Source organism: Hesperophylax consimilis, chromosome 2 (assembly GCF_061612785.1).
Source record: "Hesperophylax consimilis isolate HC1 chromosome 2, BYU_Hcon_1.0, whole genome shotgun sequence".
Lineage (NCBI taxonomy): Eukaryota > Metazoa > Arthropoda > Insecta > Trichoptera > Limnephilidae > Hesperophylax > Hesperophylax consimilis.
The window spans coordinates 36,009,807-36,153,985 of record NC_142837.1 but is presented as its reverse complement, the minus strand read 5'-3'; the positions used below and the strand labels follow the sequence as shown (position 1 = coordinate 36,153,985).

Sequence of the window (144,179 nt, the reverse complement as noted above, 5' to 3'; positions counted from 1 at the left end):
TTAAGGAAAGGAAGTAGAAGAAGTCCTGGGAAGGAAAAAGGTATGAGGTGTGGGTAGGAATCAGGAGTCAGTGTGTGAGTTCCCGCTAAGGTGAAAGACGATTGGTCGAGAAGGAGCAGCTGGAGAGGTCAAGGAGTCTCCCCAAACCAGCCTTTTCCGAATCGGGCTGGTGGGCAGATACTTCCGCTTCCAAAATCTGAACAAACCTCACCTGATCGATCCGGGCACCCATGCTAAGTAACCAAACGTACAATAAATGGTTCCCGGTGCGAAAATACCCACACCCGCTTCCCAAATTTAATTCATCTTTCAGTTTTTTTCATTATTTTGTAGTCAGAAAAGTAAAATTTGTAAATTTGTAACTGTACTTGCAAATAATTATAGTGATGCCTTAAATTTCAAATCTTGTAGTAAACGTTTTATAAAATTCTTACCCAACACTTTCGAGTGTATAATTTTGATACAGAGAATGAATGCGACAATGCAATTGAAAATCGTAAATGAAATACATAGAATACATGAAACATATATAATAGCTTGGTAATAATCGCAATCCTTCTGGGATTGATTAAAAATTGTCTCTCTGTAAAATGTATATTAAGTGTCGGTTCGTTTGCATTGACCAATACTCTTCTGAAGCCCTTGAATATTATTAAATATTCTAGGGCGGTTGATATAATATACGGTTGGTTAAAGATCTTCCAAATTTTATTGCCATCACCTCTAAAAAAATAACCGACGTTATTGGCCTACTTGGGTGTAATTATTGCAAGGATGCCTCTGACCATAATAGAATAAGAGATTGCAAAATGCATTCCTAAGATACTATAAATATATTTCTTTTGTTCGCGTCCCGTCCTCTTGAAATTATTATTAGTCTAAGCAACCAAGGCGTGGGAGAAAAATGCCTTGGTAAGGTCAACTATCTTAACGTGCTTTTGAATTTAATTTAAAAGGCCCCCGAGTATGGGAAGTCAGTCATCGAGATTCAGTGTTGAACGGTCAGTCCCGGAAAGTAAACTGTGACAGTAGTCTGTCAGAAGTGGTAGATAGTGGAATTCCACTACTGATTAGGGGAAACTAGACTCTTAATCTTCAGCTGCGACTGATAGTGAGTATCGGAGTTAGGCTCGGAGAGTGAGTGTGTGAGAGTCAGGCTCTGAGAGTAGTCTGTGACAGTAGTCTGTCAGAAGTGGTAGATAGTGGAATACCACTACTGATTAGGGGAAAATAGACGCTGCGACTGATAGTGAGTATCGGAGTTAGACTCGGAGAGTGAGTGTGTGAGAGTCGGGCTCTAAGAGTAGTCTGTGACAGTAGTCTGTCAGAAGTGGTAGATAGTGGAATTCCACTACTGATTAGGGGAAATTAGACTCTTAATCTTCAGCTGCGACTGATAGTGAGTATCGGAGTTAGGCTCGGAGAGTGAGTGTGTGAGAGTCAGGCTCTGAGAGTAGTCTGTGACAGTAGTCTGTCAGAAGTGGTAGATAGTGGAATTCCACTACCGATTAGGGGAAATTAGACTCTTAATCTTCAGCTGCGACTGATAGTGAGTTTCGGAGTTAGGCTCGGAGAGTGAGTGTGAGAGAGTCGGGCTCTGAGAGTAGTCTGTGACAGTAGTCTGTCTGAAGTGGTAGATAGTGGAATTCCACTACTGATTAGGGGATATTAGACTCTTAATTTTCACCTGCGACTGATAGTGAGTATCGGAGTTAGGCTCGGAGAGTGAGTGTGTGAGAGTCAGGCTCTGAGAGTAGTCTGTGACAGTAGTCTGTCAGAAGTGGTAGATAGTGGAATTCCACTACCGATTAGGGGAAATTAGACGCTGCGACTGATAGTGAGTATCGGAGTTATGCTCGGAGAGTGAGTGTGTGAGAGTCAGGCTCTGAGAGTAGTCTGTGACAGTAGTCTGTCTGAAGTGGTAGATAGTGGAATTCCACTACTGATTAGGGGTATTAGACTCTTAATCTTCAGCTGCGACTGATAGTGAGTATCGGAATTAGGCTCGGAGAGTGAGTGTGTGAGAGTCAGGCTCTGAGAGTAGTCTGTGACAGTAGTCTGTCTGAAGTGGTAGATAGTGGAATTCCACTACTGATTAGGGGTATTAGACTCTTAATCTTCAGCTGCGACTGATAGTGAGTATCGGAATTAGGCTCGGAGAGTGAGTGTGTGAGAGTCAGGCTCTGAGAGTAGTCTGTGACAGTAGTCTGTCAGAAGTGGTAGATAGTGGAATTCCACTACTGATTAGGGGAAATTAGACTCTTAATCTTCAGCTGCGACTGGTAGTGAGTATCGGAGTTAGGCTCGGAGAGTGAGTGTGTGAGAGTCAGGCTCTGAGAGTAGTCTGTGACAGTAGTCTGTTAGAAGTTGTAGATAGTGGAATTCCATTACTGGGAAATTATACCCTCAATCTGGTACCTGCCAGTAAACTCAGCTGCGGCTCTTAGTCAGTAATATTTGTTTTTGTATTATATAAAAATAAAACTGATATTAAGAAAAAAATGAAGATAGTGTTTTCCTGCCCACCATTGGGTGATCTCGTACAAATAAAGTAAAAACAATTGATTTACAGATATATTTTTTTATGATTTCATTTTTGCTTAAATATTTCAAAGGGATTGTAAACAAAACATTAAAAAAATAAAGGAACTTTGCGCTATCAAAAACCAAATAATTAAATATCCTAAAATGCACATTTCATTTCGGTGAGCTTTTGATAACATCTAATTTTTCATGTTACTTATTGTAATTGTACTTTCAACCAACCGGCTACGAATATTAGTTTTTAACGAGTTAATTAAAATAATTTCAACCCCTTAAACTCAGTGCACTAACGGTGAAGGGTCCTTGTATTTTATAAAATCAGTAAAATATGAATAAGTAGTCTACTTTTGGATTAAATATCAGAGCACTCTTCATATCTTGTTGAGTAAAGCTTGGAGGAGGAAGGGTGCTTAGATATTTTTCAAGAGTATCAAGTTTTAACGGCGCTTGATTAAAATGGATGGATCATTTTTTGTTGATAATGTTTTAAAAGCGTTTAATATTTTCACATATCTTAATTACTTGGGTTAATTGTTTCTACCAAATCGTAACTATAAATCGATAATCTATCTTTTGAAGCTATAAAAACTACTAAACGGTGAGTTCTGGCGTCATAAAATATACACATCTTTTTGGTCTGAAATTTCAAGGAAAAAAATTTTTTTTTGGCTTTGAGCTGTCAAGCTTTGTCCATTTATCTAAAAAAAATAGATAACTCGTTGTTTGTTTTATCTTTTCTTTTATTGTTCAATTGGAAAAAAACCTTTTAAAAAAAATTTGTTATTGAAAACATTGCAACACTATCAAATAATGTCTTAAAATGTGAAAATTATTGTTTCTAACAGAAATAAAAATTAATTCAAATTAATTTAAAAATTTTAACATTTAAAAAAATAGTGTTATATTATATTCTGCTCTTGCAAAAGAGTAGTCCAATCTTCTGCTATCGAAATTTCCTTTTTAAAATTAAATTAAATTTTAAGAGACGAAAAGCATTCGAGACAAAGATGATTTTTGAAGAATTTATTTTTATTTAGAAAAGATATCAAATGTTGAAGTCAATGTGTGTTTTATGACAATTTCAGAAAAGGCTACAACGGAAGCGCCTGCTTGCTGCACACCATCTGTCACCTGGCGGCAGTACCGCTGCACCAAGACGATGACTTAATCCATGACATATTGCAGTTCATATTCACGTGAGTAATATTAATTTATCTTGTACGCAGTTTTTAACGTGAAATAATTATGATTAATGAGATTACTTCAGTCCTTTGTGGTACACCGTCCTTAATAAACGGTTTCACGACAAAACAAACATAAAGGACAAAACAAACATTACTTTTATTATATCATTATCTATTTATGTTCCAGTTGAACTTACCATTCAATTCTATCGGGGCGGAAAGGTACATATCACATGGTAGAAGAGTAATGAAATTTAATTTAAACTCCATCTTAATTTTTAACTACGAAAAAACTCGTAGAAATTTAATAATAATTAAATATGGATGTGATAGCTTCGCATTACAATTCATAGAAAGTGTTGCTATAGGACGAAAGCGTTCTTTAAAGAAATCTATTAATACGCTTTTACAGCGCCGTTGAGGCGATTTGACACTAAAACGGCGCTATATAAATCATCTAGGTACATACTATATTCATTTTGTTATTTTGTATATAATATGATTTTTTAAAGTCATATTTTAATGAGAGATTTTACGAACTGTATAAACTATGGCATACTCGTGTGAGGAGATTTCCCGGGAAGCGGGCGTGATCATTCGATAAACCTGCAAAACTTCCTCACATACAATTTGAGGGAAAATAACAAAGATATTATAATACAAGATATAATATTCGTAAAGCATTTCCTTTGTGGAAAAGACAATTATGAAAATAAAATGTTGTAGTCAAATTGTTCGTTTTTTTTCGGAAAATTACATTAATTTCACCAGCATCGCTGAAAAATTTATTTTGCATAAAATAGCTTTTCTTGATAATTATTTTTTTACAACAAACAATAAAAACTATAAATTATTTAATATGTTTATTATTTTGACGTGCTTAATGTTTCCAATAAAAATGTGCTCAGTTAAAATGTTCCCCACGAAAATGACCCCTATCACAACATTCCCGGCTCCTAATTAATAGTCGAACAATGAAAATAACTCAAACAGATAACATTAAAAAAATTATTTATTAAAAGGTTAGATTAGGAAAATTTATCTGATGACATTTTTGCTGGGAACATTTTGACCCGGAACATTTTGACCGGGAACATTTTAACCGGTAACATTTTAACCCGGGATAGTTTTACTGGGAACATTTTGACCGGGAACAATTTAACAGGGAACATTATGACCGGGAACATTTGAACAGGGAATATTTTACCCAGGACATTTTTACTGGGAACATTTTACCGGGAATATTTTGGCGGGGGACATTTTTACTTTAGGCATTATTGTTACAAAGAACATTATTATCTCCTGAAACTACGTTTTTTGAGTTAGTAATAATATTATTAAAAAAATATCTCTGCCTTTTTTATAAATTATATATATTCATTTTAAATAAGGCGTTACAGGGACCTTTACAAATTTTATATCAAAATAGTTTTTTTGATCAAAGAAAAAACCCGGACAAAGTACCTAACTATTTTTTCATAGCCAACCCTTGTCAAAATCATATAGGGTAAGATGAATTGGTGCGATTATTGTGAAAAATCTACATCATTGTTGGCAGAACCGAGAGTAATAATGTTGTAATATACATGATATTCACAATCGCTATGCCATAATATCTTACACTTTAAGTTGAGTGGTAATACATTATGTGATAGAGAGAAGATATTTTTTAACGGAACTTGTCATTATAATTTTCATCCCTTCATTCAACGAGGTGTTTCTAAGCGTTCCTTCCTTGCACTACTTCGGTGACCTCAATTTTCTCTCTCTCCAGTAGTCACAAATCACAAACTGGCTTAACCAAAGTTTAAACACTTTTTTTAAATACGTCTATTTGTGTTACGGAATTGTTTTCTTTAATTGAAGAATGAAATAATAAATCAAATAATTAATTAATTAATGAACTAGTAAATTAATTAATTAATTAATCAATAATCTAAGTAATTAATCAATGATTTAATTAATTAATCAAATGAATTTATGAATTAATAAATGAAATGTAAATTAACCCACTTCCCGACATATGATCAAGCTGAAATTCGGCAGATATACTCGTTGTGGATGACAACACATTTTTTGGTGGCACTCATGCACACACACGAATTTTTCTGAATTTGGATGACATTATAAAAATTAAAAGCGGTTAAAATACGAAATAAATTTCATACGCGTTCATAGATAGTGATTATTTAAATATTTTATTAAAATGGACCTTTTGCAAGTTATGCTTTAAAATATTTCATAAAATATCAAAAATTCCACTAGAAAATGACATTAGTTGACTTAATTTACGACTAGCAGCAGCAAAGAATTACCCTAATTCCACTCAGCATTAATTACTCGTGAAATTGAGATGTTGTATTGTATTTTCATTTCAGTCCGTCAGAGCACGCCCTACACTCAGACGCACCGAGCGGCGGCAGCCACGTCATAAGCACTCCATGCGGGAACGACTACATCACGAGGAATCCAACCCCCATAGAGGACTACTTGAGGGCGGAGAGAGTGGGCAGGACCATGGGGAGATGTGATGACTTCTACGGAGGGTGCCCAGACTCTCCACTGGATAGTCTAACGGAGGTGGCTTATGATGACGATCAGAGATACTCCGAAACTTATTGAAATTATATAAAATGTATAATATTGATTTATATAAATACACACATTGCGGCAAAACAGACAGTGCAAAAAAACAGTTAAGGCGATGCACTACGTCGTTTAATATTTTAAATTGAGCCGCTATCAATAACAATCCTTACGTAGATGGCGATAAGGTTTAAATTCCCGCTTAACACCATCCACCTGTTTTGATTTATGCAAGAAAAAAACATGGCCAAAGAGTGCCTTTTATTCTATTTTGTCGATGTTCAGGCATAAATATTTAATTTTTACTCGATCATTTTATAAATAACTTAATTTGCAACATTATACAATAAAATCATAACCGAAAATGGGTTCGTAAGTAGGAGATTTTGAACATTAAAGCAGTTTTCATAGGCCTTTACATTATTTTTTTCTGGGCTTATAAAAAGACTTATATAAAAAATACTCGATCATTTCAAAGGCCAAGATGTATTCTACTAGCAGTATTTAATTAAATCATCTGAAACATTTCTAGGCGACCAAATTTTCAAACCAAAAACACATGATTTTGCATTACTACGTATGGCATCGCCTAAAGGTTTGAAGGGCTATGAAAATCTCAACGGGTATAGCAGCGATTTCATCCGGAATTCAATCATTGAGTCCTTCCAAGGCATGAGGCCGTTGTTCAAAAACACTTTCCTTCAGGTAGCTCCACAGGAAGAAGTCGCATTAATATGCGAAAAAAGCATATTCAAGCCGGCAGTCCTGTTGGGAGGCTTCTAAAGAACTGACATTTTCAAGAAACTTGCGGATGGTGAAGCTCCGGTATCAAGTCATTGTAACGACTGAAAACGGCACGACCCTCTCGACATAATGAGACTCCTACCATGTTCCTACCCTTACCATATGGGATGTAACGGCCCTTCACATCTGCACTATTTTGCTAGACCCTGCAAAAATCATATTACATAACGCACGTTTGAATGTAGATGGCCTAGCGCACATGTGTTAAGTGCAATTTGAAAATTAATTTATAAGGTCACTCCTGGTTAATTATAAGATATAATGCAACCAAATTAATGTGAATATTCATTTTATCCATTCTAAATGAAATAATTAATTTAAAAATGCCACAAAACATTTACAAAGTGATTAGGTAACATTGATAAATTACTTACAAAACACACTATTGTTTTACTTAAAACTGCACCTAACACGTGTGTGCCCTTGATCATCGATGTATTGATGCACACCGATAGTGATTCAAATTGTTTCGAAATAGATTGGAACATCCGGCTGCAGTCCCCTCTAACCCCGCTGTAGTCCACAACACAAAAATAATCTCTTTAAAATTGTTCCACCGTACAGGTCCCATGCAAATAATTTTAAATAGGACACGTTTGAATATATTTGTGCATACAGTTTCGAAAAATTTTTAAATGTATTTTGAACTTTTTCTAACACTTGCCTGCAGTCCCTCTTGTCCCCACTAACGCTCAAGGACACAGGGTGTGTATAGCGAAATATATCAATTCCGTTTTAATTTAGATCCGCTATTCATTATAATTTGATTTCTCCAGTGCACCACTTACAAGCGAGGGTCTCATAAAATTGATTTACCTAAACAAGTTCATTTTCTGATTAAATATAGTATATTAAAGTATGAGTGGATAAACAGGTCTTTAAAACACGCGCGATTTTTCGAGCACGACGGCGTAGCCGAGTGCTCGAAATAATGCTTGTGTTTTAAAGACCAGTTATCCACGAATACTTTATGCTATTTTTTTTTTATTGGTACACTTTGAAAACATAAATATTGATATTATTATTAAAAATTTGGAAATAAGAACTATTAATGAATTCGTGATGTGACATCACAATATCTTGTTGTCATGGAAATGAAAAACACAAACATTATATTTGACGTTTAAAATATTCCTGTCAGATTTATAGTTGAAAGTTGACATTTTAGACTTCACATTTTGTTGATTTGTTGATGTTGCCATGGTAACTTTAAAAAACGCGCGTTCCATAAAGTGCGATTTAAACACGCTAGAGCGTAGTTTAAATGAGTAAAAAAGGGCACCAATAAAAAAATATATAATTTTACACATGCCTTTTTTTATCTTGGTCTAGTTCGTTTAAACTGAGACGCCTAATGCCATCTATAGTCGAAACAGATTTGATATTTTTTTCCTTTAACGTAAAAAACTAAAGAGACTGTGTAGGAGTAGCTTTACTTCAAATGATTAAATCAAAAATATTCTGATAAATTTAGACGCTCGAGTTTTAAAACAACCAAAATTGATATTTCAGGACAGCTATTTCATATTTGTATACATGTTGTGACATGCGCTTTTGGCTAATAGAATACGATAAAATATTCAATATTACCGAGTACAATAGTTTTTCATTTCTCATTTCTTAGCTTGCAACAAATATGGCAAGTGAGTTCGTATTTCGAGGTAATAAATAAGCGGTATCCGGGGATAAAATGCGCTAACCTTGGGAGGTGATTCTCCATGATGGTAGAATTAAAAAATATAAATAACTTTTTCGAAATACCAATGTTTATTTTACGATATAAAAATATTTTTTTAGGTTAAAAATATACTAAACTTGTTAACCTAAAAACTACCTTAAAACATGTCATCATAACGATATTAATTAACGATAGTTCAAGTACAAAATCATCTTTTGTACTTGAACCATCGTGTAGAATCACCCCCGAAGTTAGCGCACTTTACCCCCGGACACCCTGTATTAGAATTGCATCATAACATTGTAGTCACCACAGAATTATACTGTCAATATGTATATACAGGGTGTATCGGCAAGTACCCGACAAACTTTAACCAGCTATTCCTTAGCACATTTGGAGTAAAAAATGTTATGAGCGCTTTGCTGTCCGGTAACATTTTTTTTTCATTAAAAACAAAAAATAAATAAAAAGTCCACACTCCATCACTGTCATTTGCATTGTTTCTCGTGTTCAACAGCTGTTATTAGCAAGTGTGTCAAAAAGTGTCCTCGCTCTTTCGTACACACTAAATAATAATAGTTTAAATGAGACGAATGGTGCCGTGCCATTTCGTTGTGATTGTAAAAGCGCGCCAACGTAGGTACGTACGTACATTATTCAACGAAACTCGAACAAAATATTGCCAGACGGGTTTTCAAACATTGACAAAGGATGAAACATTGGTGACATGTGGTGAAAATAGGAATATAATTTTTTTATTAAAAAAAATGTTACCGGACAGCAAAGTGCCCATAACATTTTTTACTCCAAATATGCTAAGGAATAGCTGGTTAAATTTTGTCGGGTACTTGCCGATACACCCTGTATGCACACTGGTCCTAGCTTGGAGTAAGATCTTGCTGAGAATGCTGAGATAACAAAGAGTGAATATTGCCAGATAAATAAATTAATGCAATGTCACGCCGTGGGAATGGGGCGTCACCAATATTTTATTTATTTTTTTTGCAGTTTTTAAACATTCATATTTAACAGTGTTGGGAAATTTTACATCATTGATCAATAAAATAACGGCAAATAACGAAAAATACATAACAATATAAAATAACCAGTTCTGATTAAGTGCAAGTACTTTAAGGTACAAAAATATTTTCTAGGCTTACATTTAAACATCGAACAGGTATCAATAATATAATAATAAGGGAAAGTTATGTGATTCAATTCAAACTACAGTCATTCAATTATAATGTTATTCTGTTATTAAAACTTATTTAATTCAATTAATTGTGAAAGCAAAACAGGAATGAAAAGAAGTAAATGTTAAAAAAGCAAGTTCTGACCTCTTCGATAGAATGTTGTTTTTAAGAAGGTTATTAATTTAGTGAGGTTCGTGTTAAATACATTGATATCTGTTCAAAACGTGTTACAGCTTATTCTTATAAATACATTTTCAAGATAATTAGTATTACTCCTAGAAATATGAAATGTATACGGAGATCAAGTTACTCTTAATGGACATCTGAAATTAATACTTTGTAATAGGTACGGACTGTTGATAATATTGTGAATTATGTTATAAATCATTACTAGGACTTTCATATCTCGGCGTTGATCAAGAGTTTTAAGGTTCATAGAGACATTGATCATTTCGCGTGCGATAAAACGGATTTAAAAACTTTTTCTGAACTATTTCTATGTATGATTTATACGTAGAACAAAGAGGTTTCCACACTGTTGAAGCGTACTCTATGTGGCTTTTGACGTAGAATATGCAGAGAATCATATTTTTTGTGGCTTTTTAAAAACTAAACATACTCTAAATATAAATCCTACCATTTTCAAAGCGTTCTACGTGCGATTGAATTAAGTCGATGTGCGGTTTTAACTCCATCATCCATCGTCAATTCCACTTGTGGAGGTCTTAGCACTTACCACGGGGTTTGGTAAGGTAAAAACGTATGTATTTAATTCTGAACAATCAAAGTGCAAAAATTAAAATACGTGTTTAGAGCTCTATAGGTCCGTGTTTTAAGGGACGATGCTACCGTAGATATTATATTGCATACAAAAAGAATGTGGATTTAAAAAGAAGTTCTTTAGTTCGTCATTTGGTCAATCTGAATCATCCGAACATGGAGGCAATGCCCACTTCAGAGAACATCTCCAGCAGAGACTCCTCGCACTCCGGGAACAGGCGCTCGCAGTCGCTCCTCTCATCGCCGCCCAACTTCTCCGCCGCGTGGTACTCGTTGTCAGAGTGGCAGGATAGGCCGTCCTGGCTCGTCGAAGGCCTATGTCAAATACACAACATATTATTGCTATGCCAACTCACAGAATCTTATAGCAAAGATTACTTGTATTCGGAGAAAAAAGGCTGTTCCGATTGATATTTCTATCAAAGTGTTTGAAGAGCTCATCCTTTGTATTACATAATAATATAATCACATTATAAGTTTACGGAATAAAGGAGTGTTTGGAGGCCTACACTTCACACCGAATTCGATGTTTAAAGAAACAGGAGGGAGACAGATTCGCTTCCTAGGGATGACTACAAATGGCTTGCAATGCCAATGATTGAAGCACTTGTAAATGTACTTACGTTAATATGATGTGCATTAGTTCTCCGAGGAGTCCGTTCTGGTGTGTGAAAGGGGTGTCAGCGGCTTCACAGATCGCCCTCAATACGCAAGCTCTCCCACTCAACCCATTACTAGAAAAAAGTTCTATAAGTAACACAATTTTATAAAATGTGTTTTTATGGAACATTCATTAAAACGACCAACACAAAAACATTCATGAATATTGATGGTTCGTGATTTAATTTTGATAATAGTTTTTACCCAATAGAAATGAAATATCAAATCAGGGAAAGTTAAGAACTAAGTTATCCTTTCGTAAAACTTTAAATATTTTAAAATGTAAACATTGTCCGAAGTTTGAGTCTTGAAAGCTCCTTTGTTTTGAAATGCGCGCTTTCGCATTCGAAAGTATAGCCTTAAGTAAATGATTACCGAACTAATTTAACTTATTTTGAATAATAACGATAAGACATGTGTACTTACTGCTCAACCATGCTCTCTAAAATTTTGTAAATATTCCAACGTGTTGTTTTTGGGAGCTTTGTTAATTTTTCTTTCTTCTCCTTTTCCTTGCTTTCGACTTCCATTAAATATCGTTTATATTTCTCATCCTCCCCATCTGCGTTGATTATTCCTCCCTCTGAAGAAATAACGTTGTTTTTGAACCCATCTTCATGATTGTCCACTGAATTGTTTCCCTTGCCGTTTTCTTTAATTATTTTATTAATAAGAGTTTTTTCGTAATCCCTTTTCATCTTGTTTTCTATTACTCTATTATTTCCAAAATTTCTCTCATTTTCTTTTTCTTCGTTGTTTTTCCCTTCAACTTTATCTTTATTAATCATTTCCGACACAGAATTATTATTTCTTAGTTCCTTTCTTTTAAGCCTTTCGATGTCTGAATTTGATATGGAGTTAATTGCACTCTTACGATAATTTAATTTTCTTTCACCTTTTGTTTCGTCGGTTTCATTATTTGCAGTATGATTGAATCTTATTTGATTAGTTTTTGGACTTCTACGTTTTCTGACGGCGGTGGATGCAGTATCAAAGGCATTTGTAGAATAGTCTGAAGCAACTTGTGGGACGTGAAATAGCATCTTGATGACATAGCCCATTGTAACTGATTGATCGGCAAGATCGAGGGGTAGACCAAGACCAATAATTAACTGAAAAAGTACAAAAATATTTTTAAAAAAAAAACTGTTTCTCGTCAAAAATATTAAACATAAATCATTATGTTATTCACAGGGTAACATTTAATAGTTTTCTAGGAAAAGAATAATTCTCTTAGTAATAATATTTTGAATGAAAACGTTCTATAAAAACTCAAAGGATATTAAAAATAATGTTGTTAGTAATAGTTTATTGAAAATTAAAAATAACCAAAAATGTTTTATTTAAATTTGAATAATTCTTAATAATTCTTTGAAAAACATTTTCCAGACGCTTTAATAGTTTGAGATAGCCATAAAAATAACAAGAATTTTCTTGAAAAATTTATTCACTTTTTTAATAATATAATAATAAGGGAAAGTTATGTAATTCAATTCAAACTACAGTCATTCAATTATAATGTTATTCTGTTATTAAAACTTATTTAATTCAATTAATTGTGAAAGCAAAACAGGAATGAAAAGAAATAAATGTTAAAAAAGCAAGTTCTGACCTCTTCGATAGAATGTTTTTTTTAAGAAGGTTATTAATTTAGTGAGGTTTGGTTTAGTGAGATTTAGTGAGTGAGTGAGGCACTTTTTTAAGATTTGCGAAATGTTTGCAATTCAATTTATTATTTCGCACATACCTGAACCCTAGCTGGATCTCCACTAGGGTATAGCAGGTACCTCTTGTGCCTCTCCAGCGCCACGTGGTGGTTAATGACATATTCTGGCGCCGTGTGGTAGATGCTGGCACCAGGCATCGAGTGTGACATCACGCCGAAAGCGAGGGTTAGACACACCAGGTATAGTACCAATATGGTCATAGTTGGGTTAACTGGAAAGTACAAATTGATTTCTAAAAATTAGGTTTTGAAGTTGAATTTACTAATCTTTTTAAATTTTCCGCATTTTCCAAAGTTTTTAAATTATATAGATAGGCAGTTTCAGACACTGCCGCAAGTATAAGAGTTGTCAAAACGCGCCTACTTTGCCTATAAATATTTGCGGCATTTGAAAGATGTCAATAAAATTTTAGTAACCTGATAAGCCACAAACATGATAATTGTCCACTTCTGCTGATCACAATTTGATCAAAAGTTAAAACGGACTTAGAATCGGCATTTAACGGGGACCATCAAACTGTCAAAAAAATAAAATGGCGCTGAGTGACAATTTGATAACATTGTTAAATGTGAATTTCTGTGAAACAACTCGTCCAACTTATTCACATTTTGGAAGAGCACAGGGCCCTAGCCTAGCTGGCCCACCACTCCATATTTTTCATATTTATATCTGGTGGGCATTAAATAATCTACAAATAAGGTACGCCAGTTAAAAATATTATGGATTATTTACATAAATCAACCAACGCTGATTCTGAATACATAAGTTTCATTATGTTTTATTATAAAACAGCATCTCATTAAAACATACCGTCTGGTTGGTACGACTAAGTTGCTAATATATCACTTCCAGTCTACGTTAATTATATATCTATGGTCTAAAATATCTATATCAGAGTTGCCGATTCGTGGAGAATTCCCCAAAGTGCAGGGTATTTCAAAGATTTTTCAATAATTAATTTTTTTTAAAGTAGGAAAAGTCTAGAATTCTGGGTATTTCTTGATTATCCAACCAAATTGAAAAATAATATTTACAATAATTGTGAGAACATACATCATTATTTAAAGCAAATTTTCAAGAAAGTCTATTTTTAAGGCCTGAACGAATGATAAAATCCGAAAATGACTGGATAATAAAAATTCATTTTGGAAGTATTCATTATCTTTGGGGTATTTCAGAACATTTGTCTGAGCAACCCTGGTCCACCTTCCCATTTTAACGGATAAAAATATTGTAATGCAGGTTTTTAAACACCGGTAAATTATTTATCAGGTGCGGTTGTGGATGCATTTTTGCACTTCGGTTCAATATTATCAGTACGAGAAATGCTAACATTTTAGCTAGTGTTTTTCGATGTTAAAAGCGGGTAATCTTAAGAATAAAAGAACTTCTAGATTCCAACACAAAATACAAGGCCAGTTGAAAAAAAACGTAGGCTTTTTGAGACCGGTTACATCACGGATCCACGTCCATCGATTTTGATGCGATTTCGGAAGAACAGAAAAAAAAAAATTTACTTTTAAATTATTTTAATAATACAAAAATAAACTGTTATTCAAATTAAAATCATAAAATGGACTTGAATTCCTTATTTAACATCTGTGCTAAAGCAAAAGACTTCCGATGCCGTCAACTGGCAGAATGAACAATCATTTTTGGAGCATACTTTTCAACTCGGCAACTGAATACAGATTAGATATCTAAGTACTTGAAAACTTAAAGTGTTCAATGAAAGTATGTTTCATGTCGGTCGAAATTCGTAATGCAGTTCCTTAAAACAAAATTTTGGTCTGCATAAACCGTTGATTTTCTAAACGAAACATGTCAAAATATCTAATTGTAATTTATAAGTTCCTTCTGAAAAACAAATTAAATATGCAATCAAACAAACAATAGTAAAATTCTTACCTTATTGCGTTGATCCAAACAGAATATAAAAATATCATCGGAATAGCATCCAGATCAAACCCTGATAACTCCTTTTTATTGCATAGAAATAATATTTAATGAAAAACTCACTTTGTAAAACACCACTTTTTAATTTACTGTTTAGACAGCCGACAGGCTTTCCAAGTAGCTTAAGCTTTGGATGGGCTTATACTAATATTATATCAATTCTGGTTGACGCCAACCTAAATCAGTCAAAGCGAAACCCTGTCGGCTGTCTACATATTAATTCTAATATAGCGGTGTATTTATTACAAATTGTGTTAATCTGACATATGTCACACCCACAAATTTCGGCTTCCTTGGAAAAAAATTTACAATTTTAATAAAAATTCCCACTTGTACTGACGCGAAGTACAAGTAACTTAGTCGGTTCCGGGTGGAGCTCAAATGGTTGGTTTACAATAAGCACTTTGGAAACATAGTTGAAGTAGAACTAGAACTTTTTAACTGTTAACATTATTCCTAATATGCTAAAGGTTACTGTTGTGAGGGCAGGGCCAAATTAAGGGGACCATTAATATATATTATTCTTTCTGTCATACAAATCCGTGTATATACATAATATTTATGAGGTCACAATTGCCGAGAGAATAAAAGCGTTGTCACGATCAAATTTTTGTATGGGTTTGACTCTCAGTTGCAATCATTACTTTTTTTTTTATTTCCTGTGGCTTGTTCTGTTTCATGTTTCATTTAGATTTATTCGTATTACCTTCTTCAATGATTAAATAAATTTATTATTTGTTTAAACATACAAATTAGTACGCTAACATACAGTCACAAAATTTAACGAGGGTCATGAATGAAAGAAAACGATCAAGGGATCAAATTGCCGAATTGAGATATTTAAGAAAGGCGGGAATTACAAAGCGCTTTCAAATAAGAAGCTCGACGATTCAAGGTGGAATTAACGTGAGCCCCTGCATCTACTCTTTATAGTAAAATCGCAATTGAAAAAGTTTGGTAATGTATCAATGACAGAAGACTGAATTACACTGAAAATTCCTAGTGCTATTACGGGGTCGGATGCGCCAATGGTCCCCGACCCGAAGTGAACCAAAATCTCCTAGATTACACTATGAGGTTTTGAGTGGACCGGACAAGTAGAATTAGATGAAATGATATTTTTCCTTTTTGTGAAGAATTCGCATGTGCGTGTTTTTTTTTGCTGAATAAATTTATTAATATAGATTTTCTATTGCGCGCACCATGCAAATATTCGATAGTTAAGCATTACTTTTTTACACAATCGTTAGGAATCTATGTAAAATTGGTGTTCTTGCTTGAAAAGAATAATTAGAGAAGAGATTGGTTAGCGAATTGAAAAGAACTAACTGTGGGTAATGGACCGCAAAAAAAATATATAACTGGAGACATTTGAAGAGGAGACATATTATATCGAAGGTCGGATACGGGAAGGCATTTAATATTATGAAGACTGGATCTTCCGCTAACATTTATGTAATGGCGAACGATTCAGTGGCAAAATCATGTATTCATATAGCGATTTCAGCAAATAATTTGAATCAAATATCCAGAAATCTTATTTTACACTATTTAAAAAAATCTAATAATTATCTTCAGATTCTTTTATATGGGTTAAACATAATTGGTTTTCTCTATGTTTCTAATAGAAATTTTTGTTTGCATTAACCCCACACAGTAGGCCCCGAGGAAAATAATTCACCCTTACGGCCTATTTCATCTTTGGGGATGTTGCGTGAAGGGTATTTTTAAGGAAAGAAGGAAGGAAAGAAAATCCTGGGAAAAAAGGGTTATGAGGGGTAGGTATGAATCTAGGGATCTGGGTGTCCAGGATTAATGGTCGTTTGAATCTATCCCTCCCGCTGTTGTGCAAGGCGATGATTTAAGAGAAACTAAGGTCCCAAGTCAAAGGGTCTCCCCAAACCTCCCGATTTGGCACGCCACGTAGCTGGTGGGCAGGCGCATCCTGAACACACCTTTCGAGATGAACCCGGGCACCCCTACTAAATCACCAAACGTAGTGAACCACTTGTAAGGATCTATGGCAGAGGTTATGTTATCCAATAAATGGTTTCCGGGGCGGCAATACCCAAAACCGCCACTTACTTTTAAATTGGAATTTTTTCTTCACTTTGTATCTTATTTTAAAGTTACAATTTTTAAACTCTCTAGGACAAGTCTGTGTTTTAAATACACTAAATGATCTAGAATTTACAATAAATTCTTGGGTCCGTCTAAGATTAAAGGTATATTTACTATTGTGAGATAATTACAATGAATATCTATCAAGACGCACATATTTTCTATAGGAGACTCTTGAGGTATTTTGGCGCGGATAGGAGCTCGTACTGAGCTGCTGGCCTGGAGATCGGCTAGCATCGGCCGTACTCGTAACCGTTCGGGTATAACTGACTTGTTGTCTCTTTCATGTGGCATCACTACTGCCACCTATGGAAATATCTTGAAACCAAATAAACTCAATATCAATAACTTAGATTTACGCACTCTACAGACATCTGTTGAGTGATATTGAAACTACAACTATTTATCAACACTACACGTGGTAAGGTATACACAACTCATACCATTCAACCATAAATCTTGGTGGCTTTACAATTGGATGATGAATTCGTGTTAAAAAAACATTTAAATAATTTACTTTAAACTCGCAAGAAAACAAGAATTGTGCCGAAATTCGACTCTGTTTAATCTAACAAAATAATTCATTATAAAACGTATTGTATGTTCATAGTTCATGTTTGAAACATTAACGAGAACATGGTTTTAAACTTCATCACGACTTCTTTTTTTCCTAAAAATCCATTCATTGCTTCCTCACGATGCGTTATTAAAAACATTACAAAAGAACAGTGAAACTATTCATAACTTAAGGTCCATACGAGTTACTAATTAAAAGAAGCTCAAATTACGTGACGTTCTAGATTGAAAAAAATGTCTACTTTTGCGGGCACTTATCAAAAAGGACACAAGCTACGTTACGGGCAAATGCTAGTATTGAATTAAGGTAAAAATCATTCTGGACCTTTTTGTATTTTTTTTCCAAGGGTCGTATAATAGTTAGCACCTTTTTCAACAGTATTCCTGTGAACAGATAACAAGATAAACAAATAAATTTTAACATGTGGCGATTTTCATGCATTTTTTAATACGTGTTTGATCTTCTATTGTTTGTTGAAATGTTTTATAGACGCTGTTATTTTTTCAAGAATCCATGAATTTAAAGAGGTTTTCAAGTTTAGTGAAAAATACAATATAGGTTTGTAGTTCTTACATATTAGTATTACATATTATATATTATTTCTTTTATATTAATTACATATTAGATTTTCCTGAAATATTTTACCTTATATTGTAACAAATAAACTAAAATATACTTATATAATAAATGTAATAAATAATAAATAATAATAAAAAATAAAAAATAAAAAAATAGTATAGCTGCTTGCACACTTTTTTTAGTACTATTCCACATTGCCCATCAATGTTTTTTATTACTATTATTATGTGTCTGTTATTTTAAAACATGCAATGTATTGCATTGCACTACCCCTGCATGAATTCTGAAATATACTCTTATTATTATTAGAATAAATTCTTACTATACTTGGCTATTTGTGTCATATACACTAGAGCGATTTTAGTACTATGCCTAAAATGTATCAAATTTGCAAAAACGTTTTGAGCGATTGCTTGTTAAGATGTGTCAAATGTATAGAATCAAAAATATGGAATAAACGGCTATCAATCAATCAAATCAAAAATATGGAATAAGCGAAATCTAGATGGATTCATTGGATTTAAATCACAGTAAGCAGAACATATTTTTCAATATTAATATTTTGATGGTTGAATTATGATGATGTTTGATAAATACGACCTCCAATGCGAATATATTTGTTTGTGTTAATTCACATTTTAATGAAAACAATATGATTTTATGGTATATTAGATGTTTTATTCTAGAGAAAAACATTGCCTGAACAAACTTAACTAAACCCAACCTTCCTCTATCCTGTTTCTTTCCCCACCCCACTCCATCCAGGGGGGATGACATAGATTCCGAATAGTCGGGAGCAGTCGGGACTCTCGTGAGGTATTCACTTGAGAAAATGACCAAACCCATTTAAATTAAACAAAGTTTATGTTAATAATTATAATATTAACTCTATGCCTTTAATATTCTGTACTTTAATAATATGCACTGATAAGTTTGAAAAATTAGAATTTAATTCATTCTTTTTTTGCCTCTTCCTTCATTAAATATTGCTATTATGTAGCAGTTTGATATTTATTCTTTCAAGTAACTGGAACTACTCACAATGAATTTGTAATCCCAGAAAGAAATAAAATGCCTGAAATAAAATATTTTCCAACCGAACTTGTTCAACAATGAACCTAGCAAACTTTCTATGAGATCATTTCATAATATCACGGCTTGATTTTTTTAGAATTTAGACTGTAGAAATGGCGTGCCTTATAATATACTTCCATTTTTTTATTTAGCCAGGTGACTTCTTCTTGGTAATAGTATCTGTAATCGTCCAATAATCAAATAATTTTTTAATATTTTTTTTAATGTTTATAAGACAAGGTTTTTATGCATATCACAAAGGATAGCAAATTATTATAAGCATTAATTACTCGCCTGATATATCTATACAAACTGAAAATATCTCCCGAGTAAAAATAAATTCCGCCACCGGGAATTGAACCCGCACCTTCTGATGTCCGGTCAGGTACTCTGAACCACTGAGCTACGTCGCGACTGGGAACCCGCCAAATAATTCAATGTCTACAAGTACCTCAATCGACAATTACTGCTTATAATTTTTTTTTCATCAGTAAACAATCAAGTTTACGTTTGTATGAAAGGCTTTGTTAGTGCTGAATTTCCAAATAATTTCCCAATCAATATTTGACAAGTAAAAATATTTCACCAACAAATGTAGATAAAATACGAGTATATCTCGACGCCATCTAGTGGGAAATTCAGCACTAGCAAATGTTTAATAATGGTTTGATTTTTTAACTGAAGTTGCACACTTCAAAAACACGTATTCCCATAAAATATTAAGTGTTATACCTCATTTGCGCAATATCAATATATTTTTCTTGTGAAATAAACCTTAAGAGCCTACCAAAAAACATCACAGCAATTAAAGACGATAAATTTCTAGCTAAAACAATTAAAGATCAATAATATTCATATGTTAAAGCTCCGAAAACTGTTCGTTCAAAACCATTTTCTTTATTACCTAATGAATAAATTACCATCTAAATGTGTTTACAAAATTAAAATGTTATTTTTGCTTAAGCCTATTTAAGATGAAATTCCCGGCTTACAAATAACCTGACAATATTTCAAAATCTTGTGATGGAGGACTATCCGGCCAAGGAATCGAACTCACTACGCGTGGACGGTAAGCAAACGCGATGTCAACTCAGCCACTGATCGCTCAACCCTCTTCCCAACACAGGCGTCCACTTCTATAGAAGACAAAAATTATACTAAAAAACAAATTTCAGTAATAATAAGTACATGAAACAACTGTGTCGTGTAATGGAAATCATTATATTTTGTTTGTTTTTATTTTTAAAATTATAATTAGAGAGGGAGAAAAAAAATATCAATACAAATTTTCTTCATAAATTGTAATAAATACTGTTAATTTATTCAAAATCTGGTAAAATTTTTCTTTTGCAGGTTAAAAATGGACTGCAGGCCTATAACAAATGAATTGAAAGAGATCCAACAAAATATCAGTCAAAAAATCGATTGTTTTATGAGGCCGGCGACACAAATGTTCATACTAATACTGATATTGTAGCATTCCGTCATGATACTTGTACCTATATACTAGGAAAAGAACTTGTGTTCTCGATATATTCTGAATGACTAATATTTTATCAGGAAGTTGGAATGCTATCAATTTTTTAACGAGATCATTTTTCTCCGTGCACATGTGAAAAAAGTTGAGCGAGTATATTTTAATATTCTAATACTTACAAATCGTATCTATAGGTGTGTTATACAATTCTGATAAAAGATAGGTTGCATTTGATATCGATAACTACAGACAATTTATTTTTTTTTTAATAAGAAAATGTTGTTGCTTCACCGATTTTTCCATTTTTTTCTAAAATCATCCTATTTCTCACTCAGCGACCCCATAAATTTATTATTCGAAGACACCTTCAAGAGCTGACAAAACTCGCTAACGGTCCGATTAAACACCCACTCTTCGGGAAGAATTGTATATAGTGTGACGCGTTGGATGCATCCTCCGATCCATTGCGCTTTCGGTCCAATTCTCATCCTGATATTTTCACAATTTCAGTACGAGATGTTGAATTCAGCTTGACAAAGAGAGGAGCGGGACTCGTGCATTTGCATTATGCTATTTAATTACACCGTGTGTGCACTGTAAGTATAGTAACTATTACAATAATATTAACCAGTGTTTGATAATTTTGTGTGCCTAGAGTCAATAACGTTAGAAATTTTTGTGGATTAATGGGACCAGTGCTTGACATGGGGTAGTTCTTGCGGTGCAATGGATAATTAGTGCGTGTTCTTGCAACTTGTGTATCGTTTTAAATTTGGGAGGCAGGTATGGCCCTGGGAACCATTTATTGGATAACCAACACATTTGAATTAGGTCACCCTAAGTGGCTCGCTACGTTTGGTGACTTCTCCGGGGTACACGGATTCATGGGGTAACTCTTTTTTAGGTCTTGGCAGTAAATTTGTCTTCCTCGGGAGATACTGGTTGAAGGAAACCATTTGACTTCTCCAGCAGGACTCAGGGATGGATTCATTCGTCATGAAAATAATGCTTAAAGGCGATTTGGTTACAATATTCCAAGACATAATCCAATATACACAATTTTAGAAAAACAATAACAATAGTCAAAGTTTTTTTTAAATCCTAGTGAGTATTGATTAATCAAACGTAAATTAAGGGAATATATCCAATTCAATCAATTATCCAATTTCAGAGAGTTCATTTACTTATTGAATTGTACATATTTCAAAGTTTTGGTTACATTATTTTTGTTTTTGGAATTTTAGGACGAGTTGTTTCATAGAATTTGAACAATTCATCAAATTTCAAAGTTGATTTACAAGTTTTGTGGAGGTTCTATTCAAGTTATATTATTATTTTATTACTGGCCAGTGGCTTCAGAAAACTGAAATAATAACAGAACTTGAAAATAACTTTGAAATTTTATGAATTGTTCAAATTCTGTGAAATAACCCGTCCCTAATATTAAACCATTTGTTTTGAATCTATTTCTTATGATATCTAAGGGGTGATTTTTATTTATGAAATATAATTTATAAATCTAATATAAGGCGTTTCTTTTTTACAATTCTATGATAGATTGTACATAAAATTTCCGAAATATCTCTAAAGAAGGTGGTTTCCAGAGGATAATTTAATAATATTATTATATGTCACTAATTACCATATGTATTCCTCTTTGCCCAGAATACTAATGGAGGGAAACAATTATTCCAAGTCAGTTGACATATTCAATATAATTAATTATAATTATTTACAATAAATAACGTATATTTCTTAATATTCATGTGTAAAAGCCTCGAAAAAGGACGTTAATTATTAAATAAATAAATATTAATTGTTTCAGAATGCTAATAGCAATGGCCAGAGGTAGCAGTCGTGGATCAGAGAGCAGGTCGAGGAGAAAAAGGCATCTCATAGAACCTGTAAATACGCAAATGGGGGTGAGTTTTATTAGACTTTCCACTTTGCAAATATGTGTTTGTCGTATTGGACTGAATTGGTCCCAATTTCATGATATTTGACATTGCTTTCTATTATAAGTAGTATTATAAATATGTTATTTTTAGTTGTTTACAACTCTATCAGTGCCACTGGAGTATATTAAACGCGCATCGGTGGCGAACTTCATGATATCTTACATTGCCTAAGTAATATTATAAATGTGTTATTTTTAGTTGTTTACAACTCTATCAGTGCCCCTGGAGTATAATAAACACGCAGCGGTGGCGTACTTCATGGAGGGAAATTATTACACACTGCAAAATGCTTCTTGGGTGCGACCAGCCTTCGAATCCACTGTAAGTACTAGTAATGTACCAAACATAACATAATATTAAAGATAGCAGCCAATAAAAGTGTGCGATGAGAAAGTGAAGGTAGTTTTTATTCGAAGTATGATGAAGTTACATATAACCGAAGGAGATAGGGTCCCATCTCAGTTCCATCCATCAAGACGAGGGCCCTGGGTTAAAGTCCTAGATGTGACCATATTGTTTTTCTGTGTCTAATTTTCGGTTAAGAAACGCTAATATTGTCTTCACTTAATAAAATTCAGTTCCCATTAGCTCACTTGGTAGAGGGGCGTCCCGTCGATGCAAGGGTTCTAGGTTCCAAGGGTTCACGTGCTAAATATACGTGACCGTATATTTTTCTGATTTTATGTGTCAAATATTCGTTTAAAAATCGATAAGTTTGTCTTCAATCATTAGATTTTTTTTATTTTTTTATTTTTTATTGTTGATACATTTTTTTTTTACAATATTTCATATTTCAATTCAGTAATGTTGGCCTCACTGGGTTGTTTACCCGTGCTGAGTCCCCCATTTTATAATTTAAGAATTTATACATTTAAAAAAAAGAAAAACATCATTAAAATAAAGATAAATTTAAAATAAAAATAAAGATTAAAAATTAAAATATAATTATAACACTAAAAGAAAAATATCAAAAGAGAATGTAAATCGGCATTTATAATGATATATGTGTTTGTGCGTGTTGCGTGTTTTATATATTTTTTTGTGTTGCGTGTATATGTTTTATTCTTTTATGTTATAGAATTTTGGTAATTTTGTCTTTTTGTTCTTTAATCCATTTTTTTATTTTATTTTATTATTTTAAGATATATAATAAACATTTATTACGATAGCTGGAAATTTTAAAATCAAATGAGTTTCTTCGATTCCTTTAATCATGTTTTTTCTTTAGAAGATTCATTTTAATTGAATGTTTGACTCTCACAAAAAATTTTATCAATTTTATAAGTGGTGTACAGTTCAAAAATGTGAAAAGGCTGTATCTTAAAAACAAAAAACATTAAAACAAAAGAAAAAAGCGTGAATTTTATGATCAAAATGTTTTGGTTCGTGAATTTGGTATGGAACATTTACGAGGTTTTACTCATAAAGTTATTTCAAAAAATAAATAATATTATTATTTCACCTTGCCATGTAACCACAAAACACTCACATATAGATGAAGGCGAAGAATTCGAGAGATGGGAATGCAATAAATAAATAAAATCGATACCTACAACAATTCTCGGCTATAAACTGCATCCCTAAAAAGAATTGATATGTAGAGTGTATCAAACCCACCTAAATCGCAAGGCCAGGACACTGAATAAAAGCGGCCTCTTAATTTGTATTTTTATCAACACGTTTTTAAAAGTCATAAGTAAGTAACATAAGTTAAAAGGCTGATTTTATTCAGTGTCCCGGCCTTGTGAGCTAAATAATTTTGGGTGTATGCAGTAATACAATTATTTTCATATACCTGTTTCAGTATGTAGAGGCAAGGAGAAAGAGAAATCTAGACGAAGTGGAACCTTTTGGCATGCTAACGAGAAGATTCGTTTATATAGTAATGGAAAATAACATCGAAAGGTCAGTCATTCATAATGATCTGTAAATATTATTATTAAATAAAGTTATTTTCTAGTTAATACTTGTATGATACCCAAAAAAAAATTGTTTAAATGTTTTTGATTATTGAATATTGTTCGGTCATTTTTCACAGATAACAAAAAAGAAAAACCATAACTCTGGGTAATTTCCAAAATCTTCTTGTTTTTATCCGTTCACGGAGAAAAATAAGTATTGCTAACTTATTAAGAATCTCTTAAAATTATTGGTAATCCGGTTAAAACGCGATTGCAGGTCATTTTATGATAAACTATTATTAAATTCCTAATATATCGGAACACGTGTTCATGCACCTGCGTTTACCTCGATAATATATAATGAAGAAACGCGAAAAATAAGGATTTTTACTACCACGTGTTCTGACATCGTGATAACGCCTTCGTATTTTACTAAAAATTTATTAAAAATCTCTTCAAATTATTCAAAAACCGGTTAAAAACGTGATTGCAGGCCCTTAACGAATGAATTGATAGGTTCCTAACAAAGTATCCGTAAAATTCTAATGTGTTTTGAGGACGGCAGAACATGTGTTCATAAAAATAATAATATCGTCGCATTTCGTCATTATGTTTATCAGGAAATGTACACCTGCATGAACACGTGTTCCGATATCTTCTGAATGGACTCATATTTTATCAGGAAATGGAGTACCATCACATTTTAACAGGATTTCAATACATCAGCCATGTTTATTTTGCTCCGAGTATTGGTTATAAAACAATGTATATTATTAAAATTTCAACTCAGAGGTAGCATAAATATATAGTTTTTTTAAAGTAAACTTAGGGATTTACAGTAAAAAATAATATATAAATACATTTTTTTAAATTTAAAACACAGATTTACTCTTCAAATCTAAGGATTGGAATAATGTATATAACATAGCGAATTTGGGAATCTCGCAAGTGAAAACATGGCTAGACTCAAACATACTTACACTTAACATATCAAAGACAAAATTCGCAACATACAGTATAAATAGCACGGGACAGCCAAAAAACAACACAAACACAATAAAAATACACGAATGTTTAAACACCAACATCTGCGATTGCCCTCCTCTAGAAAAAACAGAACAAATAAAGTATCTAGGAATCGTAATTGACCATAACCTTAGATGGATACCTCACATCAAACAAATCACAAATAAACTTCTCAAAACAATACACATTTTCCTAAACATAAGAAACATATATAAAATAAAACAGTTGAAAACAATATATTTTGCACTCTGCCAATCAATAATAGAATATGGAATTATTGCTTGGGGAGGAGCAACAAACTCGGCTATCAATTACATAGAAACCGCACAGAAAACGATCTTAAAGGTAATACTAAAAAAACAATGACTGACCGATACAGACCAAATATTCAACAGCTTTGACGTACTACAAAACAACATTTATGACACAAAAAAAAAATTTCATCATACACAAAATAACACTAACAGACCAGTTAGACAAGCGTACAAAGAAAACATAAAAACTCCGACAGTAAATTCAAGCTTTGGACAAAGACACTACCCATACGGCTTTCAACAGTGTAAAACTTGAAATTAAAATTGAGGAAAATAAAAATAAATTCACACACAAAATTACAAAATGGATTAAAGAACAAAAAAGGCAATATTACCAAAATGTCAGCATAAAAATAAAACCTACATGTAACACACAAAACCAATATAAACACACATCACTCACAAACACACAAGATTATATTTTAAATGTATTATTTTCTCTTTAAATGTATTATGTAGATTATATTTTCATATTATAAAATGAAGGCCTCAGCACGGGCAAGCCACCCAGTTAGGCCAACATTACTGGAATACTTTGAAATGTAAAAAATTTTGTACGAAATAAAATAAATTAAAAATTAAAATTAAATTAAGTATGAAAATCAAAAAAAATTAAACAGAACCCAAAACAGTCAAATCGTGATTGAGTGATTTTTTGGCATATTTTTCCATTTTGCAAAAACGTTCTGAGAGATCGCTTGTCATAATACGCCATATTTATAGAACCTAAAAATATGGGATAAGCGGCGAAATCTAGGTAGATTCATTGACTTTAAGTCGCAGTAAGCTGTGTTATATATTTTCATATAAATATTTTGAGGAATGGTATAAATTAAATGTGAATGTTTATTTTCTAGACAAGGTCTTCCGGGGCGGGCATGTCTACTAAGAGCGATATGCGAACACGCCGAAACACCCCTTCACCATAACGGAGTCATGGGAGATTTACTATACATCTTATTTACGTAAGAAAAAAGAACCACGTTTGTATTTCTACACATTTTGACAAGGCATAATGCTGCGTATACATACGCGAGCCGAATTGCCGAGCTTAAATCAGCTTGCGCTTGCTTCATTCCTTTCCCACAAGTTAAACACGTTTAAAAAGGCAGTCAGCAAACATAATAAACGGGAACTTTGGGGGGGGGGGGGGGGTTCTAATAATTCTTTTTTGAATTTGATTTTTATTCTTTAAATATCATGTTTCAGGGGCTTAAAAGTTAAAACTTCAAAATATCCCCACTATTATTTTGAATTATGGTATAATATTTTGCATTTGGAAAAGTCAAATATATATTTATTTTTTATGTGCACCCACAGAGATTAAATTAAATTATGTGAAATTACGAATACAGCAAATTAGTCCCAGTTCTTCAATAATGTCGGTGAACTATGGCATTCCCCAACTAGAGTAGGTGTGACGAGAGCAAAGGGAGTGGTAAAATTGTTTTAACTTTCACAAAGCGCCGCATGCGATTTTTTTTACATGGTATCCCCAATTAAGGTACCGATATTGGAATATGAATTATTACATTCCCAAAGAGACGGAAAAAGCGCAGCAGGCGAATTTTTTCTTGTCGGAGTGCAAACCAATAAATGCTTTCGATTTTTGTTTTTCCGTAAGTCAGTATAGCAATATTTAGTATTGGAAATCTTTTAGTATTATTTAAAAACAGCTTTTAAAATATATTAGCTTAACCAGCTAGTAGCCGAGAGGACTATGCATCTGTTTCCCACCTAAGCGCTGCGAGTGCAATCTAATGCTAGTGAAGTCCTCAATCATTGATTGCACGAGCAACATTTTCCGCTTAAATATTAGTCCTGAGTCCTCAATGAGTATCGTTCATAGCCGGGACTCCCTCCGAGCTTGGGGCTTTACATTTTAAAAAAGCTAAAATATTATTTCCTATCGCCCCTCCTCGAGGTTTTGGCACTAGGCCGGGGCCTCTTGCGGAAGACCTGCCCCGACAGAGACATGTGTGTATCTGGCTAGTGCCTCGGTTAAACTTATTTCACACATAAACGTGAAGTACATTCGTGCAACTTTTTAAATTTTGTAACTTTTTAATATTAACCTTAATAATTATTATGGATAATTTGGGAGGTGGTTTTGGGTACCGCTGCCCCGGGAATAATTTATTGGAGGACCAACACCTTTACCATAGGTCACCTCAAATGGTACGCTTTGTTAGGTTATTTAACAGGGGTGCCCGGGTTCATCGGTTAAGGAGGTTTAATATCAAAGGGGCCTTTCTACAAAAACGTAGTTTTGAGGTAAACGTAAATAAAGATTTGAATCCTCATATGACCACCCAAATGCCCAACTTTATTTTTTAAATGACTGTATGTACGAGATAGAGCATTGTGTCACTAATAAATATGATTATGGCATTACCGAAACCAAGCTTAACTCAAAACACAGTTTTTTTTTAGAAATGAACCTGTGATCTAGAGCCCCCGCTTTGACCTGCAGCTGATCTCTTGACCCATCGCCCAGTGGTAGGGATAGATTCATAAGTCCGTCACTCCTGGACACACTGATCCCTAGATTCCCACCCACTCCTCATACCTTTTTCTTTCCCCGAACTTCCCCTTCTTATTTTCCTTAAAAAGACCCTCCACATAGCATCCCCAAAGATGACATAGGTCCTGAATGAAATAATATAGTGGGATTAATGAAAAATTATTTTTATAACAAATAATTAGTCGCCTGAAATATCAATACAAATTGAAAATATCTCCCAAGTAAAAATAAATGACGCCAACGGGAATTGAACCCGCACCTTTTGATGTCCGGTCAGGTGCTCTGAACCACTGAGCTATGTCGGCTTATTTCCAACCCGCCAAATAATTCAATATGTACTAGTACCTCAATCAACAATTACTGCTTATTGTATTTTTTTCACCTGTAAACAACCAATTTTTTTTGTAGGAAAGGCTTTGTTAGTGCTAAATTTCCCACTAGATGGTATCGAGGCATATTATATCTACATTTGTTGGTGAAATATTTTGACTTGTCAAATATTATTACTTTTTAATATCTCCGTGAGATCTTTTCAATTTGTATTGATATTTCAGGCGACTAATTATTGCTTATAATTCGGCCCCTTAGAGTCATAAAAACGTAACTCAATTTTTTATCGATTCTGAGTTACGGATGGTAAAATGAATCACTATTTTATATTTAAAAGATGGTTCAGAAGCACACAATACCATCCTTTAACTAAATGAGAAGAAATTATTAATATGTTTCGTTTGTTTAAAAGTATACAACACTGATTAATTGAGAAATATGTTTTCTTGCTCTCCTGTAAAGTAGAGAAAAATGAGATACGTTTTTTTGACCCTAAGTGGCCGATTATTATTTGTTATCATTTATGCTATGCAAAAAACCTTATCCTATAAACATTAGTTTATCATTAAAAAAAATAAAAATAAATTCAAACATTATCGGATTATTAAGTGGAAAATTTTGATGTGTTGTGATGGAGGACTTAGCCAGACGAGAAATTGAACACACTACGCCTGGGTGGGACCCAAACACGATTTCAACTCACCGTTTTCCTGACAAAATCACTTCAAGGGCGCTTTAAATATTAGTTAAGAACTGCGATTGCTCGGGCCCCGGGCCTGGTGATTATTTATCCTTCCTAAACCCCCCTCTTAGCGGCCCTGTCTATGGGCATGAGTTGCGGGGCACCTTCAGGCTGGGGGCCCCGGGCTCGTGCCCCGCGTGCCCATTGAGTAAAGACGGGGGACCCAGTCCGCATTTGCTGAAATGTTGATCATCAGATCCGTCCCTGAACATGATGAAACTCAATTATATTTAAGAAAGAAATAATCATTTTTTACGAATATGTTGTTTACAGACCATCAACATCGCTTGATGAAGATCTACCCGACGACTTCTATGAAGCAGAAAACCAAGGCAAATATGGCAACTGCAAACGGTTTACAAAGATGTGTCTCACAAGTATAATTAATACCATTTCCTTCATTCATGATAATTTGAATTAATGAAAACATAAATATAGTTTATAGATAATAAGACTATTTTACAATGTGTGCAATCTAATTAGCCGATTTCTTATACAATTATAGAATTAACATAATTATACAATTATTGAAATTACTCACGTGTCGTTTGGCTACAATAGTTTTATATAAAAAATGTGTTACAATTGTGAGTTAGCAAAATAGAAATAAATGTTTGAAATTCTTTTTGTTTAAGACGCATTTTTGTATTTCACCGGAACACTTTTTTTCACGAAGTATTTTTTGATTTAAAAAATTAAATTAAATAAAAAGTCTTCTCTTAACAACCTGTATAGTAAGAGAGAGTATACTGAAGTAGACATTTTCGCCAAAAATTTATATGGATTCTGAAAAATGTTCTATTAGAGAAAAAAAATATGTAACAATTAATCAGCTATATATAGCTGATTAATTGTTAAGTGTATTATGTATCACTTGTGCGTCTCTTTGTGGGTCTTGCCTATCCTTGTATAGGATTTTCCAATAAGAGTTGTTATTTTGAATAGCCCGCTATTTCGGTAGATGTTACTTTTAAAGCTGTTATTTTTTAACATTTGACAAGTAGAAACTACGTCATTAATAAAAATGGAACGATACACGCTTCAACAACGCATTCAAATTATTAAAATTCACTTGAGTGAACCAAATGCAAATCATCTTGAGTGATGAGGCCAATTTCCACCTCGGTGGCTTCGTCAACAAGCAAAATTGCCGCATATGGGGCTCAAAAAACACAAGATTTATTGTTGAAAAGCCTCTCTATCCTCAACGTGCGACTGTTTGGTGCGGTTTATGGTCCGGTGGAGTCATTGGACCTTACTTTTTCGAAAATGAGGCTGGAGCAACAGTTACGGTGAATGGATTGCGCTATCGAGAGATGATTAATGATTTTTCATAGCCGGAATTGGATGGTATTGATTTGGACAACGTTTACTTTCAACAAAACGGCGCTACGTGTCACACGAGCAATTATTATATAGGATAAAGGATATTATGTATCCTTTGACTGAGTGGGTTTTTGTAATTGTATGTACGTATTTGTCGTTAACTGATATTTCATAACTGGATTGTTCTCACGTAAGTGAGTATAAAAAAAATAATTAGGAGTACATATTGTTATAATTCATATAAGTATATTTATGAGCAGATATATCTTTTTTATAGAGGACACTCCGAACGAGTATGAGGGAATAACTTTTTAACCATCACACCGTTTCCCGCAGGGGTAGGCAGAGAGTTCGGACCACCAAATAACTCGGTCTTAACACATTCCTTGCATCATTCTCATTCATAAATTGGCTCATGCATACACTTCTATTATTCTAACTCTTGACATGGCCAGACTCAAGTATCTGATGCACTTGATCGTGACTTGTCTTCCTCGGGCGTCCTCGACCTGCTACCGTTTGCGTTTGCGTCATATATTCTACTTACACTCCTTTCTTCGCTCATTCGCTCTACATGCCCAAACCATTTAAGCGTCGCTTTCTTAATCTTACAAATTACGCTTACATCAGCCTTGCAATCTTTGTTTATCGTAAGTTTTAGTTACTTAGCAAGGTTATAAAAAATCTTCTTGTGCATATCCAAGGGGCATCTGTTAGTAATTCTAGATTCAGTTAGTCGTGGAGAACGGGTTATAGAGATTTGTACATTAATTCGAATCCTTCAGCCTTTTTAATATGTTTACCTACAAAGACGTGTGACGTTTCGTGACGGTTGAATTATTCATGGAATTTCGGAATGCTTCCGAGGTATTTTAAATGTGTAGATATTTCTTATTTTGAAGTTGTCGTAATAACAAATATCATTTTAATCACAAGATAATATTATCTGTGAGATATTTCTATTTGAAATAAACGTTGATGTTTAAATAATAAAATGTTAATATCAAACATGAATGTCAACAAAAAAACATTCGGAAATATATTGACCAAAAACGACCATAATTTTGAAAGAATTTGATAGTTAAAAAACACATTCCTCGTGTGTGAGGAATTAGTAAGCAAATTATATTATTTAAATAAAGCATTTCACTTTTTATGCCGCTTACACAATAAAAAAATATAAATAATAATTTTAAGCTTTCAACTGTCAATGAAAACGTCCCGCCAATTTTTAAACATACATTTTGAAAATTTTATCCATATGTATAAATATTTCAGACAAACTGGAAACCGGTCAAATCTTAAGAACCTTTCGTGGAATATCATGGCTATGGCAAGTAATGTCCTTTAGAGGCTTGAAGGGTTAAGAAATAAATTTGTTAACGTCCCAAACATGGAACAAAGAAACTTCTTACTTTCGCGACGTAAATATATGACTTACAAAATTAATATTATAAAAATAAGTTTTTTTGTATTTCGTTTGATTTTTTTACTATTATTACTATTTACATAAAAACGTTTGCAATTCGGAATAACCGATCTTCAAGTATAAAACCATCGAAGAAATAAATATGCAGGTTTAGAGGTACACGCCGTGTTTTCGGGAGCATTGCTACTTGTATAATATTGTTTTAAAATATAAGTGTCTTTTGGTCAACTCGGATAAGTATGTCAGTATGAATCATCCGAACATGGAGGCAATGCCCACTTCAGAGAACATCTCCAGCAGAGACTCCTCGCACTCCGGGAACAGGCGCTCGCAGTCGCTCCTCTCATCGCCGCCCAACTTCTCCGCCGCGTGGTACTCGTTGTCAGAGTGGCAGGATAGGCCGTCCTGGCTCGTCGAAGGCCTATGTCAAATACACAACATATTAATGCTATGCCAACTCACAGAATCTTATAGCAAAGATTACTTGTATTCGGAGAAAAAAAGGCTGTTTCGATTGATATTTCTATCAAAGTGTTTGAAGAGCTCATCCTTGTTATACATAATAATATAATCACATTATAAGTTTACGGAATAAAGGAGTGTTTGGAGGCCTACACTTCACACCGCATTCGATGTTTAAAGAAACAGGAGGGAAACAGATTCGCTTTCTAGGGATGACTACAAATGGCTTGCAATGCCAATGATTGAAGCACTTGTAAATGTACTTACGTTAATATGATGTGCATTAGTTCTCCAAGGAGTCCGTTCTGGTGTGTGAAAGGGGTGTCAGCGGCTTCACAAATAGCCCTCAATACGCAAGCTCTCCCACTCAACCCATTACTAGAAAAAATTATAAATATGAGAGTTTTAACATTAAAATATCACGCAAAAACCCCTATTCAGGAATAGTTCAGAATACATTAAAAAATGTAAAGATTAAGGTACCTTTTTTAAAAAGCATTAAATATTTTCATAGTATTTCACCATTTTCTTTAATGTTGCTTTATTATGATATACGCAACCAAAATTATAGCTTTAATTACCATGGTTGTTTTAGTTTAAACAATAACGATAAAACGTGTGTACTCACTGCTCTATCATGCTCTCTAAGATTTTATAAATATTCCACCGTGTTGTTTTGGGGAGCTTTGTTAATTTTTCTTTTCTCTCCTTTTCCCTGCTTTTGACTTCCATTAAATATCGTTTATATGGCTCATCCTCCTCATCTGCGCGGATTATTCCTCCCTCCGAGTAAATAACGTCTCTTTTGAACCCATCTTTATGATTGTCCACTGAATTGCTTCCCTTTCCCCTTTCTTTAATTATATTATTAATATTGGTATTTTCTTCATCCCTTGCTTTATTATTTAAAAAAATTATATCGTAATCTTTTTCTTCGTTGTTTTTTACTTCTACGTTATCTTTATTAATCATATCCGACACAGAATTATTATTTCTTAGTTCCTCCATTTTAAGCCTCTCGATGTCTGAATTTGATGCGGAGTTAAATTCATTCTCAGGATAATAATTTTTTCTTTCAGCCTTTTCTCCGTTATTTTCTTTTTTTACAGTATCATTGAATCTTATATGATTCGTTTGCACACTTCTACGTTTTCTGACAGCGTCGGATGCTGAATCATGAGCATGTTTACCATAGTCCGAAGCCTCTTGTGGGACGTGGTACAGCAACTTGATGACATAACCAATTGTTACTGATTGATCAGCAAGATCGAGGGGTAGTCCAAGACCGATGATAAACTGAAAAAATAAAAAATAAATTGTCACGAAAACAAAATTTCACATAAAACATTGTGTTATTCTCAGGGGAAAATTTTAGATAACAATGCAATGATATCAATATACTGATAATATTTTAATGCCAAACTTTCAATCAAAAGGTCAAAGTTAGAAAATATGCATGTAATACTTTAAATACCCAGTGTTTTTTCTAGAAACCCTAATAGTTTAGGATAGCTAGGATTAAAAACAGTATTGAAGGAGCTTTAAAATCATTATATATTGGGTTGGGTCACACTCATCATTCAGAGTCATCAGTTCTATCGATTTTTAAATATAATTTTAACACAAAGAAGAGCAGAAGCTGTGTGACAAGATGTCGTCATTAAATTTAATGTAGAATATTTTTTAAACTTTTTTTACTAAACAAATAGAGTTATTTTTATCCAGTAGGTACTAATGACACATTTTATAAGGTATTTAGTACAATTATTGTGACAAATCAGTTTCATTAACAATATGAAGAGTTATAACGAAAATTATAACAAAAGACATAAGTATAAAAAACGAAAGTGATTGTCAAAAACAAAAAGCCCATTGTATGTATTTAAGATACAAAAGATGGATAGATAAATGTAAAATATTGTAGTCGATGGCATCAATTTTGCCATAATGCTAAATTTTTGAAGAATTGATTAAAATATTATGTATTAAATAATTATAATGCACCCACCTCAGAACAGGTTACACCTAGTGAGGTTGGTTAGGTTAGGTTAAAATTAAATTTCAATAAATGCCGACTTATTGGCGCTGAACTAAATTAAAATGCTATTTATTCGGGACTATATCAATTTTTCTGGCTTTCACTCTTCAGGGGTGTTCTGGTCAATCATTTCAAATTATGAAGAGAGGGAAGGTAAATTTACATATTCATTTTATTTAAATGGGCAAATTTCATAATTATATAAATTATTGAAGTAGAGTTTAGATGAAGAAGAAGTGTTGATAAAAAACATTAAACATTAGTTAAGAGAGGGCCAACCAAAAAAATGTGATAACAAAATTTTCCACTTTCCAGACCACGGAATGAACAATCTGAGGAATCAAACAAGCGGGTTATAAGATGATTAGGAACGGAGCAATGTCCAACTCTCATTCAAATCAATAATTAATATTTTTTAGTGTAAAATTTAAATACTTTTATATAAATTACATTTATACATAAACAAAAACATCTTGCTTGATTTTTTTATACCTGAGATTTTCTAGAAAAACATATGTTATTATTATTTTGTAGTGAGATGTTTATATTGCGACCTCTGTGTACCGATATTAGAATCTCCTGAAGATTTCGTGAACTCACCCAAATAATATTCTAATATTATGAACCAGTCTATCGTTTTACATTCAGGTTAATTAGAATACTGTGATAATTAAATTTAAAAAAAAAAAAAATAACAAAAAACGTAAGTAATTAGTTTCAGTCGTGTTGTATTTCAGATAAATTTGATTTAAAATATTTAACCGAAAAGCAGTAGGTATAAAGAAGCAAGCGAGTCGAAGCCAGTTGACAAGAAAATATGATCTACCACCTCAGTTATTAATGCATCCGGAGAGGCTGTTATCTAGGTTTGGAAAAATCTGATTGCTGGTTTAATTATAATAGCGATTTCCGTCCATATAAAATGTTTCCGTTTGAAGACACGCACACAACGGTTAAAATAAGGGATAGTAATTTATTATAAAATTGGTAACTTTGTGATTATTAAATAAACGCGCCTAGGAAGCGTGTTTGAAAAAGCGATTTTGCATTTGTTAATAATGTATGTTAAAAAATTTCGGATTTTGGCCGAAATCTTCCATCATGATCACTCACAACGAAATAATGTTGAGAAATGTGACTAGATGGCGCTGCGCGTCCTGACCTGACAGGCTGTGATTTCCCTGGGTTTCCTTGTGGAGGTGAAAGAATCCTCCTTGGATAAAGGCTGCATTCCACAAATGGGAGAAAACATAGCTTTAGTGCCTTTCAAACTCGTAACTTTCAGTGGCTATAGTAAATATGTACCCACATTTTTATACATCTCAGGTTAGAAATCTTTACTTCAATAAACTGGCTTCGCTTCGTTCGCTCGCTGGTTTAAATGTTGGTTGACTAATTGTCTCATAAATACTCTCAATATGTCTGAAATTCAATATTATGTTACTGTGGTAGTAATTTTAACTTTTTATAGGCTGGATTTGCCACTAAAAAAGGACGTGCTTAGGGCATGATGGGAAAGAGGGCACTACAAACATTTACCATGGACCATAATATATTACAAAACTACAAAGGGTGCTACTGTATCAAGTTTTTATAAAGAGTGTAAAATGCATAATACAAATAGTTTTATATAATATTAATAAAGTAGATATTTAATGAGAAATAATAAATAATAGATAGTACGGTACATAAATCTATTTGTATAAAATTCATAGATATCCTGGCAAAGACTGGTGAATAGTTTGTATCGTTTTGATGTGTATTCTAACATATTTTTATATTTTTTTTAATCTGTGTTATAATAAAAATAAAAAATTTATTAAATATTTTAAAAAGTTGAAAATTAAAATGGAGTTCAACAAATGAAACTTGATTTAAGGGCCGGATGTTTTACAGAATTTTAACATTCGTCAAATCGTAAAGTTAATTTCCAAGTTTCGTGAAATTTACTCTAAAGTTCTGTTACTATTCCACTAGATGTACCCCACCACGCCTTGCTTTGGCTCAGTCTGTCTATGAAGATGGAGAAAAAAATAGCGCTTATTGCTTTTTCGTCCAACAGATGACGCTGTTTTTCAAAAAGCATGTTTTACCCGTCGCAGACTCGACAGGTGACATATATGTACTATCTTATCTTAATCTTTCCAACACTAACCATACAGCTTGCTTCGGCTTGCTTGCTCGCAGGAGAAACAGAATGCGCTAGCTCATTGTATTGTTTCTGCTGAACAAACAATCTAATGCCAGGGTGACTATGAGTTCGAGTAAAAAAATTGACTCTCAACAGCAAGATAATCTAAACACAATTAAAGGTCCAAAAACAAAATGAATACTGCACCTGAAGACTTTAACCTAAAAGAAACGTTTTTTCAAAATTTGCGTCTTACGTAGATTTAAAAGTAGAGAAAACAAAAACCTCAAATACTTGAAAATATTGATTAAAAAACAACCGAATATATTGGTCAATAATTATTACACGCTTAGACTCCATGAATAAGGTTAAAGGAGAAGTTGAGAGGTTAAAAACTTATTTGGCAAATAAAAGTAAAACTATTAAGTATCTGGAAACTAGACTGGCTTGCATAGAACATTTGAACCTTGGTGACTGTTCTATGCAAGCCATTTACATAACAGGAATTGAGGAGAAGACTGATAACCATCCCAAAATGACTGCCATAAAACTAATAAAAATGCTAATCTCAAAATGAGTTCAGAGGATATTACCTCGGCAATAAGACAATATGACAGAAGACCAGGTCAAAGAAAAAAGATATTTGAGTTCTGCCCTGTTCTCTTTAAGTTGCTCAGAATATTTTCCACACTTTCAAAGAATTTTCCTCTAAAAAATAACCATGTAACGAAATACCTGCTAAAAATATTGTAGAATTCAAAAACTGTTAACATTTTGGGAGTCAAATTGAACAATGCAGGATTATATTTTGTTAATCATTAATTGTATTATTTTTAATTCAATCCATCATTTCGCCAATAATATTAGTCCATACCTGAACCCTAGCTGGATCTCCATCAGGGTATAACAGGTACCTCTTGTGCCTCTCCAGCGCCACGTGGTGGTTAATGATATCTTCTGGCGCCGTGTGGTAGATGCTGGCGCCAGGCATCGAAAGTGACGTCACTCCGAAGGCGAGGGTCAGGCACACCAGGTAAAGTTGCAACATCGTCATGGTTGGATTAGCTGGAAAGTTCAAATAGGTATGTAATAATTCTACTGATCTACTTGCTTAAATAATCTACTTATCGTTGTGGCCAGGCCGCTTGCCACGCTCATTCTTGCCGGGACCGCCCCGTGATAGTGGGGTAAACTGCCCTCGATACGCGGCTTGTATATTTTTATGTTTCAATCATACTTCCACTTATAAAATTTGTGCTCCTTATTTATTATTTAATTTTAGATGCCAAACCACCAGGCGAACACATTTCATATGTGTTCTTATTTTGTGTTACTATTAATGTAAGTATGCATACATTATTTCGTACTAACAATCATGCATGCAGGGACATTGGAGGGTCTAGATTCATTTTAATATAAATGTAGCTTCTTTTTACAAAATTAGAGTCCTGACGTGTGCGTCTAAGGAGGTTAAACAATCAGTTTCCTCACACAGCCGTCGGGAAAGGGTGGGTCCCCTCCAATGATCTACTTGCTTAAATGGCAATTCATTCAAACTGACACAAAGATAGGCAACGAAATTCACTTCCTTACTTGACCTGGACTTGTCAGATTTATTTATTTATGTCTATTCTTGAATACAAATGTTACAAATGATTACAGTGGTTTATATTGCAGTACAGAAAAAGGGTTAAAAAAATAGAGAAAATAGGTTGATATAGGTAAAACTGTGTATGGGTGATATCGTATGTTACGTGAACCCCTCACTAGGAGAACCTGTGCTGAGATGGCGCCCGAGTTGTCAGAGCGCGCTTACGTTGCTTATATACTAAGCAGCCTTACTGCGCATTGATTTTAGAGTAACTTTCTTAAATGTCATGCTCTCCAATGGCTTAGCTAAAGCATTTACGGGGAGGATATGACCCTAGGGGGAAAAGTTGAAGTAGGGGTAGATTTTTTTTTTTGATTTTCGGGACCTCTACTACTGACCACAACCTATTGTTTAAATCACATTTATAAAAGAGATGGTGCAAATAAAGTTGTTTTATTTTCCAGGAATGTTATTTATAATAACGTATATTACAAATTTAAATAAAATCAACGCTTATATTGTGCCAAAGTGGATCAAATATTTCAGATCATTATATTTTTTTATTTGTATGAACGAGTTAAAAAAATGAAGTGACAGCTTTCTTGCAAACTCCTTAAATAAAAAGACTGGGCATTTGAATTTAGTTTTCTCTGAAATTTTGCGGCCTTTTTGGTCAAAAATATTTTATATTTCAAATTCTAAAACCTAAAAAGTAATTTTATCTTGTTTCTATAATGTTATTTGTTTTTACGTCATCTTTAAAGTGAAGAAATATATACAACATTTAAAATCCCTTAGAAAAATTCCGAAATTAGATGAGAAATGATTATTATTTCAAGTTTATACAACTGATAAACAACCTTCTTTCTTTGGATAATCAATGTATACGTATATCTTATGTATTTTTCCATTAATTTTTTTATGTCATTTTCTATTTTACTTTTCAATTAGTAAGATTTTTACATGCACGGACGTTTATAATTTGAATAAAATTGTCACCGCATTTTATAATGTGACAGAGGTATGTAAAAGATCATTATTCGCAAATTCATGATTCACACAAACAACAAACATAATATTACCTTTCCCTATTACTATAAAAACATAACTTGTCACTTTACAAGTTATTTTGGCAAATTATTTTAACTATTTCGAAGTATGTATAAAATGTTTTTTTAGATTGCAATTACTACACTGTTTAATTACTGCAGTGGTGTAATTGTGCGTGGTGTATAAAAGCACAAATCTATTGAAATATTTAAAACTTATTTTCGCTGAGCATAAATCGTAGACATATATGATAAACCCTATGAAAACACGTTCATAAATAGCTTCGTTCGGAAAGACAAATGTATTCATACGACATATAAAAAGCTTAAACAAATCTTCCCAAAGGATCAGCCCTGTGCAGCCGTTTCCGAAATTTATTTCTCTAAAAGAAAAACTCAACTTATAATTTAAACAACTTTTAATAATAATTCATCGTATTCTCTGTACGTGAATCTATCAAAACATTTGAAAGTATACACAAGCATAACCGGTAGGCGACAAATAATCTAATAAATTACTGGTTTAATACAAACTTTTTAACATAATATGCAATCAATCAAATAATGGTTTATTTCTTACCTTATTACGTTGTAAACAGAATATCAAAATATCAATCGGAACAGCAATCAGAACAATCCTTATTAAATCCTTTAAAATGCAGAGAATTGGTCATCTCTAACAATGACAATAATCCCTACTAGTTGTACAGCCGCGAAGTACGAGTAGTTTGGTCGGTTCCGGGGAGAGGTCGAATAGTTAGTTTGTAATAAGCACTTTGATAGTGAGTTGAGGAAACAAGGATGGAGCCGAACTAGGTGTCGGAACACTTCTGTAACGGTTGCCGTTATTACTAATATGCTAACGGTTATTGTTATGGGGGCAGGGCCGAATTTAAGGACCAACGGTATATTATGATTTCAAACATATAAATCCATAAAAATATTATATTTTTTATTTACTCACTTACTACGGCCACCAAATCTGGATGTTAAACGAGGGAATACGTTCGAGGCATAAAATAAAGAAGAACACAAGAAATGCGATTTGTGCGTGTTTTGTAATCAAAAAGTCCATTTTCAAAATTGTGTCACCATTGTTAAATATTTATGTCGATCAAATGGGTTGGCGATGTACAAGACGAATGTAAGAAAGGCAGAGCGCATGCTAAACGGGCTTAAGGCGATGCACCACGTCGTGTAACATTTGGCAATATACAAGGCAAGTGTAAGAAAGTTAGAGCGCATGCTAAACGTGCTTAAGGCGATGCACCACGTCGTGTAACATTTGGCAATATACAAGGCAAGTGTAAGAAAGTTAGAGCGCATGCTAAACGTGCTTAAGGCGATGCACCACGTCGTGTAACATTTGGCAATATACAAGGCAAGTGTAAGAAAGTCAGAGCGCAAGCTAAACGTGCTTAAGGCGACGCACCACGTCGTGTAACATTTGGAATCGGGCTGCTAACAATAACATTCCTTCGTAGATTGTGAAAAGGTTTAAATTCTTGCTTAAGCCGTCTGTTTTGATTGATGCAAGAAAAGAACATTGCCAAAAAGAGTGTTTTAATTTAAGTTCAGGTACAAAAATTAAAAAAACAATAAAAAACTAAATAACTTAATTTTCAACATTATACAATAAATACATAACCGAAATGGGTTAATACTGGCCTGATACTTTATTTTTCTGAGCTTATAGAAAGACTGATACAAATTTATTCTTAATGACAAGGCGTATTCTACTTGCAGTATTTAATTAAAATATCTAAAATATTTCTAAGTGATCAAGTTTTCGAACCAAAAACAGATGATTTCGATTTACTAAGTAGTGCTTCGCCTTGAAGGGTATATAGCTAAACCAAAGATATTAGAAGAACGAGATGTGCTATGAGCAGTTCATACTGTGTGGAATTGTTTTGCCCAGTGTCGCCGGTTTTGTTCACCAATACTACTGCACACCTTCGCTTACGCTAAGGTGTCCGCACTAATACATAGAACAGATTTCTGTGCGTACACGTCTCGATAGTATTCAAAGTACCCTAATTAGGTAGTACTCCGACTACGGTCCGGCGGACAACATAGCATATCTCGTTCTTCTAATATCTTTGAGCTAAACGGTATTAAGATAGTGTTGACATTTGTTTCCATTCAAATCTACATGGATGGCATTAATGCTTATATACATAATCGATTCAGTGATTTGAGGGTAGCTGCTTGAATGAGATTTGCTTCGTCGTGTATGAATGTTTCAAGATCGAATTACACTGAAAATTACAATTCCTAGTGTGATTTTGGGGAAAAGACGTGCAGTGGATCTTCCCAGGCAAAGGTGGGAAAAGCAACCAAGAAGCAAGCAAGTCAGCAAAGACAATCTGGATCTAGATCTATAGATCTGGTTTAAAAAAACACACGACACATAGCTTATTACAATTCCTAGTGTGATTTTGGGGAAAAGTCGTGCAATGGATCTTCCCAGGCAAAGGTGGGAAAAGCAACGAATAAGACAGCAAAGAGAAGCTGGATCTAGATCTGTAGATCTGGATTCGAAAAACACGCGACGCAAAGCTTATTTCCAAGTCCTGGATTTTAAATCTGGATCGTCTGCTAACCGGGTATCTGCTATTAAAATTAAAATGTTTACGCTTCAGTAGAAACATTATTTGCATATTCAAATACCGATCCGTTTTTCTATCTAACATCTATAAAAATACACAATAATTTAGTGAAACAGTAATCATGAAGTAATTTTTTAATTTAAATTATATGGAACCCACGCATCTTCTCAATTTTTTCTGAATAGTATTATGCTAACATTAATTATTATTTAGATATGTTATTATAGCCTTCTTGTAACTATATTCCATGAAGTTGAACACATCAACTATTATTTCTGCAAAAGTATCGCCAAATGCAGGCATTCTTGGTACATGCGAATATCAAAACTACTCAATCCTGATATTGATTATTATTATATTGATATATATTGTCGATCAAGTAGTTCCAGTTAAATCAGGGCTGTCTATAATGCCATTAATAATTTTCAAAAGAAATTTCATGCCGAAAATAAGTCTTCTGTCAGTTTTAATCATTGTAATACTTTCATCAAGTGATAGTAGTTCATATTTTATGTCGGTATACCAAGTTTATAGTTAATATATCTTAGAAGTTTATGCTGATTTTTTTAAATGGAAACGGAGTGGGCTTTAAAGTGGGGGAATCAGGTAGAAGAGTTATATTCGACTTGACTTCAAACTAAAGAAGAATATAAGATTTTTAATGTTGAAATGTTTTTAAAGTCTGCCATTACGAAGAATGATGTCAAGCATTTTTAATCATTTATTTGTAACTGTATTGTTATGAAAACAAAAAACAAAAGAGAAAACAAAAATTTGGAATCGAAAATAACACTAAGATCTACATTATATTGGTATCTTAAACATTTGTTTACAATATATACAGGGTTTTCCAATAAGAGGTGTTATTTTGATATTCAATCGTAAAAGATTAATTGTTTCGTTGCTTGTGTGGCACGTAGCGCCGTTTTGTTGAAAGTAAACGTTGTCCAGATCAATATTATCCAATTTTGGCCATTAAAAATCATTAATCATCTCTCGATAGCGCAATCCATTCACCGTAATTGTTGCTCCAGCCTCATTTTCGAAAAAGTAAGGTCCAATGACTCCGCCGGACCATAAACCGCACCAAACAGTCAAACGTTGAGAGGCTTTTCAACAATAACTCTTGGGTTTTCCGAGGCCCAGATGCGACAATTTTGCTTGTTGACGAAGCCACCGAGGTGGAAATGGGCCTCATCACTCAAGATGATTTGCATTTGATTCACTCAAGTAAATTTTAATAATTTCAATGCGTTATTGAAGCGTGTATCGTTCCATTTTTATTAATGGCGTAGTTTCTACTTGTCAAAAAATGACAGCTTTAAAAGTAACACCTACCGAAATAGCGGGCTATTCAAAATAACACCTTTTATTGGAAAACCCTGTAGTATCACTTTGTTTTAACATCAATAATAATAAATCTTTTTGTTTTATACATTTTTTTTCTTTTTACGTAATCAACATTTCATATGTTGCAAACATTTTTTACACATAAACTATTTTTTTTAAAATTTCACTAAAATCATTAATTGTTTCTTCACGATCAATTTTTCGCAAAAGAACAGTGAATCTATTATAATTCCATACGAGTTGCTAATTAAAATAAGCCCAATTACAATGCGCGTTAGTTTACTAAAAATATCTACTTTCAAATCTGTCAAATAATAGGACATTAGCAACGTAATAATGATAATATTTGATAGGGCCGTGAAAATCACCTCAAGGGCACTGCAGGCAACGTAATGGCCAAATACTCAAATTGAAATAAATCTGGTCCTTTTTGTATTTATCTCCAATAGCTGTATAATACTTAGCACCTTTTTCTTTGACTGTGAACAGGTAATAAGATGAACAAATAAATTTCAACATATGACGATTTTTCTTACGTTATTGGTATTTTATTGTTTGTCGATTGTTTAATAGTGTCCTTGTTAATTCGTTCAAGACATAGAATAAAGAAGTTCGGGGAGTGTACCTTCGATGAATTTGACGAGGTTTTCAACTCTTCCAAAAATTATGGTAAAAATTTCATTCAAATTATATCATCAAAATTATGTATAATCGGAAAAGAACATTTTCAACAGATGAGTTATACAAAGAATCTAAACTATTCTGTCTCCGTAAACTATTTATTTTGCAAACTATGAAATACATCTTTAAAAACAAAAAAAATCGAAATAAATGAAAACAGAATCAACATTAGAAATAATAATTTATTTTATACTCCCCAAACGAACACAAAACAAATGCAAACACACTGCAGTTTCATTGGACCTCGTACTTTCAATTTGTTACCGAAATATAATTCAAGTGATTACTAAATTTCCTAAATATTTAAAAGAGTTAAAATTATGGCTTTTCGATACAGCAGTTGAAATTTTTTTATTTAATTTATTTCAATTTATGTTTCTCATAAAATATTCACCATATATTACACTAAACACTTATAACTTCACTATATACTATTGTAAACACTTTTTATACAAACCGCTTAGACCAAATGTAATCTTGTTTTTGTTTTATATGCCCACAGTTTGTTTATTTCTAGGTACAATAATATAATAACTTAAATATATTACCCACGCACAGGCTGCGCCTTAGTGGATTCTCATTATTCGTATTGATTTATATAATATTGTATGTAATTAATGTAAAAATTGGGAAAAATAAAGGAATTAAAAAAATATATATATATATTATTATATTTTAGACAAGATTCTCTAATTTGGGAATAAATTCTTATGATACTTAATTACAAGTCTATTTGTTATGACGCTATTTGGTAAATATACCACCTCCGTGGTCTAGCGGGATCCTCGAATACGAATTCAGAGGTCGCGGGTTCAAATCCTGATGTGCTTATTTTTGTTTAGTTACATCATTTATTTTAATTAATTTTTAGAATTAACTTTCAGAATCGCCATCGTGAAAGCCTACAATTAATTCAAAATGGCTTTAGCCGTGTATGGTTGCAAGATCTGAATAGCCAGGTACTTCTTCACCATACTTGAGAGGGTTCGAAAATAGTTTCTTACGTTTCTCTACATGAGGGAGTGCGGCCACTATTTGTGTCTACATCCGACGAAATGTATTCTGTGCATGCTAGGACTTCACTCCTTGTAGCTCAGGAGAGTGGCGTGTACCGCCATCCACTTGTTCAGACTGCTGCGAGGCTATGTTGAGAACTATTTTGGAACGCGTGATGTCTATCTTAGACAACGTCATCATAGCTTATTCTCTTTTCCTGCCTGTTGTAGGACCAAGCTGCTGGGTCTCCCGGTGTGGAGGAGTGCATTGCTCCTGAACCAAATATCTTGCAAATATATGTATATTTTGCGTCAGCGAGGAGACATTCAAACGGGTAATCCTATTGATTCTTGAAAGAGTCTACACATCGTGCGATCTTCACCATTACCTGATTTTGTTTAAAGTTTTATATATCATCTTTTTTTTATATTTGTATATAATTTTTATTTAATTTTTTTGGAAAATATTATGTAACATACACGGAGAAAAATTAGTATTACTAATTTATTAATAATATCATCAAATTATTGGTAATCCCATTAAAAACGGGATTGCGGACCTTTCCCGATAAACTTTTAGTGAATTACTAATAAATTGGAACACGTGTTTTTTTTTCATATTTGTATCTAAATATCTTTTTTGGTACATATTATGTAACCTGCACGGAGAAAAATGAATATTGTTTATTTATTAAGAAACTTTTAAAAATATTGGTAATCCTGTTAAAAATGGTATTGCAGGCCGTTTCCTGATAAACTTTAAAACTAATTTCCTAACAAATTTGAACATGTGTTCATGCACCTGCATTTTACTTGAAAATATGTAACGACGAAATGCGAAAAAAACACCAATAAAGATTCTTAATAAATTAGCAAAAACTAATTTTTCACCGTCTAATTTCTTATATGTATTAAACAAAAATTTGTAATTGTGTAAGTAATTCAATAAAAAAAATTATTCTTAACATTCCACTTCTCATTTTCTTTCCCTTACGCACTCTTTTCAGTCTCACAACATAATACCCCAATTGGGGATTCAATAGTCCCACTGGCTGTGGACAATTGGAAACAGTACCCCTGAATCAGTGCCACTTTAAAAAAGGACAGAGGGTGATCAAATTATTAAAGCCACTGTGAAAATTTTGAAACATAATTTTTTTATTTCAATTAAATCAAATTTAATAACGCTTTTCTTAATTTCTGCAAATATTTTAGTTTTTTTTGTATTTTTGACAGCTATTTCGGCTTCTAAGGCCATTATCAAACTGTAGTTACGCCACATTGAGAATTTTTATTGTTATTACTTATGATTTTATTTACCCTTATTTTAATAGTAGGTATGATGTGTGATGAAAGGCTTTAAATCACAGTGAAAAAAAACAGATAAACCATAGCTGCAAAAAAATATGCAAATTATTTATGAAAACGGACATGCTAACGACATCTGGCGGAGAAAGAATTGATCCAGCTTGCTTGCAGTAGACACCTGTAATAGTTGAAATTAAATCTAGGTTCCGGGACGAAAGCAGAGAGGTCGTAAAATCGTCTAGGACGACTGGTACTTCCCCTTTCCCAGGCCTATAAATAAAAATTGAATTTTGTCAACCAATAGATCTGAACAAAGAGCTATAAAATTTTGAGTAACCAATCAGTGAACGAAGGGGGGTGTGTCTACGAAAGACAAAGGATTGAACCTTGGACCCGACATTAAAAAAGATAATTAATGGCTTCTTCTTTCCCACAGAAATTAGAGGTGAACGCACTTTAGGGTCAACATCGACTTTCAAGGTGACAAACTCCTGGAAATGTTTACAATAACTGAGACGTTTATGGGGTATCGAACCATTGAAATCGGGTGCTTGGAAGTCTTACAAGTTGTAAAGCGCACACACAAAAATGCAATGAAAAAAATTATAAACGTGATAGTATAAAAAAAGGACGGGAAAAGCAAAGGAAAATCACTGGCAGGATTTTCAACTGTAGTACAATTATTTATGATAGGAGGAGGGTGTCATGTTCGATAAAAATCGTACTAAAGAGAGGTGAGAGTTTTGGAAACAATGGAAATTAATCGTTATCAATTTAAGATGAAACGGACATATTGGTAAATCAATTTTGAATGAAAATCTCGCAAAAAAAATAGACATTTTAGAAAAGTGCGGCGACCGAATGGAAGGATAATACAGAGATTTTGGACTGCTACGAAGGTTCTAGGGACGTGAAAATCGAGTAGCAGAAGAAGACAGTAAAACTAAACATAATAGCGATAGATTAGATTCAGGAAAAGTAGACATTTTACATAATTATTAGGTTAGATATATATTAGAGTTACCCAATATTACGGAGGGATCGAAACAAGATAAAAGGTTGGCGGTCTCATGTATATTTTGAAGGATAAACAATCAAAATCCGAACATGATTTTTATTTACGTTAAGGTAATAAACGATTAGAAAAGCGATTAACTTTAACGTGGACCTTATGGAAGTATTTAGATTAGACAAAAGAGATTAAAATTAATAGGTTTGAAATTAAACTAGATTTACGAGTCTAGTACCAAAATTTTAAACATAAACAGATGTCAATGCATATGTTTTATGTGAATCCTGGTATGAGAAAGATAGAAAATTGGGCGGAGATTGGGTCAGGCAATAAAAATGACAGATATCCCAGAGTCTAATTAGGTATATCTCCCATGGAAGTGTGGAAAACTATATTTAACGTTTTCTTGAATTTGTGCAAGAAAACGTCGCGGATAAAAATAAAATTCAAAGATAAAGGAAAAACTCAAATCTGCGTCATGGAGATAGAAAGTACGAGTGGAAATGGAAAAGCTCATATAAGTAACAATAAAATTAAGTAGAATTTAAACAAATCGAAATTCAAAAATGCGTAGTAAAGATTTCGACATGGATTTAAACAATTTTCGCACGAGATGCATAAAATTGAGATCTGTATATATGTTATTGAGGACGGACCTATCGCGAATTGAGAAAAAAAAGGAACGCAAAATCATGAGATTCTAACTACATTTTTGTATGAACAGAGGACAAAGGGAGCTTGGGCGATTAACACAGACTTACCTGATTCGGACCCTATCGACTTAGATTTGTGAGATGGAAACTGAACACCGCCTTGAGCCGGAAAGCAGAACATCTTATGGAACCACAATCGATATTGATGGGAGGGATGTTCGGATTTGCGAGTTGGTAAAAGATAGAATTGATTACCAAAGGAAATTCAGATACGTCTTTTGGAACCTGAGAGGGGTATAAAAGATGGAACTCATCAGTCAGGAGGCAGTCGCGCCGAGGGTTTGAAAAGTTGTTACGTGGCAGTACTACGTCTATTGGTAAAATTCTAGGGAAATAATCTAAGTGTTAAATTCTGAACAAGTCCCTGGACTTAGAAAGTTTTGTAAAAAGTCTTAAATTCAGTTTCTAAATTCTGAAAACCCCACCAGTGAAGTTTTGTTAAATCAGTTTAATTTGGTTAAACAGTGAAAATAAATATAATTTAAACTCAGTGCTTAAAAGTGTTAAGTGAAGTGCAAAAAGTGAATTGTGAATTAATTAAAAATTTAAAAATAATTATTTCATTCAAAGTGAAAACATTCAAATTAAATTTAAGAGTTTGTTATCGTTAATCTAAAGTGAACGTGATCGCGTATTGATATTTAAAAATAGATTATAATTTAACGTCAATTTGGTTAAAATATAATAATAATAGTAATAAATACTTCATCTTAGGTTAAAAGAAACACAAAAACAAAAAAAAAGGATTCGATAATAATAAACGTTTAAATCTTTGTTCTAAAATTAACAGTTAGAAAAAAATTTAATTTATTAATAGTCGAGTAAATTAAAAGTTTGCACAATTTGGAATAAATTTTCTTATCAATTTATATAAAAAGAAATTTAGAATTAATAAATTGTTCAATTAAAATCCATCGTGCGTATAGCGACAGTGTTAAAAGTGTTTGTCGTTTTAACCGGAATTTTAATCATCAGTCTATCATTTCGAAAAAAGTATTTTAACAGCTATCATTCAAAAGCTTAAACTAGAAAAGTGTTATTAAATCAACGGGTTTTCTGAATTAGGATTTCGTTCGGAAGAAAAATTAAATATCAGCTAATTTATACGATTCAAGCGGGAATAAAAAATTAAATAGGAATAAATAGTCGAAAAGATTTATTTTGAAATTAGTTGAAAAATACAATTAATTAGGGAGGATTTCTTCATCAAGGTTGTTGTGTACTACCCGACCGGAAATACCTTGACGTGGGTGAGTTTTCCTTTTATAAATAATTTTCAGGTCCCAGGAGACACAGAAGGGCTGTGAAGTGGAAGTATATCAATTGAATATTAAATTAAAACAACAAAACAAAGAATTACACATTAATATGTATATTGTATATTTGTATATATATTTATAAATATAAAATAAAATATTGTCTATAAAGAATATATATATGAGTAATGTAATTATATATATGTATTTTATTTATTAATCGAAACATCGAAATGGTAGCGATTTTTAATACCTACCCGAGGACATATCTATATTATTGAAAAAGAAAATATGTATCTATTAATATTCAAGACCATGTAGAATCATATACCTTATATTTATTTATTAATATATGTAATCTTATTTAACGTATTTTGACAATCGAGATATGTGTACATATATATATATTTATATTATTTTCACCTAACTTCTAGTAAATTTACTAAATTCGGGAAATGAAATAAATAGCTTAACTTCAATAAAGGATTTAAAAATATTTTAATAAATAGTGCACAATAAAAGTAAAGAGGCACAAATGACTTCTAAGGAATTTTAAAATAAACAAATCTCACATTTAGGTTAGTGTGTCAGGAGATGTTTATATTATTTGTTTACAAATAAAGAGCTCACTGGAGAATTGGGTCAACCGCATAGTTTGGAAACGACCTTGGCCATAATTAGTTAGTCACAAAGGATTTTATTAATTACCCGAAACAGCTGGAAGATGCGTGTTCTCAAATACTTATCAATCACAAACGACAATTGAAAAATCACGGGTTAGCCAGATTTATATCGAAATATTACATGAAACATTTAAATATCATTGATTAGATAGTCGCATAGATTTTTATTAGTTATCTGAACCAGCTGGAAGCTGCGTGCGCTCAAATACCTATCAATCACAAACGACAATTGAAAAATCACGGGTTAGGAAGATTTATATTGAATAATTATACGAAACATTTGAATTTTATTGATTGGGTGCTCATACAAAACCCCATCAGTTGCCTGAGATATTTGAGGGTCGAGTACTCTCTAATGTGGCAATCAACTACTTGAAACAATTGGAAAATCACGGGATAGGATGAACAAAAATTAATGTTGAACCCTGGAGGTAAAATTTAAAACAAATACAGTTCATCAATAGGAGGCAGTGGTCGCTCCTATAACAAGACCATTAACCAAATCCAATAGAGATGGCGATTCTCTTAAATAAAAACGTCAAAACCAAACAAACAAAAGCCTGGAGTTCGATAGCTCTCCAAAACAAACTATCAAATATGATCTTATTTTACTAGTATTTATTAGTATCACCTTATTAGTACGTATATATTCGGTTACCAGACCTAGAGCTTCGCAGAGTTCTTGGCGCGAGATCCGAGCTCGGGATGCGAGGTAGATAGCCTCGTATTGCGAGTTATAAGCCTTTCCCAAACTGTATGTATACATATATTTATTCGTATGTACTGTTTACTGGAGGATGCGGACCTGCATACAGCTTGCATTTTAGGTCTAATAGACCACTATCGCATCTTCTCTTAAACGTGGAATGAGGATTCACGACCCGTAAGTCCACACCAACCGTGAGTATATGATTGTATGTAGGACGAAACCGGTTCGCCCTAAGTAAATTGTAGTCCAAGGAGGTGTCGGAATTTGGGGGTATCGGGACCCGGGGGGAAACTTGAATGCAGTACATGATGACGTGGAAGGCTTCTTGGGACACGATAACTTAGGTATCAATCAAGGAGCCGTGTCAAAGGATTGTGCAAATTTCTAGTCCACTCCCGATCATCTCGTTTACTTGATGGAGGATTGGAGCCAAATTATGCCAGCAAATGGGCTATTCCGAGTTCGTCAAATATGCAATTAACTAATTACATTAACCTACTAAATCAATCTTTACATGTACCTTATAGCAGCAGAATCATAAAGGAGTGGTGCCACACAGACACAAAAGTTCACCAAAATCAAATTTACTAACAATTAACCATTTGAGTTATATTAAATTACCTGTCCAAATAAACATGTATAATATCTTTTATCAGCGTTTAACTACGATTTTGTTAGGGTGCAGGGAATCAGAATAATTACAATAGGAAAGTTAGCTCATCCAGAGAATTCATTTAAGTCTAGGTTTGCAATGGAAAGACCAATTAAATTGTGAAACTCAACACCTCGATCAGAACCAAGGGGGTTACCACAAAAATGAAAGTAATTAAAATCCTATATCATAAATCAAAAAAATTACACAACGTTTGATGGAATTTAATTACAATATAAATACGGGTATATTTGCGTTCAAGATCGTAAATAACGTATTAATTAGTTAAGTACATATGTCTATAAAGATATATAGTACAAGAGAGCTTTAAGTAGCTTTCTGTAGATATCAAAGAAGAGGGTCCAATTTTCATGGAGGCTTATGTGTTGTAGGGGAGGAATTTTCCATCCCTGCGAACACATATGCAAAGCCTTAGAAAAAAAAAAAATTAAACATCGGTCATAGCCAAGAGAGAAGAAAATTCTATATTGTTTGAAACAAAATAAAAGAAAATGGTGAAAAGGCGAAAACATTACAGATGTTTGAAGTGATTTATTAATATTTCCGATAAAACGCGATTTACTTGTTATTTTTTTCCCTCTAATGGCAGCAGTTGTCTTAAGTGAAAAACAAATTACATGATTACTTATAAATGAGTTTATGTTGAAATTAGGACAAACATGCTCTCACAGGCCCAAGAGTGGTTTCCTGGTGGGGACTCCACTGTATGACTTGCCACCTTACCACAAAGCTTAAACTGTGACGAAATTTCTACAGGACGGATAAATGAAATTCCTTGACTGGAATTGCGATTTGCCTAGACCTCAACCCAATATAGAACCAATGGAATTTGGAAACAAGTTATAGATGTCTGCCATAGAAGCGAAAAAATAAAAGAAAACTGGTCAAAATGCATAGAAAGCATGCTTAGAAGAATGGAGGCCGTTAGCCGCAAAGAATGACTTGTTTGACATTAGCTCCACACAGGAGGCCATGAAAAAAAATCTTTTAGGTCCTATGTTATCTTTGGGGATGGAGGAATTTTTTAGGGAAAAGAAGGAGAGAAAATTCTAGAAAGGAAAAAGGTATGAGGGGTGGGTAGGAATTTGATGAACAATGTGTCCAGAAGAGACGGACGTATGAATCCATCCCTCCCACTGTGGTGCAAGCTGATGGGTTGAGAGAGAGTCCGGCTGGAGAGGTCAAAAAGTCTACCTCACCCCAAGAACCCGAATACCCCTGCCAAACTATCAAACGTAGCGAACCATTTGGGATGACCTATGGCAGGGATGTTAGTTATCCAATAAATGGTTCCCAAATTGGTGATACTAAAGTTTTAGGCACCCGAACCTTACGTATGTAAATAAAGTTACCTTTTTCATTATTTTGGTTTACAAAAATATGTAAGAATAAAATGTCTTAATTTCAGCATAAACTCAATTTTGCTAAGTGGCTCTAATAATTTGAACAACCACTATAGCATGGTCGGTCGATAACAGTCTTATCGATAATGTCGGCAACTTGTCATCGTTCCTGAGCATGACTGCAGACTGCCGACGAATCAACAACAGTTCATAACGACTAAGTGTTCTTTATTTATTCGACTGAAGATGTTTTTTGTACTTAAGCAATCGGCAGTCATGCTCTGGAACGTTGACAAGATATCGACATTATCGATAAATCCTTTAACGATCGACCTTGCTTTACACCCAGATGGGCGTTAATATTTTACTTAAGCTAAGCTTTAATTAAAAGAATGACGCTCTCGATGGTTGAGCGGTTACGATCCTTGGATACGAATCCGGAGCTCGCGACCTTAAATCCCGGCATGCGCAACTAAATTTTATTGGATTAATTTGAAATAAATAGGTATGATTATTAACATTTTGGTACAACTTGAACTTATTATGTTAACTGAATTTAAGATAATAGAAATGAATAAATAATAAAAATAAAAAAATAAAAATTTAAAAAAAAAAAAAAAATAATAAGAAGTATATTTTAATAGCGTGAGATGTGCAGTGCTCAGATTATTCTCGAAAGGGAGGAAAAAATAAAAAGAATGTTTTTACTACTAAAATATTGTATTTATAATTGTTGTTTGGCGATGTGTTACATATTTCGTTTCAGCTCCAACTTTTGGCCACGTCCACATATAAATATGTTTAAGCACTATGTTAGTGAAAAATGACGTACCAAGATAATAAAATAATTCCTTTGAAAGAGTTTGGTTTTTGGACAGTTTTTTTTCCAATTCGCACCTAATTGTCTCTAAGACTACTCTTGAAAGGTCTCAAGCTATATATATATATATATATATACATATATATATACGGAGAAAACTTACTGATATGAAATACTGTTAATTTATTAAAAATCTGGTCAAATTATCCAAATTATCAAATTGTTGACAACGGAACTGGAGACCTATATCGAATGAATTGACAAATTCCATAACAAACTATCAGAAAGCAAGAATAGGTTATGAGGAAGTCAGAACACGTGTTTTTAAAAATTATAATATTTTCGCATCTTGTGAATTATATTTATTCGGACTGCGTGAACACGTATTTAGATATATTCTGAATGACTAATATTTTATTAAAAAAACAGCTTTTCTCCGTATAGCTCTATCAAAACGCAACTATATTTTAATGCCAGAATTAATATCAACCTCAGTCAGATTTGAATTTCAGAAAAATATTAAAAATACACTTTACTGATTTTGATACTTGAACGAGATGTTTTTCTCAAATCATCGTATTTCACGCAGCAGCCACAAAAATCCATCATTCGATGACACCTTAAAGAGCAGACAAAACTCGCTAATGGTCCGATCAAACACCCACTATTCAGGAGAATTGTGTATACGGTGTCTGGAAACTAGTGGTAAAACGGGAAACTGGTGACTGCTGTGAAAAAATAACTTTTTTTTTATCTAAACATTTCGATTTTTCTTTTTTTCTCGGCTACTGAATTGTTAAGGTCAAACTTTTGAAGCCAGGTCTATGCTTCGACAAAGTTTAACATCAAAAAATCAACTTTCAAAATTTGCCCTCGCATACCCGATTTCTACCGATTTTTAACAAGTTTCTCGCTAACTCTTTAAATTTTTTAGTCCAAAAAATATATATGTTATTTTTGAAGATAATATCCATACATTTGTTTTGCCGAAAAGTTAATTACATGAAATTCCCTTGATAGAAAAAAATCGCAAAGTAAGCTCCAAAAATTATTAAAACAAGTTTTGTTCTGTTATTTAATATGTTATAGTCATGAAAAAGATAACAGTGTATCTTTAAATTAACTTTTAATATTTCAAACGAGTCGTATTTTAAACTTTCCCTTACTGTGCTAAAAAAATTCACGCGTTCCGGTGCTATGTAGTCAATACACATCTCAAAATAAGCGATGTAATATCTGAAAAATATGAATATTCATAGTTAATTGCTTATTTTTACTATATTTTATATCAAAAGTGATAATAATTATAATTTAATTGATGAAAACATGAAAAAACCATCAGCAGATGCTAAACAAACGTGCGAGGAGTCCTTATCTAACGACTGCCCGCGACCGACTGGCTGCAGGTGCTGCATGGATGGGCCATAGGCGCTGGACTCACACACACAGCTATGCAGTCGTAGGTATCGATGGTCTAAATACAACTGAGGACGTGTGGATTTCTCATGTTCCCGCATAGCGAACTAAAGCGGGACATCAATAGCTTTTCATTTCCTTGCACACTCATCGCGTAGCAAGTGTCACATGAATTGATTTTAATGGTGTATTTATTCCCGATGTTTAACAAAACACTCTGATTTTTAATTGAATTTGAAAACTATGTAATAACAGAGGAATACCTAAAATTTGAAACGAGAATTTATTATATTTATAGAGTTATTAAAGTTATTAGAAGCAATGTGTAGTAAATATAGGGTGCGGTAGAGAGGACAGACGTTTTTTAGATGGGTAGTACTCTCCCCCTCCGTCTGCGAGAGAGGTGGAAGGGGGTGCCGCTTGACTCGTTAGTTCCTAGAATTGTTTTACCAGTTGTCGTCATGGAGCCGTGGACGGTGGAGCACCGCGTTTTCGCCTATGATTGTTTCGTCAGAAATAATGAGTCAGTCACCGTCTTACAGCGTGAGTTTCGTTGCCACTTCAACATTCATCGGAATAGAGCTGTTCCCTCTCGAAATACCATCCTTCGTTGGGTTGAATCAATTCGCAGGCGTGGTGAACTGATCAACAGAAGACCAAGAGGAGCTCCGAGAACAGTTCGAACTCCTGAAAATGGGGACATGGGGACACCTCAAGGCTACCTCAAAAGTATACGAGAACAAGCCCCGAACTCTGGACGAATTGAAGGACGCAATTCGCGTGGAAGTCGCCCAAGTTGAGAGAGCGATGTTGGAGAGAGTCTACGCGAACTTCCAAGAACGCCTCTAGCACTGCATCAACGATTTCGGCCACCACATGTCTGATGTGATTTTCCACACTTGACTGTCTCAAATGCTATTTTCTCGCGAACCTGATTCCATCAATAAATATGTTTTTGATTAAAAATTAACTATTTTTTGATTTTTTTAAAACCGTCCGTCCTCTCTGCCGCACCCTGTACTCACCACAGATAAGGAAAGGTTCAATATTTTCACCATTTTCGCTTAATTATTTTCATTTTTTAATATTAGCGCGCTCCTTCTAACATTCGTATTTATATTTATATTTTATATGTATATTCTACGGGTCTTTGAATCAAAAATTGTATTTGATTTAAGCTTTCGTCATTGCCCTGGCTACATCCCAGTTGTTTGGCACTCCCCTCAATGAGCGATGGATGCACATGATGCGGCGACCCTGATGAACGGTACTTTAATTATTTTTATTGATGTTGTGTTTTTTTTTTAATTTAACATTGCCATAACTTACTTTTTTTTCTTTAAAATAATGTTTACATCTCATGTAAAATGTGCAGACTGCGATATCACTATCGATTGCACTATCATCCCAGTCTCTCTGGATTAAATACAACTTACTTAATTTCCAAATACTCTAAATATGGTTTAGATACGTCAGTTTCACCCGCTTATACAACTAGTTTCCGGACCACATGTAAAGTGTTACGCGTCGGGTGCAACGTTTCCTCCGATCCATGGCGTTTTCGTCCAATTTGTCGTCTGATATTTTCACAATTTCTGTACGAGGTGTAGCGCTATGTCGGCTAACGGTGACAACGTATCCTTGCCAACATTCAGCTTGATTGACAAAGACGCGAGTGGGATTCGTGCCTTAGCGATATGCTGTTTAATTACACCGTATTTGCACTGTAAGTACAGTTATTCGGACATAACACTGTGCGACTGGATTAACCAGTGTGTGATAATTATTTGTGACCCACGACAAGAGAGTTAGCGATGATCGTGGATCAACTAGACCTATGCTTTCCATAATAGGGTGGTTTAACTCGTGATGTGATGCTTAATTAGTGTGTGTGCGCGAAACTCCTGTATTGTTTCATGAAATTACTTGAAAATCATGTTTTTTCAATTTGTATTGATTGTTTCAAATAATTTGAACAATTCACGTTGGTTTTCGAATTCTGTGAAGGATCTATTCCAATTCTGTTGTTGTTTCAGTTTTGTGAAACAACTGGCCAATAATAATATAATAACAGAACATGAATAAAACTTTCACGGAACTTGAAAATCAACCTTGAAATTTGATGATTTATTCAAATTCTGTGAAACAAAAAAGTTAAAAGTATTTTTATAATTTCTGTAAAGGTTCTATTGAAGTTCTGTTACAATTTCAGTTTTTAAAAAAAACTGGTCATTAATGATAATATAACAAAACATGAAAAGAACCTTCAAAGAACTTGAAAAAAAACTTTGAAATTTGATGAATTGTTCAAATTCTGTGACACAACCCGTGCTGAAAATTGTTGTTAAGTCAGTTGTTATTTAATTTTTTCTGCATATGTGAAAGCTTTAAAATCGAACCATTTATGAACTCTGTAATGCTTTCAGTAATTGAAAATATTCTCTCTGTTTATACTCATTTTCTAGCTTGATGATTTCTGCCTTTAGATATCGTTGCATAAATAATGCGCTTTTAAAATTAGAAAACAAATATTATTACTATGGTATGAAAAGATAGTTATCGCGTTTGATCTGTTACTACCTGATTCTTCATGGGGATCATATTGGACAAGTCAAGGGATTGATTAAAATATTATTTGTATTCAATCTTTTTTACTACCTTAATGTTTGTCCATAAATCAATTAAATTAATGTTTACCGTTTCAGAATGCTAATAGCAATGGCCAGAGGTAGCAGTCATGAATCAGAGAGCCGGTCGAGGAGAAAAAGGTTCCTCATAGAACCTTTCAATACCCAAATGGGGGTGAGTTTTAAAAGTTTTTTGCAAACATTTATTTATCGAATTGGACCGAGCCGTCCCAATTTCGCAATAAAAAACCCAAACTCACGATATTTATTAGCTCTGATTTATTTTTATTATAAATCTTTTCTTTTTAGCTGTTCGCAACTCTATCAGTTCCCTTGGAGTATAACAAACACGTGTCGGTGGCGTACTTCATAGAGGGAAATTATTACACACTGCAAAATGCTTCTTGGGTGCGACCAGCCTTTGAATCCATTGTAAGTATTAATATTACATTATTTCACCTTGCAAAAGGACTTCAAAACATTCGCTGATTGGAGAAGAAATCTACAAAAATGCTCGGCTTTAAATGCATTGCTAAACGAATTTGATATGTGGTATTTATACATTAAAACAAAAAAACAATACCAATATGGAAGCCACCAATAGCTTTAGCTCCACAATAATCCTCCTTCATATAATCCGGGCCTCCTTAGGACCCGCATTAATAAATCTCTCTCTACAGCCCCTATCTTAATCCGCCTCACAACACTGCCCAACCGGGTGGCGACATAGCTCCCCTGCTTTTACTTTACCCCTGCTCTCGTGAGGTTTCACATAAAAAAATATTAGAAATTTCATCACCTAGGATCGAGGAGAAAACTGTAACTTAGCTATAACTACGCATACGTTATACCTAAATTATCATGTTTCTAGAACAAGCGCGTAATGTTGTTTGTTCTCTGACAGCATATTTAATGAATGGAGGATAAAGGTCAGCGAATTTAATGGTTTTGTATGCAAAGCAAAGCTGGGGCCACTTCAAAAAAAATCTTTATTACGTTTTCAATGAATACGTTTCTCGTATTTCATTCATACAATACTAAGACGTGAATCGTGGTGAAAAAAATGTTAATAATTCGACGCGGAATGAAAAGACGCAACGGCCACAACCAGAGGAGATCTGACAAGCGAATATATGCGGAAGCAAAAAACAGATCAAAAACAGTAGAATATAAGCAAACAATCATTGATGTAATAGATTATATGTACTTAAAGAAGTGTCTTCCATTAGAGATCTAGGAATCACTCTTGATTCTTAATTCATATATATTTTTTTTATTTATTAAATTAAAAGAAAATTTACATTTCACTTTCTTAACTTAAATAAGTACATATAACATTAAATAAGTAGTTTTGTAATATTGTTCTAATAACTTAAGATTAAAAAGTTTTTTTTTTAAATACATTATTTATACTCTCCGTTTTAAGTTTATCTGTATATTTGTACACCCTCGTGGCCAATGCTTCTTTTGCCACTGTCAGTCCTTACAGTATTTGTGTATAATTTGTTATGTTGCCTAGTATAATGTTCGTGTACTTGTGACGTTTGTTTAAATGTTGTGTTTGTGCGTATAAGTCCATTTTGGATTTGGTAGATTAGGAGGCATATGTTGTATTCGTACAATTTTCTTATTTTCAAAAGTTTCATTTCCTGATACCTGGGAGTGTCCGGGTTATAAATGAAGAGTTTTATAATAACTTTGTTCTGTATTGTTTGTAAATCATTTACGTATGTAATGTATGTGTTTCCCCATATTTCTAGTAAATAATTTACATGGGACTGGATTAAACTAAAGTATAAGCCCCTCTTTACCTCTGTTGGTAGAAGATGTGCAATTCTACCAAATACACCAATTAGTGTTGTTTAATTGTGAGATGTTTATCATATATTTTTGATATACACAACGACATTCAGTGCAAATCACTTAAAAAGATGGTAACTGTTCATAGAGTATGTAAACTTTTCAAATACTCTCTATCAATTTTAACCCTTTACAGTTAGAAGTAAACTTGAATATGGCAGAACAATTTGGAATCCACATTACTGTAAATATGAAAACATTGTAGAATCGGTTCAAATAAAATGCTAATACTGTTATCTTTCAAATGTTGTCCACATAACCATCTTAGGTCATACGACGTACATCTTGAATATTTCAAGAATTATACACTTAAAAATAGAAGGCAATTGCCTGATCTAATATGTTTACACAAAATAATTCATGTCTATCTTGACACTGCATTATATCTTAGCAATATTGAAATAAATATTCCCAATTCTCATTGTTCAAGACACCATAGCATGTTTCGTATGAAAACATTTAAAATTAATATCACCTATTTTAGCCCGCTGACCCAAATGCGTCGACGATATAATAATATAGAGTGTGCTGAAGTAGACATTTTCCTCGATAATTTAGACGGATTCAGAAAAAATGTTCTGCTGTTGCTAAACAAAAAATGTATAACTTGAGTCTCTATTTGTGTCTTTTTTCTCTCTTACCTTTTTTCACTATTTAAGTGAGATTATCTGTAAAAACCCAGTTTAAATAAATAAATAAAAAAAGACACACGCTCGGGAGATGAACAAATCTTGAAATTCATGAATGCCCATGCGCTTAAGTATAACGTCTCCCTAAACCGTTGAACTGACTAGAAATCCAAGTACGTAGCTTCTTCGCGCATAATACAGTAGTAACAATTAATGACAATTTTGGTATGTTTTAATCCAATGACTAAAAAAAATATTCATTTAGATCAACAAACTTTTGGTTGGTATGACTCATCTGTGCCAAAGCACAGATGCAAAGCACAGAACCGAGATTGAGGAAAGCATCTTGGACATGCCGTCATCCTCAGCAGTGTGAATTTGAAAATGATGATGATGTTCAAATACTTATACGACCACAACTCGATCTTTTTCGCACTTCTAGGGTTAAAAATATGAACATTTCAATATTGACATCATGTAAATTTCATATTTTGTATTTTCCAAGTGCCTCGCATAAAGTTAAGAAAATAATTCAAGTCATAAATACTAAAATTACCTTTCCAATTCATGTGCCAAGAGTTTTCGATTGTTTTGGCAAGCAGAGTAACTTCTTTTGCATTCAAAACACAAAATACAAAACGGAAATTGGCTCTGAAAGTATTTCCAGATTGCCGTTGAATGATAAGGCTTGAATAATTATTTTTGTTTTCTCCTATTTTCAGTATGTGGAGGGAAGGGGAAAGAGAAATCTAGAAGAAGCGGAACCTTTCAGCATCTTAACGAGGAGATTCGCTTATATAGTTATGGAAAAAAACATAGAAAGGTTAGTTATTCGTCATTAGATTACATGCATTTTCACAAACCAATATTATTCATAATGCATATTTGAGCCTTTTTGATTCATAAATAAATAAATTAGCTGTGTTGGTCATTGGTGCATATGTGATCATTTTTGATTCATAGTGCATATTTTAGTTTTTTTTGACGTTGGTATATATTTGATCCTTTTTGATTCATAGCTGTTTTGGTCGTTGGTGTATATATGAGACTTTTGTGGTCCACTTGTCTATAAATACATACTATTAACGAAATAATTTACATAAGTCATAAATATACAATTAAAATACTTAATTTGTGAAGCGGTTATGAGTCCACCGCCGGGGAACCATTTATTGGATAACCCACACCTCCTCCATTGGTCGCCCTAAGTGGTTTGCTACCCATGAAAACTTAGCAGGGGTGCCCGGGTTCGTGGGGTGAGATTTGTCCAGGTCTTGACGGCAATAGGCGTCGGCCAGATTGGCAGAAACTGGTTGAGGGAGACCTCATGACCTCTCCAGCACGATTCTCAGAACATCGCCTTGCACTGCAGTGGGAGGATGGATTCATACATCAGTCACTCCTGGACACACCAGATTCCTACCCAACTCTCATACATTTTCCTTCATAAAACATCGTTCCCTTCTTTTTCTAAAAAGACCCTCCATACAGCATCCCCAAAGATGATCTAGTCCCTGAGGAGAAATATTTTCCTCAGGGACTCCTGTGTGGAGCAAATGTTTAAAAAAATACATAAATAGACCATAGACATATATTATCAATGATTCGAAAAGAAAATTAATAATCATAAATAGTTTTTATTAGCTAATAATAATAATACGTTATATCTCGGTAATTAGGAATATTGAGAAACATCTTCAATTCAGCGGGCTCCGACTCAATTCAATCTGAGTCACGTAAAGAATAACGGGAAATGTAAGTAATAGGAAAAGCCAATTATAATAAACTCCGAGCATCCTTGATTATACAAATACAAAGCATGCAGAATTACGTTGAATAGTATTATTTAAAAAAAAAATTTAACGCTTTTATTTTTCCCAATTTTTACATTAAGTACGTACAATATTATAAAAATTAATAAGAAAAATGGGAACCCACTAAGGCCCAGCCTGTGCGTGGGTTTTATAGTTAAATACACTATATTTTTGTACGTAGAAAGAAACAAACTGTGGGCATATGAAACAAAAAAAAACAAGATTTTAATTTGTCTAAGCCGTTAGTATTTAAAGTGTTTACAATAGTGTATAATAAAGAAGAGAAACGAAGTTATAAGTGTTTAGTGTAATATTAAGTGTATAATTTGTGAGAAACATAAAGTGATATAAATTAAATAAAAAAAGTTTTAACTGCTGTATTGAAAAGCCATAATTTTAACTCTTTTAAATATTGAACAAGTTTAGTTATCACTTGAATAGTTTTTGGTAAAAGATTGAATGTATGAGGTCCAATGAAACTGCAGTGTGTTTGGTGTTAGTTTGGGGAGTATTAAATATATTATTTTCGAAGGAAGCAAATACTTTGGGGTGTGACATATTGAATGAAAAAAACATACACTTAGTAAGACACCACTTTATTTTTGAATTAATAACAATAGCCAACCGGGTTTCGCTTGTCCCAAGCTTCATCAGGACTAAATATCAACTAAAGCAAATTAGATACAGGCACATATAAATATAGGTAAATGAAAACAATGAGTGAAAGAGATACAAAACAGATAGAAAGAGATGCAAATAGAAAATGTGGAGACAAATTATTAAGGATGATGAGGAGGGTGGGAGGGAAGGAAATAACAGTTTCAGCGGCGGAATAAATTTAATATGGGACTATCAGATAAATTAATTTGGTTATTTATTATATTTAAATTATTATTAACTGCTTTTTTTATTTCAAGGGCTTCTAAGTTGTTTAATCTAATTCCAGATCCATTTTTATGCAATATTTTAGTTCCCGAGATTTTATCGAATGAATGATTAGATTCTATTAAATGATTCATGATGATGATGATATTAAATGATGATGTATCAAAAACGACAGTTTATCCAAATCATCAATGTGCCAAGCTAAAATAGCCTGGCTGAAAGAAGACCTCAAGAATGCCTACAAAAAACGGAACAATATAAAATTAAAACTCAAACTCCTACATATTGAACTTGTTCATGAACTTCATCCTGTTGAATGGGACCTGTTCGATGATAAAATCCGAAACTTCGTCTCTATTAAAGCTTTTAAAAAACGTGAGATCTTAAACAAAAAACTGAAAAATCTGTGCAGTATTCAACAAACTTTAGATAATAGTGCCCATGTAAAACCTACACATCAGTTTTTTGACCGTGTCAAAAATCTTTCTTCTGGACATTTTAACAATCAAGAAATTTCCCTTTTATCTAAAGGTCTTAAATATAACTTAAAATATAATAAAAATGACTTCGATAATGCTGTTGAAAACGTTGCTGTGGACATCGAAACTGCTCTGCATAATAAACCAAAACCGTTTCTATACAAAAGTGCTGAAAATTTAAAAAAATTAATCCCAAAATTTAATCTTAACCTTAAAACAGATCCAGAAGCCCACATCATGAAGAGTATCCGGAATAAGTTAAAAAATGACAACTTAATTTTAACAAAAGCCGACAAAGGCAACACTGTCATCATATTAAACAAAAGTGATTATAACACAAAAATTGAAGATTTCATCAAAAATGATGTGTTTAGTGTCTTACCATCTGACCCTACATCTAAATATTTAGATAGTATAAAATGTGCTATAAAAAATTCTAAAAACTCCATTTTTCAGGATGATTCTTATAACCAAACAAAGTTTTTAACAAAAAACCCCAAAGCACCAAAACTTTACGGATTTCTGAAAATCCATAAAAGTAATTGCCCCATTCGCCCTGTAGTGTCCTGTTGTAATTCCCCCAATTTTAAATTATCTTCATTTATAACAAAAGTATTTAACGATGCCAATGTGTTTTTCCCAAAATATACTATCAAAAACTCATTAGCATTAATCGATGAACTAAAGGACCTGGTTCTTCCCAGTAATTGCAAATTAATATCTTTCGATGTATCAACTTATTCCCTAATGTACCTGTCACTGAAAGCAAAACCCTAATTTCTAATTTACTGAATAATTCTCACTTGTCTAAAGATTTAGTTAATGATTTATCTCGTCTTTTTAATATTTGTTTGAATCAAAATTACTTCCAATACAATAATGTTATTTACCAGCAGAGAGAGGGACTAGCAATTGGAGCTCCTACAAGCCCCCTTATCGCTGACATCTTTATGAATAACTTAGAAAACAATATTTTTGCTTCAAATTCACCTCTCTTAAAGAATATTTTACTATGGAGAAGATATGTTGACGATGTTTTTTGCATTTGGACAGGCACTGAAAGACAATTAAACTCTTTTCTTAAAATATTAAACTCCTTTCACGAACAAATTCAATTCACTGTAGAATTAGGTACAAACTTAACCTTGAATTTTCTAGACCTAACTTTAAGTATAATTAACAATAAATTTGAATTTAATATCTATCGTAAGCCCACGTATACTGATATTACAATTCACAATTCATCCAACCATCCTATATCCCACAAACATTCAGCATTTCACTCCATGATTCATAGATTGGTTACCGTTCCGTTGAATAATAATAATTTTTGCAACGAATTATCCATCATTAAACAAATCGCTTTAAATAACGGGTATGATACAAAATTAATAGACAATATTCTTAATAAAAAATTGAAACAAATAGCATCAAATAAATTCCTATTTAACAAATCTTATAACCCTAATAATATAAATATAAATCAAACATTCCAATGGCGTAGAGTTCTGTATACAAATAACTTTTCTTCTTTAAGCGTTAAAAAATTCCCATCTGAAATAAAACCCGCTTTTTACACTAATAATAATTTAGGTAAATACTTAATTAATACTAAAGATAAAGACGACAAACTAAGCCACTCGGGCATATATAAACTTAATTGTAATGATTGTTCTGCTTTTTATATCGGAAAAACGGCCCGGAATGTCAACTTAAGAGTAAAAGAACATTTACGATGTTTAAACAATAATGCCTTTTCAGAATTCGCGAATCATTTAATAGAATCTAATCATTCATTCGATAAAATCTCGGGAACTAAAATATTGCATAAAAATGGATCTGGAATTAGATTAAACAACTTAGAAGCCCTTGAAATAAAAAAAGCAGTTAATAATAATTTAAATATAATAAATAACCAAATTAATTTATCTGATAGTCCCATATTAAATTTATTCCGCCGCTGAAACTGTTATTTCCTTCCCCCCCACCCTCCTCATCATCCTTAATAATTTGTCTCCACATTTTCTATTTGCATCTCTTTCTATCTGTTTTGTATCTCTTTCACTCATTGTTTTCATTTACCTATATTTATATGTGCCTGTATCTAATTTGCTTTAGTTGATATTTAGTCCTGATGAAGCTTGGGACAAGCGAAACCCGGTTGGCTATTGTTATTAATTCAAAAATAAAGTGGTGTCTTACTAAATATATTATTATTTCTCATGTTGATTCTGTTTTCATTTATTTTTGTTTTTAAAGATATATTTCATAGTTTGCAATATAAATAGTTTACAGAGACAGAATAGTTTAGATTCTTTGTATGACTCATCTGTTGAAAATGTTCTTTTCCGATTATACATAAATTTGATGATACAATTTTGAGTTATTTGTAAAGGATTTATATGTGCACATAGCGCACTACCCCATCCTATTATTCCGTATATGAATGAAGATTGCACCAAAGAAAAATAAATTATTTTCAGTTTGTCAATATTGAGCACCTTTTTTAGTCTGTAAAATTTGACAAGTCGTGCTGAGTTTTTTGGGGGTGCACAGAAATAAGTGATAAAAACGGATTTTTTTGTAGACATAAATTTTTTATTTTATTAAGTGATAATAAATTACAAAATAATAACAATAAAATTTATAATATATTATTCCCAATGAGTTTTAAAAAAGTATTTCGGGAAACACAACATTAATAAAATAAAATAAACTTGTTTTTACATACGAAAACGAATTTACATGGAAGTTCAATGAACAATGTACATAGATTTTAAAACAGACGAAGACCTAACACAGTAACTTTACATGTTTAAATTCAACTTAGGCATTCGTAGAGAGATGTTTGCTCTATTTTAAAGTAGTCGTATTTTATTAAATATTTTCGCACTTTTTTGCTTAATTATTATATATTTTTTTAATATTAGGTTGCTCCCTCTAACATTCTTATTTACACGTCTCCCTTTCAAACCATCTTCTTCTTCTTTTTGAATGACTACTACGGAGTCTTAACATATGCGTTTACGCAGATATCAGTTTTGGATAGTAAATAGAGAAATGTACATTGTTAAATATTTACTCTTGTTTAAACTGGTTGTAACAAAACTTTTTGGGGAGCCCGCCTTAACCCAACCTTACCTAACTTAACCTAAGCTAACACCATAGTTTTTTTTTACAAACAAAATTTTAGATTAAATGCAACACGAAACAGCAATTAAACAACCGAGGATTGTTTTAGCTATCTCACAAACATTTTCTCAAAAAAATCTCTTAACTTTTTATCAAGATCAACGCAACTATTCAGCTCTTAACGTTATTTCCTTCGCAGGTGATTTCTCACAAAAACAGCGCTGTACAAATTATCTTAATATTATTGTTACAAGATATTGAGCTTTTAAATATGCATTTATCCGTCAAAAGAGAAGACAAGACGCCATATTGTTTCCATAAAAATGAATATATTCATCAAAATAAAATAATAAAATTCAGTACCTACCTTTTTGAAACTTGTGAAATCAAAAAGTAAAACTGATGACAAAATACCTTAAATAACGTAAAAGCCACGCAGGGGTAAAAATATGCAATAAAAAAATATTATACGGCTCAGTGACCAGCGTAACATATCCTCTAAAATTATTACTTCACAATTGAATCGAGTAACATTCTGATACCACGGTTGGATTCTCCGCAATATAAATGCCGGAACCTTGTAAGCTTTCTTTGTATTTTCTTTGATATTTGATTACATTATTATTATCAAAGATGGAATATATTTATTCAGAAAGTCTTTATTGGAAAACCAGTTCGCACAGCTGCGTACTTCTGAAACGTGAAGTAAACAACTTTATTTATATTGATTGGTAGTCACGCCCATAATCTCGACGAGAAAATACGAAAAATTGGGTTGTATTAACATCGGTTAATTTCAGCTATAATTCAGAAAATCTATATACTGAAGCAGGGGTTTTCGAATAAGAGGTGTTATTTTGATATTCAATCGTAAAAGATAAATGGTTTCATTGCTTGTGTGACACGTAGCGCCGTCTTGTTAAAAGTAAACGTTGTCCAGATAAATTCCATCCAATTCCGGCAATAAAAAATCATTAATCATCTCTCGTAACTGTTGCTCCAGCCTCATTTTAGAAAAAGTAAGGTCTAATGACTCCGCCGGACCATAAACCGCACCAAACAGTCACAGGTTGGGGATAGAGAGGCTTTTCAAAAATAACTTTTGGGTTTTCCGAGCCCCAGATGCGACAATTTTGCTTGTTGACGAAGCCACCGAGGTGGAAATGGACCTCATCCCTCAAGATGATTTGCATTTGATTCACTCAAGTAAATTTTAATAATTTTGATGCATTGTTGAAGCGTGTATCGTTTAAATTTTATCAATGGCGTAGTTTCTGCTTGTCAAATGTCAAAAAATGACAGCTTCAAAAGTAACATCTACCGAAATAGAGGGCTATTCAAAATAACACCTCTTATTGAAAAATCCTGTATTTACTGTATTTTTTTCAGAAAAGAGTGTCCAAGTTGTACGTTTGTTTAAAGCTGCGGAACAAAGTAGGACCCTCAGTTTAGATATATTTTAGGCTTTCGCACGGAATTTTCGTTTATTGTCGTCAAGTTTTATTTGAAGAACTCTATTTTTTAATATTTTTATTTGATTTTCAATTTTTTTTTCGTTAATTAATGAATCGTTGAAAAATATTTAAAGCGGAAATTAACCTACTCCCCAGTATCTGATCGAGTTGTAACTCGGCAGATGACTCGTTGTCGATGACCTTGCATTTTATCTGGTAGAGTCGTTGACTCCAGTCCCTGGAGAGGAAGGTTCAAATCTCAGTCATTCCAAAAAAAAAGGTTTTTTTAAACCTTTTTCCCCAGGAGCTGGATCTATATAAACTGTTGTAAACTTTTAAAATGTCTTTTAAAACTTGAGGCCCCGTAATAAGCGTTCAAAGACGGTTTGAAATGGTTAAAATATTTAATAAAACACGACTCGTTTGAAATAAAGCAAAAATCTATCGGCAAATGCTTTAGTTGCATTTAAAGATACACTGGGCACTTTTTCATGCCTATAACATATGAAATAACAGAACAACACGTGTTTTTATTCATTTTCGGAGCTTACTTTCCTTTTTATTTCTATCGAGGGAATTTCATATAATTAACGTTTTGGCATAACAAATGTATATATACTATCTTCAAAAATAACTTTTTTTTTTGGAACATAAAAACTTTAAAAGTTTTTTGATATAAATCGGTAGAAATTGAGTATGCGGGGGCTTAAAATAAGGATTCATTTAAATATAATGGATAACTACATTTAATAGTAGAAAAATGTGTATTTATACCACTATATCAACAAGTCAATTATATTTGTTTGGTTAAAATGATGCCACAAAGTGAATTCACAATTGTGGGGGAAATAATAAATAATGTGTACATATATTTTTTTGTTGTTGTTATATTTGTAGGCAGGGTCTACCGGGGCGGGCATGTCTACTAAGAGCGATATGCGAACACGCCGAAAGACCTCTTCACCATAACGGAGTCATGGGAGATTTACTATACATCGTATTTACGTAAGAAAAAAACTATCCATTAATTTCCATACGCTTAGACTAGGCATTAAACTAAAAAGGTAGTGAATAAATATACCTAAGTGAACATGTATTCTAACATCTATTGCAAATCAATTCTTATTAATATAAACATTAACACTTATAATTACATTTCTGCTACGCACTACTCTAATCTCTGATGAATATCAAGCATAATTAAAATGATTATATACTACAATTTAGATATCAAGACATTCTACTTTGCTTTTTGTTCAGTACACTTTTTCTGTACTGTCATTATCCTTAAATTACGTTTTTATATCCACATTGAATTTCCCTAACTTCCAGGATAATCTTAAACCCTTAGATCAACGGCATATTTAAGGGGGGGGGTTGGGGGTCTAGTTCCTGGAAAATACAAGAATATTATCTGCACCATCTCTTTAATCAATGTGATGTATAAGTTGTGGTGAGTAGATATCCCAAAAACTTTCTAATAAATTTCCCAACCCCCTCCTCCCTTTTCCTAGCCGAACACCCCCCCTTCCCTCCCTCCCACCCCCAGGGTCGAACCTTCCATGAGAATGCTATAGATACGCCTAGCCTTGTATTAACGTTAAACCCCTCTGTTGAACATTAACATGACATATTGAATAATTACCCCACTTTATAATAAACGTGTTTTAAATTTTACACAACTGATAAACAACCGTTTACCCTACATTATGCTAGTGGTGGTTGATCAGTTGCGTAAAATTTAAAACGCGTTTTTTGGTGACAGATATCATTAATATTACAGAAGACAAAAATATAACAGAAGCCATTGATGCTCTTAGATACAAAGTAGGACGTGGCATGAAAGCGTGCCGACTGTCCCCAAGCTAAGATTAAACTGTAAAAATATTTATACAGGAAGGTACTTGACTTACTTTAACCAGTGATTTCGGACATTATTTTCTGACGGCATGTGGTAGAATTTTTTTAGAATTGTTATAAAAAAAAAATTACAAACCGAAAAAGTTGCCGGTGACTAATATTTTTTACTCGAAATAATCTCGGGAATCACTGGTAATACGTCCCTCAACAGCAAATTAGAGGTATATAAAATTAGATTATATTATTATATTGTGAATAAATTCAATCTGTAAACTTCACTAGCATGACATCCCCAGCATGACGGGTAAAATAATACTGTACATTTTTTTGCATTAAATAAATAAATGAAAAATTAATTTGGCAACACTTAATGTCACGTTTGGCGCATTTGGCGATACTTAATTGGGACATCTCTCTCTCGTGTCGAACAGAGAGTATTTTGAATGCGTAAAAAGTTTGTAAAGTCCTGGGTAATGAGATGGTCTGTGCTTAGTGTTGCTGATTTGACGCATTGTAGCTTCATTTACACCAAATAAAAGAGTTCTTGTGAAAGCTTTGAAGGAGTAACCATCTGTTTCTTCTGTTAACAGGTGGGAAAGTGGTTGGCCACCTCCGATGGCGACACTTGATTTCATACGAATAACGGTTCATTGTCCACCATCATCTACCTTGTTTATATTATCCACTCAGGTAGCAAATTATTTAAAAGTTTATAATCTTAAAAAAATAACAATACTCCTATGCTGTTTTCAGACCATCAGCGTCCCTTGATGAAGATCTTCCCGATGCATTCTATGAAGCAGAACGCAATGGACAATTTGGCAACTGCGACCGGTTTACAAAGATTTGTCCTACAAGTATTATTAATACAATTTCCTTCGTCCATGATAGTCTAAATTAATTTATCTAAATTGTTTTTGGATGTTAAGACCACTGCACAAAACGTGCAATATGTTTGATCAACTTGTAACATAATTTAAAATCATTGAGAAGATAGGTAAATTTGTTTAATTTATAATGAGGTATTTTCACCATTTTTTAGTCTCGAAAAAAATGACGATAATGAAGGTATTTGTATGTTGATTTATTAATTTTCTATAACGATTTAAAATGTGCCATTTTGGATTTGCTGATTTGTCAATTTTTTTTTTAATGACAATGTAGCCAGTTGGAACCGTTTAGGAAAGTGCAGTTTTAGATCGTAAACTTTAAATATTCAACATATTTTTAACGGTATTCATAGTTTGTGAAAATACCCCATTGTAAGTAAACTGATTTCGCGTAGTATTATAGAATCAATATATTTGTGTTATATTTTTTTTTAATTTTCTAAGAAACACAAACATTCCCAGTTTACAAATAACCTAACAATATGTGAGAGTCTCGTACTGCTTGTACTCTTAAGACTTGTGTGGTGGTTGAGGACTTAGCCCAGCCGAGGAACTTAATTGAACTCACGACGCCTGGGTGGGACCAGACGCGATGCCAACTCAGACACTGACCAGTCTTGTTATCTATAAATAATACCAATACCGATATATTATCTGTACTGTCGTGTGGCTAAGAGGCTCTGGCTAATCTGTAATAATAGATAAATTAAATTAATAATATTTTCATTATTTAATGAAATTATTTAGAACTAACATTCTAATAAGCTAGTTAGTAACTATAATACCGATTTCAATATTGTTTTATTGACATAACATTTAAGTCTTTTTATAATAGCAAAGATTAGTTTGTGACAAAATTGCAGATAGCATTTGTTGTTTTTGAGTTTAGTTTATCGAATCCAATTTTCTTTTTAAATGCCTACCTACCATTATTTTATAAATTCGCGTCACCATTGTAACCCATTTTAAAAATTTGCTAGGCATATGAATACTTTAGCAAAATACCTATCACATGTGCGTCCTTTTTTATGTTGTTACATAAAATTTTGTAACGCAGATATAATAGATATTTTCGTAGAACCGTGGCATCAACAACACAATAACTGCTGAATGAGACTTGTAAATATATTTTTTTATTTTGGTTTGGACTTTTGTGAAGTTGAGCTTGTGACGCGCTTCTTCACTTTTCTTGATTCAAAGCTTCGGGAAGCCTCACGGACTTAAAACTTTAAAAGTCAATCAACATAATACTAGCCGTGATAACCTAAAAATATATCAGATGGTCATTTCTCTACCTCCGTCTATCTATTCAGGGTATCCATTGTTATTTATTATACTTATTTAAAGTAATATGATGTGAAATTGGAGTGTGTAAGATAAATATTTTTACGATTTTACTTTTCTACATTAACCCTCCCTCGGTCTCACCTCTGGATCACCTGACTTCAGGCACAATGTGCCTGGCAGGCACTGGTTTGCAAATGGCCGTTCGTAATTACATATATTACTTTCAGCCCTCCAAAAGTAATCACTGACCTCTATAAGGATGTATAATAAGAGAATAAATGAAATTTGATGAAAAAAACGTTTAATGACTAAATAATAAGTAATAATATAGTGTAAACAATTAAACACTAAAAGTAGAATATTTTTAAATGGGCAAAAACATAATCTTTTTCAAACTTTACAATTAGGTAAAAACAATATGTTTTTCTAGAATCAGACTTCTCATGTTTATTAGAATTGGTGACCTCAATGTAGATTGATTACCTTCAAAAATATAACTAAATTGGGCGCAATGAGCCTAATAGGTTTATTCACTGTACCTACCAGCAAATGTCATGATTTTTGACGCATATGAACTGCACACACTGTACATTTTGGCTGGATGTCAAGCAAAATGAACAGCCGGAATGTATGGTGAATAAGGCCTATAACAGAACACAGACATCACTACAACTCTCTAAGATGTTAGGTAAGAAACGAGGTTCAATGCGCCTCTTAAAAACAGTAAGGTACTGGAAAGGGTAGTATCCAAAGAGTATATCCTAGTTCCATGGTAGGATCCGATGCCGCTTTTGTGGAGAGGGGGTAATAAAAGATTCCGACCTTTGTCTGTCAGATCAGATGTGCCCGACTGAGGGTTAAATAAAAGAACATTTGACAATATTATTAAGTATTTGCGAAAACGCAGATTGGGAAGGAATTATGTTTGAAGTTTTTTGTAGATGTAATGTGTAAAGGAAATTATTGTAATTAAAGACAATAAACAGGAGAGGCAGAGAGGAGTGGAATTATTCCATAATATTATTAATTGTAATATTATGGAATAATTTGAACAAGAAACAGTACTATAAAAATTTTATTAATTGTATCTTAGAATTACTTTATAATTATTATTCTTATATATTTTATAATGAAATGAGCAATAAAAACTTTATTCTTTTTTTCATCTTTTCGTTTTAAAATCAAGCCTTCTTTCCAATAAGGTTATTATACATCTAGACTTGTTATTGTCTCACAAAAATTAAGAAAAAAGGTGAGAAGTAAGAAACTTATTGCAAAACACTGTTCACAACACAGGCTGAGGATACACTCGGGTAACCATGGTGGGCACTATTATCCGCGCTGGTGCGGAGATGGTCTGGTGCATGCAGCTCTGTGGTGCCTCAACCGATCACCCATTTTACGGGGTTACCGGTGAGTCGGGGTAACACTATCACGTCGGGGCCTCCACTTTGAGGATCTGATGAGGAGGCACGAAATGAAAGATGTTGTGAAGGTCACAGTGTTTTATTGAGTCAGGTCGCCGTATGTGAGATGACTTGAGGACCGATGATGAAGGCTCCGGATGCAGGCGGTGAAGTGCTGGTCAATCGCGGGTCAGTGGTCAGTGTCAGTGGCGAGATAAAATTAATACGCAGGCTTGCTAGTCGAGAGCCTCACACCTCGATCACGGAGGCAGTTGCGCACCCAGACCTGTACTCTAGTCGGCCTTGAATTTTCTCTAAGGACGCGTAAGGACTTCACCCAGAAAACAGTTATACGTATTATATATAATAATCGATCATTTTCGTTGATTTAAAATGAAATGTTATTGCATGTCGTTCACTAGTGTTTGTCGAGTAATTAAAACACTTTCTCATTACACACGACGGCAATATGTCACTTTTAAGGCAATTTACTTAGAGGAAGCACAAGACCTTACGCGACGCGTGATAGTTTAGCACTAAAACTACGAAAACTAAAGTACTACAATTGACGCACTTTTTGCTTGCCTCATTGAGATTTCCAATTGTAAATTGTATCTTATTGCTTCTTTTTATAATTATAGCTTGACAATCCAGTTCATGAATACAACTGTACAATGTATAAAAATTCTTGATGCCTACATACTGTTTACATATTTTAATATATCAACCTCCTTGTACATTCTAATAAGGTATAGCATTTATATTGAGTGTTCTGCATCTTGCGCAACTTGATTTAAGGTATATTATAAGGAGATATTTCAATTGGAATTAAAAAAAAACGACTAAGATTGCTTTGTTTATAAGGCTAAAGATGTCTACCCTACCTTAGCATTGCTTTTCCCAATTCAACCACAGACAACAAAATTAACCCTAAAAAGATAATTTACGTCCGCGGGATGTAGACGTGTTTTTTTAAATATTGTCTCTTTTTAACTTCAACACGCAGCCTCTTATCTGTCTCAGTCAATTTGGTCGTCGGCTAGAGCTAACATGAGATGGCTGTGTCGCAACGGAACGTACTCTAGATACCTAGATATGGCTATGATTATCTTTTGTGAAATTTCGGGCACGTATTTTGTGTAATACATTTGTATAATAGTAACTGTATTATTTTTGTTTTATAAAAATACTGATAAGCATTTAGTAATAGTGAAAGTACCAAAAAGTAACACAAACTAATAAATAATTTTAAAAAAATATATTATTAAATTATAAAAGTAAAACATTTTTGTTAATTTATAAGAGTTTTTTATGTTTGGAGGTAAAATTTTGTAATTAGTAAATATAATTACAAAATATGGTTTTAATTTATTAGTATAATACATAAACTAATGCGTAAAACCTTAAATATACTAATAAGTACATATTTTTTCATATTATATACTAATATCCTTGCAAACGTCTCGGGGACGTATGATTATCTTTAACGCTATTCAGTAAATGACTATCTATCTAAGGTTAATAATTATTATAAGTTACTCACAAAATTAATGTAATATTCCGTGTAAGTTGTTGTGATCTTAGTCTGCAAACCAAAGTAATTTTGTCGGCCCTAGTAGAAATGGGAAACGATAAATATTATTATTAGGTTGCAAGTTTCAAACTGAACACTGAACAAGTTGCCAAACAGATACTGCGCTCTTTAGGTGGAGCAAAATTTAAATTGCAAGTCTCGTTGTTAATTTGGGAAACAAATCCTGCCATTTCCATGCGTTGTAATGAATAAATAATTATTTTTAACTTTTTAAACCTCTTTTATCTACAAATCACGATTAGGTATAGTGCACTGTCTTGGATGAACGCCATCAATAAAAATAACGAATTATTTTAAAAGGTTTATTGTTTTCTTGTAGGTTTATTGCTTTCAAAAAGTGCTCCGTAAATTTATTGTGCGCATAGTTATCTTGGCCTCAAATTTAAATTAAATTTGTATGAAAACGGCCGCGTTACCGTTCCTCTTAAGTGATTTTTTGCATACAAATCACTTTTTTTTTTTTTTTTTAAAGAAAGACAAACATTCCCGGGTTACGAATAACCCAACAATGTTTGAAAATCTCCTACTACCACCACAGAAAGCCGAAAATGTTGCTTGTGTTGTGATGGAGGACTTAGCCAGCCGAGGAATCGAACACGCGACGCTCGGGTGAGACCCAAGCGCTATGCCCACTCAACCACTGACCGGTCAAAATAACATATAATAAACATATATCCGTAACCTTTTCGGTAAAAAAACAAACAGTTGAAATTTTTTATAATAATATTACCTATAAGTAAATTAACCCTACTATTTCTAAAACATATCCAAGATCATTCCAAATGGGTGAAATCCAAAGTATATAATACAGGGTTTTTCAAATAAGAGGTGTTATTTTGAATAGCCCGCTATTTCGGTAGATGTTACTTTTGAAGCTGTTATTTTTTGACATTTGACAAGTAGAAACTACGCCATCCATAAAAATGGAACGATACACGCTTCAACGACGCATTTAAATTATTAAAATTCACTTGAGTGAATCAAATGCAAATCATTTTGAGTGTTGAGGCCCATTTCCACCTCGGTGGCTTCGTCAACAAGCGAAATTTTCGCATCTAGGGCTCGGAAAACCCAAGAGTTATTGTTAAAAAGCCTCTTTTTCCTCAACGTGTGACTGTTTGGTGCATTTATGGTCCGGCAGAGTCATTGGACTTTACTTTTTCGAAAATGAGGCTGGAGCAACAGTTACGGTGAATGGATTGCGCTATCGAGAGATGATTAATGATTTTTATGGCCGGAATTGAATGGTATTGATCTGGACAACGTTTACTTTCAACAAGACGGCGCTACGTGCCACACAAGCAACGAAACCATTGATCTTTTACGATGAAATATCAAAATAACACCTCTTATTGGAAAACCATGTATATTGGAAAGAAATTCTCACTTCATATGAACAGTTTTTGTAACAAGGTTACATATAGAATTGGCTTGAAAAAATCATCGGAACAACAATAGTAAACGGTATCTATCCTAGGGTGATTGGAAAGTGACAGATTATTTAGATCCGGCCTCAAAATATAATATAAGTAATTCCCGGTATTTATTCTGCTTTAAGGGGCAGGAAAATGGATTCGGGTCGTTTTTAGAAATCTCATGTAAACAGTGACCTTCCTCTTGCTCTGAAGGTCAAGTGTGCAAAATTTTATCAATCTCCGATTAAAATTGTAGATTTGTATAAAGCAAGACATTTAACCCACACACACTCGTCTTTTTTATATGTTAATAGTCACTACCTTTGTTTGTACGCTTATTAAAAAAACTTCCATAAATTTTCATAATTAAATAATTTATTGTTAAATGTATTTCTCCAAGTTATGAACCAGCGAGAGATGGGAAGGCTGACAGAGATATTGAAAGAAGGGTAAATGCAGGTAACTCCATTAATAGAGGACTGAACGCAGTTGGCGCTAACAAAAAATTGTCCAAAGAAGCGAAGTTAGCAGTGCACAATGGAGTGCTGGTACCTACCCTGATGTATGGAAGTGAGGCATGGAACTGGCAGAAAGGATGAAAGTAGTTGAATTCTATTGAAATGAAATCTCTGGGGCGTATGTGTGGTAAAACCATGGCATGTAAGCGTAATGAGAAAGATTAAGAAAGGGTCGCTTAGATGGTTTGAGCATGAGAGGAGTGTAAGGAGGATATATGATGCAAATACGAATGGTAGCAAGTCGGAGACGCCCGAGGACATGGCACGATCAAGTGCATCAGATGCTCGAATCGGGCCATGTCAAGAATCAGAATAATGGAAGAGTATGTATGAATGTGAATGAGGCAATAAGAGTGTGCCAAGACCGAGTTGTTTGGCGGTCCGCCTTCTCTGCCTACCCCTGCGGGGAAACGGCGTGATGGTTAGTTAGTTAGTTAGTAATGAACCAGCAAATTTTGAGCCAAGAACAAAAGCTCTCACCACTTGGTAGTCTATTAACACAAATTTTAGTAAAAGTGAGAAAATCGCCCAAAAGAAAGCCTCCGGATAGTTAGTTAAGTGTCACATCAACCAAGTGACATACAAATTCGAAAGCATGATCACATGATGACATCATTTCTTATTGTCATGTAAGGATAAGCGGAGAGGAAGTACCGCCCTAAATAAAATCGTGACTTTACATTAGTTGCTAAGGCATGACGTTCAAACGAGAAGTGGGTAAATAATGGACTACCTAATGATCACGTAGGTACCAGTATTATACAGGGGCGGTCGGTGAGCTTCTGAAGCAAGCAACTTTGAAAATGTCCCGAGGGAAGGGTGAGGGTAAAAGATTCCGCCCCTTTTGTGTAATGCCAGCTTTGGATATTGAATTCATGGTTTCAGCACTATTTATTTATATATTTACTATAGAAACAATACATTGGTGTTACAGTGATGAAACAATTTTTTTATTAAATAAATAATTAAATATTAATATTAAGTAATTACAAATAAAATTGTATTTACATTGGGTTTTTTACATATTAAGAAATTTATTTTATTTTATTTTTATTTTATTTTATTGATTTATTGTGAAAAACAGTATATTCCATTTACATTTCACAAATAACAGTTTATAAATTACAGTTTATAAGAAGTCAGTACATACATTTATTTGCATGGGTAAATACATCAATACTATCTGATTAACCAGATTTGTTAAATAGTATGCTTATTGCCGTCTTAAATTCTCTTTGGTTCAAATTGAAAATGTCAATCACAGAAGAAATGTGATTTAACAAAGTAGTTATTCTCCCCAAAGGCATGATCATTGGTAGGTTGGTCCTGCCCCTTGGAAAAATAAATAATCTGTGCTGTCTAGCTCTGATGAAATTATCAGGGACATAAAAATAAATTCGTTCCAGAATATCTGGATTGCAAATGTGCCCATTTAGCAGCTTGTGCGCCACTAACACCATTGCAATATTTCTCCTAACGTCTAGACGTTCTATCCCCAGCATTCCGGCAAGAAAATCAGAGGATTTTTGAGTACTATTCTTCCATAGAAGCGTTAGCTTGTGTTTGGAAGAGGAGTCCACAGTACATTATTTTAGCTCTTTATACGTTATTTATAATATGATAGGTATTACGAGTTGTAGTATGTACATTACAGTGAGAAAATAAATAAAAATTGTTTAATGTGTTTAGTAGATATCAATTTACAGATATTAAATATTTCATGGTACCCATGATATATTTCCTTGTAATGTCTCATAATATGTGGTATGCATGTTCACTAATTACCGGTGACGTGTGTAGTGTAAAAGTGTGTATGTATGTGTTAGTGTGTGTGTATATATATTTATGCGCATTGAACAGCTTATAATATTATTGACATGACGCCACTTTTAAATTTAATATCCGAAAAAATGTCGATGTTAGAGTTCAGACAAATATTATTAAATGTATGAATTAGATGCTGCATTTGTTTTGTAATAAAGCGTGAGGAATAGCGCTGTGTGTAGTGTATAAGGTATTTTTTATTTTATCATTAGTTGTTTCGTCTGCGAAAGGCAAGCAATGTTTCTAAAGCGTGTATTAAATATGTATTCTTATTATCATGGTGCTTATATTATTTTCAAAGCTTGTATATTCACCGCCCCTGTATGTTTATATATCTTCAGCAGTGTAACGAGAACTGCAACGCCACCTCATCTACAGTTAGACATCTCTTCTCAGCAACACGCCTCTATACTTAACACCAATTACGTCGTGTAAACAAACTATTTTAAAAATATTTCTTTAGACAAACAGACTCTAACCAGGCTAATCTGCGATGTTTGCCCAAAAATATCTTAACTGACAAGTCATTTCGTCTCTAAGACTTTGAGAAACTGAAGTGATTTTAAAATTTTCTTTCGCTCAACTAAAGCGGGAGGCGTTAAACCAAACTTTTTATGACTTAATCATATTAAAAACATTTACGTGAAGTTCGTTTCTTTGAGTTTTTTGAAGTGATATAAAAAATATTGTTGAAACTTGTGATGCGTTATAAATCAAAAATAATGAAATGTGTTCTGAAGTTTTCGTGGTGAGTTAATAAATTACAAATAGTGTGAAGTTATCGTGATAATGTCTGATGCTCGTACGCTAATTTTATTTTTTGATCCGTAATCAGTGTTAATCATAATTCATTTTTCAATTCCAGCCTTTTTCTTTTAGCTTTCTCAAAGGTGTCTTGTAACATACATAGGAAGCAAAGGTCGATCGTGTTTCCACTACGAAGTTTAGAAGGGGTTAGTACAATATTTTTAAATATGCACGAACCTTTTTATATGTAACTAGCTGTACCCCGTCACGTGTTGCTGTGGCTCAGTCTGTCTGTTCAGATATAGAAACAATATAGCGTATTGTTTTTACGTCCAACAGAGAGCTATGTTTAAAAAAACATTTTTGTCCGACAGATGGCGTTGATTTAAAAAAGTATATTTTTTCGAATGCAAAGTTGTGTCAAAATTTCAAAAGCAATCAGTGAAGAACATTCGGAGATTTATGATTTTGAACAAACGAACATTTACCTACATTTTTATTTGTATATAGATAGATAGAAGATAGAGAGATTGATTTTATAGAATTATTTTTTTTAAATCTCAAAGTATAATGTCGCTGATGTAAGCACCCACCTTAACATTTAACATTATTATATTATTAGCACAATAAATTTATTATAATCGTATGTTGATTTTATAAACATGATAAAAGCACGATTGAAGGTGGCGACACATTACGCTATGCATATCAAAGCGTTTTATATAACACCATATCGCTCGCCACACAATCCCAGGCCTGTCACACCTGGCAGATGTGTCATAAGTATTGTTGTTAAAAACATACGATTTGGGGCGGGTTGTTTAACAGTATGTAGCTACTTTTTAACCGAAAAGACTTCACATGGACTTCACACTAGTATCTTCTGTCAATCGACTCAAACGTCGGAAGTGCAAATATATAAGTAAAAAAACGCTATATGTGCAACGTATGGGTGCTTCAACCAAAGTACAAAAGGATTAAAAAATATTCAGTTATCACAGGTATTTATTAAAGAATTCATCAATTTTACTTTCATCTAGCTCATATCAAATATTTAATACGCTAAAATACAAAACAGCTAGTAATCCACCAATATTTAAACAATCCTTGCACTATTTGTGTCGATGTAATAAATATCCGTTGTAAATGGGTTTTAATGCACTTATAATATGTTTTACTAACAAGAAATCTCTCATAAATTATAAGAATTCAACTTACCCATTTCATGTGGCATCTGGATGTATCTCTGTCTCTTTCTATCTCATATTACCAACGCTTAATTGTTGGCGAACGGATAAAGACGGAATAATCTTTGTGTTGACGTTTTTTTCGTTATAAAAAATTCAGGGCTTTGCTAAAATTGGTTTATTATTAAATATTTAACTTTTTACAGATTTCCAAATTATGGAACAGGACAATAAATGGATTGATGCAACGAAAAGACGACTCCAATTATCACAGTGAAATCTGTTCGGCACATTTTTTAAGTAAGCACTTCGACAAAATCCAAACAAAGCTCCGTGTAAAGGATTTCGCGTACCTCAATACTTAAAAGTTCCTACAACCTCCTACGAGTTCCTGGCTACACAAAAGGTTTTTATGCACATTTTTCTTTGATCCTTTTTTGAAACCACCAATAAAAAATAGTGCCTATAATACTTATTACTAAAAAAATGTATTTATTTTTATATAAATGATTGTTGACAAATGAACTACTTGATTGCTACTAACTAATAGAGAATGATATTTTCAGAAAACACCAAACTCGGGTGCGTCCTCTCCACCTGTGTCAGAACTGGCGCTTACATTAAATGAAGAAGAAGATATTGTAAGTATATCGTGTGTATTGAAAAATGAAATACAGCCATGAAAACAAAATAGAAAAAATAATTATTGGGTTTCAGGTTTACAGATTACGGAAAATGCAGATGACCTTGGACCCGCTGTATAAATTAACCAATTATTCCTATTTATGTTTTGCCATAAAGAATGGCTCCCTTTTGCTTTTAAGCCAACATTTATATCAAAATTTAATTCTTTACCTGTTTTACTTTTGTTTTTAAATTCATTTTTGGTGGAACTGGTGTTCATTTTATAATATTACGTACGTGCTTATAAGTTTGATTGCTTGTTTTATTTATTATATATTATAATGTCTTTAAATAAACAAAACAATATAATATAAATTGCATTTAATTATATAAGACTCACGACAAAATCCCTATTTTACTTAATTTGTGACAACCCTGCGTCAGTTCGTAGGCCACACACCCTTTGGTCCTCTGAGGTCAAGACTTCCTACAACATTTCGCATAGTGAGATCTCTTTATATTGTTACTCTAACTCTGCTAGCCAGGCGATATTTGAAAATGATACGACCCCCTCTACTGGCAGGAGAGGGGGTGAGATCAATTTACAGAGCGCCGTGATCACGCGGCTGTCGTCTGTCAATAAGATCTCATACAAAAAAATGGTATTCCGCGGCAGTTCCCCAATTGATCTGACCCCCTCTACTAAGGAAGATTATAGCAAAGTGTGCAGTAGTTTTACAGAACTTAATTATTAAACTAAGTTTTTGTCACTTTTAATGACTCTATATCACTTTTTAAAGGTGTGTTGAATTTTCGTTTTGATGAAATATCATGGAACCATAATCTGTGTAGGCCACTCCCAAATAAGCGTTGACGCGCATGGCGTAATGTGTCATAGGCTTTATGTTTTTAATTTCAAGACAGCTTTTGTGGTTGTGATGATCAAAATCAAAATACGTACACATATTATATATTTGTACGTAAACAAAATCGAAAGATGTAATCCGTAAACAATAATTGCTTAATTTTTGTTGTCTCGCTCTTACGATGGAAGACAATATTACAATCCCCCACTCCCTCTCACAGTCCTCATTCCCAGAACAGGCCCTGAGCCGCACGGCGCGGCGCCGGGCGCGGGAATAATTTTGGCAACCCTTGTCAAAGCCAGTAGAAGCCTAGATAAATGATTGGTGTAATCAACAATATTTTAATGATTGTATCTATGTGTAGCGCGGATTTTATGCAAAATAATTTAAAGGGCGATGTGTAAGGTAAGGTATTATCAGCGCCTTGGAAATTCGGCGCCCGGAGCGGACTGCGCCAAATACGCCTGCGTATTATTCCGGCCCTGCTCATTCCTTAAATACCGCTTTTGATTATTACGATTCGTTTTCTCGCTAAAAATGTATCGGTTTCATTACGAACTATTTAATTATTGACAAACAACAATTTATTACTAGCTACGTGAATATTTATGGATGAATGTTTTTTAGATATTCGTTGCAATAGCTGTCCCAGTGGATCTACCAGACCAGAATGTCTTCGTTTCCTACAATTTTGAAGCAAACTACTACCTTCCTTACAACTCCTCAGAACTGGGAGATGACATGACATTATTTGCTCCAGTAAGTACCTACTCAAAAATCACCTGATAATATTTTTTAATTCCTCCTACTCCTATCAAAATTAGCGGTAAATGTCGCTTGTGCAATGATGGAGATCTTAGCTAGCAGATGATTGAATCCGTGAAGCCTCTGTGGGAACCCGAAGCATTTTTTCACTCGGCCACTAGTAAAGTCAACGGCCATTTTGAGACTAAAACTATATCTGCATAGTAGGTAATAATAATAATAATAATTGGATGATTTGTGTAGCGCCGTTTTGGTGCAAAATCACCTCAAGGGCGCGGTACTCTTCTCCCTCTAGTGGCAAAAAAATGATTCAAACATATTTGCGTAAGAACTAAAAATTAAGAGTTTTTTTTTAAATTTGTTTGCATAATATTTAAACATTTACATATCTTTTTATGTGAATACCGCCGAGTCTGTACTGCTCCCAATTTTCTGGGGGCAGTGAGACTGTGGCACCCTCAGTTAGACTATGTTGTGAGGCTGAAGGTAGTCGTGATGGGAAGGAGATGTGGAAGAGAAAGGTGGGGTAGTACCTGGCCATTCAGATCTGGTCGCCAAACACGGCTAAAGCCATTTCAAGCTCCACTTTCAAATTCTGAACGTTGGTTTTCCACCAGGGAGATACTGGAATTACCTATATCTTCCATTCTGGAACGTGCCGCAAATATTAAATTAACCTTCCAGCGGGCGCGTTGAGAAATTTCCCTTGAGCGGGCGCTTGTCGTAAATTTTACGTCATCGAGTTTTTCCATGTAAGCGGTGTTTTCTTTATACAAATGTTAGGGAATTTCTTTAAGGTTATGAAAAATGATAAAAGGCAGTACTTAAAAAAAATTATTTGACTTTCTTAAAAAAAAACGAAGCAACACTATAAACATGTTAATATTTCAAAACAACATATTCTATCGACCTATTTAGGCAGAATCAATATTCTCATCCTTACAATTGTTACAAACCACCTCAACTGAAGAATGGTTCTTGCGTGTAAAGGACTGACAACGGCAACACTTCATTGATGCTGAGGATCTTTTCTTATCCAGTGCACATAACCGACAAACACCGCGTTTTGGAAAGCTTCTATTTTCTTCTTCTGTTATCGGTTCAACTGTCCGACCGTAATTCACTTTGAGAGAAGCATTTATATCTTGCAGTAAATGTTTGACATTTGATTTGACTCTAGCATAGCTCGAAGCTCGATGCTTACGACTAAGTGGTAAGAGTGGGGGAAGCGATAATGCGCGTATGTCGTAAATTTTATGACAGCGCGCCCGCTGGAAGGTTAAATTAATTTATTATAAAAGAACATAAATTAGTTTAATAATATTTAGCTGCGTCTCATGCGTGACCTCCAGTTTCATAGTCGGTGGTTTATTTATAGCCCTGACTTTACACAGAGTTTTTAGAAATCAGATGTAAACAGCAATTATTTTATCTTATGTGTGTAAAATTTCATCAAAAGTATCGAAATTCTACTTTTATGGGTGGGAAAAGGGGATGGTGTAGCATTCACTTTCTTCTTGTTTTGAAGGTAAAATGCCCAAATTTCATTAATCTTGCAATAAAACTATAGATTTGTATAAAAAACAAAGCCCTTGGTTCGCCCCCTTCTTGAATATGCCTGTGTTATCTGGTCTCCTTTTTATGCTGTCCACATTCGACGCATTGAATCTGTTCAACATCGGTTCTTAAAAGGGATTGCTAGGAGGCTAGGATTAGAAAAAGGCAAATACTTGATGAAATGATGAAATTGAACTAACTCTAAATCTCTCTCCTTTGCAAGTCCGTCGGGAAAGAAATGACCTCATTTGCTTCTTCAAAATTATAAATGGTATTATTGATTCACCTACTCTACTGCAACTCATTCCCTTCATTATCCCCTCGTAAAGACTCAGAAATAATGAACTGCTCTTCCTCAACCATCATTCGACAAATTTTGGATATTATTCACCATTGTCCAGAATGTGTAGACTGGTCAACTCAAGTCAAAACCTTAACTTTTTTGGGATGAGTCTGAATGATTTTTGCCAGTCACTAAACAAGTGACGGAATATTATAAGTGTCCTGTGGTCCTGACCCACGGCGTAGTCTTGACTTGATTCGACTTGTCAATTTATTTTCTTATATTATATCTGCCTTATGTCTTTGCTTTCATGTACCTTTGTCTACTCCTGTATTTTTCATTTTACTGTATTTGTGTTATTATTTTGTAATCTGGACGATGTCCGTTAATAAATAAATAAAAGCCAACCGAACACGACCCTCTTTTTTATAATTATTGTATAGATGAATTCCTATTCTTATTTAATTCTCATTCTCATTTAATTTGTTATATTTACCTAGACCGGTCAATGCTTTGCTATTGCTAATGTCTCTCTCGTGCGTCTCCCACTTCTTCCACCATTCACTACTGCATACCAAAGAGTTACTGTTAAAAAACTACATTACACTGACTTTAATTCGACTGGTGCAGAGATTTTGCGTTAAGTATTCCTTGGGCATCCCCGACTTCTTTTATTATTCAAACCACTCTCTAAACACTCCTGACACTAATAACAACAATTTTTGATATTTTCAGCGATATCGGTTGGCTTCTTTTCGAGTTTTGCAAGCACAAACATAAGGCTGAATTTTTATACATTTATCTAGTACCTACTCAATTAAAAAAATTTTCAGGTGACAGATGTTGCTAGAAGCTTAAATAGAAAACTCGCATACACTATTCTTGAGGACAAATTCAGACAGTAAGTTTTCACAACAATAAAATAATTAATCTATTGGAGTTTTTTTTGTCACAAAAATTAAGTCGTCAGAAATAATCACAAGAAATAAATATAAATAAAAAAGAGTAATTCTGAAATATTACCGCTGCCCAATTATATGAATATGTATTATATTATTTATTCTAGGAGTGGGTTTTCCGGAAAGTCGTGTTTACTGAGAAGTATCTGTGAGGCATCTGAGACACCCTTGGACCATCAGGGTGTTTTGGGAGGAATAATGCATGTCATATTCACGTATGTATCATTTTTTTAAAGTAATTAGTCCTAGATTGAATTCTTGGCATTGTCTTGATTCCAACCAGAAAACCACCATTCAGAAACTCATTTAGCTTCAAATGTCTTATTTTTTATATGTATACGAGTCCCAGCACCGCCATCATTATACAGGCCATGTTGTAGAAACTACACTTGACAGTTATAACGGATGAGACGTTTCAATTTTAGTTGATCAACTCGACACTTGAAAGCATATTGACAAGACTGAACCTTCTTTCAACAAAGTTAGTCAAGTTTTTAGTTAGAAATTTTGACGTTAAATAAAAATTAATCAACTAAAATAGAAACATCTGAACCCGCTATTAAAGGGACCTGTTTTCAGACTTCTCGCACTGGGTTTAGCAAGGTTTAATTACTAAAAACAGGTCACAGAAAACTGGTCTCTAACTGTCAGTGCAGTGTCTACAGTATGGCCTGTATTAATAAAGATGGCGGTGGTCCCAGACAGAATAAAAAAGAAAACTAGAACTGCCTTCCATACAAATTTGAATGGAAACAAATGTCGTCACTGACTTAGTACCTTTTGTTTCTAGACCATATACCGATTGGCCAGATATTGGATCACACGGATCTCTTATGTTCTTCTTTATTCTATGGTCCCATAGCATTTAGGACAATTACATCAATACTCAACAGGAAGAGGATTAGTAAGAGGGAGGTTGGAATGCATCTGTTTGTTAAAATCTGGTTCCAGAATAAACGAAACTATAGCCATTCAAGCAAAAATCTTTCACCAGAGTAATATTGAGAGTATCTTGCACTCTTGGACAAAGAGAAACATTAAATACAATATAGTTACATAACAAAATCCTGTTTGTGATCAAAACCTGTAAAAAAAATCACTTACCACTTTCCCGTTTTGATTCTGTAACCTTTGAGCCCAGGGTTAAAGCTGTTTCCGCCCCTCCATGTCTTTGTTACATGTTAATTATCCACACTTCACACTAACAACATCAGATTTACAACACATCACTAAATCTTTAAACAATCTGAAAACTTTTCCTAAATAAATTCTCATTTTCCTACTGATCATAAATAAACCACTCACTACCGATAAACCAGCCTAAACAACATTTTCCCCATAAATCAACTATCTCTATGATTTTCCCTCCAACAAAAAGTTATCTTATTTTATTGAAAATACTTTAAAAATGGAACATATTGTTTTCAAATATAAAGTAAAAACTTGACAAAAAAGGTACCTCTGTACCTACCCGAATTTGATTAAAAGAATAAATTTGGGATAGATAGGTACTGTTTAATTAATTTCCTCCAGACGATGTGCATTTATATCTTCCTCACAAACCTTCTGGTGTCCATCTTTGGACATAAGCCTCTGTCAGTTTTCTCTAATTTAGTCTATTCTTGACGGCTCTCATCCAGGCGACTTGGCTACTCCAGCGACCTCCGTCCATTGCAAACCCAGCCTCTTCTTGCACAGCCTCTGGAGTTACTTTTCCCAACTTTGTCTGGGGCAGATAACTGAGCTTGGAGCTGATGACCTACATTTTGATCTAAATCTAACTCTAAAAGAGTTGATTTGACAACACTGATGCTGTTTTGTTCAGAGTCAAATTTTATTTGGCGGCTCCACCTCATGAGGCTGATTGAGTAGAAGTGAAATTAAACTTGATGTCTGAAAAACCCAAAATGCCACGATGCAAAGAGCCACGGTCAGCCAATCCGTGGGTTAGGTCATCAATTTTTTTTTCATTTTGTCAGCATTAAATATTTAACAATTTCTAGACATTTTGTTATCAAAATGTTTTATTTTTTAATATAAATTTTTTTGAATATTTTGCTACTATTTATAAGAACGCTTTTTAATCATATGGATATATAATTAAACCAATAGCAAAATATTAATAAATAAGTAACAATGTATGTGTAATAACTTATTTGATTTTTGCAAAATGATATTTTTGTAAATTGTAACATCTTACCAGATACTGTGTTTATACGATTAAAAATATTAGGTGTATAATCTGCCATAAGTAGTTTTTGAAGATTAGCTTAGAGAAACCAATTTTTTGATTGATCCATGTGTATACTAGTTACAGGGTTTTCCAATAAGAGGTGTTATTTTGACATTCAATCGTAAAAGATCAATGGTTTCGTTGCTTGTGTGGCACGTAGCGCCGTCTTGTTGAAAAGAAACGTTGTCCAGATCAATACCATCCAATTCCGGCCACAAAAAATCATTAATCATCTCTCGATAGCGCAATCCATTCACCGCAACTGTTGCTCCAGCCTCATTTTCAAAAAAGTAAGATCCAATGACTCCGCCGGACCATAAACCGCACCAAACAGTCACACGTTGAGGATAGAGAGGCTTTTCAGCAATAACTCTTGGGTTTTCCGAGCCCCAGATGTGACAATTTTGCTTGTCGACGAAGCCACCGAGGTGGAAATGGGCCTCATCACTCAAGATGATTTGCATTTGATTCACTCAAGTGAATTTTAATAATTTCAATGCGTTGTTGAAGCGTGTATCGTTCCAATTTTATTAATGGCGTAGTTTCTACTTGTCAAATGTCAAAAAATGACAGCTTCAAAAGTGACATCTACCGAAATAGCGGGCTATTCAAAATAACACCTCTTATTGGAAAACCCTGTATTACATTCCATTTTATCACGTAACTATTTATTTTTGTTCCTCAGGCCATCATCATCAAAAGATGAAGAACTCCCGTCATCCTACTACCTGGCTGAGAAGCGAGGTAAGGAGGGGAACTGCACGGATTATAAGAAAGAATGTCCCTCGGGGTTATTTGATGTTATCACCAAAGTCGTACACTATTTGCACAGTGATAAGAAAACTTGAACATTATTACTATTATTATATTTATTCTCCTAAATTATTATTTAATAAGTGTACTGATATTTTTTGGGTTATGTTATTTTGGGAAACCGCACAACTCGGCACAATGACAATTTAACATTCCTTTAAAAAGTCATGAAAAGTGATAAGCCAATTCCTCTTCCACTCACCACTAACTTATACCGTTAATGAAAATTATAAGTAAAAAAAATATAACTATACATAAATTTTTTTTTAATTAAATTCCAATCGCCCAAGCCGGTTTAAACCCGCAACCTCTGGGACCAGAGCCAAGGAGCTTATAACCCTTGTCACAGAGATCGTCAATATCTGTATAAATAAAAATGTTTGTTTGTTCAAAATTTTAATCTCCGAAATTTCTTCACCGATTGCTTTCAAATTTTGACACAACTTTGCATTTGAATACGCATTTGTTTTTATATACCCATATTATGTAGATGTCACATGCAACATTATGTAGACACTGGACGAAAAAGCAAAACGCGCTATTGTTTTTGTATCTGCACAGACAGAATGAGCCACAATGACGAGTGGAGGGGTACAGCTAGTATTTGTATAAAGTAGGATGTCTGGCGAACACCGGACGGGCTGCGTAGATTTGATTTGTATACAAATCTACAGTTTTATTCCGAGACTGATGAAATTTTCAACACTTGACATTCAAAAGAAGAGAGTCACTGTCTAAATTACATTTCGAAAACCTCTGTGTAAAGTGTAGGCAACGCCGGGGACTCCAGCTATGTAATAAAAGGGCTGTTATCTTTGTATGGATTGGGATAATTAAATTCATATTAGAAAAAAAAATACCTTTATTGTTTCTCAGTTAAAATATTATATTAACCTAATAAACATCATTGTACATATTAACATCAGATTATTTATTATATCATTACATTTTATCACAATTTTGTCACAATTTATCATCGGACACTAAAACAAATGAAAATGTAAAAACAAATAAATATTTATGTGGATTTTTATTTGACTTGCACCCCTCTTATTTCTAAAGCTAGAATAATAGTGGGAAATACATAGGTAAGTGTCAAATAAAATGGATACATAAGATGATAACCATAGAAAAAAGAATTACACTAGAAGTGAGTTCCATACAAATTTGTTGAGAAAAAAATGTTCATTTAAATTGAAACAAACAAATATAAGGCTGGGTGCGTACAGGCAGCCAAGATTTGGAGGCGTTAACGCTTGCTGCCAGTATAGCAGCCAATATCACCAGTTCAGCTGGCCTAACTCACGGCTGACCGCATACATTTTAGCTAGTCGTACTGGCTGCCCGCAGCCATCGCTTCCTGCGAAATCGACTGGTGCGTTAACTTGAATACCTTTTCATACAAATTTCAAGAACATGATGGCTGCATAGCCAGGCTCCCTAGTGCACACCTAGCCTAAGACTTGATTGTAATAATTCCCTGATAATGACATCGAACTAACAGCTGACGGGGTTAAGAGAAGTACCACAAGTCTCAGCGCAAAACATTTTACTTTCCATGTGAAAACAGCTGCATTTATTTTGCAAAAGAAAATACAGAATGCGCTTTAAAAAAATGTAATAATATTTTAACAAACCCCTGAAGCAATTATTTATACATTCTTTGTATTTTACACTACTCTAACCAAGGAGTGAATAAATTTAATGAGATTATATTTGGAAAACTACAATAATAATGTTTCTATGATCTTTATAATTTTAAGCATAATTTATTTAACAGCGTGAAAAATGTGAAAGAATAAAAAAAAGTACTAACAATGCCTATTTTAAGTTGAATGTTACAGACTATTTTAAGTTGAATGTTACAGACTATTTTAAGAAAAATTAGAAAACTCAGTTCTTTTTTACTATTATTTAATTTACACAGAGAAATCAACCATTTTTTACATACTTATATTTGGTGATTTCTCAATCAAATTATTTTATAGTTTATTGTATAATAAGAAAGCCAAGTGTAATAATGTCCATTATGTTTCATATAACAATCTTAACTAATTATATAATATATGCAATTATAATAGCAAATCGGTATCAAATTTGCTTTACATAATAATAAATGTAATTTTATGCAGCAAGCATAAATTACTCAAATTTTTTAATGACACAATTCTAATCAAAATTTACGAAACAAAATAAATTTTAAACAAAACATACAATATAAAAATAATTTTCGTAAAACTTTCTTAGAGATTTAGTGTTTCCACTTATGTTACATATATTGTAAAAAAAATATGTAAGATATCTGGTAACATGTTCTGTCATATTATGTCCGTTACTTAAATTGTTGTTGTTTGTGTTTAATTCATGGGGATGTATTCTCTCAGTTGTTGGAGAGTGTTGGCGTCGGAAGTTTGCATTAGCTGGTCGAATGTTGGCTGACCAAGTTGAACTTGTAATTCCGCTAACTGAAAGTGAAAAAAAACAATTATTTATTTAAAACATAAATACAAATATTAGCTTAAAAGTTTTCATTGATGCAAAAGCAAATGAATCTCTCTCCACCCCGTGAGAGTTACATGTCACTTTTACCTACATATTAACATAACTATAAGCCTTACTCTGGATAGCCAGGCAGCCCTAGTGGCATTGGATGCTACTCCAGACTGCAGGACTATTATTGAAGAACGTTCTACCTTCAAAGGACGTGATGGTATTGAATTTAACGAGTGGGATGACAGCCTAGCAAGTAAATGGGTGAAAGCCCCGCTTATGGGATCCAAGCCAGCTGTAGAAATGGCAGCTTGCTACACCAAACCACATATTGAAAGCTATATAAATAAAAATGTTTATTACAAAAATTTCAAATCTTGACAAAAAATGCTTCATAGAATTATTAAAAAATTTTCGAAAGCGTCTATGATAAATAATAATAATAAAAATTTATTCCAGAATGTATGTAGGGGTAGTGCAATGCAATATATTCCATATTTCGGAATAATGATAAAGATATATAATAATTAATAACAAAATAAGGAGTGAAAAATATTAAATTTAAAAAAATGTATAGCCGTTTATGGAGGATATTTGACAGTAAATATTTGTATTTGCATCATAAATGCAAATACAAAATGGTGTGTTCTATCTTTCTACACTGCTATTATATATCTCATCGAAATACAAAATAAGATAGCATTACTTTTAAGAGTCAATGTCAGGTCGGGAGAAATATCTCCCAAAATTGCTCTAGGAGTTAAAAAAAAGTTTTTTTCCAAATAAAGATATACGTGTAAGCAATCAAAAATGTCACTAATCATGAGGAGACATTCTGCTGACAAGAAGAATGAGTAAAGGAAGAGTGTTATGTGGAAAGGATTGGCTCACCTTGCTGCCTAGGAAGGTGTTCATATCCACCGTGTGAACCACATCCGTTTCAGCCAGCTGCTTCCTGCGGGCATCGTGGTGAGATTCTATAAACTGAATGTGCTCGTTGCCGTTGGAGACGCTGCAGGGGGTGGGGGGAGCAGACCCCATAGGCACCATGGAACTGAAACAATAACAAATACATATATCAATAAATATAATTCTTTAGAGTGATTTTTAAAACCCTTAGATCCTTCAGCTCTATATACTCTCTAACAGAAACTTGTAATAGAAACATTAACCTGTTGAGTGTCAGAATGGGAAAAAGTCAAAATTCCCCCAACTGTGAGGCAAGAGTTTGGAGAATCACGTGAAAATCGCAGTGATGAATTTTGATCAAATAAAATAAATATAATAAAAACTAAGATTTATGCTTTTTTCCAATTGTTTTCTGTTTACCAGATAATGTATCCTATTATTCATATTAGACATTTCATGTTCACATTGTAAGAAGTTTCCCAAGAATATATGATTTTATCTAAAAATAAAAGAATCTCCCACTTGGGAGACGAGTGTTAAAAAAATATATTTATACATAAACTGGTTTTATTATTTCTACATAAACCTGAATACATACTCTACATGAAAAACAATAATCAATAGATGTTTTCAAAGAAATAATGATCTTTATACTATGTACTTCAAAAACTCAAATATTTTCATTTTTGCGATGCCGTTTTACGTAAATGAATTTTGACATTCAAAGACAAATTATTTCGTAAGCTGTTATAGAGGCTACATTCATGAAATAAACAGTTACACTTGAGCAAGCGATTCTGATTTTGTCCTCTACATTTTTCAAACCATAAAGGTTAAAGACGCATCAGAAAAAATTCCAGCGTGGACAGATGTGGATTAGAGCTCACATATGTGCGAGAGCCAAAAACAGTCCACTGGTTAAAGACGTTGAAATTCTCAGAGTGTTTCTTCGTAAGTTATGCATAAAGCAAATTTTTTTATGAAAAATGTATAGTGTAGGTAGGTACCCTCACATGACAATAAAAATGTATTGGGTAGGTAGGTACCCCTGCATGACAATAAAAATGTATTGGGCGGGTAGGTAAGACAATAAAAATGTATTAGGTGGGTAGGTACCCCCGCATGACTATAAAAATTAAAAGTGATGGTACATAACCGAGACTAGTTGCATTATTGTTCAGAATTCAAATGTGCAGAATTGATTTTTGTCTATGATTGAAAACCAATGGGCCTTTTTCTGAGTAGTTCTAAATTATCCGCTAAATGGAAGGTGGTCCTCCTGTCATAGATCTAAGCGGTTTATCTATGGACCAGGGTTGCCAACTCGTGGCGAATTCCCCAAATGCGGAGAATTTTTAACAATTATTTGGCGGGTTGGAAATAAGCCGACATAGCTCAGTGGTTCAGAGCACCTGACCGGACATCAGAAGGCACGGGTTCAATTCCCGTTGGCGGCATTTATTTTTACTCGGGAGATATTTTCAATTTGTATTGATATTTCAGGCGACTAATTTTTTCTTATAATTATTTGTTAAACCGATTGGGTGTTTTGTGGAGAGAACCTTGATGTAGGGAAAATGCATTAATTCTACAATATTATGAGAACTTTAGATTAAAAGAGCATTTCCTGATTATCCAACCATATTGAAAAATAATATTTACAATTACAAGTGAGAATGTACTATATTTTTGTTTTCTTTGCTTTTGTACATGGAAATATTGAAGGACCTAGGTACATACACATTTTCATACATACATTATCAATGGTAGGTAGAAGATATAATAAAGTATTAGCTAGCACTTCCAGACTTGCATGATATATGTAAAATAATACAGAGCTGTCTGAAATAATATATTCTGACAAATATTTGTAAGGGCGAAAAAAAGCAAAACAAAATATTGACAAGAAATAGAAGATCACAATGACAATTTTGTTGTGCATTCTACGTAAAATATTTAACTTTTTCTTTATATGGGGGATTCAATTATGAGAAGATTAAGGAGATATTATATTAAATGACTGTCTCCCTAAAATGAGATTTATAGTCTACAAAAGACTACAGTAGAACCCCGTTAATTCGAACCCCGATAATTCGAAAAAACGCGTAATTCGAAATTTTCGCAAAAAAAATTTCCGCTGAAAAATTTTTTCATACAAATTTTTTTTTAATTCGAAATTCGTTAATTCGTAATTCGAAATTTATTTTTGTCCGCGCACGAAAATTTGTTCGTGTAATTCGAAAAAATTTGATTTTTGCGAAAATAAATCATAATATTTCGTAAATCTGAATCTAAAAGTCAGCCGTGGCGGTGAAACGCCGAAAAATGTATTTTTACGTGGTTATACATCGTCCTAATTAGTATTATTATTTTGTAAATCTCAATCGATTTACACTGGAATGTTGTATTTTTTCAAATTTATTTCGAATATCCGAGTTTAAAGGGCCGAGAAAATACATTTTACGCGGATATATGTCGTAGTTTTACGAGTTTACGCCAAATATCTGAATTTAAAGGGTCGGCCGCGACGAAACTCGGCCGCGTAATTTCGATTTACGCGTAAATATATCGTATTTCATCACCGCGACGGAAATCGGACGCGAAATTTCAATTTATGCGGAAATATATCGTATTTTTACTAACTTTACTTCGAATATCTGAGTTGAAAAAATACGGCGCGACGGAAATCGGCCGAAAAATTTCGATCCATGCCGAAATATGACATATTTTTACGAATTTACTTCAAATATCTGAACTTAAAAGGCCGGCCGCGACGAAAAACTGCCGACAAAATTCGATTTACGCGGAAATATATCATATTTTTACGAATTTATTTCAAATATCTGAATTTGAAGAGCCGGCCGCGACGGAATACGGCCGCGAATTCTCGTTTTACGCGGAAATATATCGTATTTTCACGAATTCAAATTCAAATATTTGAAATATACGGCCGGCCGCAACAGAAAATTACCGCGAAATCTCAATTTACGCGGAAATATATCGTATTATTACGAATATCTCAATTTAAAGGGTAGGCCGCGACCGAAATCGGCAGCGAAATCTCGATTTACGCGTAAATATATAGCATTTTTATGAATTTATTTCGAATATCTGAATTTGAAGAGCCGGCCGCGACGGAATACGGCCGCGAATCCTCGTTTTACGCGGAAATATATCGTATTTTCACGAATTCAAATTCAAATATTTGAAATATACGGCCGGCCGCGACAGAAAATTACCGCGAAATCTCAATTTACGCGGAAATATATCGTATTATTACGAATATCTCAATTTAAAGGGTAGGCCGCGACTGAAATCGGCAGCGAAATCTCGATTTATGCGTAAATATATAGCATTTTTATGAATTTATTTCGCATATCTGAATTTGAAGAGCCGGCCGCGACGGAATACGGCCGCGAATTCTCGTTTTACGCGGAAATATATCGTATTTTCACGAATTCAAATTCAAATATTTGAAATATACGGCCGGCCGCAACAGAAAATTACCGCGAAATCTCAATTTACGCGGAAATATATCGTATTATTACGAATATCTCAATTTAAAGGGTAGGCCGCGACCGAAATCGGCAGCGAAATCTCGATTTACGCGTAAATATATAGCATTTTTATGAATTTATTTCGAATATCTGAATTTGAAGAGCCGGCCGCGACGGAATACGGCCGCGAATCCTCGTTTTACGCGGAAATATATCGTATTTTCACGAATTCAAATTCAAATATTTGAAATATACGGCCGGCCGCGACAGAAAATTACCGCGAAATCTCAATTTACGCGGAAATATATCGTATTATTACGAATATCTCAATTTAAAGGGTAGGCCGCGACTGAAATCGGCAGCGAAATCTCGATTTATGCGTAAATATATAGCATTTTTATGAATTTATTTCGCATATCTGAATTTGAAGAGCCGGCCGCAACGGAATACGGCCGCGAATTCTCGTTTTACGCGGAAATATATCGTATTTTTACGAATTCAAATTCAGATATTTGAAATAAAGGGCCGGCCGCGACCGAAAATTACCGCGAAATCTCGATTTACGCGGAAATATATCGTATTTTTACGAATATCTCAATTTAAAGGGTAGGCCGCGACCGAAATCCGCAGCAAAATCTCGATTTACTCGTAAATATATAGCATTTTTACGAATTTATTGCGAATATCTGAATTTAAAGGGCCGACCGCTACGGTAATCGACCGCGAAAATAAAGAAATAATTGGTATTAATACGAATTTACAACTAAAATACCACCCGTATTTGAAGAGGCGGCCGAAAAAATCGATTTTCGGCGTATTTAAAAAAAAAAAATTTTCATAAAATTTCGAATTACGTGGGAATTCGTTAATTCGAAATTTGATTTTTGATGTCCGCTGGATTTCGAATTAACGAGGTTCTACTGTAGTGGTTACAATTCACCTAAGATGGTTGCACACTTCAAACATTTGATGGAATTAATAAGTATATTTTTATTTTTATATCTTATTTTTTCTAAGTTTAATAACTATTATATTATTTAAGTTATATTTTTTATTTTTTAGTTTGTAATTAAATTTCTTATTTTCTTAATTATATAGTGTTATCAAATTTATCATCTAGTTTTATAGCTATTTGTTAATTTTTAGCTACATCAACTAGTGAAATTTTACAACCTATAAACCATAATGACTCACAACACTCCCCAACTCAAACACGAGAAATAATTTCTCAATTGAGTTAGGCAATTTTTTGTTAAAAATTTCTAATTTTTTCGCAATCAGCCTCGAAATACCTACATTTGTAAATTATTGTAATGTGTTTATATATTCAATAAAAAAAAAATAAAAAAAAATTACTCCATTATTTCGCCTTCAAATCTTTCTTTTGAAGACCCATGTTCACCCCTATTATAAACCACTGGAACACAACAACAAGTTGACGGCATTATGTATATCAACTTGTTCCGTTCTTCGTTGCGGACGTGTTTTAACCGCTCCGGTTTGCTTGATCCTTTCAGAAGGTTTCCCTTGCTAAGAGATCGCTGAAAATTGTTCAGCATCCGTGTTTTATATAGTGCTTACCTTCTTATTTCACGAAATGTGCGTAACTTCTACCGTTTAGCCGGAATTTGCAATTATTATAGCATTTTAAACCGATTAATTTTTAAAAGTGAAGCTAGAACGAAGATTTCTCAATGCAGTCGAAGATTTTATACCTGACTCAAGTGTCAAGTGGTGTTGGGAATTACGGGACCTTTTCAACCGAGGATGTCTGCATGGAGGACAGATAAGCCATATTTTGTTTAAAGTTTTTGTCTTTGTTTTTATTTTCTGTTTTTGTTTATGTATTTTGTTACAGATGACACTCATAAACTTCACTTTGACTTTGGTTCAAGATTTTGCTAATGATAGCCTGCGATAAGCGAGCCCTAAGGGTCTGAGACAGAGGTGTGAAATCGTCGGATCACGACAATAGAAAGAATGTATTGGAGCCAGGAAGGAGTCTGAAAGGGTCGAGAGGATGCACTAGGTGGCATGAAAGGCTGGGAGGTGACTGGAGAGACTAAGGTAAACTAGGATGAGGTGATTTTGCACAGCGGTGCTGCCAAGGTCTGTTATCTATGTGAGGATATTGTGTCGGCGCTCTTTATTGGCAGCAGACACATGTCAGCGCTATATTAGCGGCGGACACATGCCTGAACGGATGACGAGCCTCGTGCTGGCACAGTTGGTGGACGGGGTAGTCTCTCTCCCTGCAGCAGCTGGTACAGTTCCTTCGCTACCTAGGACTCTTGCAGCAGAGTCTCCATCTTCTGTCTTCGTCGAGCGTCACAGCGGTGCTGCCAAGGTTTGTTGTCTATGTGAGGATGTTGTGTCAGCGCTCTTTATTGGCAGCAGATACATGTCAGCGCTATATTGGCGGCAGACACATGCCTGAACGGATGACGAACCTCGTGCTGGCACAGTTGGTCTAAATAACAAATGTAGATCCTAGGAAATAAATTGTACAGCGCCCTTGAGGTGATTTTTCACAAAAACGGCGCTATACAAATTATCCAATTATTATTATTATTATTATTATGATATTATGAACAAAACATTAAATAGTCTCAAAAGAGGGTAGAAAAAATAAGCTATTTGTCAGTTCTTTGGGACCGTCTTTCATAGTGAGGCACCTAGCGGCAAAGATCATGCGAAAAAGGCCTATTGTTATGACAGTTGAAATAAAAGGGAGAAAAAAGTTTTGCCGCCATCTCTATTTCTAAAGCCGTGCTGTATAGACTTGGCGGGAACAACAGTTTCAAAGTAAATATTTACCCAAGAAGGCAAGAAGTAAAATCAATATTCCAGCCTCCATTTTAAAGATTTCAATACAAAATGTTGGTGAAATTTACTGTGCAGTCAGTAAATATACAAGGATTCTTAAAAAAAGATTGGTATACAATATACAGTTCCATGATAACTCAACACAGTGACAATTCAACACAATTTTAAAAAGTGATATAAAGTCATTAGAAATGATGAAAAAATTATTTTTTTTAACCTAACCTAACCTAATCTACGTAACCCAGTTAATAAAGTTTTTGTTTCATCACTTTCCATGACTTTATATAACTTTTTAAAGTTGTGATGAATTATCATTGTGATGATTTATCCGGTCACCACAATATACATGTGGAATTTTCGGACACTTATAACCATTTAAGTTGGACCGGCGTAAAGGTAAACTACCCTTCCCTGCGAGACTATTGGACGGGCAAGAGAATTGTTCGGCAATAATAGGAAATGTATCTTGCTCATTTACCAGCACCCTTAAATCTCAAAGGATATTTTAGATTAGTTTGTTAAGCTTGATTTTCTTCAGTTCTTAGCAGATTAATCAGTGAATTTTAAAGATTGAATGAGGATCTTAAGTCCTTCTTTACTTGGTTGTATGATAATTACTTACTCCACTTGATAGCCGTTGTCATCAGCCTTCATGACATCGTTTAGTACCTCCACCAGGTTCAGGATAATCGAGGGGAAGCGCTCCAGGACGCATGGCATTTGGGAAGACAGTAATGTGGCCAATCCGAGTCCTAGTAAACAGAATAAAAAATAACTATTGAATATGTAGTCAGAAAGCATTTCAATAACCAAAATAATACAAAAAATTGAGGTTTTTTTCCAGCATGGTTGTATGGGGTGTGCATTGTGCAATATACAAACTGCCATATTGTATAAATGTAATACATACATATGTACATTTACAATACAAAAATTTGTTCCATGATTGGGTGTTGTGTGCAGAATAGAAATGTATTACAATGTACATTTACAATAAAAAAGGAAGAGATCAATGTAAAATACAGATCGACATTATCAATCCACTTTATCAAAAAACTGGTAAAATCCTAATCTCCTATAAAAGTACCAATTTAAAAATTTATGTTCAACCTTAAAATCATTAAAAAAGATACACCCCTAAAATGTATTCAATGAAAATTATACTTATGCCACGGTAACGGCCAGATCTACATTTGCTAGTGATGTTTAATTTATAAACACACATTTAAAAAATCGTTTGATCGAGGCGGGTTTAGCTTAACGGGAACCATTTATTGGATAACCATATAAACTATAGGTCACCCCAAGTGGTTGTCGCTACGTTTGGCGATTTAGCAGGGGTGTGCCATGAGCCCATTATCGCATAGCATTGCCGTGTCAGATAGTTGGGGTCGATATCTCAGTTAGGCTCACCTATAACCTTCCGTCTCTGAATCTGTGTGACTAGGTTCATCCTTTCGCAGCACACGTCGAGGATTCTTGCCAGCAGGTCGGTGGGGTCCCCGTCGCTCCCTGCTGCCTCTCGCACGGCCTGCAGGAATAACGGCGCAGACAGGAGCAGCAGGCGCGAGGTCAGGCTCAGCTGCAGGGCCAGCACGGTCGGCAGCTCTTCGCCCGCTTGGAGGCTTCTGGAAACACAAATATGCCAATGACATTAGCAAAAGATTATTTTGTAGTCGTTTAAGATATTGTGTTGAACCAATTTAATGGATTGTTGAAGAGCCTGGACATTGTTTCTAGACTACAGTCAAATTCGTGGAGGCTTCTGCAAATAGATAAAGGAGTAAAGAAATCACAAAAACAAATAAGTATTAACACGTTGAACGCCATTGTGGAAATAAAAAAACATTACCATTTTAAATTTGAAAAAAAAAAATACTCAGATGCCATCGGCGACCATCAAAACGTATTCCTTTTTTTTTTTGACCAAAATTTTCCATGAAAATCAAGAAAATGAACTGCGGTCACCGGTGACCGTCATGGTGCTATAGGAGAAAAATGACGATTTTCGTTATGAGGTCACCGGTGACCTACATGGCGTTCAACGTGTTAAAAAGTTTCTGCATATTCACTTTCACAGTTCACTAGTGTCACTGTTTACTGTCCATATCTTTTCAGGCACTTTAGACACTTTTATGAAAACAATCACAGATGCAACGAGGATGTGCGTCCGACGCGGAAGAACTTGGCTGACGGGTGTGACACGGCCGTGCACTATGTTCGCAACTCTCGGTGTAGCTTACATGTCATCAAATTATTCATTTTATTATAATATTATTTTCTCTTTCAGGAATACACCACAATACTGTCGAGGAAAAGCAGCCAATCTGTTTCATGGAGAACCAATTTCATTGGTGGTGGAAAAGAATGGGCTTTGATTCTCGAAAGATGAGCAGTCAAATTCATATTATGTATAGGCTTTCGAGTCAATGATTTTTAGTCAGTAGATTCTCAATTAGGATTTTATGAGCGGGTCTTTTCTAAAAACAAATAACCCGAATGCCTTCATAAACTTTTCCATGCAGAATATAAAATGTATGTAAAAAAAAAAGCCTAACATTTAAGGCAGTGACAGATTCTATGTGTGAAGAAGCCTGGTACATCAAGGCTACCATCACGGGGTGAAGATTTGCAAAAATAAGGAAATTTATTATGATACCATAAACAATTGATTAATTAATTAATTAAGAAAAAAGATTTGTAGCCAAACCATCATCCAGGGATAGCACAAGCCAAGTTTAGATGAGGTTGAGGTTATTTCAAGTGAGGTTAATATGTACTAGTTTCGGATAGATTCTTTTAGGTTAGGTTAAGGTTAGTTTAGGTTAGGTTAACCCCTCCGACTTTTCGCGAACTTGAAGCTAAGATGTCTTTACCGAAATGTCAATTTCACGAAAACGTTGTGTTATTACCGCCTCACAATCAAAGCTCTATAAATGAAACATTACTGAACGGAGCCGAATAGTAAAAACTGTTTTAGAAAGGTTACAAAATAGGCTTTCAAATTGTTGTATCATAAATAAATATTAACATTTGTAAATATTTAAATTTAGAATGGAAACATGAAAAAATTGTAAAAATGACTCACCTGTAATGTTTTATGTAAAAACGATACTAAAATCACGGATAATGTAAAAAAAAAACACTTATTTCATCGTACAAATGTACAATAAACAATTCTGTCACTTCACTTTTTGACCATTTCATACAAAATATATTTTTAAAAAAATAATTAAACTTGCGAGGCGCGTCGGCACGTCAAACGGCTTTCTTGGCGTCGTTTTACGATTTGGCGGGTAAAATTTGCTTCCACTGAGTAGGTCTTTTTACGGGTTTCTATGGATAACTTTGAATAGAGATGTGAAGCTTCATTCAATACGAATATTCTACTTTTGTTTTAGGGATGTCACTAGAAGAATAACGGAGTTATGACGATTTTTGTGGAAACACACGCGTTGACGTGTAAACACGCTTATTGTACTTGACTGCTATCGTTATTTTATCGTGTATATCTGCTTACGTTGCTGACCGGTTAAGGTTAGTTTAGGATAGGTTAAGGTTAGTTTAGGATAGGTTAAGGTTAGTTTAGGATAGGTTAAGGTTAGTCTAGGTTGGGTTAATGTTAGCTTAGGATAGATTAAGGGGGTTTTACACTATCTCTGATTATGTTCTGACCAAGCACTAATCCACGGATTAGTCGTTTTTTCATTGTCACTATATCTGAATAACGCTAACGCTCGGGTTAAAGTTAGATTTGACTAATCAGTGCTCGAACTTCACGTTAGGCGCTATTCCTCGAATCAAAGATGGCGTCAAAACATTCCGAGTTTAACAGCTGAGAAGTGAGTCGAATTTTGTAGAATGAATTTGAAAGCTTGTATGATCCATCCTGAATCATTTGATTGTGTTCAAAATAAGAAACAATGTATTAATTCGACACGAATCTATCTAAAATGACCTGATAATCAACATAACATAACCAAAAAAATGCACACTTCGCGGTGTGCGGACTGTGACGCATGACAGCCGTGGCAGTAGATGGAGAAACTGCAAACATTTTGCGATGTTGCCAGACTATTTCGAGTGTTATCTATCCGGAAGTTCGAAACAATGGTGAAACGGTCGCTGGATCTTCGAGAATGCGACGTTTACATATTGCTCAATAAAATTTAGCCTTCAGGAGGCCCGTTCCCATAGTTCGTATTTTCAAAGTTAATGTAGCTTCCCACATTTGCAGATTCGACCCTACAATAAAACAATTCTTTGGCCTGGTATTTTTATAAACATATTGCCTTGTTTGTATCATTTATGATTTAAGAATTGGTGACATTTTACTGCAAGCGGCGGCAGTTTTCAAATAGAGCTGTTCGCCTTCGATTTTATGATGACCCTAGTTAAACCATTATGCCTAAAAATATTTGCCAATACCTTTCCCACCCCTGTCCCATAGTAATAAAAACCCCAAATAAAGTTTCATCTTCCTCAAAATAATTCCTTTAAAATATTTCTATTGTTTAAGTCACGTTTGTATCATTAAGAATAGTTAAATGCATTTTATTTTATGTTAAGAATGTTGTTTGCCAACGAGCGGGTGGAACATCTTTATTTTGGTAAAATGTCCTTCAGAATTTAGTTTAAATACAGATACCTCCCAGAAAAAGGACAGTATTAGAGTATTGCTATAACGGGTAGGTACAGACGTACCTACGGAGGAGCGAGTGTTGAAATAACTGGTAGGTACATGCGTACCTAGGCAGTCAGTCGTGAGATAATTACTAGGTTTATGTAAACCTAGGGAAAACTGAAGAATAGAGGAAACTAGACCTTTATTTCTTTCAGTTTAAGTTTTAGCAGAGGAAAATAAGATCCTCTGCAATTATATTGTGAATTAATAAATTTATATGTCAAGAAGAAGAAGTGTTTTCCTGCATTCCATCTGACGGCGTGTTCTCGTACCACGATAGCAGAAACATATGGTCCTTCGAGCCGGATCGGGAACAGCAGCATCATGGAAGCGGGACAACACTCAAAGACGTCATCTGTCTGCGGCAGCAAGGCGGGAACCAGCAGGAGCTGGATGGAGGCTCAAATAAAAGCTTCAGCAACCAAGGTGCACATCACGAGACAAAAGGCCCGCCTACTTACGGAGATGGCTGAAGCAAAGGCTTCCGAAGCAAAGATGGCTGCAGAAATGTTAGTCTTGGAAGCAGAAGAGCAACATGCGGCGCTCGTTTTACAAGCTGCATCAAGGACTTCGCAACGGACTCTCGAAAATAGAGTCAAAGACTGGGTGGACCAGTCACATCACAGTTCATCATCAGAACTTGTAAATCACGATGAACAGCCTCTTCGAGATCAAATAGAGCAGCAACAGGAACTGCTCCATGATGGGCGGTTATCACTACAACCGCCCACAAGAACTGCACAGCAACAGCCCTTGGCAGGGCAGACTCTCCCGTCGCAAATGGAGCCTCGGGTAGAGCAGGCTCATCTGCTGCAATTGGAACAGCGGTTGGAGCAGCACAAGGGTGGGCGGTACGCATTACTCCCACCAAAAGGATCCTCAGAGCAGCAGCCCTTGGCAGGGCAGACTCTCCCACCGCAATTGGAGCCTCGGACAGAGCAGGCTCTTCCGCTGCACTTGGGACAGCGGTTGGAGCAGCAGCGGCAGGGCGGGCGGTACGAGCTACTCCCACCCAGAGGAACATCCCATCAGCCGCCCTTGGTAGGGCAATCTCTTCAGCTGCAGTCGACGCAGCATCAGCAGCCAAGCAGTAGCTGCTGGGAGCTGCCTACATCAGAGCAGCCATTCAACTTAGCAGAGCAACGCGACGGGCAACAGTGGCCAGAGTCGCAGGGCCGATTCCAGGGACCAACACCTGCTATAACTGAAGACCGTCTCGCGGAATCAATTGGTAAGGCAATGTCTTTATATAATACCAGGCCCAAAGTTAATGATCTTCCCACATTTAACGGCAATCCAATTGAATGGATTGCGTTCAAATTAATATTCCATCATACCACAGACTTCTTAAAAGTATCTGACAGCAAAAATTTATATACATTACAAAAAGCGTTAAAAGGAGAGGCGCGTGACGCGGTTTCTTCTCTTCTTATAATTTTTGGCGCAAAATCATCACCTTGTTCGGCGCAATTCGTAAAAAATAAAAACGCGGATCAATTTTTATCTCAGTATCCCCAGGCCGTCGAAGCAATAAAAACAAAACATTACATGGACGACTATTTAGATAGTGTAAATTCAGTAGAAAGTGCGAAGAAATTAATACAAGATATTACATACATACATGCTCAAGGCGGGTTTAATATCACCGGCTGGGCAAGTAACGCGCCAGAGGCGCTAGAAAACATTCCAGTAGCCCACAGGTCGAAGAATGTTGTTTGTTTCGAACAAGAGGAAAACATACAGAGAACATTAGGTTTGCAATGGGATCCAAATTCAGACACATTGTCATTCGATCTAAGCTTCAAAAAAATTCCCGGGGATATTATTTCTGGGAAGCAAAGACCCACGAAAAGGCAGATGTTGAAAGTCATTATGACAATATTCGATCCGCCCGGGTTTTTAGCACCCCTGACAGTTCGGTCTAAAATACTACTGCAAAATGTATGGAGGTCGGGTACTGACTGGGATAAGAAATTAAATGATCGTAATTTTAATGAATGGCTTCAGTGGTTGGAAGCCTTAAGGTCAATAAGTAAAGTTAAAATTCCTAGGTATTACGAGATTTTATGCGATGGTGAAAACGCCGTAGACAGACAACTTCATATTTTCTGTGATGCGAGCGAAAAGGCAATGTGTTGTGTAGCTTATAGTCGTGTTCAAAATGCTAATGGTCAGGTCTTCGTAAATTTTATTGCTAGCAAAACCCGCGTAGCCCCAATCAAGCCGATGTCAATTCCGCGCTTAGAATTGCAAGCAGCCCTTTTAGGTAGTAGATTATATAAATGTATAATCGGTGAACACACGCTCACCTTTAACTCGAAACATTTTTGGACAGATTCAAAAACCGTAATGTGCTGGTTAAAATCTGATTCAAGAAATTTTAAGCCTTTTGTTGCGCATAGGTTAGGTGAGTTGGAAGAAACAGTTGGTTCAGAATGCTGGCGGTGGCTTCCAACTAAAGATAATATAGCAGATGAGGCTACCAGAGATACTAGGATGACAGATTTAGGATTAGAGGGGCGATGGTTTTCTGGTCCCGAATTCCTAAAATCACCTCCAGAAGTATGGCCGCAAGAGAATTTGGCTAAACAGTGTGATAGCATAAACAAAGAACTATTAGAGTTAAAACCATCGGCTATCTTACTCACCACATCGGCGGCATGTTTCATAGACTTAAATAAATTCTCCAAATATTCAAGATTATTAAGAGCTACAGCGTACGTTTTTAAATTCATCAACAAATGTAGAGGCAAACTAATTCTCTTACTGCTGATGACTTAACTTCAGCAGAACATTTTCTTATAAAAGAGTCTCAGAAAAGAACGTTTCATAGAGAAATTATAATTTTATCCAAAAACGAAAGATTGCCAAAAGATAGTAGATTAAGACAATTAAGTGCGTATTTAGATGTAAATGGAATAATACGCATACAGGGTAGGATTGCGGCGATTGAAGACGTACAATTAAGTACAGTCTTCCCGATAATTCTCGACAATAAAGATAAGTTAGCTCAATTATTAATTACACAGTTTCACGAGATGTCTAGCCACGGTGGAGTTGAACACGTCTTAAATGCAATAAGACAAAAGTATTGGATACTTAATGCGCGTCAGTCTATTAGAAAAATTAAATATATATGTCAAACTTGCAAAAATAAGAGAGCCCAACCACAGGCACCTCTAATGGGATGTTTACCTATGGAAAGGTTACAACATCATATACGTCCTTTTACACACACAGGCATGGATTACTTTGGTCCCATGAAAGTAACAATAGGGCGCAGAAATGAAAAACGGTACGGTGTTTTGTTTACATGTTTATCAACAAGAGCCGTGCATATTGAAATCGCGGATTCCCTGACTACGGATTCCGCCATACTAGCAATCAGACGTTTTATTGCTAGGCGCGGTTACCCGCTAACTATTTGGAGTGATAATGGAACAAACCTTAGAGGTGCTGATAAGGTATTATCAGAATCATTATCATCTCTAAACCAGGACAAATTAAATAACGAAATGTCGGTAAGGAAAATAAATTGGAAATTTAATCCGCCAGGATCTCCTCACCACGGAGGCTCCTGGGAAAGTCTAATAAAATCAATTAAAACTACGTTTTACGCCATATTACGCGAGCAAGCACCACGTCCGGATACTTTGCACACATTGCTGTTAGAAGCAGAAAATATAGTTAATAGTAGACCACTCACACACGTTTCTCTCGATAGCAAGGATTTTGAAAGTCTAACACCAAATCATTTCCTGTTAGGTTATAAATATGACACCCCAATCCTAGGGGTCTTTGATCACGGCGATTTATGCCTAAAAAAGCAATGGCGTATTGCACAATTTTTTGCCGACCAATTTTGGTCACGATGGGTAAAAGAATATTTACCTACACTGGTAAAACGTTCTAAATGGCATGACGTGATACCACCTATAAAGGTGGGCGATGTAGTCATCCTATGTGACAACACGTTGCCCCGGAATACCTGGCCAAAGGGTATGGTAGTAAAAGTATACCCCGGAGCCGATGGACAAGTTCGCGTTGTAGATATTCAAACAAATCACGGTACGTTTCGCAGACCGGCTACTAAAGTAGCAGTATTGAAGATACAACCATCGCATTCTTTTTATCCGCTAGGTGAAATGAATTCACGGGGGGAGGTGAATGCGAAATTACCTACTACAACCATTTAGTCATAAGATATACATTTTTTACGGGACTTCTAGTTTTAATACATTACCTACTACACAATTTTTAGTCATAAGATATACATTTTTTACGGAATTTCTAGTTTTAAAACATTACCTACTACATAATTTTTAGTCATAAGATATACATTTTTTACGGAATTTCTAGTTTTAAAACATTACCTACTACATAATTTTTAGTCATAAGATTTACATATTTCACGAAATTTCTAGTTTTAAGAGTAGCATAAATATTTGTATGTTAGAAATTTTAATAAATTTAACTGGTAATTTTCGTAGACAAGCAGTAGGTACCTAATAAAGATAACAGTCGCATTCTTTGCCTATTTTGTGAAGTATCTTCACGGGAGGAGGTATGGATCTTCGAGAATGCGACGTTTACATATTGCTCAATAAAATTTAGCCTTCAGGAGGCCCGTTCCCATAGTTCGTATTTTCAAAGTTAATGTAGCTTCCCACATTTGCAGATTCGACCCTACAATAAAACAATTCTTTGGCCTGGTATTTTTATAAACATATTGCCTTGTTTGTATCATTTATGATTTAAGAATTGGTGACATTTTACTGCAAGCGGCGGCAGTTTTCAAATAGAGCTGTTCGCCTTCGATTTTATGATGACCCTAGTTAAACCATTATGCCTAAAAATATTTGCCAATACCTTTCCCACCCCTGTCCCATAGTAATAAAAACCCCAAATAAAGTTTCATCTTCCTCAAAATAATTCCTTTAAAATATTTCTATTGTTTAAGTCACGTTTGTATCATTAAGAATAGTTAAATGCATTTTATTTTATGTTAAGAATGTTGTTTGCCAACGAGCGGGTGGAACATCTTTATTTTGGTAAAATGTCCTTCAGAATTTAGTTTAAATACAGATACCTCCCAGAAAAAGGACAGTATTAGAGTATTGCTATAACGGGTAGGTACAGACGTACCTACGGAGGAGCGAGTGTTGAAATAACTGGTAGGTACATGCGTACCTAGGCAGTCAGTCGTGAGATAATTACTAGGTTTATGTAAACCTAGGGAAAACTGAAGAATAGAGGAAACTAGACCTTTATTTCTTTCAGTTTAAGTTTTAGCAGAGGAAAATAAGATCCTCTGCAATTATATTGTGAATTAATAAATTTATATGTCAAGAAGAAGAAGTGTTTTCCTGCATTCCATCTGACGGCGTGTTCTCGTACCACGATAGCAGAAACAGTCGCCGTTGAATAACGAAGTTATTCTGAACTTTAAAGCCAGCCAACGGATAGCTATTCAGATATTTAGCCCGACATAGTGAAATACCCCTTAGGGCTAGTTTATAATGAGTATAAGTTATTTTGGTTCCTTTATGTTAGTTTAAGGCTGGTTTACTCACACTAGGACCCTGACGAGTGTGGGCCAGACCACCTTCACTCCAAGGAACTGGTTCCTCTCGGGCAGTGGGGCCCGGATGCAGGCCTCCACCAGCTTCAGCACCAGGACTATGCCCTCCATCTTCATGTCGGCCAGCAGGCTGTCCATGATACCCATCACCTCGGCCCCGGGGCCCAAGAGGAACTCCTCAGGCATGAGCAACACATAGGCCCGCGCCACGTAAACCACCATCCAGAGGTATTCTGTTGTCAAGTCTGAAATAAAAGGAGAATCTACTTGTAAAATAATAAGATAATATAGATTCCGAACAATTGAAATGAGTGAGGGAGAGAAAAAGAGAGTACTGCATAGTTAACTTTACAAAACAGTGCTACAAAAGAGAAAACACCACACTTTATATTCAAATCAAGAAAAATAACCACAGAATAATTAAAATGTACAATTCTATGAAACCAAAGGTTCTGATCGCAATTTGAGAAAAATTTATGAAACTTTGTGAATTTTTATCAATTATTTTTATATGAAACTACAAAAAAGTTAGGTTACCATAAATAATATTTACATATAATGCAATATGTGGGGGTTTTTTTTTGTCATTATCGGTAATTTCAGAGTTTACATGAAAATACGCCATTTTAAAACTTTTTGTTTGCATTCGAAATTTGAATACTTCAAAAATTATTTGTTTATATCCAATCATTAACATAAATACAAATTCGTGCTATGATAATAATAATCGAACAAAAAATATAGCACATTCCTGTTTCTAGATTGAAATATAATAACGAAACATATAAGAAAAGAATAGCCACAACGAATATGTCTGAAAGAATGAAATGGCTACAAATAACATATTTCATAACTGAATGGAACGCATTAGAAAGAGATACCCATTCAAAGAATATGTTCACGGGCGAAACAGCTATATTATTATGAACGCCATTTGTTTCTATATGCGTTCCTCGCGACACCAGTTGCAATAGCCCACTGACTATTGAGCATGTCAGTGGCAAGCATGATGTCACAAGTGAGCGACGAGAAATTTTGTATGGATGTCACAGTAAATAACACGTTTGTCAACTGGACCTAGTTCGGTGAAAACACGCGCATTGTCTCAGTAACCTATCTCCCCTGTTAATTCATCTATTTTTGTAAGAAAAAAATTGGAAAGCGTATTTATTTCATCACCTTCCAAAAACAGTTTTATATTTTAGGATACTTTCAGAAATTCAGTCGAACTTCGTTATAAACGATCACGGCTATAGCGAGCTCACGGCTATAATGAGAAATTACAATATAATAATATTTTAGTTCAGCCTTATCTTCATATAATTGTTGACTGTTATAACGAGATCGATTCACTAATATAACGAGCAAATAATTTTGTCAACACAATTCTGAACACACAAACGGGTCCTTGGGTCTGAAAAAATAAATATTCAAGAATTTCCTATGCTGATAGGGATGGATACATATGCTTATGACACTATATCAGTAAAATTGTAGGCTATGTGAACCATTGCTATCCACTAGGCACAATGTAAAATTATCATGAAATAAGTCATGCGAAATTTGAGCTTCCCAAATTTGTCCCCTTTTTACGTCTTCTTTTGTATTACAACTCATTGTCAATTGATATTTTTCTTGGAAACCAGGTGATGATAGTAATAATATGTTGATTGTTTTGAAGAGGTTAACGATTAACAGCTATAAGGAGCAAGTTTAGGCAGTCCCCTCATCCTCGTTATAACCAAGTTTGACTGAATCCATTTATTTGAATTTTATTGTAAATCAGAATTACACACAATTTCTGACAGACACGCAAGAGTCCTGTGGAGTAAATTGTTTTTGTTTTCATAAGCTTTACAAATGGGGAAACCGATGAAAAGTGATACATGAACCCATTATTCCTTAAGATTGCCTCACTACATGATATAATGTAAGTGTACTGGACATCTACGCCAGTGACATCGACTGTAAATGCCGGTTTCCTCTCGGGGGTACCTTGGGTAAGGATTTTCAAAGAAACACAACTTGCGAATGTCGTCGGACAACTGACTGGTTGTGCCAGTTGTTTGCATATTTATTGAGTTCAAATTCAACACGTGTTAATGTAATTCTTATCTCTAAACAGGATGCATGAGAGCATTAAGGAACCAAGAAAAATAACCAAATTTTAATTACTAGGGTTAAATCCCATTTGACACATGATACGTGTCCGTCCGGTGATAAGCTTCAAAAGGGATTCGGCGTCGTTAAATGCATGATAACAGTAAATATTCATTTCCTTAATTATTTATGTCATAATTATCTGCTGTCCGGTACAGTAAGGTATATAAGGTAAATATATATTTAAGCATTTCAGTGGTCACCCTACTTACCCTTACCCATTAGCATCGGCAGGTTGCTGGCCAGCTGAAGTAGGCGGTCGGAGCAGGCGTGGTGCACTGGGGTGCTCACCAGCACGGCCCTCCACAGCTCCAAGCCGTCCTCCAGGAGGTACACGTGCGCCGGGCCCTGACTATTGGTGGCCTCCTCCAGCACGCCCAGCACCAAAGGACGCATGTCTGGCGTATCCCAGCTTCCCAGTGCCTGGAATTGTTTATTATTTTACTACGAGTCTCCTGATGTCCACCTTTGGACATAGGCCTCCCTCAATTATCTCCAGTTTATATTGTTAGCAGGAAAATTAAATAAATAGAAAATAGCGATACAAGTATGTTTTACCTGTCAATTTAAAAACCACTCAAGCGATGGAGATTTCTGAGTGTTCGGTTTTCGATTCAGGCATTCGATTTACTTAATATCATACCTCCAAATATTAATAAGGAAGCATATGAACTGCTTACTGCGATTTAAAGCCAATTTGAGCTACGCAAGCTTACATAATATGAATTATTCATTTAGCAGTAGAAAAAGACAACTTGTGTTTATTGTTTGTTTTATATAGTTAAATATGAAAAAAAAGAATTCAGGAAGAGTGGGTGACGAATCCAATATCGTCACAAGTAAATTTAAATTATCAAGAAGTTATGAAATGACCATTTCCCACATTATGCATCCAAAGCCAAGTATGAGTACCTTCTAAAAAAAAACTTGAGCTGTATCGTTCATTAACCCGTGGGGTATTCTGAGATTTTGCCGTCAAGTTACTTTAAATGATCAGATTCAAGATTTATTTAAAAACATTGTCGGTTGACATTAATTTTCCGATAAACTCACTGATTTTTAATGTATCCTAAAATGAAATGCTTTTTTTGACAGCAGATGAAATACTTTCAGATTTTAATATCCGAAATGGACATTAAAACAATCAAAAACATTAACATTTTGATTTAAAAAGTAGAGTAACTTTTTACAATTGTTTTGTTGCTTAACAATTGTTTTTTTATTATAAAAAGTAAAAAACATTTAATTATACAAATGTATTGTCACTTCACTTTTGTTTCATTTCATATAAAAATAATTAATAAAAAATTCACAAAATTTGATAAATCTGTTGCAAACACGCAACCAATGGAAGTCGATGAGTTTTTGGAATATAGTACAATTATTTTAAACACAAAAGAAGACAAAACAACTTTTGTGAGTAAATAAATAAAAATAAAATCCTCTACTGCTGTCAATGTACTGTGTACTAAAAGGCAAAAAAATAACTGATGGGTTAATTTTTTAATTTTCTCACCTTGACTAATTGCACAAGTGTGGATACAATGGCACAGCGCAGCATGTTGTGTTGTTCAGCATGCTCCCAAAGCAACGGAAGGTACCGCAGCAGATCCTCGGCGTGTTGGGACACGGCTTCTCCGTTACGCTCAGCGATGAAGGAGAGGATTGTCAGGACGTGCATCTAGACATGAACAATTTAAGACAGCTATATGAGTACAATTTAATAGTAACCAAATAAATTTGACTTTAGCGATTATGAAACCTCAGAGGGCGTATCGACTGTCCGAACGAACAATGCCGCGTGTGCAAATTGTTTTAGAACTGTAAAGTTGTCATAAAATATTTTTAAATGGAAAAAACAATAGGGGTTTGTGCAAAATATCAAAACAACATTATATTCTCTCAAAACCAAAAAAACTTTTTTTGTAAAAAGAAAGACAAACATTCCCGTGTTACGAATACCCTGATAATATTTGAAAATCTACTACCACCACAGTAAGCGGAAAATGTTGCTTGTGTTGTGATGGAGGACTTAGCCAGCTGTGGAATTGAACACACTATGCTTGGGTGGGACCCGAAGGCGGTATCAACTCAGCCACTGACCGGTCGTCTTAGGTCTAATGCAAAGTTATCACATTGCACATGCGACATTGTTTATAACAGTCAGAACGGTTTATATAGCAGGGTACGTATACCGATGGTGTAAAAATGAAGATATAATTTTGCCGTCCAATGATTTTTTTTTCAATTAAAAATATTTCTATCACACTGATAGACGGTGGATAATGTGATACCCGCTCTGTCTCGTCTGTATATACTGATGGAATGAGACTGAAATTTCTTGAGATTTCTGAAAATCTTTCGGGTACATGCTGATAAACCGCATATGAAGAATTTAGTCTAAACAACCAAGTTATAAAATTTTATACAAATTAGAAACAGAAATTAACAGAAAGTCGAACATAAACAGCTGCAGGCAGATCTGAGGCAGACATAAGATTGAAAAATGAGATAAGAATAAATCTTTTTAGCTACAGGCAACACTATTCTAGTAGCGTGGTACGCATGCACCAAGATGTATTATCACACATCTGAATAGATAAACTTATAAAATCTCCTTATTATCAGGGTATACCTTGGTGTCACACTCATCCGCCTCCTTGAGCAGGTCAAACAGCAGCGAGAAGGCGGGCTGCAGGAACGGAGTGAACTGCTCAGCGCTGAAGTTGAAGTCGTCGATGGTGAGGCTGAGCGCGTCGCAAGACGCCAGCCGCACTGCCGTGTCCTCGCTCGGGGCCAGCAGCTCCAACAGCGCCTGATACAGCAGCGGGCGCAGGTCACCCGACACTTTGACGCCTGACCATTTACCTGGAAATCAACAAAACACCGTCATTACGCAAAATCTTATTATACAGGGTATCAGGAGGTAAAGTAGACTAACTTCAGGGGTGATTCTACATGATAGTACAAGTAAAAAATATAAATAATTTTTTTCTAAATTCCAACTTTTAGATACTTTTCAGGTAAGAGGGTATAATTGGTCCGCCGTGTGCGGCCGGCATTATTATTTTGTTTTGTTGCCAAATCTACCATCCCGTGTACCGGTCCCGCATCAGTCAGTATTGAATTTGAATGCAACTTTACTTGTCATGTGTCGTGTCAATAGCTTTTATTTTATTAGCAAAGTAGATCTGATAATTTTATGTACTTGATTTAAGCAGCGTTTGACTTTAAAAACTTGATTATTAATTTGTTACTTCAGTGTGCCTTTATCTAGTGTGTATTTATTAAGATATACTTAAAAGAACATGTTTTTTCAGGGCGTGTTTTCTCCTAAAACTTACTTTTAACATTGTGTTTATTTATTTATGAGCTTTCCTAACTGTTAAAATTGTTTCTTCTGTGTGTAATTTTTTTTATTTAATTACTGTAACAATGCCTGGTTTTACCTACAAAAAAACGTTCAAATATTCATTATGTTTACAGGTTACATGGTGGAAATGCACGCGCCACACGCCGGGAGTAAAAAGTGTAACTACATTTTGTTATTTTAGTGCAATTTTCTTTTTGAATTGGGTTTAAAACATCCAATTTTGTAGCACATTTAAACGTCAAACTCTCAGTTTACATGCGGTTTCCGTGGATACTCGGCTCTCTCCCAGTTAATTTATCGGGTAAGTTCGTACGTCACACTAAGGATTTTTAGTAGGTATTTTTGTATAGAAAACAAAAGTAAGAATTTTGGAAAAAGTTATTAATCTTTTTGAATCCTACCATCATGTAGAATCACCTCCCGAAATTAGTGCACTTTACCCCCGCACACCCTGTATTTTGTACTTTCTTATGTATTAATTAAGCTAATGAACATACCTATTAACCAAGCCACTCTTCTTCGGATAATTCTAAAATTGTTGTCCTTAATCTTTAACTCTTGCACTAAACCGGTAGTGAACCATTCGTCAAAGTCAATCTGAAAACAATAATACAGAAAATTAATAAAATGTCTCAATCTCATTACTCGGTAACAAAGGCTCAAGAACATAGAACAAAAAAGAAAACTAGAAGTGCCTTCCATACAAATTTGAAAGGAAACAAATGTTAGCCTAATAGCCCATCGCTCCGTCTCACTCACATCTCGCCTTACATTTTAGATCTCCATCCCATTTGAATTGCGTAAATACAGTTTACAATTGGAAATTTAAGCCTCGATTGGGAAAATATTTGGATTATGAAACACACCCAAAAGGCACTTCTCGTGTTATTCTGTATTCTGTGGTTAAGAAGCTATGCAGATTTTAACAAATGAATTTAGAATTTTTGATGATACATCCGAATAACATTTTATATCTAGTGCATATCTATTCTAAAAGTACAATTATATACTACAATAATATTCTATTACCTACATATGAAAATTTGATTTCACGACATTTAGATGTAACCGATGAAAAACTGCAAGACTTGCTCATTATCCTAAAGGAGTTCATTGATTACGCGCTCCAAACACACAACTGCCCTGATGATGAACACTGAAATGCTACCCAAAACTTTGGCTAATGAAGGAGGTAGAGCTACATGGCATAATACCCTGAAAATATATCACGATAATACTTTTGGCCATGAAAATCTCAAATCATATCTAGGTTAGTTTAGGTTAGTGATGTGTGTTTGTTCTTTTTCTTCACTTTTCTCCGATGTTGTGTTGTCATGAAACCGAAAAATTAAGGCCAGCCAGTTTAGGTCAAGTTAGGTAAGGTTCGATGTGGTGTTTGCGAAACAAGACAGAGGTTGATTAGATTAGGTCAGGCAATATAATACAGTGTCAATTGAAATAATATATCACAAAACCAAATAATTCAGTCATAAAAACCTAATTGGATATGTATTGACCTCGTCGTATAGATCGAAGGCAGCCAATCCCACGGCGTTGTAGACGGCGTCCCTCCGCAGCACCCCGGCCAGGTCCCCGGGGTCAGGGTGCTCCAGGCGTACCAGCTGCAGCAGGCGCACCAGCTCTGGGGTCAGCACCGACCGGTACTCGTGAAACAGGGTGAGGAAGACGGACTCGGTGCATGGCTGGAAAATGATATAAATGGGAGTCAACAATTTATTTCAGAAAACAATTCTTAACATGTAAGCAATAGATATTTCTTCTCCTTATACTGGTGTCCTATCCAATCGGAGGTTGGCTATATCAGGGCAATCATAACCATGTTGAATGAAGCCCAGAAAACTCACTTGCACCAGTAACTTGTCAACTTTCATCTAACTTTAACCTGGATTTGTAGTTGGATAATCTTGTATACTATGATTGTCAACCCCCATGATGTGACAAAGTTGTAGGAATTCTTCTGTTCTATCACACAATTTTGGAGATCCAATGAAGAAGCTTTATTATGTATTTGAATAATTTTAAATTGTAGGTATCTTTTAATCATTTTAATTTTTTTCTTTCAGTTTATTGGGGAAACAATCAGTTATACATAGTTTATATATATTTTTGAACACATTTTCACAAAGATTCATTTTATATACAAAAAAACATAAAAGATTTGGTCCATGCACCCCCTTCCACTCATAAAAGCACCTTGCACATCCCATATTTTATCCTTTTGTTTCCTTTCTACCCTTTCAATCAAAATTCTACCATACAGCTTACCAACTGAGCTTAGCAGGTTAATAGCCCCTCTGATTCCCACATTCCATACGTGATCCTTTACCTTTGTATAACGGCATGATCACAGCCCTTCTCCAATCTAAAGGTGTGTAACCCTCCTTTAAACATTGGTTAAAAAGATTTCACAACCATGTGAGAATTATAAGGCTATCTCCTTAATGAGAAATAAAACTCTAAAAAACTTAAAGATCTTACACACAGCAAGGGTATAGGGTTTTAAACCTCGATTTTTTTTAATAAGCATTTTGTAAATTGACCTGAGCACAAATTGAAAACAACAGCATCTGAAAAGTTAGTTTTATATTTTGTGCACGTCCTTCCGAAAGATGAATAGTTCTTATTGTGAATTCGACACAAGAGTCAGAGCAAAGCAGGACTAAGACAAACTCGAAATGTTGTGAGGCTAAAGAAAATGAGGGACGGAAGAAGAAGGCTGAAGAATGTGGGGGAAAGAAAACAGACAGGGAAAAGTGTGGTTGAAAAATAACAACTGATTACTAAACATAGCTTTACTCATTTCAAGCTACATTTCGATTCTGAATAGTGGTTTCTAATTTTCTAATTTTCTAGTCACTAAAATATGAGCTTATATAAAAATAAGAGTGTTGTGTGCTGAATACATCAAAATGTAACTGTAAATGTTTAGAATATGCATAAAGATAAACTCACTCTGAGGCTACATTTCCAAGTGCCGCACGCCTCGTCCGTGGCAAAACTTTCTGGATCTGCGTCCCACAGTGCCAGGTCATCGCTGGTCAGCAGGAAAAAATGAGTGACCAAGTGGCGGCACATGTGGGACACAGTCTCCTCTGTCAGGATGCTCTGCTTGGTCTCGTGGGCCCGCAAGGTGGCTGAAACAATGGTCACCATAGGTTATTTGGGCCAACCTATTATCTCTGCCATTCATAAGATAAATACAAGGCATTGAATGTTTTTTTTCTTTTAGCAGGTTTCACTAATATCTGGAGAGGTCTGACCCCATCGTCCCCCTGTGGAGAACCGCCACTGCGGATAAACCTCTAAAAATGACACGCAAGCCAAATATTAATAAGAAACAGCCTTTTGTCTTATATATAGCCTACTTATTGCTATTAGCGAGAACAGGACATCAATAATTGAGCCATTATGTGGAAAAAGAGCATTAGGTGAAAAAGTGAGATCTGAGACATTGGCTGTTAAACATTTCATTTGACTGTAGGGAGCTTATACATATTGGAAGTAAAATAAATTCACATGTAATAAGATATTTCAATTAATGCATTTTAATCCATTCATTCGTAAGTTGAGTACAATACACATAAAAGAAAAAAAAAAAGCCATTTTTGTTTTTTTATTAAATTTGAAAATTAAAAATTCCATGCATGTTACATCATATTAACAAACAACACAATACCGAAGTAAAATTTTATCAACATAATAATGACAAATATGCCAAGCGCCGATCGCATAAACCGACAGTTTAAGTTAAGTAATAATGTGATCAAAATAATTTTTTTTAATTTTTCAACGAATTTTGGTTTCTTTTTTCAGCTTTATCATCCAAAAATACTTATATTCACAAATTTAAATTTTTCTACTTGTGTGGCTCTTTCATAAATGACTCATCGCTATAAAGCAGACCCCCATCAATTATATCGTGTGGTGGTGGGGAACATTTATGGAGGAGGCCAAATCCCACCCTGGGACCATTACCGCCACTATGGACAAGATTTGAAGTGAAAATTTTTTCAATAGACTCTTGACAAATCAGAAATAATTAAACACATTACCTGGATCCTTAGTCTGCTCCATCACCTTAGCAGGTTTGTACTCCACACACAGCAGCACGGCTTTGAGCAGACTCAGACACTGGATGGTGAACCTCTCATAGGACAGGTGGGCCCCCTGCTCCGTGAAGCAGTAGAAGGCGGCAAACTCCAGAGTGGGCCCCACCAGGGGAACGTAGGACAGCGGGTGAGTCAGCAGAGCTCCCAGTGCCACCTTGGTCAGGTGAATGATGAACTTTTCGCACAGCTCGAGGAGGTAGATGCCACGGCCTTTCAGCAGTTTTCCTGAAAAAGTATAGTATTGTGTGGCAGAAAGATTTAATCATATCTAGCAAACGTTTTTTTATTTACGTAGAGTTTTTTACCATTATTTAAATGGAAGTTGCTCAGAACGTCATTGTTCTCTTCAGCACTGGTGCACAGCCAGAAGACAAGTCACAAGACATTTGCCACGAAAGAACAAGTTAATTCTATGATTAGAACAAAATACTAGTTTTTCTTCCTCCTGATAACGTGGGTCTCTTCGACACCCAGGTTCAACCTTTCATTTCTAGGTTCTATTTTTACTGAAAAATGGCAAACATAAAAGGGATTAAAGGGGACATATCATCAGCTTACTGCCAGAAGTCATTAACTAACAAAATATCGTTTCTGAGATAATCCACATTAAAGTTTCAGCTACTTTAATCAGTTAGTGGGTGCACACATCACGATTAAACACAGCGGTTTTGGAATAACTGAAAACACCAAACCGCGTACAAACCTGGCTGGCATTTTTACTTAATTCTATTTCATGGTGGTACTGAATTCCAAAACCGCTACGTTTAATCACAATGCGTGCACCCAATTATAAAACAAGCTAAAATAATAACAAAGTAGACTTTTTTAAATGCCGTTTTATGTTTTATTCATATTAATAGGAAAAAAAAACAATAAAAACTGCTGTTTCGTTATGACGTTTATAATTTTTCTGGCGTTATCAGCTTTGTTCTGCTCCCACCAACCATAGGGGAGGAATTCAAACTCTGCACTTGATTTTGTACATGGAATAGCACGCACCTAGGAAAAAGTGCGGCAAGTAACAATTCAACCGTCATCGACTAAAGACCGGAGAGAAAAACCACGTGTAAATCTCATTATTCGTAGCACATGCTCGCCGATTGTGTGCACACATGTGAAAAAGGGTGATTGTGATTAATCGAACATTCTTCCCAAGTGCGGGCCCCGCTGGACATCAAACCAAGGAATCACCAAGCCTGGTAAGTGCAGAAATCTGGTGTTTACTTTGTGTGTTGGTTGAATCTTCTGTCGAATTACAAGTCTCTTGGAACAGAGAAAGGATAACGCCTTTCTCTGCCCCAAATTACGGTGACGCAATTACAGCGTCATTGCACAACTGCACTTAGTGACTTTTTGCAAACATCATATAACGATTGGTAATATTTGTCTCGCAAAAAGTCACCAAAATGGTTTAGTTATAATTTTTATACATATTTTATATGCACTTCTGCACAATATCCCACTTTAAAAAGTCATTAAAATTTGATTTTGACAATTATTGGTACTATTCGCACTTTGTGTCTATTAAGAAGCTCAATTAGCTAAAACAACATGTTATTCTACATAATGACTTATTTACTAAAGCACGACAAAATAGGTAGATCATGACTTCTAACTCAGTTTTGACAAAAATATCATAAAAAAATTACTTCTGGCAGTAAACCGGCAATATTTTAATAACAACTTACTGCATTCCAGACTAGTCTTAGCCCTATCGAACACAACATTCAAAAAGGCAATGGCGTCCTGGCTATCGTAGGGCTTCTTGAGCCCAAAGACAGTCAGCTTCCTCAGGATGCGCAGGGAGTAGAGGGCCTTCTCCAGATTCTCCGTGATTATTTCAGTAGTGGCGCCTTCTTGTATCTGCCGCAGAAAGGTCTGCGTATGTTCATCCCAAATGCCCAGAATGTAGGAAAATACATTTGTGGTCAGTTCCTGGAAAAAATTGATTCGTTAATTCGTTTGAGGTTTGGCAAATTTCAAATTAACAAGTTTCTAATGTATCACTATTGCTAAAATTTGGAATGAAAAAGAATGTGTTTTAACCAATCAAGCGATAGCTACCCAAATTTGGGTAGCTGTAGGTGTTTTTTATGAATTTATTTTAAACTTCCCGCATTCAGCTGCAGTGAAACTCTCTTAAGAAGTTTTCTAAGAGGCTGGAAAAAAAAACTTCTTAAACGGGAAAACCTTATATGTATGTGGGATAAATTGAGCCTTTTTTCAAATTCAGTCTTGAATAAGGGACTGAAAAATCCGAAATTCAAGCATGAAAACTTATTAAATGGAAACTTCTCAAGCGAGTTTTACCGTAATATTAAAATTAGTCACGCTTTTATCGAGTAAAAAAAAAATCAGGCTTCTATCGAGTACCAAAAGTCGGGCTTCTATCGTGTACCAAAAAAATGCCTTTGTATTTCCATCATGGAATGTTCTAGATAGTGTTTTAAATAGAGTAGTCACTTGTAGACCTATTTTAAAGAAATACGTAATTAATAAATAAGTCCTAGTTAAGACAATTTCAGTAATATATAGAATAACATGAAATAGGTGGTAGCGTAACCCAGATTTATTATTTTTCAGTACTAAAATAATATCGAAGAAAGCAAACACTTTGTGGCTTGTCATTATATAAATGAAAAATGGTTTACTTTGTTTTAAATCATTTTATTTAAGTTATATTGGTCGACTGGTTTCAGTTGCACTCAACTTTCTTCAGGACAGTGGAAATATAAACTAAAACTGAAAAGTTAATATTTCTTCTGTCCTGAAGAAAGTTGAGCGCAACCGAAATCGGGGCCGAAACGAAGGTCGACCGGTTTCAGTTGCACTCAACCTCCTTCGGAACAATGGAAATATAAACATTAACTGAAACTGAAAAGTTTATATTTCCATCGTCCTGAAGAAGGTTGAGCGCAACCGAAATCGGGGCCGAAACGAAGGTCGACCGGTTTCAGTTGCACTCAACCTCCTTCGGAACAATGGAAATATAAACATTAACTGAAACTGAAAAGTTTATATTTCCATCGTCCTGAAGAAGGTTGAGCGCAACCGAAATCGGGGCCGAAACGAAGGTCGACCGGTTTCAGTTGCACTCAACCTCCTTCGGAACAATGGAAATATAAACATTAACTGAAACTAAAAAGTTTATATTTCCATTGTCCTGAAGAAGGTTGAGCGCAACCGAAATCGGGGCCGAAATGAAGGTCGACCGGTTTCAGTTGAACTCAACCTCCTTCGGGACAGTGGAAATATAAACATAAACTGAAACTGAAAAGTTTTATTAAATTTTTAAATTTATAAAATAATATCCATTGTTTTTCGAGTAACGCAAGCAAACAGGTTGTACAGTTACCTACTTTATCGCTTGTCTGAATTATTCTTCATACAAGCACTTCAAATTTTGAAAAACTTAAATTCAAAGCAAATTTGATTTCGTTGAATGTGAAAAATTTCATGCCAGAATAATGCGCTTCACAGACAACCAAAATTAGTATGTTTGATGAACTGAAAAACATGCTGTGATGAATGAATAAAATTGTAAGAATTGTATGGAAGTATTTGCCAATGAAACATAATATTATCTCTTCACATTAGTACCAAACATAACCAACTGGTTATTAAATTGAATTTTCCACACAAAAAATATTTCAAAATTGTCTAACACTTATATAAATAAGAATAGTGAAATTTTGCCTAAGATGTTTCAGGGGACTGGAAAAATACTTCTTCTGGTATTAAACATGTTTGTTGATCAGGAGGCCTAGTCTGTATCTTTCAAAACGTCTATACCGCCGGTTTAGTCACATCACAAACCCATATTAACCCTTCCCTTGTGTTAAAAAAATAATCCTCGTGTTCCGGTACTATACACTCGGGAAATATTTATACCATGTAATTATTTCATCCAATACATAAATGTATTGGAGAGGAATATCTAGAATATAAACTCTGTGTTTAGTATATTTAAAGAGATATTTTAGTAATTAGAGACTATGTCCATTCAGTTGATGACACCGGCAAGGAAAGGTTAAACCACAAACTTACTGTTAGCCTGAAAAATACAGAGTAGGACCCAGATCTGAATAATCGGATACCTCCTAAACTTCTTTCTCCACTCCCTTTAACCTCACAGCATACTCCAATTAAGGATTCCATAGTTCCATCGGCTTCGGGCAGTTCTGGTCATTCAATCTTTAGTGCAATGAACGCAAAATAAACATAGATTATTCAAGAAAATTAATTACCTGGAACATCCGCTTGTCCACGGCTAGTCTCTTAGCAGCAAGGGTTTTAACTATATCATGGAAGATGAGCAGGGCTCGGTGTTGCTCCAGTCTCACGGAGCTCTTCATCTTCTCCAGGAGGGTTGGCACCAGTTCTGGCCATTGCGCTGGACAGTCAAATCTAAGGAATTCAGAAAACAATGTCATAATTAAGATCTTGAAACAATAAGTGAAAAGAAGGTAATGTATTAATAATCAAATCATAATGCTCTGTACAGGCTGTGTCCTTCGCCTTTCACCTCCAGTCCTTAGTCCTTCCTGTCCTACTCCAATCCTTATCCATGCGATCCATCCACCGCTAAATATTATTTCACTGGCTCTGGAGCTCGGTAGCTCCCACTGTGATACCTAGGTACTTGGACAATATTATTGATGTCCTATTATCTAACATTCTAACATATACAACCCATTGCTTTCGTTTGAACCTACAGAATCTTACAATGGTTACACACTCAATAAAATGTTCAATCATGGTACATTTTAACTCTGTATGATCAATGATCCATTTTCTAGCGTAGATCCAGAGATTGATTGTCTGCTCAAGAAAGAAGTGTAAATATTTCCCTGACCGCTGCACTTTTAATAGGCACGAATTATGGAAATTACACTTCGTTTCAACTTAATTACTACAAGAAACAACGATTCACGTCAGGATAGATGGCAAAAGATGCTTTATAATTCCATTTTTATTCAAAGTTAAAAATTTACCAAAACGATCCCATTGTCGCCATTTTGGACTTTTTGTATCGAATGATACTTGCAAGAGTTTTATTTCAATCTAAATACGCATAAATTACTTAATTAACCCAATATACGAATCTAATAACCTAATTTGTGCATGTAAATAGTTTTTTCTAGTAGTAATTGTTGAAACAAAGTGTAATTTCCGTAATCTGTGCTTAAAAGTGCTGCAGTTGGGGAAATAATTACCGAAAGCAGTTCGATATTTCAAAAATGTTTGATCTATTCCACCAGAAGTGAGCAAAAATTGAGCTTACACATTAGGGTGGAACACTTTTATATGAAAATTTTTTTTTTTTCAAAATTCGAATTGGAATACCAAGTAAAAGTTGCTTTATGTAATTGTAAATATTACTTCTCATTTTGGAAGTTCTAGCTCGACAGCTTGAGGTCCCGCCATAGACTTAATATTTATATTTTAAGGTTTTATAGACGTTTTGTATTAAACACCTATAAACAAAATAATAAGTAAATATAATATATTATGCATTAAATAATAAAATAAAAGTAGATTTTAATTAATAAAAACATTTTTTTCAAAAGTAAACACGGGTTCAGAAAGTTATGTTGGTATGAATAAAATCATTTTTTATAGCAAAAATCCTTCTTCGGCTCAAACTTTGGCATGAGTTTTCGAGATGCTAATAGGGAATTCTCGTGCATTTTGTAAATAATTTATTTCAATAAAAATAATTATTTTATTATGTGCCTCTTTTTTTTCTTTTTTTTTTAAATGCATTTTCAATTTTTTGTAGTTGTTTTAAAATTGCGTGCTATTTCGGCTCTGAAAACGGTCATGCGCCATTTTGACCGCTATGTCACAAGTGCTACGTCACACCTTTGCCGCCGCTGCCGCCATCGGTTTGCAGGATCTACTCGGGCCGGTCAACAGTGACGTCATCGTTCGCCCTTGAACGCTTGATCAATCACCGGGCGTTTTTAGCTGCATTGAAATATTTCGTTCGCGTCTGTTTTTAAAGTCATTATAACTTTAATAAATGATTTTTGAAAATTATAAAAACTATGTATTCTTGTGTCTGAAGTGTTTCTACATGTGACTAACTAACTAACTAACTAACCATCACGCCGTTTCCCCGCAGGGGTAGGCAGAGAGGACGGACCGCCAAACAACTCGGTCTTGGCACACACTCCTTGCCTCATTCACATTCATACATCGTCTCATACATACTCTTCTATTATTCTGACTCTTGACATGGCCCGACTCGAGTATCTGATTCACTTGATCGTGCCATGTCTTCCTCGGGCGTCCCCGACTTCTGCTACCATTCACATTTGCATGTGAATAATTAATAATAAGTGATTTTTTGGTGTGAAGAGAATTCCCTATTTAGATTTTATGAATACCTCTCGTCTTGTCTTGTCGAATACACATAGAGCTGCTTCTGTCACAACTTTTACAGATATTTCCACAGCCTGGGTGTGGCGAGGCAGTCTCATAAACTCCAACACTGTATCTTCTCCATTTTCAATAAGATCTTGTAACTGCTTATCGGAAATATCAATTAGTATTGGGGGTTCGTATATATTTTCTTGCCAGTCAGTCACGTCTAAGAACAAGCATTTAAGTCCACTTTTGGCACCTCAAACATGCGCGAAACAGAATTTTTATTAACTTGACGAGCCTTTAAAATGCGTCTTGCAGCGAGTTCTCTAATGTGCTTACGTAAATCTGTTATCATACTCAACAAGTTTTCTGGATGAGCAAAGTAACTGTTTCGAATTATAACAGGGTCCACTATCGCTAACAACTTGTTGGACAAATATCTAGTGCTGTTAATGAGCTTACATAAATGATTTGAACCATCTTTGCAGGATGAATGTGTTTTTATAGCAAACCAGAGAGGAGCGTATGATATACGACAAACGTTGCTAAAGTCACAAGATTTTGCTGTAGATTTTCTGTAGAAATATACAAATGCAGTATGCGATTAGCTCTTGTCAACCAGCGGGCATGGGGTAGTTTACCTGGGTTTCTCTGTAATAAATCAGGAGACCAGGATCCATTTGTGACAGCATTAGTAATTTCTTGTAAATATTTCTGGTCTGTCTTGAGATCTGTGGATATTTGTGTAGGTAGTTCACCTTCTATCTTTTCAAAGTTGGCCAACGGCAGCGTCTCGCATATTTTTTTTTTTTTGTAATTATTTTTTATTTTTAATAATATGTTTACATGGTACATAATTCATTTTACATCTTGGGTCTTTTTACTACTCTTCCATTGAAAGCATTTGCTTGTGTATGGAAGGGGAGTGTACACAAATGTTGTTAGTTAGTACTTAAATAATTCATTGTACATAAATGTATGTTTGGTGTAGTATTTTTTTGATAGTAGTGAAGGATAATATAATAATATATTAAATTTAAAAAAAGAAAGGAAGTTATGGAAAACTAAGGATATTTGTGAGATTAATTAAGTGACAGTAGTATAGTAGTATATCTCTAATGCTTTATCAATTTGACCTGCAAATGATTTAGGTCCTGCAGTAGGGCCATCCAAATAGGTAAACAAATGCCTCAATGGTAACTCATTGAAGTGTAAGAGACAAATTATCCATTGCAATGGTCGAGATAGTCTATTTTCCAAAAGACGAATCACGCCCCCCACTTTCCCTGTATTTGTGTTTGTTCCATCACAGCCAACAGCCATTAAACCATCTAGTGATATCTTTTCAGTCGTTAAAAAGCTGTGGATAGCTCTTTCAATATTTCTTGCACTGCCCGATGTTGGAACCCCATACCCAACCTACAGTACCTGGTTCTTTTATAATCGAAATATGTTCCTCTTGTACAATCACTCTAAGCCTCTTCGATCTTTTATAACAGTTTTAGCCGTCTTGTCTTTCCTTCCATCGAAATATAATGAAGGAATTTCTGTTACTCTTTCTTCGGTTAAAATTTGCTCGCGTACTTTCTGTCTTATTCTTCTTAGTTTTATCCTATCTATTATGCCTCATTTCTTGTTTTAGAGTACATAATCTTCTATTCAGCATTTTTTACTCTAGATAAGATCCGTTCTTCCTAAAGCTATTAGTCAGTTAGTGCGTTGGTCTTCTAAAAACATTTGTTCCTCTTTCGGCACTTTTTTTTCTCTCCAACGAGTACAGCTTACAAATTCTTTACATTTAATTGCAGCTATGTAAAAATCTTTCTACTTTGTACTCTGAACTCTTCTAACTTATCTTTTTTTTTCTTCCTCAGTTTCTTCAAAGACTTTTTCAAATTATAACACTTCGAGTGATAACTTTTTAATAACTGTAAGATTTTTTTGTGTGTGACAATTGGAATAGAAGATTTTATCCACAATTCTTCAATTTTCGTTCAAACTATTTCGGCAATTTCCAAAAACGTAGGTTATTTTGTTGTGTTATTCCTTACTTTTAAGTCTTATAGAACCCATTCGTAGAATTTCATCACTTTTTCATACGTAGGTAGGATATTCTCTTTCAACTCTACACTTACACCAAATATCGGACATTTTAAATATTGTCTTCTAGAAGTCATGTTAATTCACTTAAAAAAAACGTTTATCAATAAGTACTCGTGAATATAATTGATGCGCGACCTTTCACCTTGAAACAATTATCTTTTTAAACAAAACACTGCATTTCATAGATTGTCAGGTGCCGCCCCCTGCTACGTCCCGCACTTTGCTCCTCTGTAACAGCGCCAAAGTATATTAAAATAAAGAAATATTTGATTGCAACAGCTAGTTAACTATATTTGAATAGTTATTAAATAAAATAAACCTATTTTAATAAATTCTGTACTATTTTGTAGGCCGTGCAGATAGCCCCTAAACTGTCGTTTTTGTAAATGTTCGATGTCTTGGCGGGGGCTTTTACCGCTGTCTGATACTATTTATATTTTTAATTGAGGTAATTGATGGCAATTGGCAACTTAATACAACTATTCCAAACAAAAATTAGAATAAAAAAAAATTTCGTTCCGCCCTATTACACATGGACAAGCCCAAAACAAACTTCTATCGATTTACTTCTTCAATGTGAGTGACAGGTGAATTCATGAACCAAACAAAACATATATTTTAGTTTTCTCAACATAAAGTGAAAAAAGCAATGTTGCCATGTCTCAATCTGACTAAAATTTATATAGTGATAAAAACAGTACCTACCTAATAACATTATATATATTATTGAATTCCCTGAGTCTAAGCTTTAGGGTGCACAGTTTACACCCGCCCTGTGCAAGCAGGTTCCCTATAAAACATTGGACCATCCATTTTATTTTATTACATCAGGTGGATTCGATATACACTGATTTTTCCAAAGCTTTTGATAAGGTTAGGAGACATACGGCCGTTCTTCCCAATCCTACTGATCAACTACTGAGCCGAAATTTTGGCTCAACACTGCTCAAACGCACAACTATGCTCTTTCCAACGGAAAAGTGACAACTGAGTGATCAACCAATTTAAGGAAGCCAAACTACTGGATTAAGCTTGCCTCAGTAAATGACTACTTATAAAATGTGTCAAAAGAGTGAAACATATTTGCGAGGCCAAGGCACGGTGGCATTAAAGACAAGCTAATAATTATTATTTTTTTTTTGATAAATTAATGTTTTTAAGACAAGATTTTTATTTATGCATAGCACGTAATTGTTGAATGAAACACTAGCATATATTGAATAATTTCGCGGGTAAGAGATAAGCCTCCATAGCTCAGTGGTCAGAGCTTTCGACCGGAAATCGAATGGACACGGGTTCGAGTCCCGTTGGCGTCATGTATTTTTTATCAGGAGATTTTTTCAATGTGGATGAGTGTTTCAGGCGAACAATTATTGCTTATAAAAACAAGCTAATACTTTATTTTTAACATATTTCATACGCTTAAATATTAAATATCGGTTTACGTATTACAGTGCTTAAAAAAATATATGCATTAATAATAAATACAATAATTAATTCGTCAATGTTAATTTAGCATTGAAAGTTTTAACTTTGATGTCATTTTATTGTCTATGAAAGTGGGCATGGCCACTTAAGATAATCAACAGTAAAGATGTTTGGAAACAGGCGAATCGAACGTTACTGAATAAATCACTTGGCTGATCGGACCCTGAGATTGATCGTTCGAAATGTTGGGAACAACGGCTGATATTCTTGTACACAAACTAAGTCTTTTGGGCATTAAAGGAACCTTATTGATCTGGATCAACAGTTATCTCAGTAAAAGAAAGCTTTGTGTTAAAATAAATTCTGTAGAATCTTACATCTTCGAAGCCACAAGTGGGGTTCCCCAAGGATCTCACCTCGGACCAATTCTGTTTTTATTATTTATAAATGACATTGTTAGTGTATTTAAAGATGTACAAGTTCTGCTCTTCGCTGATGATTTGAAAATATATAGAATGATACATAGTATAGAGGATTGCCATATTTTACAATCTAATTTGGATAAATTGTATCATTGGTGTGTGATCAACTCATTATTTCTTAATATTCAAAAGTGCCAAGTTATTCGTTTTCGTAAAATCCAAAGTCATGTTACTTATGAATACTCTTTAAATAATGTACTATTGACATCAGTCGCTCAGATCAGGGACTTAGGTGTTATATTTGATAAAAAGTTAACATTCACTCTGCATGTAAATGATATAACAAAGAGAGCTATAAAAATGCTTGGTTTCATATGCAGAACGGCGAGTGATTTCAAGTCACTTGAATGTTTGAAAACATAGTACACTTCTTTAGTAAGAAGCCAGGTAGAGTATAATTCGCCTATTTGGTCCCCATTGTATAAAACGCATTCTGACAATATTGAAAGGGTACAGCACAAATTTCTAAGATTTATTAACTTTAAACTGAATATTCCAATTCAAAATATTAACTATTTTCTTTTGATGAAACAACTTAACTTAATAACGCTATCAGATAGGCGGATCATCTCTGACCTTGTACTTTTAAATAAAATTATTAATAATTCCATTGACAACCCTGAAATTCTCGCCAAAATAAAATTTTACGTACCGAATAGAAATACGAGGCAAAGTGCTACATTTTTCTGTGACAATTTTAAAACCAACTATGAAGCTCATACACCTATAAATAGATTACATCATTTTGGCAATAAATTTGGGAATATTGTAGACATGCTTAAAGATTCCGTATTAGTTACAAAACGAAATCTTTTTAATCATTTTACTGAGATGTATGAATTCACAACTCCGTAGTGAATACACTTTTGTTTTTATATGTATATGTTCCTTAATACATATTTAGCTTTCCGTAATCCACACTATTAATTTGAATTTACCTTAATTTAATCAAAAATCATAATTTATTGTAAACTATGTAACACAACTGTATTACTAGTTAACCGGTCAGCAACGTAAGCAGATATACACGATAAAATAACGATAGCAGTCAAGTACAATAAGCGTGTTTACACGTCAACGCGTGTGTTTCCACAAAAATCGTCATAACTCCGTTATTCTTCTAGTGACATCCCTAAAACAAAAAGTAGAATATTCGTATTGAATGAAGCTTCACATCTCTATTCAAAGTTATCCATAGAAACCCGTAAAAAGACCTACTCAGTGGAAGCAAATTTTACCCGCCAAATCGTAAAACGACGCCAAGAAAGCCGTTTGACGTGCCGACCCGCCTCGCAAGTTTAATTATTTTTTTAAAAATATATTTTGTATGAAATGGTCAAAAAGTGAAGTGACAGAATTGTTTATTGTACATTTGTACGATGAAATAAGTGTTTTTTTTTTACATTATCCGTGATTTTAGTATCGTTTTTACATAAAACATTACAGGTGAGTCATTTTTACAATTTTTTCATGTTTCCATTCTAAATTTAAATATTTACAAATGTTAATATTTATTTATGATACAACAATTTGAAAGCCTATTTTGTAACCTTTCTAAAACAGTTTTTACTATTCGGCTCCGTTCAGTAATGTTTCATTTATAGAGCTTTGATTGTGAGGCGGTAATAACACAACGTTTTCGTGAAATTGACATTTCGGTAAAGACATCTTAGCTTCAAGTTCGCGAAAAGTCGGAGGGGTTAACTACTTTTGTAAAAGCCCATTAGGGCGTAAATAAATAAATAAATTACCTGGCAATCTTGGCGATGAGAACAGCCAGCTGTGTTGCCACTTGGTTGACTGGTTCATTGACAGTGGTGGGTGTCAAGAGACTGATCCTCAGCCTGCTTTTCTCATCCTCGGGAATGCCACTAAGAGAGTTCTTCCGCCAGTACCGATCCACCCCATTCTTGAAGCACATCACGGCCAGCCATCGGACATTGGTGTCCACAGAGTGGTTTGAAAATATTGTCTGAAAACAAAAAATATCATAAATTATTGCGTATTATTATTATATTATCACAGCGAAAGATGATGCCAACACACTCCTTGCATCACTCACATTCATACACTGTCTCATAGAATATACTCTTCTGTTATTCTGACTCTTGACATGACCCAAATGAAGTATTTGTTTCAATTAATCTAATTGTTTACTCTGATTTTATTCTGCAATATAGGTTGAAATGTATATACCTAAGCCTTGAAAATTATTCACCAAAAGCACTATCAACATTTATTAATTTTCTCCTATTCCGCTTCACTCTTAATACGCAATATTTCACTTTCAAATAAATGGATTTAGCTTTATTAATTCAAAACATGATTTATTATGTCGGGGGAGACGGAAATATTTTTTTAAATAATTGGAAACGCACTTTTAATTTAAATTTCGTTTAATAAGTCACTTACGCGATATGTCAATTAATATGCGGCGCACAAATAATCAACATATAATTAAATAAAATAACCCGAATAACAAACAAATAGAATAAAATGTGATTAAACGTATTCCGTTTAGGTAGTTTAGGTTAGGTTAGGTTAGGTTAGAACATGGAAAATAGGTATTAGAATTAAATCACAAACAAGTCTATACAAACCTAGCGTAGCCCACATACTATTTGAAAACTGGGATGTAACTCTAAAGGGGACGCGAGCAGGCGTTATTAAAGGGGCATTTTTTTGCTATAGAAAATCACAGTTAGATTAGGTTAGGTTATATATATTAATTTAATATTTTCAAGATTTTATTTTCTTTAACTGAATTAGTTCGTAGGTAGGTACTGTACCTAACCCGCGCACTGGCTAGGTAAATAACTAGTTGTGGTATTTCCGGCAAATGTCACATTATTTTGTTTCTTTGAAATCTCGTGTGACATATCGCGTAAGTGACTTAATAAACGAAATTAAAATTAAAAGTGCGTATATTTCCGTCTCCCCCGACATAATAAATCATGTTTTGAATTAATAAAGCTAAATCCATTTATTTGAAAGTGAAATATTGCATATTAAGAGTGAAGCGGAATTCGTAACCTTTACCCAACATTTTTAACTGAGTAATTTCTAAATATTGCAAAGGTTAAGCTATTTGGTCACCATTAAACTTACCAATAAAAGAGAATAAAAGCCTGGCTCCGTCTCCCATTCTTGCAACTTCTTCTCAGCTGGCTTCAGAACCTCAATGTCCTGGTTGCATGCTCTGTGCAGAGTATCAAGAACCAATTCATACGCTGAATTTGGGTCCATGATTTAGTTATATTTTAACCTGAAAAACCAGGAAAAAATTTAGTCATATTCGTCTCCACCTTATGTCATATTTAAAAATTCAAAACAACAATTTCATTTGTTTCGGCTTCTACGCATGTTTAAATTTTAAAATAAGGCATCGATAATCTATATAAAACTATAAAAGTAACCACAATTACTTCAAATATGCCGGAATGCGTATTAACAAGATACGTATGTGCACCTATCATCCGAAAGATGAAATGTCAAATGTCTAAAATCACAATAAGACCTAATATTCTTTAGACGGAAATCAAAATGGGTAAAGAAATTACAACACAGTTATATTATCATAACGTTAATGTTGAAAATGGGTTGATACCGTCTACGTAATAACTTTATTCAATTTAAACATAATACATAAACACATGGGAAAATTTGTAGAAATGGCCTCTAAAAGAAGAGCCAGGCACACCTAAAGTATCAATATTCTCGATGTCGGTTCATATGCAGAATATAGATTAAACATTTCAATACGTACCGATAAAATTTTGGTAGGAAAATAAGTAAATTGAACATTTTTAACACATTTTGCCTTCTGGTAGTGTAAAGTTGGCAGCTTATTACTTGAACACTGAAACACCGAACTGCACCGAACTGACTTCAACGAAAAATAATATAGCTCGATCGGTCGACTTTTGAAGTTAAGTAAAAAGAGCACTACTCCACACATATGCACAGCCCGAAGGCTTGAAAATCAATATAACATTTTAGCAGCGTGCCACTTTTCATAAATTTATTGTTATGGCACGTTCTTCATACAGAAAGCCGGTTTACAAGGATCATTATCGCTGGTTCAAATGAGACAACTTTTGGACATTGCCATGCGAAAAACAAATCAAATTTCAAAAATAGGGTACCTAGGCCGCGTATACCAGTATTTTTTTGTAATGGTATCACTTGCCAGGGCTCCTACCGGGGAGCAACTTGACAGAAGTAAATATCTCATAGGTCCGGTTTATTTATGGGCCCGGTATGTCGGTTGATTTAAAGTTCGGCTTGGTTGGAATGTGGTGGTTAGCGCGGCTTGGAACATAAAAACTACATACTTGAATATTCCTACTGGAGGTTTGAAATCTCACATTTTTCATTATTCCGTGAAATCATTCTTCAATAGAAGAAATAATGAAAATATTTTATCCTTGCAACGCTTCCCTCATACATCTGATTTAGGCAATTTCGTCTCTGTATGAGGGAAGCGTTGCATGTGTTAGGGTGAACGGTGGTTTTACGGGGTGGTTTGATATCACAAAAGGTGTTTAACAAGGCTGTGTAATGTCACCATGGTTATTCAATCTATACATGGATAATTGTATGCAAGAATTGAAAGAGGTGGGATTGGGCGCGAATTTGAGTAATTTGAAAGTATGTTGCCTCTTGTATGCTGATGATGCGATGCTGATTGCTAATAGTATGAATGATCTGCAGGCTCTCGTGTCTAGGATGAACGAAGTATGCATGAAGAATAAGTTAATGATGAATGTAATAGTCGAAGCGATGACCGTAAAAATCCCATTCCAGCCACATGAACCAAATTAGTACTGGGCTTTAACCCCAAATAAGATTAGTTAAAAAAACGCATTCATCCAGATTTCGGCCCGGGAGGAGTCCTGGAAAGCGACGACTTCCGGTGTCATTTTTGGGATGAAAATATCCAACGTGCCACATTACCAAAACTAACGGCAAAAATTGATTGCAAATTTGTTATGAAAAAAAAAATCGTTCGGCCAACTTTTGTGTGGGGAGAAGTACCTAACAAATGCCGCATCTGGAGGATACCTACAATGTCATTTTTTAGGTACTTCTCCCCACACAAAAGTTGGCTGAACGATTTTTTTTCATAACAAATTTGCAATCAACTTTTGCCGTTATTGGGGTTAAAGCCCGGTACTAATTTGGTTCATGTGGCCTATGGGATGGGATTTTTACGGTCATCGCTTGGACTATAAGTAAGTCTAAAGTAATGTTTGAAAGAGAGAGTACGAAAATAGTGTGCAATATGGCTGTGAATGAGGAATACTTGGAGCAGGTGGATGAGGTTGTGTATTTAGGAAGCATGTTTACGAGAGATGGGAAGGTTGAGAGAGATATTGAAAGAAGAGTAAATGCAGGTAACTCCATTAATGGAGGACCATTGGAGGACTGAACGCAGTTGGCGCCAACAAAAAAATGTCCAAAGAAGCGAAGTTAGCAGTCCACAATGGAGTGCTGGTACCTACCCTGATGTATGGAAGTGAGGCATGGAACTGGCAAAGAAAGGATGAAAGTAGATTGAATGCTGTTGAAATCAGATCTCTGAGGCGTATGTATGGTAAAACCATATATGATTGTGTGAGGAATGTGGAGATCCGCAAAGAGTGCAAGGCTGATGTAAGCGTAATGTGTAAGATCAAGAAAGGGACGCTTAGATGGTTTGGGCATGTAGAGCGAATGAGCGAAGAAAGGAGTGTAAGGAGAATATACGATGCAAGTGTGAATGGTAGCAGAAGTTGTGGACGCCCGAGGTAGACATGGCACGACCAAGTGAATCAGATACTTGAGTCGGGCCATGTCAAGAGTCAGAACAATAGAAGAGTATATATGAGACGATGTATGAATGTGAATGAGGCAAGGTGTGTGTGCCAAGACCGAGTTGTTTGGCGGTCCGTTCTCTCTGCATACCCCTGCGGGGAAACGGCGTGATGGTTAGTTAGTTAGTTTTATCCTTTACATTTTTGCCTCTGTCCGCAGCTACTGCTCCTGCTGAACTCCGAGCGATTAAATAGATTAATCACTCGATTATTTTGATGTTTCGATCCTACCCATCACTACTTTTCTATAATCGTGAGTGGTTTATTTATGCTATAATCCATATCATCTCTATGGTGGCAAGTGTCAGAGTGATTTTGTGACATTATCCATGCTTGTAACAAAATATAACCTAATTTATTTGAAAATAAAACTTCTTTGATAAATAATTATCCATAAAACTTTGTAAATGTCTAATTCAAATCAAGTTGTCAACTTGCAGAATTATATTTCTGTTCCTTGGTACTCGGCAGAGGAATGGAAACATGTTTTCAAGTTAATTTTTGGACCGAACAGCAACGAAACATGCAAAAAAGATGCCCTGAAAATACTGCTGGTTTGGAAATCACGCTGTTCCAAGCTACCATCTGGTATAGAGTCAACTCTGGGCTTGTTAGAAGTTGATCTGCAAATCCCGATAGTTGAATCAGACTCCAGCATACCGGATCGTTTGTTAAGATTAATGTATTCATCGGTGATAATGCGATTCATCAACCATACTCTTGACGATGTGTCCAAAAACAGAGGCCTGACATTACTCCAAGCCGGTCCTGAGCTGAACATCCCCCAATGGGTAGTCAATTTGAGGCATGAAACTGCCCACGGTCATGAACTTCCTTCTTTAAGTTTATTGAAAAACGCTGCTAGCTTTGCCATGAATTGGTTGTTCACATCGTATTGGATGCCACATAATGAGCTAATAGCCAACTTTGTGGTGTCCAAGAATGCACTAAGCGACGATTTTGAATTGGAACTGGCTGATCACATCAGTAATCATAATTTGCTGGCGGTGTTTTGCTATCATAAATTCCGAATCAAAAAACTTTTCGAAATTCCTGATGAAGACATGAGAAATAGCATTTTTATATTCATAAATCAGCATGTAACTAAAACAAAACACAAGATCTTTATGGATGTTACTATAAAAGAGGCTTTAGCCAGCACCATTAAAATTATGGACAAATTTTTACAAAAGACTAAAAGGAATGGAAGTGACATTTGCTTTGCTAAATTAATGTTGGATGAACAGTCACTTTTTATGGCCACAGACATCGATGGCTCTGACAACAACGAAGAACAAAGATTGCCGAATGATTACATTACCATTTGGAAGCCAATTTTGACATTCTTACACACAAGAGACATGTTGGCGGCACTTGTGAAGAACCTTCTCTCACTTGTGCAATCTGATGCGGAATCTCCAGAGAGAAGATTGAGGGCGGCGCAATGGATTAAAGAAATAGCAAATGGATTGTATAAATCGGCGCTTTTTAAGTCAATATCTTTCGGGTAAGGAAATTTTACCAACAATTTTGTAAGATTAGGAAAAGGGTTATTTTTACCACTCTACGCTTTTCAGAACAAAATATAACAATATAAAAAAAAAAAAATTGTAATTTAATTTGAATTAATTTAATTTAATATAATTTAATTTAATTAATTTTAATTTTAAAATCAATAGTGACATGCGAATACTTACTTTTTATAAAAAAAAAACACTTTGCAGTAGATAGATAATAATGAGAAGTAAGTATTTCAGTTTCCAGAAATGGAAAATAATCCATTATAATATTTCGTTAAAATTAAAATCGATTGTTCACTTGTCGGCCATAGTTATCGATGCAAAAGTTTTACATTTAGTTATTTTTCTTCTCTTATCTAACCCAATATATGAACCTATGATGCCAAAACAGGTTCTTAGTTTGGGTTTAATTAAGAACTAAATAAATTAGTCCAAAAAAACTAATATTATATTATTTTACAAGCAATAATTATTCGCCTGAAACACTCATCCACATTGAAAAATCTCCTGATAAAAGATACATGACGCCAACGAGATCAGGAGATTTTTCAATGTGGATGAGTGTTTCAGGCTAATAATTATTGCTTGTAAAATAATTGTTACCCTTTGTGCTATGCATAAAAAATCTTGTCTTAAAAACATTAGTTTACCAAAAAAATAATAATTAATATTATATTTTTATCCTGACGAAAAAACCAAGGGTTTTGAAACACGTTGATTATTTCTTAATATTATCTTACTGATAACTAACTAACCATAACCAGAGAGGACGGGCCGCCAAACAACTCGGTTTTGGCACACACTTCTTGCCTCATTCACATTCATACACACTCTCATACATACTCTTCTATTATTCTGACTCTTGACATGGCCCGACTCGAATATCTGATCGTGCAATATCTTCCTCGGGCGTCCCCGACTTCTGTAGTGATACAAAGGGTTTTTTAACACATTCCAAGCGGGTAAAAACAAGGGTCCCATTCAAGAAAGTGGAATTTGTTTGAAACAGCTAAATCTTTGAAATTATATAATATATAATATTACATATATTTTAATTAAATTTTTTACATAGTACTATCACACCCCAACTATAAAATTATTGTCTGAAATTAAAGTAAGTACTACTGAAATTAAAGTCAGTGGTAAGGCCATTTAGTGATGTTTTATTTGTAGAAAATGTATGTATTAAATTATTATTGTGATAGATACATCACTCACATTACAAAAAAAAACAAAAAAAAAATTTGCACAAATCATTACAAAAACTTCTGCATCTTCAATGTGATAACTGTACGGATGTATTACATGTTCTACTGGTTTAACCCCTACAGAGTTTGAGGGTCATATATGACCGGGCGTCCATATTTCATATTAAAAGTATTTTTATCATGAGGAAATACATAATTTTTTTGACGTTAGAAAAAGAAATAATAATTCTTTCCAGTTTGCTCAAATATTTGGAATCCATTAATAGAATCCTAAAAATATCCAAAATGAGTAATTCATATTTCGCATCGCTATCGTAACAATCGGTTTTACTTTAAAAATTATTTTTTATTATAAGAACGAGATATAAGTGAAGGAAGTTTTCTTACAAATTTCTCAAACAAAACAAACGTGTTGTTAAAATATCGAGTTGTCTCAATTTTTCTATGATTGGAGTAAAATATTAAGTAAAAATGTGGTTAGCTTTTTTCACATTTGATATTAAAATTTTATTATTTAGAAATAGTTAAGTTTATTTTAAATGCATACACCTAAAGATAATTTTATCTAGTTTCTAAAACAGTACATATTAGTTTTTACGGAAAATTAAAAAATAAGATTTATGTAGCGCATTTGAAATACACAGAAAACATTGCAAACTGAACAATGTGATGAAAGTACTGAAGGGTTAAATATAGTTTCCTTTTGATAAAATATTCTTCCACACAAAAGACAAGAATTAGAATTAGATGAGACACATTTTTAAATACATATATTTGGGACCCAGAGATTAATATAAAATTATTGGACAGTCATTCAAGTAGGACTGGTGTAAAAGGTAGAACTATCCTTCGTACATTTACCAAAAGCTTAATACGATCACTACATATTATTGTTTATTTTCAGATTTAACCGCCAATCTCCCAATGTCACTGCAGAGTCCATACGTCACTTGATTCATCACCACCCCAATCAGAAGAAAGGCCTCACACTTGACCTGCTTCACCAGATTCCTGCTGAATTATCATCTAAAGATTTCATATTTGAGGTTATGACCAATACAACTCAATACTTAAAGATTTACATCAAAGAAATGCTGGCCTTAATAGACAAGAAACTACCACAGACGTCTATTCAGAACTTGGTCAACCTCGTGGAAATTGTTTCCGGAAAGAAATCAGGTGATAGTATTAATGTGGATATTTACACGGTCAATGATATTACAATGGAAAATGAAGTTGGTTCCAGTAAAGCAATGGATACAAATGAAACTGATGACATTATTGTCAATGGCATATCAATCTTGGATAAAGATTTGAGGGTGGAAAGCAACTGGAAGAGAGCTTCAGTTGATTATGATTGGGGGAGGTATCCTATTGGAGTTTTACCGCAGCAAATAACACAACATTCCATCAATCCAACATTGCTACTTAATGCTTACTGATATTTAAATATTACTTAATTCATATTTCTTATTTTTATACCAGTTGTTTTGGGCCACAATTCTGAGGCAAAACTTACAGTTACGTATTATCAATCATCAACAACTCTGTAAATTACATCTTCAGCAGTTATATTTAAAAATAAATTTGTGTTTTGTTGTTGGAAATGTATACTATATGAATAAATAATTACAATTTTATTGATTTTTTAATGAAAAACTAATGTTCACAAGACAAGGTTTTTATGCATAGCACAAAGGATAACAAATTACTATAAACAATAATTATTAGCCTGAAGCGTGGTACACACGCAAAGCTCACATCAAAAGTTAATGTACAGCGCATCATCTTTTATACCGACACACGACGCTATCAAATATTTCTTCCTATGGTAGGAGAGGGGGTCAGTTGAATTCGAGAGCGGCCGAGGAACATAATTTCATCTGTCAAAGTGACAACTTTACTTACTGACAGCTTGAGCACGTCTTTTATGTTTGTAAATTTACTAGCACACATGACGATATGAGCTAACATAATAAATAAGAAATGCATTATTAGGCTGCTTATGTCATGGCTGTCAAAGGGAACACGGAACTTAGTTGGTAGCTCCGTAATTAAAATGACCCCCTCTCCTTTTTACGGCGGAGAGGGGGACGCATAACTTTTCAAATATCGCGTCGGGAGCGGTTACGTAAAATAAATTCGGTTAGCGAAGTTCAGAACCACACTTATAGCGCGTTATCTTTTTACGTGTGTCGGGTCTGTATGGGATTGTATGGCGAGCGCTATTGTGCTTTATATTATCTGTTGATGTGAGCTTTGCGTGTGTACCAGGCTTGAAACACCCATACTAATAATAATAATTTTTATTCCAGGATGTGGGGTGCTTAGTGCAAACCCACGTCCCACATAGATATATAGTTTTGTATAAAAAAAATTTTAAATACAAAAATCGATAAAAAAAAACCACACCGTGTTGGCGGAGACCATCAGCCGTATCCTGGCTCCAGTGACCCGGTATCTCATCAGGCCGGCAAATCCGTTTGGTACTAATTCCGTGAACATTGTAGATGCGCTGCTGTATCTTCGGTACCCAAATATGATTCTACAGGCGTCATTATATTAGATTCGGAGTTGTTCCATCGAGCAAGTTCGGTAGTGACACCATGTCTCACACGTATACAGGCCAGTACAGAATGCGTTGAACAGTGTTTTTTTAACAGTATTGCTGCATTTGCAAAATCTGCGGGCAATCATTTAGACACTATGCTATACTTAGGCTTCTCCTTTGTCACTCGATATCGCCATTGTGCGATAGGTTTGATTAATTAATGTGCCCCAAGTATTTTACGTTCGTACACATATTTATTCTTGCCTCGTTAGTACAAATTGAAAAAATCTCTTGAGAAAAAATAAATGCTGCCAACGGGAATTGAACTCTCAGCTTGATTGGTAGAGCAGCTGACCGGCAATCAGAAGGCTGTGGGTTCAATTCCCATCATAAATTTTTTCTCGAAACGGAATAATATTTTATTATTATTTTTTAACGATAAACTAATGTTTATAAGATAAGGTTTTATGTATATCATAAAGGAAAACAAATAATTTTAAGAAATAATTAGTTGGCTGAAATATCAATACAAATTGAAAATATCTCCGGATTAATAATAAATGCCGCCAACGGGAATTGAACCCGTGCCTTCTGATGTCCGGTCAGGTGCTCTGAAACCACTGAGCTATGTCGGCTTATTTCCAACCCGCCAAATGATTCAATATTTACTAGTACCTCAATCAACAATTGAATGTATCGCCCGAATAACGTTGCAAACAACAAAAACAAGATTTTTCAGAAACAAGAAAAAACGTTTTTTAAATGATTTTTTATTAGAAAACATCCAATTTTTCAATAAGTTTTATATTACTTAGACATAAACAAGGGTACATGTGAAAAAATATTTAAAAAAACCATTAATAAAGGAAATAATCGACATAAAACAAAAAAAAATGTGGAATAACGTTGCTTAAGCTGCCACTTGCAACGTTTTTCCACTGTAGTGCATACATTTACTGAGCCGGTAGGTTTTCATAAAAGCTTCTGTTGATTTCTGGTAAGTATTTGACAAAGCAATGTCTTTTCGATACATTTTCGGGTACTATTCTTCGTTTTGGCTCCAGCACTTCAATACAGCTTTGCAAAAAAAGGTTCTGCTCATTGTATGTTTTAGTGTAAAAAAGGTCAAAAAGTTCCTTTTTTTTATGCAACGTCATAGTTTTACAATCTGGGTATCGACATTTACACATAAAGTCCTGTAAAAAAAACAGTTAAATCAATATTATCAACAACAGTAAGACGTCAAAAAAAACATGTCAATAAGAAATAAATAAAAACATTTTGAATAACTTGACAATGGACAAGGAATTTTTTCAAATCAAATCAAATCAAAAATTATTTATTGTAAAATTAAAATTACAAAAGGTATAGCTTATGGGTAGACCCCATTTCTTCCAGCTAACCACATTTATTTAATTACAATGTTTATACAGATAAAATAACAATATACCAATGTAAAAATAAAAAAATACAAATATATATACCAATAAAAATAGGTGTTTCATTTACGTGAGGTATTCACTCAACGTGTAGTGACATTTATTAACAAGGAAAGTGTTTAGTAACGATTTGAATTTGTGTGTATCTTGTATTTGTTTAATGTTATGTGGAAGGTTGTTATATACTTTAATGGCCATGTAGTATGGTCCTTTTTGGAATATTGTTTTGTTTGCTTTTGGTATTAGTAAGTTTTCTGTGAGCCTTGTAGCGTATTTATGTGTTGAGTTTTTTAGTGGGAACTTGTCTGTAGATGATCGCACTAACATGCATAACTCCAATATATATATGTCTGTGACTGTCAGAATTTTCAGATTTTTAAACATAGGTCTACATGAATCTAAACGATCAGAGTTTGTAATTTTTCTTATGCATCTCTTTTGTATGATGAAAACATCTTTAGCGTTTACCGAGTTTCCCCAAAAAATAATACCGTATTTTATTATTGAGTATACATAACCATAGTATGCGGCTATTACTGATTCGGTGTTTAATATTTTTCTTAAGGTACCCAGAACATAAGAAAAACTACTGATTTTTGCTACAATTTTTGAGACATGTTCTTTCCAGTTTATGTTTATATCTAATTCCATTCCCAGTAGTGAACAGGTTTGGGAAGGTTCGATAATATTATTATTAATGTTTACATTTATATTTATAGGTGTAGCTTGCACTGGACAAAATTTTAAAATTTGGGTTTTGTTTGTGTTGAGTGATAGATGTTGCGATAACAGCCAGTTTGCTATTAATTGGCAAGTCTCGTTAACTTGTTTGTTAAATTCGTCAACGTCTCCATTACATTCAAACAACAAAGCGGTGTCATCAGCAAACATTGAACATTCTGTGCCAGCAATTATTGGAAGTTCGTTTATATAGATAAGGAAGAGTAGAGGCCCAAGAATGCTTCCTTGTGGCACACCCTTGTTTATTGTTCTCCATTTGGATTCTACCATGTAATGGACCATTTTTTCATTGATATTTGAAATTTGAACTTTCTGCTGACGATTTTTTAAGTACGATTCAAACCATTTTAATGCTAGACCTCTAATACCCACATGTTCAAGTTTAGTTAGAAGAAGCTCATGATCAACATTGTCGAATGCTTTTGAGAGGTCGAGAAAGATACCTACAGTTTTTTTACTAATATTAATATTTTCTAGAATTTTGTTCAAAAAATTGAAAACTGCCTGTGTTGTTGAACGGCCTTTACGGAATCCAAATTGTTGTGGACATATTATCTCAAAGTTTTCGAGAAAGTTATAAATGCGATTGTACATGGCTCTTTCAAATATTTTTGAAAAGTTTGGTAATAAGGATATCGGTCTGTAGTTTGAGATTTCCTGTTTAGGACCCTTCTTATACAAAGGTACAATAATAGATTGTTTTAATTGTTCTGGGAAGGTTCCTGATTCAAAAGATTTGTTAATTAATATTTCCAACGGGTAACTTAACGCTTCTGCACATGCTTTTATAATTTTTATAGGGATTTTGTCAGTGCCGACACTGCTTTTATTTTTCAGTTTTACGATGATTTTAATAATTTCCTCCCTGTTTACAGGCGTTATAAAGAATGATCGGAACTGTTTGTTTTTGACTGTTTTGGCAGATTGTGGATGTAGAGATGTATTTTGTGGTGGTGGCGGTGGTGCAAAGAAAATGTTAAATTCATTTGCAATGTTTTTTGGTTCTGATACCAGGTTATCATTTATTTTAAGACAGATTTTTGGTTTAATTTTAGAATTAGAATTATTTGAGTTCTCTTTTATTATGTTCCACGATGTTTTGGTTTTATTTTGCGCGTTTTGAATTCGTTTACTATTGTAATTCCGTTTAGCTACCTGTTTTACTTTACTGAGAATTTTTTTGTATTGTTTGTAATTGTTTATGATTGTGAGGTCATTTGTGTTTTTTTGTTTCATGTATAGATGTCGTTTTTGTTTAATAGATATCTTAATACCAGTCGTTACCCAATTTATTTTGCGTTTTTGGGGATATTTATACTGTTTAAAGGGGAAACAAAGCTTCATACCATTATTTATTTCATTAATGAAGTATTCGTAGCTGTCATTAATGGATTCAAAGGATTTCAGTGGTTCCCAACATATACACGATATGTAATTGTTAAAAATATTTGTGTTTTCTGTGTTAAATAATTTTTTTTTTTGTATACCACGTTTGGTTTATATTATATTCTGTTTTTACGTGCATTAACTGTGCCATATGATCTGATACAGCTAATTCTGTGACTTCCCATGTGTAAGAGCTTTTTGATATACAGGGTGTCCGGAAACTCGTAGTACAAGCGGGAAACTGGTGAATCTACATCACATTTGGAGTCGATTTTGTAGTATATTTTTTTTTATTTGAGCTTTCGTTATCGAGTAAATCGAGTTTGAAGTTGATTTTTTTTTTTTTTTTTTTAATCAAATTCTCATAAATTATTACTGAAGATCAAAGTACCCAACTAATTAAA

At 34.2% G+C, this 144,179-nt stretch overlaps 4 protein-coding genes across 6 annotated transcripts; 2 read left to right on the top strand and 2 right to left on the bottom strand.

Moving 5' to 3' along the window:
* Positions 1-32,742: 32,742 nt before the first annotated feature.
* Positions 32,743-38,175, bottom strand: LOC149425962 (uncharacterized). The gene is made up of 5 exons (XM_089643938.1): positions 37,996-38,175; positions 34,143-34,248; positions 33,581-33,977; positions 33,220-33,330; positions 32,743-32,911 (listed from the first exon to the last, which is right to left on the bottom strand). Exons 1-5 carry the CDS (start codon positions 38,173-38,175, stop codon positions 32,743-32,745), a joined length of 963 nt encoding a protein of 320 aa, XP_089500064.1.
* A 17,850-nt stretch (positions 38,176-56,025) lies between these two features.
* On the top strand, positions 56,026-89,755 carry LOC149425961 (uncharacterized). Its single transcript, XM_089643928.1, has 11 exons — positions 56,026-56,141; positions 58,038-58,134; positions 58,269-58,391; positions 69,114-69,217; positions 70,826-70,929; positions 79,694-79,754; positions 79,872-79,959; positions 83,058-83,189; positions 85,869-85,936; positions 86,102-86,209; positions 88,913-89,755. Exons 1-11 carry the CDS (start codon positions 56,026-56,028, stop codon positions 89,073-89,075), a joined length of 1,164 nt encoding a protein of 387 aa, XP_089500054.1. The 3' UTR covers positions 89,076-89,755.
* A 1,317-nt stretch (positions 89,756-91,072) lies between these two features.
* Impbeta11 (importin beta11) lies at positions 91,073-132,987 on the bottom strand. 3 transcript variants are annotated; one of them, XM_089642516.1, is made up of 17 exons: positions 132,842-132,987; positions 132,184-132,340; positions 130,827-131,047; positions 122,938-123,097; positions 120,379-120,625; positions 118,634-118,915; positions 117,534-117,715; positions 116,078-116,263; positions 115,058-115,157; positions 113,823-114,055; positions 112,704-112,868; positions 111,400-111,610; positions 109,020-109,290; positions 100,176-100,390; positions 99,385-99,514; positions 92,422-92,584; positions 91,073-91,505 (listed from the first exon to the last, which is right to left on the bottom strand). In XM_089642516.1, exons 2-17 carry the CDS (start codon positions 132,319-132,321, stop codon positions 91,398-91,400), a joined length of 3,012 nt encoding a protein of 1,003 aa, XP_089498642.1. In that variant the 5' UTR covers positions 132,322-132,340; positions 132,842-132,987; the 3' UTR covers positions 91,073-91,397. The 3 variants fall into 3 exon arrangements, with proteins under 3 accessions (XP_089498642.1, XP_089498650.1, XP_089498658.1); XM_089642524.1 differs by having other exon boundaries at positions 91,074-91,505; positions 109,020-109,272; XM_089642532.1 differs by having other exon boundaries at positions 91,075-91,505; positions 109,020-109,272; positions 111,406-111,610.
* Positions 132,988-135,230: 2,243 nt separating this feature from the next.
* On the top strand, positions 135,231-139,298 carry LOC149425959 (uncharacterized). Its single transcript, XM_089645358.1, has 2 exons — positions 135,231-136,437; positions 138,563-139,298. Exons 1-2 carry the CDS (start codon positions 135,338-135,340, stop codon positions 139,098-139,100), a joined length of 1,638 nt encoding a protein of 545 aa, XP_089501484.1. The 5' UTR covers positions 135,231-135,337; the 3' UTR covers positions 139,101-139,298.
* Positions 139,299-144,179: the final 4,881 nt, after the last annotated feature.

Bases quoted from the DNA above. Each gene is read 5' to 3' on its own strand.
- LOC149425962 (XM_089643938.1), bottom strand. From the start codon at position 38,175: ATGACGATGTTGCAACTTTACCTGGTGTGCCTGACCCTCGCCTTCGGA. The intron at 34,249-37,995 runs GTATGGACTAAT...TTATTTTTTCAG, and splicing joins GAGATCCAGCTAGGGTTCAG to TTTATCATCGGTCTTGGACT. The intron at 33,331-33,580 runs GTGAGTACACAC...AATTTTTTCTAG, and splicing joins TTAGAGAGCATGATAGAGCA to TAATGGGTTGAGTGGGAGAG.
- LOC149425959 (XM_089645358.1), top strand. From the start codon at position 135,338: ATGTCTAATTCAAATCAAGTTGTCAACTTGCAGAATTATATTTCTGTT. The intron at 136,438-138,562 runs GTAAGGAAATTT...GTTTATTTTCAG, and splicing joins TTTAAGTCAATATCTTTCGG to ATTTAACCGCCAATCTCCCA.
- Impbeta11 (XM_089642516.1), bottom strand. From the start codon at position 132,321: ATGGACCCAAATTCAGCGTATGAATTGGTTCTTGATACTCTGCACAGA. The intron at 120,626-122,937 runs GTAATTAATTTT...AATTTTTTCCAG, and splicing joins TGGACAAGCGGATGTTCCAG to GAACTGACCACAAATGTATT. The intron at 92,585-99,384 runs GTAAGTAATTAT...TTATTGTTTCAG, and splicing joins GACAACGGCTATCAAGTGGA to TTCCATGGTGCCTATGGGGT.
- LOC149425961 (XM_089643928.1), top strand. From the start codon at position 56,026: ATGGGGACATGGGGACACCTCAAGGCTACCTCAAAAGTATACGAGAAC. The intron at 79,960-83,057 runs GTTAGTACAATA...AATGTTTTTTAG, and splicing joins CACTACGAAGTTTAGAAGGG to ATATTCGTTGCAATAGCTGT. The intron at 86,210-88,912 runs GTATGTATCATT...TTTGTTCCTCAG, and splicing joins ATAATGCATGTCATATTCAC to GCCATCATCATCAAAAGATG.